At 45.2% G+C, this 144,179-nt stretch overlaps 1 long non-coding RNA gene across 2 annotated transcripts; it reads right to left on the bottom strand.

Annotated features, from left to right (window-relative positions):
- Positions 1-30,890: 30,890 nt before the first annotated feature.
- On the bottom strand, positions 30,891-115,254 carry LOC135051244 (uncharacterized). Of its 2 annotated transcripts, none has more exons than XR_010242127.1 (3): positions 115,099-115,254; positions 39,006-39,128; positions 30,891-31,084 (listed from the first exon to the last, which is right to left on the bottom strand). It is a non-coding gene; the product is annotated as an uncharacterized LOC135051244 (long non-coding RNA). The 2 variants fall into 2 exon arrangements; XR_010242126.1 differs by lacking the exon at positions 115,099-115,254 and adding an exon at positions 81,212-81,381.
- Between the last annotated feature and the right edge of the window lie 28,925 nt (positions 115,255-144,179).

Here is a 144,179-nt window from a genome sequence, read left to right as displayed (position 1 = left end):
CCTCCTGGTCAATTTCCTCCCCAGCGCCAGCAACACCCATATCCTCCTCATCCTGGTGTACTTCAACACTGACATCTTCAATCTGACTATCAGGAACTGGACTGCGGGTGCTCCTTCCAGCACTTGCAGGGGGCGTGCAAATGGTGGAAGGCGCATGCTCTACACGTCCAGTGTTGGGAAGGTCAGGCATCGCAACCGACACAATTGGACTCTCCTTGTGGATTTGGGATTTCGAAGAACGCACAGTTCTTTGCGGTGCTTTTGCCAGCTTGAGTCTTTTCAGTTTTCTAGCGAGAGGCTGAGTGCTTCCATCCTCATGTGAAGCTGAACCACTAGCCATGAACATAGGCCAGGGCCTCAGCCGTTCCTTGCCACTCCGTGTGGTAAATGGCATATTGGCAAGTTTACGCTTCTCCTCCGACAATTTTATTTTAGGTTTTGGAGTCCTTTTTTTACTGATATTTGGTGTTTTGGATTTTACATGCTCTGTACTATGACATTGGGCATCGGCCTTGGCAGACGACGTTGCTGGCATTTCATCGTCTCGGCCATGACTAGTGGCAGCAGCTTCAGCACGAGGTGGAAGTGGATCTTGATCTTTCCCTAATTTTGGAACCTCAACATTTTTGTTCTCCATATTTTAATAGGCACAACTAAAAGGCACCTCAGGTAAACAATGGAGATGGATGGATACTAGTATACTTATGGATGGACTGCCGAGTGCCGACACAGAGGTAGCTACAGCCGTGGACTAACGTACTGTGTCTGCTGCTAATATAGACTGGATGATTGATAATGAGATGAAATCAATATATATATGTATGTATATATAATATCACTAGTACTGCAGCCGGACAGGTAGATAATATATTTATTAGGTAATGATGACTGATGACGGACCTGCTGGACACTGTCAGCTCAGCAGCACCGCAGACTGCTACAGTAAGCTACTATACTATAGTAGTATGTACAAAGAAGAACGAAAAAAAAAAAACCACGGGTAGGTGGTATACAATTATGGATGGACTGCCGAGTGCCGACACAGAGGTAGCTACAGCCGTGGACTAACGTACTGTGTCTGCTGCTAATATAGACTGGATGATTGATAATGAGATGAAATCAATATATATATGTATATATATATATAATATCACTAGTACTGCAGCCGGACAGGTAGATAATATATTTATTAGGTAATGATGACTGATGACGGACCTGCTGGACACTGTCAGCTCAGCAGCACCGCAGACTGCTACAGTAAGCTACTATACTCTATAGTAGTATGTACAAAGAAGAAAGAAAAAAAAAAAAACACGGGTAGGTGGTATACAATTATGGATGGACTGCCGAGTGCCGACACAGAGGTAGCTACAGCCGTGGACTAACGTACTGTGTCTGCTGCTAATATAGACTGGATGATTGATAATGAGATGAAATCAATATATATATGTATGTATATATAATATCACTAGTACTGCAGCCGGACAGGTAGATAATATATTTATTAGGTAATGATGACTGATGACGGACCTGCTGGACACTGTCAGCTCAGCAGCACCGCAGACTGCTACAGTAAGCTACTATACTCTATAGTAGTATGTACAAAGAAGAAAGAAAAAAAAAAACCACGGGTAGGTGGTATACAATTATGGATGGACTGCCGAGTGCCGACACAGAGGTAGCTACAGCCGTGGACTAACGTACTGTGTCTGCTGCTAATATAGACTGGATGATTGATAATGAGATGAAATCAATATATATATGTATGTATATATAATATCACTAGTACTGCAGCCGGACAGGTAGATAATATATTTATTAGGTAATGATGACTGATGACGGACCTGCTGGACACTGTCAGCTCAGCAGCACCGCAGACTGCTACAGTAAGCTACTATACTCTATAGTAGTATGTACAAAGAAGAAAGAAAAAAAAAAACCACGGGTAGGTGGTATACAATTATGGATGGACTGCCGAGTGCCGACACAGAGGTAGCTACAGCCGTGGACTAACGTACTGTGTCTGCTGCTAATATAGACTGGATGATTGATAATGAGATGAAATCAATATATATATGTATGTATATATAATATCACTAGTACTGCAGCCGGACAGGTAGATAATATATTTATTAGGTAATGATGACTGATGACGGACCTGCTGGACACTGTCAGCTCAGCAGCACCGCAGACTGCTACAGTAAGCTACTATACTATAGTAGTATGTACAAAGAAGAACGAAAAAAAAAAAACCACGGGTAGGTGGTATACAATTATGGATGGACTGCTGAGTGCCGACACAGAGGTAGCTACAGCCGTGGACTAACGTACTGTGTCTGCTGCTAATATAGACTGGATGATTGATAATGAGATGAAATCAATATATATATGTATGTATATATAATATCACTAGTACTGCAGCCGGACAGGTAGATAATATATTTATTAGGTAATGATGACTGATGACGGACCTGCTGGACACTGTCAGCTCAGCAGCACCGCAGACTGCTACAGTAAGCTACTATACTCTATAGTAGTATGTACAAAGAAGAAAGAAAAAAAAAAAAACCACGGGTAGGTGGTATACAATTATGGATGGACTGCCGAGTGCCGACACAGAGGTAGCTACAGCCGTGGACTAACGTACTGTGTCTGCTGCTAATATAGACTGGATGATTGATAATGAGATGAAATCAATATATATATGTATGTATATATAATATCACTAGTACTGCAGCCGGACAGGTAGATAATATATTTATTAGGTAATGATGACTGATGACGGACCTGCTGGACACTGTCAGCTCAGCAGCACCGCAGACTGCTACAGTAAGCTACTATACTCTATAGTAGTATGTACAAAGAAGAAAGAAAAAAAAAAACCACGGGTAGGTGGTATACAATTATGGATGGACTGCCGAGTGCCGACACAGAGGTAGCTACAGCCATGGACTAACGTACTGTGTCTGCTGCTAATATAGACTGGATGATTGATAATGAGATGAAATCAATATATATATGTATGTATATATAATATCACTAGTACTGCAGCCGGACAGGTAGATAATATATTTATTAGGTAATGATGACTGATGACGGACCTGCTGGACACTGTCAGCTCAGCAGCACCGCAGACTGCTACAGTAAGCTACTATACTATAGTAGTATGTACAAAGAAGAACGAAAAAAAAAAACCACGGGTAGGTGGTATACAATTATGGATGGACTGCCGAGTGCCGACACAGAGGTAGCTACAGCCGTGGACTAACGTACTGTGTCTGCTGCTAATATAGACTGGATGATTGATAATGAGATGAAATCAATATATATATGTATGTATATATAATATCACTAGTACTGCAGCCGGACAGGTAGATAATATATTTATTAGGTAATGATGACTGATGACGGACCTGCTGGACACTGTCAGCTCAGCAGCACCGCAGACTGCTACAGTAAGCTACTATACTCTATAGTAGTATGTACAAAGAAGAAAGAAAAAAAAAAACCACTGGTAGGTGGTATACAATTATGGATGGACTGCTGAGTGCCGACACAGAGGTAGCTACAGCCGTGGACTAACGTACTGTGTCTGCTGCTAATATAGACTGGATGATTGATAATGAGATGAAATCAATATATATATGTATGTATATATAATATCACTAGTACTGCAGCCGGACAGGTAGATAATATATTTATTAGGTAATGATGACTGATGACGGACCTGCTGGACACTGTCAGCTCAGCAGCACCGCAGACTGCTACAGTAAGCTACTATACTCTATAGTAGTATGTACAAAGAAGAAAGAAAAAAAAAAACCACGGGTAGGTGGTATACAATTATGGATGGACTGCCGAGTGCCGACACAGAGGTAGCTACAGCCGTGGACTAACGTACTGTGTCTGCTGCTAATATAGAGTCTAGACTGGATGATAAATTATTGATAATGAGATGAAATCAATATAATATCACTAGTACTGCAGCCGGACAGGTACTATATATATTTATTATGTAATGACTGATGACGGACCTGCTGGACACTGTCAGGTCAGCACAGCACCGCAGACTGCTACAGTAAGCTACTATAGTAGTATGTATAAAGAAGAATGAAAAAAAAAAAAAACCACGGGTAGGTGGTATACAATATTATATATATATATATATTATATACAATTATATATATATATATATATATATATATATATTAAACTGGTGGTGATTGATTATTAAACTGGTGGTCACTTCAGGACAGGTCACGTTGCAACTTGCAACTAGTACTCCGAGGCCTAAGCAGACAATCACAAAATATATTATTATACTGGTGGTCAGTGTGGTCACAACAATGGCAGTGTGGCACTGACTCTGGCAGCAAAAGTGTGCACTGTACGTTATATGTACTCCTGAGTCCTGCTCTCAGACTCTAACTGCTCCCCACTGTCAGTGTCTCCCCCACAAGTCAGATAATACACTTACAGTCACACTATCTAATCTATATATCACTTCAGCAAGTAGTATAGTAGTATACAGTAGTACTCCTCCTAATAATGCTCCCCGAAAATACTGTGTCTCTCTCTTCTCTAAACGGAGAGGACGCCAGCCACGTCCTCTCCCTATGACTCTCAATGCACGTGTGAAAATGGCGGCGACGCGCGGCTCCTTATATAGAATCCGAGTCTCGCGATAGAATCCGAGCCTCGCGAGAATCCGACAGCGTGATGATGACGTTCGGGCGCGCTCGGGTTAGCCGAGCAAGGCGGGAAGATCCGAGCCTGCTCGGACCCGTGTAAAAAACCTGAAGTTCGGGCGGGTTCGGATTCAGAGGAACCGAACCCGCTCATCTCTATAGGACAGTGCAGCATTTTGGTGACCAACAGTATATAGTTGTACAGTACATTAGGCCATTGCTGTAGTATCTTGCAGCTCTGTGTCACTGCAAGTATCCATTCCATATGTGTGCTGCATTATTGTGAGCAGTATATAGCAGGACAGTGCAGCATTTTGGTGACCAGCAGTATACATATATAGTACAGTACAGTAGGCCATTGCTGTATCTTGCAGCTCTGTGTCACTTCTAGTATCCTGATCAGTGCTAAATATCTGCTGCATTGTTGTGACCAGTATGTATACTGTACTGTGCGACGTGTGTTATACACCTGGTGATTATACATCCTGTAATCTGTACTGAGTGATGTGTGAGATACACCTGGGGATTATGCACCCTATATACTGTACTGTGTGATGTGTGAGATACACCTGGGGATTATATACCCTATATTATTATTATTATTATTATTATTATTATCCTTTATTTATATGGCGCCACAAGGGTTCTGCAGCACCCAATTACAGAGTACATAAATTATCAAACAGGAAAACAGCAACTTACAGTTGATGACAGTATAGGACAAGTACAGGGTAAATACACATAGTTACATCAGCAGATGACACTGGAATAAATATCAGGTGGCAGAAGACTGCTGGATGTGGTACAGTTGAAGATTATTAAAGTAAGACAAAGGATAAGCACATGAGGGAAGAGGGCCCTGCTCGTGAGAGCTTACAATCTAAAACGGGATGGGTAGACAGACATGGGTGACACAGATGGGGTACATAGAGAATGTGGAACAGAGGGTTAGGATGAGATTTGGCTGGGTTTGGTGAAGAAGTAGACCCCCAGAAGGCACAAGTCAATACTTAACATTGCAACATTTTACTGGGCTATGCAGGAGAAAATTAAAAATAGGGAAAAAAAAAAAAAAAAGAATCAATAACTTCTACCGCTTTCAAAAAGGTCGATGGAAGCTGAAATAATGGACAACTACCTCATGGAAGCCAGATACAGTATACCAAACAGTACTTAGCAGAGTTAGGAATGAGTGCTTATGAAATACAGTAACATTTGTCATAATATTTCAGAAACTGCATGGCTGGTCTCTTGCACTCTTTTGCTCTAATACACCGCCTGCTTTAGGATTTATATTCAAAAACATTATGTCTCCATAATCCCAAAAACGTCATTCTTCTTGGAAAGTGGTTTGTTCCTTTGTAAGGGAAAGAGAACAAACGTTCTCAAACAACGGTTTCTCAATTTCTTTTTCCTCTGAGAAGGGATTGTGGATTCGTAGGAATATCTGAGCATTTCTGTAATCAGAAAGCAGCGACTTTCTACAAATGTTTACGAATAATTCCAGTGATTTTGTCATTTTCTTCCAGTGATTTGGACCAATAATACCATTGATTAGAACGACTAATTCCAGTGATTTTGTTATTTTCTACCAGTGATTTGGACCAATAATACCATTGATTAGAACTAATAATTCCAGTGATTTTGTCATTTTCTTCCAGTGATTTGGACCAATAATACCATTGATTAGAACAAATAATTCCTGTGATATTGAGGTGTTTGTGTCGCTTAGCTTAGCCGTCCAGCGACCACAGTGCACCCCTTTTACTCTTTTCTTTGCATCATGTGCTGTTTGGGGCCAATTTTTTTAAGTGCCATCCTGTCTGACACTTCCGTATATGTCCAGTGGTACTGCCATTTGATATAATTCCCGACATTACTGACATTTAATTCCTGTGATTTTGTCATTTTCTTCCAGTGATTTGGACCAATAATACCATTGATTAGAACGAATAATTCCAGTGATTTTGTCATTTTCTTCCAGTGATTTGGACCAATAATACCATTGATTAGAACAAATAATTCCTGTGATATTGAGGTGTTTGTGTCGCTTAGCTTAGCCGTCCAGCGACCACAGTGCACCTCTTTTTCTCTTTTCTTTGCATCATGTGCTGTTTGGGGCCAATTTTTTTAAGTGCCATCCTGTCTGACACTGCAGTGCCACTCCTAGATGGGCCAGGTGTTTGTGCCGCCCTCTTGGGTCGCTTTGCTTAGTCATCCAGCGACCTCGGTGCAAATTTTAGGACTAAAAATAGTATTGTGAGGTGTTCAGAATAGACTGGAAATGAGTGGAAATTGTGGTTATTGACGTTAATAATACTATAGATCAAAATTACCCCCAAATTCTATGATTTAAGCTGTTTTTGAGGGGTTTTTGAAAAAAACACACCTGAATCCAAAACACACCCGAATCCGACAAAAAAATTTCAGGGAGGTTTTGCCAAAACGCGTCCGAATCCAAAACATGGCCGCGGAACCGAATCCAAAACCAAGACACAAAACAGAAAAATTTCCGGTGCACATCTCTATTTATTATCCCCTTTTTTTGTCAATATTTCATATCAATACTTGCCTATCTTCCTAGAATACGGTATATAGGATAAAAAGAATTTCTGGGAATCTGGGAAAAAAACTAGAGATATGCTCCAAGCCTCCAACCCATGTGTTATGGTTTTGGATCTGGAATAATTTTCGTGTTTTGGTTATGGTTCTCGTTTTGCAAAACCACCATCACAAAACCACCTTCACGCTTCCTACAGTATTATTAACCTCAATAACATTCATTTCCAGAAATTTACAGTCAATTTTGACCACCTCACAGCGGATGATGGGGGTCATTCCGAGTTGATCGTAGCTGTGCTAAATTTAGCACAGCTACGATCAGGCACTCAGACATGCGGGGGGATGCGCAGCACAGGGCTAGTCCGCCCCGCATGTCAGTGCCGCCCCCCCCTTCCCCTGCAGAAATGTAAAAGCATCGCACAGCTGCGATGCTTTTGCATCTCAGGAGTTACTCCCAGCCAGCGCAGCTCCTGCGGCTGGCCGGGAGAACCTCTTTGCTGCCCCGGGTCACAGCGGCTGCATGTAATGTCATGCAGCCGCCGAGGCCTGCCCCCCCCAATGGTCTGGCCATGCCTGCGTTGGCCAGACCGCGCCCCCTATACGGCGGCTTAATTCCGCCGACCATCCCCTCCCACCCAGCGACCGCCTCTGCCTCAGAGGCCACCGCTAGGCAACGACGGCTGGCATGCGGCGCCGGTGCATGCGCAGTTCTGACCCGATCGCTGTGCTGCGATAAACTGCAGCGAGCGATCGGATCGGAATGACCCCCAATATTCTTCACCAATATTGACCAAAGGCTGACTTTCTAATTAAGCAGCAGAGCAGAGGCACAAACACACACTAGTTATTTCTGTTTAAAAATTATTAATGTATTAGAGCAATAATCAAAATGTCTATGTGAAAAAGACCATCCCCAGTGCACCCCTAAAATACAGCCCATTATGAAAAGAAAAGTGATGCAATATGGAATTATCCTTGCGCCCTCCCACCCTTACTGTATGTTGTATATTAACCACTTAACTGACGATTTTTCTCTTAAAAACTGTTCATAACATTGTTTGTAAAAAATTTTTTTATTTAATATAGTTTCAAAATATTTTTTTTTAATATTTTAATATTATATTATGCACATCTGCATGATGGATCTCCTTATCAAAAACACAGTGGGGCTGCGCGGTCACATGTGATCTGACCATGCCAGTTAAGTGGTTAAAAAGGATATGCACAATTTATCAAACCAAGCACTTCAGCGAGAGGGATTAGCAATTTTGTGAATGAAGAGCTTAGTTTGTTTGGGCCCTCGCAAACCAGTTTGTTAGAAGGACTACCTTTGATCATTAATGAAGAGGTTGATGATGAAGGCTTGGGAATTGCATGGGCTGGTCCAAATTGCTGGTAGCTGATACTGGACTGCTTGCTATTATTTTACAAATCATTCTAATCTTATAAATTTCATGAACTCGACGCAAAAGAAGTAACATGGAGGAGGTGCCTGTATGGTTAACATTGCTACCTCTAGTAACTTTGGCCTCAGAACTGGAGCATGTACCTTCACAAATGTTGTCAGGATTTGGATACAAATAATCCTACGATCATGACGTGGCTTTTTTGGTCACATCCAGAGGAAGGAAAAGAATTCCGAAACACCCAGGTTTGCTATTTTCACTTTTTGCACCTTTTTAAGGACCTCTCCACCTGATATGGGGAGCTGTCTCCCGTAGAGAAAAATTGAAAAACTTTTTCCTTAAAAAGGGGATAAGGAGCACCAGTTTCCACCAGTTTGTTGAACAAACCTTTTACCATTTGTGGTTACCACTTGTTTTTATGCATGTTTTTTAGAACTTTTTAGAATTTTATTGTAAAGAAATACATTTAGTCTGAATACGATCTACAACTCACCCTCAGCCATCTATACATATGACCATTAATGGTGGATTGGGAATTGTGTCTGGTCATCATTGGAATTTGGTTTCAAAGATACCTTTCAGTAAACATAGGGAATAATACCTAGGTGAGCTTCTCCCATGAGGGATAAGATGATGTCCACCAGGGTATGATGATATTGTGTGTGAAGATCTAAAGAAACCTTTTGATGTAAGCATCTCATTTAGAGGAGGTTAGTCCAGAGGTTCCTGTCCGATTTATGAAAGAACATTACATACTGCCATTTGATGAGATTTCCTGTCTTTCTGTTTGAATGTTCTCGAAAGAATACAGGATATCCCTACAGAAACACTTGGGACTGACATTTAATCTGTCTAGCAGCGCTTGTGGACCACTCTTTTTTGATTTGGCTCATGGTTGAAGAATTGGTGCTCTTGAGAGTTTGGTACTGAGCCGCAGCTAGGGCGCAAGTTATTCTTTCTTCAGGTATTGTTTTTTGGTCTTATTTCCAGGAATCACAATGGCTCTCTTTTTATCAAGAGCAAGAACTTCTTCCACTGTTGGCTGACTTACACAAACAATACAATCAACATCCTCATCATCCATATCCTCAATATCATCATATAGTAGAAAAGTATCCCCCTTATCCTGTTGCACTTCCCCACTAGCATCTTCAATTTCTATTATGTCATCATCACCATCTGTACTTGTACTGCTCATTCCCACATTCGCAGAGGGTACAGAAATGTGGAAGTAGGCTTCTCTATAAGTACAGTGTGACAAATGTCAGACTCGCAAATTGTTTTCGTGGACACCCCTAGACTCTCCTCCTCAGGCATTTGTGAATATACGGTTTGTTCTTCAGCCTTAGTGTCCATTTTATTGGGCACAGATTTGTTGGTTTTAAAGGTGACATCTCTGCATCTTTATTTTTTTTTTAACATTGTGAAATATTTTGATGTCAGGTTCTTTTTCTTAAACTTTCTGCCCTCCCTGGACCACCTAAAGTAGATGTTGTAGTACTATCATAACTGGCAGCAGCCACATCATTAGCACTTGGTTGCTGCTCTTTTATCGACTGATTGTGATCCATATCGACTCACAGTGCTTATATTTTTAACAAGGTGGCATGGTACCTACTGAGCATTATTGTAACACAGTGCCACTGTCTGGCCTGAACACATACAAGTTTTACAAAAAAACAACAACTTTTTCTATTCTATTTTTTAACAAATGACAACAGCTTCACACTGCATCTCACAGCACTTATATTATTAATGCGGTTGCATGGCACCTACTGAGCGTTATTGTAACACAGTGCCACTGTATGCATCCCATTACTCTCCTCATTCAAGCCATACTGTACCACCTGTTGTTGCAGCGAAATGCAAGGAGCCAGTGTCTTTTATCCTATTGGTGTCTGACAAATCCTTAGCTGTACAATAGCCACCCCATTATGGCCACAACTGTAAATCCGCTACCTCATTTACCAGGTGCTCCTCACACCTATAAGAGGGATGGTATCAGGGATGGTATTAGAATCCCAACATTCAGAATCCCAACAGATCTCGGAAAGTATTTTAACCCTACCCCACTCCTCCCATATCCTAACCCTAATCGTCCCATCCCACAGCATAACCCTAAGCACCCCCTCCCGCAGTATATCCCTAACCACCCCTCTCGGGCCTAAGCCTAACCCTCCTCCTAGGGAGCTAAATCTAACCCTAAATCTAACCCTATACCTAAATTTACCTTATCCATCAGGATTCTGACTGCTGGGAATGCCGCTGTCTGCATTCTGACTGTCAGGATCCTAACCGCCGTGATCCTGACCACAACCCCTCTAAAGGCCCGTACACACTGGTCGATATATCGGCCGTTCTCCTGAACGGCCGATATATCGCGGGACCGTCGGCCAGTGTGTACGGCCGATACGTCTGTGAACTCCGTCGTTCACAGACGTATCGCGTCGGCCGCGCAGCACAGCCGATGGCCAATATATCTACCAATATATTGGCGCGTCGCTGTGTGTGTACGGGGCGGTCGGCCGACCGCCCGTACACATGCTGCGGCGGCTGGCGGTGATTGACAGGTGAACTGGGCGGGCGTGTGTACACGCCCGCCCAGTTCATGACGTCAGTCCCCGACGGATCGAGCAGTGTGTATGCTGAACACACTGCTCGATCAGTCCATAGATATATCTGCAGATCAATTGATCTGCAGATATATCTACTAGTGTGTACCCACCTTAAGATTGTAAGCGCATTTGTGCAGGAACATCTTTACTTTGGTTTCCTGTCATTGTAGGGTATGAGTCAAGATTCACTCAATGTACTGTGATACATATTATATTGGTGCTTTGTAAATATAGGATAGTAATACTAGTAAGTAGAAGACATGTAAACAAAAACTTGGCTCCTCTAGATATATAACTTTGGTTGCACCATACATATATGTTACATTTAAATTAAAAGTTGTGGCTTTGTATGACAGCATAATGGTGCCCCACACAATGTTAACTGGACAACTACAGTCTAAAACCTCTGTAGATATGAGTAGGTGCTATAGTAGGTGCAGGGGGTGTCATTGCTTTAGGGCCCAAAGGCTTAGGGGGCCTAGCTCATTTGCACCGGTCATATAATTGTCATCAATCTGTCTATCAATATAAACTACAGTGTGGCACAATACGTATTGGGGCACTGGGTGGCATAATGTGAACTGGGGCACTGTGTGGCATAATGTGAACTGGGGCACTTTGTGGCATAACGCAGGCTAGGGCACTACTATGGGGCATAAATGAACTAGGTCAATTCTATGGTTCTTAAAATATACTTCTGCTGTAGAGAACGGTGTCTCTCTAAAAGCATTGATCCCGGGGCTCCTTCAAAATATTGCTATGGGGCCTATAAGGCCTATAATATAGCAGTAGTACAGAATTTGCTTGGACATGATGTAACTGCTATAAAGCCATCATTGCAATATTATCATCAGAAATTTACCATGTTAAGTATCCAGTTGTAGAAATTCAAATTTATACCAAACATGTCAGTCAGACCCTTCATAGATAAGCTGTTCTTCTATGGATGGTGTGTCTAGGCTGAACTACATCCTCTGAAAGTGTTCCACAGAGCCACATATTACATCAGTCCTCATGTTACATGAATGAGTAAGTCAAGCTGTATATGTGCCCTGTGAAATAAACGCTCTTGACAACATGGATTTAATGTTCTTTTCAGATAGTCCAACTAAGCATTTGATACATAGATGTACGATATAAAGATTCTAGAGTGTATTTGCTAAATTTCCTTACAAGAGATGACTATATTAAACAAAACAGATAAATTTGGCATGGCCGAGTATAAATATGCATCTTATGAAGATAACCAGGGACTTTAAAGTTACATGGAGGAATATAATACATTACAGATCTTTATTCAGAATAAAACCCATATTGCAATGATCATCCAACTGTGGCTCTGGTTTCTGTCTTAAAATATAAATGGTCTTTTGAAAATCCTGCTTTGACTTTATTACAACAAAAGAGCTCCCATGTGTTAAGTATTATTAAAACAAAAACAGATTTTTGGGAAGTATATGTATAACAATCGTTTTCGGTATACTGGAACATGCATCTACTGTAAATTTTCAGAGCGCATATAAACACACACATGCACACAGACGCCTATTAATAAAAATGGCTAAATGTATGTTAATCCAATATTTTATCTCCATTTTTTATTACATTTTTACAAGTAGTCATTATTACTTTATTATTCTTATTATTCTTATTATTATCCTTTACTTATATTGTGCCACAAGGGATCCGCGGCGACTTACAAACTACATAAACAGATACAGTATGAACAAAACAAGAAAGAAGTGACTTACAGTGTAAAACATTACAGAAAATGGAAAAGGTGTATAAACTAGTGATGAGCGGGTTCGGTTCCTTGGAAACCGAACCCCCCCGAACTTCACCCATTTTACACGGGTCCGAGGCATAATCGGATTCTCCCGTATGGCTCGGTTAACCCGAGCGCGCCCGAACGTCATCATCCCGCTGTCGGATTCTCGCAAGATTCGGATTCTATATAAGCAGCCGCGCGTCGCCGCTATTTTCACTCGTGCATTGGAAATGTTAGGGAGAGGACGTGGCTGGCGTCCTCTCCGTTTATTCATTGTTGAGTTGATGCAAATATTTGTGCTTGCTTATATCATTGTGGGGACTGGGGAGCAGCTGTATATTAATATAGGAGGAGTACAGTGCAGAGTTTTGCTGATCAGTGACCACCAGTTTTATCCGTTCTCTGCCTGAAAAAAACGCTCCTTATCTGTGCTCAGTGTGCTGCATATATCTGTGCTCACACTGCTTAATTGTGGGGACTGGGGAGCAGCTGTATTATATAGGAGGAGTACAGTGCAGAGTTTTGCTGACAGTGACCACCAGTATACGTTGTCTGCCTGAAAAACACTCCATATCTGTGCTCAGTGTGCTGCATATATCTGTGCTCACACTGCTTTATTGTGAGGACTGGGGACCACCAGTATAATATTATATAGGAGGAGTACAGTGCAGAGTTTTGCTGACCAGTGACCACCAGTATTCGTTGTCTGCCTGAAAAACACTCCATATCTGTGCTGCATTGTGTAGTATATAGTAGTACAGTGCATAATTTTGCTGACCACCAGTATATAATATATAGGAGTACGGTACAGAAGGCCACTGCTGTACCTACCTCTGTGTCGTCAAGTATACTATCCATCCATACCTGTGGTGCATTTCAGTTTTGCACAGTTTGCTGACCACCAGTATATAATATATAGCATTACGGTACAGTAGGCCACTGCTGTACCTACCTCTGTGTCGTCAAGTATACTATCCATCCATACCTGTGGTGCATTTCAGTTTTGCACAGTTTGCTGACCACCAGTATATAATATATAGCATTACAGTACAGTAGGACACTGGTGTACCTACCTCTGTGTCGTCAAGTATACTATCCATCTAGATTCTATACCTGTGGTGCATTTTAGTTTTGCAGTTTGCTGACAGTGACCACCAGTATATATAGCAGTACGGTATGGAAGGCCACTGCTGTACCTACCTCTGTGTCGTCAAGTATACTATCCATCTACATTCTATACCTGTGGTGCATTTTAGTTTTGCAGTTTGCTGACACAGTGACCACCAGTATATATAGCAGTACGGTACGGAAGGCCACTGCTGTACCTACCTCTGTGTCGTCAAGTATACTATCCATCTACATTCTATACCTGTGGTGCATTTCAGTTGTGCAGTTTGCTGACACAGTGACCACCAGTATATATAGCAGTACGGTACGGAAGGCCACTGCTGTACCTACCTCTGTGTCGTCAAGTATACTATCCATCTTCATTCTATACCTGTGGTGCATTTTAGTTTTGCAGTTTGCTGACAGTGACCACCAGTATATATAGCAGTACGGTACGGAAGGCCACTGCTGTACCTACCTCTGTGTCGTCAAGTATACTATCCATCTACATTCTATACCTGTGGTGCATTTTAGTTTTGCAGTTTGCTAACAGTGACCACCAGTATATATAGCAGTACGGTACGGAAGGCCACTGCTGTACCTACCTCTGTGTCATCAAGTATACTATCCATCTAGATTCTATACCTGTGGTGCATTTCAGTTGTGCAGTTTGCTGACACAGTGACCACCAGTGTATATAGCAGTACGGTACGGAAGGCCACTGCTGTACCTACCTCTGTGTCGTCAAGTAGACTATCCATCTAGATTCTATACCTGTGGTGCATTTTAGTTTTGCAGTTTGCTGACAGTGACCACCAGTATATATAGCAGTACGGTACGGTAGGCCACTGCTGTACCTACCTCTGTGTCGTCAAGTATATTATCCATCTAGATTCTATACCTGTGGTGCATTTCAGTTGTGCAGTTTGCTGACACAGTGACCACCAGTATATATAGCAGTACGGTAAGGAAGGCCACTGCTGTACCTACCTCTGTGTCGTCAAGTATACTATCCATCCATACCTGTGGTGCATTTCAGTTTTGCACAGTTTGCTGACCACCAGTATATAATATATAGCATTACGGTACAGTAGGCCACTGCTGTACCTACCTCTGTGTCATCAAGTATACTATCCATCCATACCTGTGGTGCATTTCAGTTTTGCAGTTTGCTGACCACCAGTATATAATATATAGCATTACGGTACGGAAGGCCACTGCTCTACCTACCTCTGTGTCGTCAAGTATACTATCCATCCATACCTGTGGTGCATTTCAGTTGTGCGCAGTATATATAGTAGTAGGCCATTGCTATGGATACTGGCATATAATTCCACACATTAAAAAATGGAGAACAAAAATGTGGAGGTTAAAATAGGGAAAGATCAAGATCCACTTCCACCTCGTGCTGAAGCTGCTGCCACTAGTCATGGCCGAGACGATGAAATGCCATCAACGTCGTCTGCCAAGGCCGATGCCCAATGTCATAGTAGAGAGCATGTAAAATCCAAAAAACAAAAGTTCAGTAAAATGACCCAAAAATCAAAATTGAAAGCGTCTGATGAGAAGCGTAAACTTGCCAATATGCCATTTTCGACACGGAGTGGCAAGTGGTTCAGCTTCACATGAGGATGGAAGCACTCATCCTCTCTCTAGAAAACTGCAGTGCCACTCCTAGATGGGCCAGGTGTTTATGTCGGCCACTTGGGTCGCTTAGCTTAGTCACACAGCTACCTCATTGCGCCTCTTTTTTTCTTTGCATCATGTGCTGTTTGGGGACTATTTTTTTGAAGTGCCATCCTGTCTGACACTGCAGTGCCACTCCTAGATGGGCCAGGTGTTTGTGTCGGCCACTTGGGTCGCTTAGCTTAGTCACACAGCTACCTCATTGTGCCTCTTTTTTTCTTTGCATCATGTGCTGTTTGGGGACTATTTTTTTGAAGTGCCATCTTGTCTGACACTGCAGTGCCACTCCTAGATGGGCCAGGTGTTTGTGTCGGCCACTTGGGTCGCTTAGCTTAGTCACACAGCTACCTCATTGCGCCTCTTTTTTCTCTCTGCATCATGTGCTGTTTGGGGACAATTCTTTTGAAGTGCCATCCTGTCTGACACTGCAGTGCCACTCCTTGATGGGCCAGGTGTTTGTGTCGGCCACTTGTGTCGCTTAGCTTAGTCACACAGCGACCTTGGTGCGCCTCTTTTTTTCTTTGCATCATGTGCTGTTTGGGGACTATTTTTTTGAAGTGCCATCCTGCCTGACACTGCAGTGCCACTCCTAGATGGGCCAGGTGTTTGTGTCGGCCACTTGTGTCGCTTAGCTTAGCCATCCAGCAACCTCGGTGCAAATTTTAGGACTAAAAATAATATTGTGAGGTGTGAGGTGTTCAGAATAGACTGGAAATGAGTGGAAATTATGGTTATTGAGGTTAATAATACTATGGGATCAAAATGACCCCCAAATGCTATGATTTAAGCTGTTTTTTAGGGTTTTTTGAAAAAAACACCCGAATCCAAAACACACCCGAATCCGACAAAAAAATTTCGGTGAGGTTTTGCCAAAACGTATCCGAATCCAAAACACGGCCACGGAACCGAATCCAAAACCAAAACACAAAACCCGAAAAATGTCCGTTGCACATCACTAGTATAAACATTGCTGCCGCAGCAGCCATAATACCAAACTAAGAAGAAGGGCGTCAGAACCCAAAGGCTTGGTGCCTTTGTTGACTGTGTAAAGTAGATGATGGTATAAGTGATGGAAGGAAAATCACATAATGGAAAAGTGTCCTGCTTGTGAGAGTTTACAATCTAAAGTGAAGTCACATACAGACCTTAGATTCACAAAGGAGAGAGACGAAAAGACGCAGATTTCTTGGCCTCGCAAGCCCCCTGCGATCGGCAGCCTGTGTCAGCTGAAGGTTACTCAGCTGACCGTTTGGTGGGAACATCACGACCTTCGGTCACAAAGTTGATGCAAGGCTGTGACGCCGGTTGCAGAGCAGGGATCGCAAATGCAGCAAGGAGGTGTTTAACACCTCCTACTATGTTTTCATTTTTAGTGATCACATTTACAAAGCTGCTGCCTGCAAAGCTGGAGGTTCCTCCCCCTTGTCTTCTCCAAAATACTCTGGGGAAATTCCTGCTCAAGCCCATCAAGGAAGTTTCCTACAGCATACCTGATATATTGCCACACACACACACAGCAGGTTTGGGGCTATTTTTATATTCATCATACTGTAGGTAGGCCACTGCCCTGCAATATGAGGAATTTTGACTCTCTATACCACTTATTTTTATCTGCAGAATTTACAGTGGAATTTCTGGTGTGTTTCCTGGGGCTTTTCGAACCACAGTTTCATGGATTTAAAGATTTCTATTTGTATAAACATTAGAGATGAGCGGGTTCGGTTCCTCGGAATCCGAACCCGCCCGAACTTCAGTTTTTTTTACACGGGGCCGAGCGACTCGGATCTTCCCGCCTTGCTCGGTTAACCCAAGCGCGCCCGAACGTCATCTTCCCGCTGTCGGATTCTCGCGAGGCTCGGATTCTATCGCGAGACTCGGATTCTATATAAGGAGCCGCGCGTCGCCGCCATTTTCACACGTGCATTGAGATTCATAGGGAGAGGACGTGGCTGGCGTCCTCTCCGTTTATAGAGAAGAGAGTGAGACAGTAGAGAGAGACACAGTAGTAATTTTGGGGAACATTAGGAGGAGTACTAGTAGTTACTTGCTGAAGTGATAGATAGTGTGACTGTATTATCTGACTTGTGGGGGAGACACTGACAGTGGGGAGCAGTTAGAGTCTGAGAGCAGGACTCAGGAGTACATATAACGTACAGTGCACACTTTTGCTGCCAGAGTGCCACACTGCCATTGTGACCACACTGACCACCAGTATAATATATATTGTGATTGTCTGCTTAGGAGTACTACTTGCAAGTTGCTGATAGTGTGACCAGTGACCTGACCACCAGTTTAATAATCACCACCAGTGAGTTTAATATATATATATATATATATATATAATTGTATATAATATATATATAATATTGTATACCACCTACCCGTGGTTTTTTTTTTTCTTTCTTCTTTATACATACTACTATAGTAGCTTACTGTAGCAGTCTGCGGTGCTGCTGAGCTGACAGTGTCCAGCAGGTCCGTCATCAGTCATTACATAATAAATATATATACCTGTCCGGCTGCAGTACTAGTGATATTATATATATATATATATTGATTTCATCTCATTATCATCCAGTCTATATTAGCAGCAGACACAGTACGGTAGTCCACGGCTGTAGCTACTTCTGTGTCGGCAGTCGCTCGTCCATCCATAATTGTATACCACCTACCCGTGGTTTTTTTTTTTCTTTCTTCTTTATACATACTACTATAGTAGCTTACTGTAGCAGTCTGCGGTGCTGCTGAGCTGACAGTGTCCAGCAGGTCCGTCATCAGTCATTACATAATAAATATATCTACCTGTCCTGCTGCAGTACTAGTGTGATATAATATATATTGATTTCATCTCATTATCATCCAGTCTATATTAGCAGCAGACACAGTACGGTAGTCCACGGCTGTAGCTACCTCTGTGTCGGCAGTCGCTCGTCCATCCATAATTGTATACCACCTACCCGTGGTTTTTTTTTTCTTTCTTCTTTATACATACTACTATAGTAGCTTACTGTAGCAGTCTGCGGTGCTGCTGAGCTGACAGTGTCCAGCAGGTCCGTCATCAGTCATTACATAATAAATATATATACCTGTCCGGCTGCAGTACTAGTGATATTATATATATATATATATATTGATTTCATCTCATTATCATCCAGTCTATATTAGCAGCAGACACAGTACGGTAGTCCACGGCTGTAGCTACCTCTGTGTCGGCAGTCGCTCGTCCATCCATAATTGTATACCACCTACCCGTGGTTTTTTTTTTCTTTCTTCTTTATACATACTACTATAGTAGCTTACTGTAGCAGTCTGCGGTGCTGCTGAGCTGACAGTGTCCAGCAGGTCCGTCATCAGTCATTACATAATAAATATATATACCTGTCCGGCTGCAGTACTAGTGATATTATATATATATATATATTGTTTTTATCTCATTATCATCCAGTCTATATTAGCAGCAGACACAGTACGGTAGTCCACGGCTGTAGCTACCTCTGTGTCGGCAGTCGCTCATCCATCCATAATTGTATACCACCTACCCGTGTTTTTTTCTTTTTCTTTCTTCTTTATACATACTACTATAGTAGCTTACTGTAGCAGTCTGCGGTGCTGCTGAGCTGACAGTGTCCAGCAGGTCCGTCATCAGTCATTACATAATAAATATATCTACCTGTCCGGCTGCAGTACTAGTGTGATATAATATATATTGATTTCATCTCATTATCATCCAGTCTATATTAGCAGCAGACACAGTACGGTAGTCCACGGCTGTAGCTACCTCTGTGTCTTTTAGTTGTGCCTATTAAAATATGGAGAACAAAAATGTTGAGGTTCCAAAATTAGGGAAAGATCAAGATCCACTTCCACCTCGTGCTGAAGCTGCTGCCACTAGTCATGGCCGAGACGATGAAATGCCAGCAACGTCGTCTGCCAAGGCCGATGCCCAATGTCATAGTACAGAGCATGTAAAATCCAAAACACCAAATATCAGTAAAAAAAGGACTCCAAAATCTAAAATAAAATTGTCGGAGGAGAAGCGTAAACTTGCCAATATGCCATTTACCACACGGAGTGGCAAGGAACGGCTGAGGCCCTGGCCTATGTTCATGGCTAGTGGTCCAGCTTCACATGAGGATGGAAGCACTCAGCCTCTCGCTAGAAAACTGAAAAGACTCAAGCTGGCAAAAGCACCGCAAAGAACTGTGCGTTCTTCGAAATCCCAAATCCACAAGGAGAGTCCAATTGTGTCGGTTGCGATGCCTGACCTTCCCAACACTGGACGTGAAGAGCATGCGCCTTCCACCATTTGCACGCCCCCTGCAAGTGCTGGAAGGAGCACCCGCAGTCCAGTTCCTGATAGTCAGATTGAAGATGTCAGTGTTGAAGTACACCAGGATGAGGAGGATATGGGTGTTGCTGGCGCTGGGGAGGAAATTGACAAGGAGGATTCTGATGGTGAGGTGGTTTGTTTAAGTCAGGCACCCGGGGAGACACCTGTTGTCCGTGGGAGGAATAGGGCCATTGACATGCCTGGTGAAAATACCAAAAAAATCAGCTCTTCGGTGTGGAAGTATTTCACCAGAAATGCGGACAACATTTGTCAAGAGGTGTGTTGCCTTTGTCAAGCTGTAATAAGTAGGGGTAAGGACGTTAACCACCTCGGAACATCCTCCCTTATACGTCACCTGCAGCGCATTCATAATAAGTCAGTGACAAGTTCAAAAACTTTGGGCGACAGTGGAAGCAGTCCACTGACCAGTAAATCCCTTCCTCTTGTAACCAAGCTCACGCAAACCACCCCACCAACTCCCTCAGTGTCAATTTCCTCCTTCCCCAGGAATGCCAATAGTCCTGCAGGCCATGTCACTGGCAATTCTGACGAGTCCTCTCCTGCCTGGGATTCCTCCGATGCATCCTTGCGTGTAACGCCTACTGCTGCTGGCGCTGCTGTTGTTGCTGCTGGGAGTCGATGGTCATCCCAGAGGGGAAGTCGTAAGCCCACTTTTACTACTTCCACCAAGCAATTGACTGTCCAACAGTCCTTTGCAAGGAAGATGAAATATCACAGCAGTCATCCTGTTGCAAAGCGGATAACTGAGGCCTTGACAACTATGTTGGTGTTAGACGTGCGTCCGGTATCCGCCGTTAGTTCACAGGGAACTAGACAATTTCTTGAGGTAGTGTGCCCCCGTTACCAAATACCATCTCGGTTCCACTTCTCTAGGCAGGCGATACCGAGAATGTACACGGACGTCAGAAAAAGACTCACCAGTGTCCTAAAAAATGCAGTTGTACCCAATGTCCACTTAACCACGGACATGTGGACAAGTGGAGCAGGGCAGGGTCAGGACTATATGACTGTGACAGCCCACTGGGTAGATGTATGGACTCCCGCCGCAAGAACAGCAGCGGCGGCACCAGTAGCAGCATCTCGCAAACGCCAACTCTTTCCTAGGCAGGCTACGCTTTGTATCACCGGTTTCCAGAATACGCACACAGCTGAAAACCTCTTACGGCAACTGAGGAAGATCATCGCGGAATGGCTTACCCCAATTGGACTCTCCTGTGGATTTGTGGCATCGGACAACGCCAGCAATATTGTGTGTGCATTAAATATGGGCAAATTCCAGCACGTCCCATGTTTTGCACATACCTTGAATTTGGTGGTGCAGAATTTTTTAAAAAACGACAGGGGCGTGCAAGAGATGCTGTCGGTGGCCAGAAGAATTGCGGGACACTTTCGGCGTACAGGCACCACGTACAGAAGACTGGAGCACCACCAAAAACGCCTGAACCTGCCCTGCCATCATCTGAAGCAAGAAGTGGTAACGAGGTGGAATTCAACCCTATATATGCTTCAGAGGTTGGAGGAGCAGCAAAAGGCCATTCAGCCTATACAATTGAGCACGATATAGGAGGTGGAATGTACCTGTCTCAAGCGCAGTGGAGAATGATTTCAACGTTGTGCAAGGTTCTGCAACCTTTTGAACTTGCCACACGTGAAGTCAGTTCAGACACTGCCAGCCTGAGTCAGGTCATTCCCCTCATCAGGCTTTTGCAGAAGAAGCTGGAGGCATTGAAGGAGGAGCTAAAAGGGAGCGATTCCGCTAGGCATGTGGGACTTGTGGATGGAGCCCTTAATTCGCTTAACAAGGATTCACGGGTGGTCAATCTGTTGAAATCAGAGCACTACATTTTGGCCACCGTGCTCGATCCTAGATTTAAAACCTACCTTGGATCTCTCTTTCCGGCAGACACAAGTCTGCTGGGGTTCAAAGACCTGCTGGTGACAAAATTGTCAAGTCAAGCGGAACGCGACCTGTCAACATCTCCTCCTTCACATTCTCCCGCAACTGGGGGTGCGAGGAAAAGGCTCAGAATTCCGAGCCCACCCGCTGGCGGTGATGCAGGGCAGTCTGGAGCGACTGCTGATGCTGACATCTGGTCCGGACTGAAGGACCTGACAACGATTACGGACATGTCGTCTACTGTCACTGCATATGATTCTCTCACCATTGAAAGAATGGTGGAGGATTATATGAGTGACCGCATCCAAGTAGGCACGTCAGACAGTCCGTACTTATACTGGCAGGAAAAAGAGGCAATTTGGAGGCCCTTGCACAAACTGGCTTTATTCTACCTAAGTTGCCCTCCCACAAGTGTGTACTCCGAAAGAGTGTTTAGTGCCGCCGCTCTCCTTGTCAGCAATCGGCGTACGAGGTTACTTCCAGAAAATGTGGAGAAGATGATGTTCATTAAAATGAATTATAATCAATTCCTCCGTGGAGACATTGACCAGCAGCAATTGCCTCCACAAAGTACACAGGGAGCTGAGATGGTGGATTCCAGTGGGGACGAATTGATAATCTGTGAGGAGCGGGATGTACACGGTGATATATCGGAGGATGATGATGAGGTGGACATCTTGCCTCTGTAGAGCCAGTTTGTGCAAGGAGAGATTAATTGCTTCTTTTTCGGTGGGGGTCCAAACCAACCCGTCATTTCAGTCACAGTCGTGTGGCAGACCCTGTCACTGAAATGATGGGTTGGTTAAAGTGTGCATGTCCTGTTTATACAACATAAGGGTGGGTGGGAGGGCCCAAGGACAATTCCATCTTGCACCTCTTTTTTCTTTCATTTTTATTTGCGTCATGTGCTGTTTGGGGAGTGTTTTTTGGAAGGGCCATCCTGCGTGACACTGCAGTGCCACTCCTAGATGGGCCAGGTGTTTGTGTCGGCCACTAGGGTCGCTTAGCTTACTCACACAGCTACCTCATTGCGCCTCTTTTTTTCTTCTTTGCGTCATGTGCTGTTTGGGGAGTATTTTTTGGAAGGGCCATCCTGCGTGACACTGCAGTGCCACTCCTAGATGGGCCAGGTGTTTGTGTCGGCCACTAGGGTCGCTTAGCTTACTCACACAGCTACCTCATTGCGCCTCTTTTTTTCTTCTTTGCGTCATGTGCTGTTTGGGGAGTGTTTTTTGGAAGGGCCATCCTGCGTGACACTGCAGTGCCACTCCTAGATGGGCCAGGTGTTTGTGTCGGCCACTAGGGTCGCTTAGCTTACTCACACAGCTACCTCATTGCGCCTCTTTTTTTCTTTGCGTCATGTGCTGTTTGGGGAGTGTTTTTTGGAAGGGCCATCCTGCGTGACACTGCAGTGCCACTCCTAGATGGGCCAGGTGTTTGTGTCGGCCACTAGGGTCGCTTAGCTTACTCACACAGCTACCTCATTGCGCCTCTTTTTTTCTTTGCGTCATGTGCTGTTTGGGGAGTGTTTTTTGGAAGGGCCATCCTGCGTGACACTGCAGTGCCACTCCTAGATGGGCCAGGTGTTTGTGTCGGCCACTAGGGTCGCTTAGCTTAGTCATCCAGCGACCTCGGTGCAAATTTTAGGACTAAAAATAATATTGTGAGGTGTGAGGTATTCAGAATAGACTGAAAATGAGTGGAAATTATGGTTTTTGAGGTTAATAATACTCTGGGATCAAAATGACCCCCAAATTCTATGATTTAAGCTGTTTTTTAGGGTTTTTTGAAAAAAACACCCGAATCCAAAACACACCCGAATCCGACAAAAAAAATTCGGTGAGGTTTTGCCAAAACGCGGTCGAACCCAAAACACGGCCGCGGAACCGAACCCAAAACCAAAACACAAAACCCGAAAAATTTCAAGTGCACATCCCTAATAAACATGACAATCATACAGATGTTTCCTCCTACACTGTTTCTGCAGCCATGCTAAACAGCCCTTCTAGTCACGCTGTGCCGTGGCGTGCATCAATAATATATCTGATTAGCATCACAATTGGAATGAGATGCACAGCTTCCTAGAAAAACACAGTAACGTATCATTTCTTATGCAGATACAGCAGCAGTTGCATGCAGAATATAGGCATGTCGCATATCTTTTTAATGAGCAGTCTGCTTGTGCGCCTTAGTCGCATAGTGATGAATAAGATGCATTTTCTGCAAACAAATACGCCCAACTCAGGCATTTTAAGGGAGAAGGGGACCCATGTGCAGCCTCCATTGCAGACCCCCTCCTCTCTGACAGCTAGTAGACACTGCATAATGCATAATGCCAGAGTCTACTGCCAGAGTCTACCGCGCATGTGCAGGTCTCTGGGAACATGGCACCTGCACTTAGTTCCTGGGGACATCTTCAGTGTGCATGCGCAAATCACTCCAGGGACTCCAGAGGGGTAAGTATAATATATGGGTGCAGGGTGTGCGGTGTGGTCCCCATGGACCCAGGGGCCCGTGTGCACCGCACCCATTCTAGAAACACCTATGAATACATGGTATGGAGAAAACAGTGCCTGTGTATATGTGTGTGTCTCTATATGTGACCCCCCTTTTATACAGAATGTGTGTCTCTATGTGTAAACACCTGCCTGTATATTTGTGTGACTCTGGAAGAGTAAGTATACTATATGGGTGCAGTGTGTGCAATGTGGGCCCCCTGGACCGAGGGGCCCGTGTGCACTGCACACACTTCCCCCGTTATAGAAACACCTATGGCCCGACTTTAGCAGAGCTTCCTGGGAACTGCCGGCTCACTCACACCAGGCATCTCGCAGTGCATGGCGTATTGAGGCTAGATGTATGCTAAAGTTATATAACAATATAAGTAGAACACTCACACCTCCAGCAGGAAGAATATAGAGGGCAGCACTTATTTGAATGGCAGAAATTATATTTTTATTTGTAAAGTAGCGTCAGTATCAAAGCAGCAGATGTTTTTCTGTACCCTTCCCCAGATTTGTGCCTCTAGACAATCCTGTCTCAAAGGTCTACCGACAATTCCTTTGACTTCATGCTTGGTTTGTGCTCAGACATGCACTGTCAAGTGCAGAACCTTATATAGACAGGTGTGTGCCTTTCCAAATCATGTCCAATCAACTGAATTTACCAGGTGGACTCCAATTAAGCTGTAGGAACATCTTAAGGATGATCAGTGGAAACAGGATGCACCTGATCTCAATTTTGAGCTTCATGGCAAAGGCTGTGAATACTTATGTACATGTGATTTCTTAGTTTTTTATTTTTAATAAATTGACAAAAATCTAAAAAAAAAAATGTTTCATGTTGTTATTATGGGGTATTGTGTGTAGAATTTTGAGGGAAAATGAATTTATTCCAGTTTGGAATAAAGCTGTAACATAACAAAGTGTGGAAAAAGTGAAGCGCTGTGAATACTTTCTGGATGCACTGTATGGCCAACTCCAAACACTTGTTTTAGTCTCACATAACCAGACAGTGGACATCGCCCAGAAATACTGACACACACAGAAACACATCAGTTTGTAATAAATATATATATATATATATATATATATATATATATAGGGAAGCGAAAGTACGGCACTCACAACCACTTGGCAGCCAAAATAACGACAGGAAGCAGATTAACTGTACGACGTTTCAAACTCTAATTGAGTTTTTCATCAGGTATATATACTGTATTAAATATATATATATATATATATATATATATATATGTGTGTGTGTGTGTATATATATATATATATATATATATATATATCTATACAGGGTGATTCAAAAGTCGCAGTACACCCTTTAGTGTCAAAAACTATGCAGGAAATGGGAAAACTGACTACTCCTGTTAGGTATGGGTGAGGTGGGCTATCTTTTATGGTATGTGCCGAACATGGGCCCCATCTTTTTTGTTCGGTACATACCCTAAAAGATAGCTCACCTCACCCATACCTTACAGGAGTATTCAGTTTTCCCATTTCCTGCACAGTTTTTGAAACAAAAGGATGTACTGCGACTCTTGAATCACCCTGTATATATTTCCCACTTCTTGTCCTATTAAACACCATATTATATTCAAAACAAACACCAACCACCTTTCTAAAAATATAAAATAAAACACTGATATAATACTTAAGTTAAAAACATGAATTGTGTATAATCAGTATACAATTTGGCATGTAATGGGTGACTAGTATCTTCAGTATGTTTACTCATTCTGTTCTTTGTATTAGGTGCTATCATATAAGCATTTTATGACATTAGGTACTATGACTGGAAAGTAATGAAGTCCAAGTTCAGCGGCTGTGCGTGTCCTCACTGCATGGAGCAGATCATGCATGCCTGCTGGCCAGACCCGGCACTGGTAAATAACATTGCTACTATTAGGGATCTGGGTGGGGGCATCTGCTTTTCGGAGCAGCTGTCCCCACACTTTAGCAATACTGAATTGCTCCGGTAATTAAGTATCTAATACCAACGGCCACCGATGATGAATAGGCCCCGTAAAGAGGACCCATGAGATAGTTTACATTGTACTGTGCAGTATATACAGTATATATTCTCCGATACATTTTCAGTCTTACACCATATTGATGGATTTTAGTTCATCTCTCTATACAAATCTGCTTCAGTTCATTGATGTTTGGGGACATTTATTTATGCCCAGCACTTTTAAAACTCCCCATAGGATGTCAATGGGGTTTTTGTAAGGAATTTGACTTGGTCATTGCAAACTTGATTGATTTAAGCTGTTTATTTATTTTTCAGTCATTCATTTGTAGGGTTGATGGTGTGCTTAGGATCATTGTACTGTTGCATGGACTATTGGTCCAAGTTGAAGTTTCAGGACAGTGGGCTTACATTTCCCTATAGAATAGCCTAGTAAAAATAGAACCAGATGCTAAGGCTGCAAAACAGTCCACAGTTCTCACCCCTTCACCACTGTACCGACAGCAGACATAAGGCTTTTGTCATGATATACTATGTATTTCACCAGAAGCATCAAGTTTCATTTCATTCATATGCACCTTATAAACAAGAGCTGTATTGTAATGTTTTTTGGAGGACTTTGGAGATAAGGTGCTTTCTCCTGGTTACCCTTCCATTATCATCCATGGTTTGTCTTTTTTTTATAATAAAGCCAGGAGCATTTGCTTTTACCATATTGGCAGATGCCTGTAGATCCAAGGATTTAGCATTGTACATTCTAATCTGTGTGTGAATTTGCTAAGATGACCACTCCTGGCTAGGTAGGAAATTGTCTTCAATGTTTTCACTTTGGTCTACTCAAATAGGGAGCCATTCATAGACTTCCATCTCTAAACAATATTTCATACTGTACTGATAGGTAAAAACAGAAAATTAAAAGAGGGAGTGCTATACTATATTTTTCACATAATTATTTGCGATGGTTTTTTTTTTTTAGGTATGCTCCCTCCTTCTGACATAGACATTATATAATGATACTAGTATTATGAAACTGCCATATGCTGGCTCCAATGTCTCATTCATAGTCCCTCCCTCTCCTGCTACCTGCTACAGTCTCTCTGAATATCCAAGGTAGAGGAATCCTGATATACTAGGATGGTAGTTGCGTTCAACTTGCGGCACAAATAAGTGGTGGATCATTTTATAATGGACTGATCTGTTGTTTTTGCTCTGAGATTTTGAGTTATTCACTTGAAGTCCATGCATTCCAGTATCATACCTCCCAACATGACCCTCTCCAGGAGGGACACAATGCTCTGCTCCTGGGGTTCCCTCTTAATGTAGGATTGCCCTCACCTGTGTTGAACTAGTTACTTGATAAGAAAGGTGTTTCACCACAGGTGATGGCAATCATAAATAGAGATGAGTGGGTTCGGTTCCCAGAGATCCGAACCGCCCTTCCCGAACATCCTGTTTGAGTCAGTTTCCGAGTCCGGCTCGGGACTTCCTGCCAGACTCGGAAACCAGAACGAGGCAAAACGTCATCATCCCGCTGTCGGATTCTCACGGGTTTTGGATTCCATATAAACAGCCGCGTGTCGCCGCCATTTTCACTCTGGACTTGGAGAGTGAGGGAGACAGACCTCTGTCTCTCTCTATGTATTATGGCATCGGGAGGAGTCAGCGTGTGCTCTCTAGGGGTGCTATCCTGTCACTGTGATGTTAGGGGTGCTGTCCTGGCTGTCACTGATGTTTCATGTGCTGTTAGGGGTGCTGCAACTGTACATGGGTGTTGTTGCTGTCCTGGCTGTCACTGTGTTGTACAGGGAGCAGGGGCACTGTCCTCCTGTATGCTGTGAAAAAACAGGGGTGCTGGCTGTTAAAAATCTGGGGTGCAGTAAAAATAAATGTACACTGGCCCTGTCTTGCATGCTGTAAAAATTCAGGGGTGCAGTAAAATAAATGTGCACTGGCCTTGTCTTGTTTGCTGTAAAAATTCTGAATTGCAGTAAAATAAATGTACACTGGCCCTGTCTTGTATGCTGTAAAATTCTGGGGTGTAGTAAAATAAATGTACACTGGCCCTGTCTAGTATGCTGTAAAAATTCTGGGGTGTAGTAAAATAAATGTACACTGGCCCTGTCTTGTATGCTGTAAAAATTCTGGGGTGTAGTAAAATAGATGTGCACTGGTCCTGTCTTGTACGCTGTAAAAATTCTGGGGTGCAGTGAAAATAAATGTACACTGGTCCTGTATGCTGTAAATAATCCCTGTACATGGAGAAGGGGGTACAAATTTGGAGGTTTTGGCCCCTAGTTTTTCAGTTTGTCTAGTAATGTGGTAATTAATGATTATATATTTGCTTGGTTGAAGTCCTTTCTGTTCCACACCAATATAGGAGTGGAGGTGAAAGCCTGTGTGTTGTTCCTGATTGCGTGTGCCTCTTTAATTTTTAATCACCTTCTTGGCACTGTCCTCTTCCTCTTTCCTCTTCTCATAATGTGAAAAGTCAACAAAGAAGGAGGTATGTTTGTATCTAGCTATGATTCGGAGAACTTGACGATCTTTTTCCAGGGGGCCACCTGTCGCTGAAATTATGGTTTTATTAAACTGTGCATGTCCTGTTTAAACAACATATGGGTGGGTGGGAGGGCCAAGACAATTCCATCTTGCAACTCTTTTTTTTCTTTGCATGATGTGCTGTTTGGGCCTACTTTTTAAAACTGCCATCCTGTCTGCCACTGCAGTGCCACTCCTAGATGGACCAGGTGTTTGTGCCGCTTACTTGTGTCACTTATGTTAGTCATCCAGCGACCTCAGTGCAACCTTTTGGCCTAAAAACAATATTGTGAGGTGCGAGGTGTTCAGAGTAGAATGGAAATTACTGGAAATGAATGTTACTGAGGTTAATAATATCGTAGGATCAAAATTACCCCCAAATTCTGTAATTTTAGCTGTTTTTATATTTTTTTCAAAAATCATCCAGATCCAAAACTAAAACCAAAACCCGAAAGGGTGGTTTTGGCAAAACCAATCCAGATCCAAAACACGAGCGGGGATCCAGATCCAAAACCAAAACGCAAAACACGAAAAAGTGTCCGCCGCACATCTCTAATCATAAATTAAGAGAGAAGTCCACGAGCAGAGCATTCTAGCCCTCCTGGAGAGGGTCATGTTGAGAGGTATGCAGTATGTGCATGTTAGAAAGGATTAGGGAAAATGTTAATAAAAACCATCAGTCAGCAGCAGATTCATGCAAGTGGTTTATAATGACGCAGCAGGCTGATCACTAGAGACCCCCAAGAGAGATCCCCAGATTTAAACATGGTAACTGTTTGGTGCAAAGATGTATAGATTGAAAAAGGTGTGATTGAAATTGATTGATGGCAGCAGTTCAATCAGAATAAAAAAGTTAAAAAGAGTTACGGGGAATATGTACCCCGTTAGATCGGGCGCTAATAAAGTATATTAAAAAACACCTGATGAAGAATATATATCTCTTGTAATAGCAGCTCCTAACTGGCAACTGGGTGCCTTATTCAAAGATATATGGTTTAATGTTCAATAAAAAACATTAAAGGAGCGCTGGTATCAGATAAAAAAGCATTTAATAGTAAATATGGTGGAAAATACCACTTTAGGTGATTATTAGAAATTTAAAAACAAAAAAGTGCAGATACATATACATATATAGGTATAGTTCACATTCACAGTAGATGAATTAGCTAAAAACGGCTTATACGCCAGTTAAATAGTTGCAATGTAGATTGATCTAGTCAAATAGGAGGCCATTTGTTGCCACTTACTATACTATAATAATGATACAGCTGTAACTTAGGGATGACTTATGTACTGTACGCTTTGTGTCTGACTTAAATCATAGTTCAGATACTGAGGGCAGCTTTCTTGGTAATATGGAGTGTCCCAGATACTGTATCTCATCTGTCCTGCTAGATCGGAAAAGGGACAAAACATAGACAGTTGCATTTAAGTTTAACTATAAATCTAGAGATAACATTTACTTTGGCTTACTCCAGACGAGGTTTCAATGTGAATATTCTAATGTGTTCATCAGAAACAGACGCATTGTTCTGAATTCAGCTCATACAGGTCAATATCGCAAGGATTTGTGTTTTGCAATACAGAGTAAAGACAAGTGAAATGATACAATCTTTTCACTTTGTGCACAATGTTGAAGTAATGGAACTACAGAAAACAATATAGGAGCTACTCGATGGCATATAATATGTTCTTGAAAACAAATGACAATGTTCTGTGGAACAAAGGTATTCAACACTCTTTTTGAAGAACTTTATTTCAGAGCTTAAAACCACATTTCTAAATCTTGTTACAATCTTTCATTAATGCAGTTCGCCATTGTCATATATTGGATTCAATACACATCTATTCAGTTCCAAGGACTTACATAATAAGTGAAGGTGGTGAAAAGCATGAAGTTCAATCTTTTTATTCGTAGTAAAGACAGGTGGGCACATTTACCATGCAGCACTTCTCAAAGCTTTCGTTTTAGCATTTTCTGTTGCTGGATTAAAAAAAATATTGAATACAGAACACATTTGTTTAAAAAAAAAAATGTTATCACAACTTTACCATATATGGGATGACGGTCGCCATCATCATCATCAGCACATACGTGTATCATTAGAACACTGCTTGGGTATCTGCAAATCTGTCTATACCCTACATTTTTAGTATTTAATGCAATTCGTGTCATCAATCTCTGGGGCCTCTCTTTTCACTTGAGAAGTGGTCAGCATGCAGGAGATTGTCACACCTTTTAGGGGACAATCAGTGAGAAACGTCAAGCATGCTTCTAGCTAGGACCATAATTAGGGGAGTGCGAGGGCCCATGCACCCTGCATCTCCTACTGCCGACAACTCCCCCTCCTCCCCCTTGATGTGATGTCATGCCATAATGTGTTTGGAAGGATGGTCTGGCACAGGTAGGCACAGAGCCCTACCCCTGTGCTGCCCCTGACCTTTATACCAAAAGAGTAAAAATATGTAACATACACATGTCATTTTTAAAATAAACTACTTGAAATAAAGGCACCACAAAATCTCCTACCCATGTGTGAACTGATCAAAGTAGGAGACCCCTTCACTGGCAGCCAATCACAAGCAGTTCCTTACACTGACAATTTGTGATTGGCTAGCAGCTATGGGAAGCCCTGGGTGCTGCATTGTTTTATGTGTGCTCTGTTTCCCCAGTGTCCAACACTAGAGAGCACTGTGCTACCATGTCAATAAAAAACAACAATAGTGATTGTAGTGAACTAGTGATTCAGCCCCTTACATTGTGCCCTGAGATGATCAGTCTGGGAATGCTTTTCACTGTGACAACTCCATGTTTGTATGTCCCCATTTTTAGTGTAAATCAGTTTAAGCCGCACGATGGTGGGAGAGAGATCCGATGCTATGTCCTAGAACACAGGTCGGGTCACTACTGCAGCTGGAGGAGTCTGCTTGTAATAGACGCCTCCTGCTGCATTACCATACTAAGCTATCGCTGCTGCTTCCAAGGAAGCAGCAGCGATAGCAACTCCAACCACATCTGAACGAGCCTTAATGAGTGGTAAAGGATTTTTGTTTCCATGGACCCTTACACAAATTTTTGAGGACATGAATTTTCTTGAAATACCACAGAGAACCAAGAATTTCTTCCTAAGCCATCAAACTATATATATATATATATATATATGTACTAGTCGGCTAGCTTCTACAGTGTATATATATATATATATATATATATATATATATGTACTAGTCGGCTAGCTTCTACAGTGGTGATTTCCTGATGGGCCTCATGCAGATTTGGACATACTGTAAATGTAATTTGAAGGTTTTTGCCCCACAAAATGCTTTTTTTTATTTTTCATAATGTGCATGCACAGTCTGCATGTATACTGATTGCTCCTCGCTAGGCTTAGAGAGGTGGAATGGTGGAGTAAAGGTGTGGGCTAATGAAGTGTGGGAACCCTGAAGATTTCACTACCAGAAATAGGCGTTGCCAGCCAGAGCTGATGTCTTTATAGCAGGTAACCCACATCATGACATCAGTGGTGTATCAGAGGGGAGTGAAAATTGAAACGTAGGCATTGCAGGTCCCATACCTCACACACACACACACACACACACACACACACACACACACACACACACACACACACACACACACACACACACACACACACACACACACACACACTTCAGTCACCATATGTTCCACATTCCCCCACAATCCCAGCTCTATGTTCCATACTGCTCCCCCAGCCCCTTATACCTACATTCCTAAGTTTCATATTGTTCACCACACACCCATCTCTGAGTTCCATACTGTCTTTCACATCCTGTATTGGACAGAGGAGAATGATCATCCCCCCCATGGCTATGCCATTATGTGATGTTCCCCTGCCATATCGGCCTTAACCCAGGATAGCCCTATGCTGATAGCATTAAGACTATTCCCAACGGGTATGGGTCGTTGGGTCGACACAACTTAGGTCGACAGTCATTAGGTTGACAGGGTCACTAGATCGACATGGTCATTAGGTCGACATGTACTAGGTCGACAGGTCAAAAGGTCGACATGAGTATTTTTTTTACTTTTTTGGGTGTCTTTTTCTTCGTAAAGTGGCCATGAACCCCAATTAGTGCACCATGTCCAAAGCATGGCTTCGCTCGCCATGCTTTGGGCAAGGTGCCTCGCTCCGCTACCGCTGTGCTCGGCACAGGTTACCGTTTTTCAATCGTAGTCCACGTGGATCGTAAAGTATGAAAAAGTCCAATTTTTTTTTTAAAAATGCGAAAAATGCATGTCGGCCTTTTGAACTGTTGACCTAGTACATGTCGACCTAATGATTATGTCGACCTAGTGACCCTGTCGACCTAATGCATGTAGACCAATAGTGGTCAACTTAATGACTGTTGACCTAAGTGGTGTTGACCTAATGACCGTATCCCATTCCCAACACCTCTGTGTAGTGAGTGTTTGATAATTAGTTTTAAAAATAATTAACAATAATATTATTCCCTGGTTAATTACAGGTCCCAGCAATGCTAAAGGGTTGGATATGTTGACAGAGGAACCAAAAGTGCCAGCATGCCTGCACTGGTATCCTAGGCACATAGGGACCTGTAGTGCACCAAGCAGAAATGATTAAAAAAAGTCACACACTTGCACAATTTTTAAACTTGATAGTGGAAATACACATTTCTCCACACATACCATCTTTCTCTCATGTATTGGTTATTGAAGTATAGGGCATACAGTTGGGTGCCCTTCCTGCCATGATCCTCGTCTTGGACAAAAAAAGCGTAAAAAAAAACCTGTATAGGTCAATGAATGCATGACGCATATTACTTAAAAGTGCAATGACACTTCTAGTTATACAATTGGCGGGGGGGTTTGAAGTCAGACCATAGGAAGTGCCCACTTTAAATGCCCTGTACAGCTACACAAATAGCGCCGCATATACTGTAGTGAATCGTTCTATTTCTGCTTGAGACCCTTTTCTGCAGTGGTTCTCAAACTGTGTGCTTTGGCACCCTGGGGTGCCTCGGGACACTTGCAGGGGAGGCTTGGTTTGGTTGCCCAGGACCAATTCAAATTAATTATGGTCAATGTAACAGGCAAAACCAGTCCTGGTGGCTTCCAGTCATAAAATGGGATACGGTCGTTAGGTCGACCACTGAAGGTCGACAATGTAATTAGGTCGACATGTATTAAGTTGACATGGCCATTAGTTCGACATGTACTAGGTCGAGAGGTCAACATGAGGTTTTAAAAAAATTTTACATTTTTTTGGATTTTTCATATTTAACGATCCACGTGGACTACGATTGGAATGGTAATCTTGCCCGAAGCATGGCGAGCAAAGCAAGCCATGCGAGGGGATACTGTGCACTAATTTGGGTTCCACGTCACTTTACGGAGAAAACGACACCAAAAACTGTCAAAAACCTCGTCGACCTTTTGACCTGTCGACCTAGTACATGTCGAGCTAATGACCATGTCAACCTATTGTCCCTGTCGACCTAATGCATGTCGACCTTCCATGGTCGACCTAATGACTGTTGACCTAAGTTGTGTCTATCCAACGACCCATGCCCCATAAAATATGTGGACAAACAGAAGTGAATCCTGTCCCTCACCACATAACTGAACCTAAAGATGACATATAAACACAATTTACTTAATATGATCTTTCTTTCTAAATTTCTCAATAAGACACATTGGGCCTAGGGGTGCCGTGAAAAGAATTCTGATACTCTAGGGTGCCATGATTCAAAAAAGTTTGGGAACCACTGCGTATACTGTATGAGTGTTTAAAGGTTCAGTCCCTTTAGACAGTCTATGCTTGTTTTGGTTGTCCCAAAAAGAACTCTATCCGTCTTGCAATCAATAAGTCATACTGTATTCTTTACAATACAATATTAAAATTTGAATGACATTTTGAAGATATACAGCACACATGACCTGTTTTAGTTATAATCATCTGTCTTTAGGTTGCAGCTTATCTGTGTTGCTGGAATCTTTAAAGCATGAACACTTTCTGTATTATCTGTGACCTGTCACTGGCTTGCTTTGCATACATTTTCATTTTTCAGCATCAGGAGTTTCTTTTCTCTCGGGTAGTCTATACTTCTGGGACTCTGTTGATCTCTGAGTTACTGTTTGAGTTCCCTGACAATAACCTTTTTCCCTTTTCTCAGAATCTGTATTTTTTTTACACTTTGAGCTCTAAATGTTCAGACTGACTATGTTTGCTTTGTGTCCAGAAGAAGTTAAAAAAATAATAATCTGATTTTCACTATTTCTGTATTTGCATTAATGTATTTTAAAAATCATACATCTGTTGATCACTATCTGTTTAACTGAATTGTATCATTTATTGCCTCAACGCTAGTCTCATCAAGATATATAATGCTTTATATAATGCTGTAGGATTGGGTAATATCTGCCTGACATTCACCCAGTTTTTCAGATTTGGAGCTGATGCAGGTCGCAACAATCACTTACCTGCATACTATATGGCCACAAAACAATTCTATGTCTGCACATGCAGACGTGCTCACATCTTGACAAGGATGTAATGAAGTCCGAGTTCGGTGGCCATGTGGAATGTCGGCCAAACTCTGTCATTTTTTTTAACCACTTGCCTGGCATGGTCGCATCAGATGTGACCACACCAGGCAGTGCTTTATCTGACCTGGTCGCACAGGATGCGACCAATCAGATAAACTGTGTTAGCAGTGGCAGGGAAGGGAAACTTCCCTCCGCTGCTGCTGTCAGAGACCGTAAGGTCCCTCTGCCTCCCTGCACCCTCCCTCTGTGTCGGGTTCACTACGATCTGCCGGCGGCCGGCCTCCCGGCGACCAGCATACCGGCGCCGGGAGGCCGGCCGCCGGCTTACCGACAGTGTGGTGAGCGCAAATGAGCCCCTTGCGGGCTCGCTGCGCTCGCCATGCTACGCTCGCCACGCTACGCGCGCCACACTATTTTATTCTCCCTCCAGGGGGGTCGTGGACCCCCACGAGGGAGAATAAGTGTCGGTATGCCGGCTGTCGGGCTCCCGGCGCCGGTATGCTGGTCGCCGGGAGCCCGACCGCCGGCATACTGAAGACCACCCCTCTGTGTCTGCCGTGCTGACGATCAGTGCTGATCGGTCAGCATGGCAGGATCCCCAACCCCCAGCGGCTGCAGACAATAGTAAACAAAACTGTACACCCCCTGACCCCCCCCCCATCGTGTGTACCTGACAGCTGTCCGTGCTTTAAAAACTAAACTCGTGGCGGTCGCGATGTTACTGATCTTCCGATGGTTGCGATGTCCCCCAATCGATATTTCGATTTTTGAAGAAGAAAAAAACTTTTTATTTTTTTTTAACTAAAATCATTTTGGACAGGGTTAAATTCATGTTCTGTACCTAATTCACTCATAAAAAACCCAGAAAATTTCAGAGAGCGGTTTTTGGGGAAAATATTCGTCAGTTAAGTGGTCAAAGGGACAATCATGTACATAGCTAAACCATGCTTTGTACATGATTGCCTCTTTAAAAAAAAGTCTGAGTTCGGCCAGCATTCTGCACGACCGCCAAACTCTGACTTTTACATCCCGCCCCTTGCATTTTCTCCTCCTTATGATTGGATACATGGTATGGAGAAGAAAAGAGGCAGATTAATGTAGACTGAGCATTACTGGCTTATTTTCTTTTGTAGAATCAAGATCTAGGACAGACAATGATGTTTCCCCAGCCCAGTCTCAGGGAGCATGCTGTTCTTCAGATTTGAGTAGAACCGCATTAGAGAAGGGGTAATAGTGGGGCATACACACAGAGCAGCAGCTTCTTCCTGCTGCAGCTCCATGTTTAGTGACGTGACTTCAGAGGGATCATCCTGATTGATGGATGTCAGCATTGAGGGCTCATTTAGATGCGGTCACAAATCGGCTATTGAATGCACATTGGTCAATATTTTCTTATGGCGCATGCGTATGAGCCACAGTGCACACAAGCAGTGAGTGAATTGCGACTGCGCTAGCACCTAGGAATTAATTGCAAAGTGAGTGACAGAAAGACATCATTTGGGGGTGGGAACGGGAAGAGGTCGGGAAAATGCAGGTGTGTCATGGCCATTCAGACGCCGTTTTGTGCGCGTGCATAGGTTAGCAGTTGTGATCTGTCTATTAGATAGGAAGAACCAGACACCCAATTGACTTTTCAAACAATTGAATTCCCCCCTATGTGTCTATGTCTATGTGTGATCATCCCATTATATGTGTGTGGCTATATACTCGTAAAAGCCTGCCTGTGTATATGTGTATCTCTTTATATGTGACCCTCCTTGTATACAGAATGTGTATCCTTATGTGTAAAATCCTGCGTGTATATGTGTGTGTCCACATATGTAACAATGCCTGTACGGATGTATCCTTGTAGATTATTGCAGCTACATTGTCCCACTTAAAACAATGGGAGTAGAAGCGTGCATCCCCACCACCACCACCAGCTGCCGAGTGACTTATTTCCTGGTAGTGGGAGCATAGCTTTCTGCTACACAGCTGGAGAGCCTATGTCAGCTCCCCCACATGCACCTTATGCTGTGCCGCTATTTTAGCCAGCAATGCGTTCGCATCGCAGGCAAAGAGGAAAATGGACACATCTGTACTGTACATGTGTGTCTCTCTATGTGACCCTCCTTGCATATGTGCGTGTCCATTTATGTAACACTGCATGTATATATGCGTGTGTCTCATACGTAACCCTGTATATATGTGTGTCTCTATGTAACCCTGCCAGCATGTATGTGTGTGTGTCTATAAATGTAACCCTGTCTGTATATATGTGTGTACAGTGTCGGACTGGGGAATGAAGGGCCCACCGGGGGAATACAGTGGTAAGGGCCCATGTTTAGGGATGTGGCCAGTATGCAGAGGGGGTGTGGCCTGCCACCACAGAGGTTTAGCTAACCATTAACAAGTACACAGTCTGGTCCCCTTGATAAATGCATGTTAATGTACTAGATTATTAACAGCAATGCACTGTAGAAAATACACCTTAGTCCTGTGCAGTATAAGGTAGCATATGCATAATGTATAATTTAAGTGCACAGTCTGGAACCTGTTTCCTAAAAGAGGTGGCATCCCAGGCAATGGGGCCCACCGGGGGTTTCCCCTGTAACCCTGTGGGCCATTCCAACCCTGTGTGTGTATGTGTATTAATACATTTCTGTCTTGCTGATACTGTGATGATGACTAAGATCCTCCAGTACGATCAAAACGTTGATCTCTCTGATGTAACTTCTATTAAGGTGAAGTAAACACACAATTTGCTGGTGAGTGTCTCTCAGTTTCAGAAGTGAAGCAGCGGGGGGCTTCCGGGAGTGCAGAGAACCGGGAGAGCAGGCGTGAGATGTCGCAGCCGGGAACCGTACACCGCCAGACTTATGAAGACTCGAGGCGTGGACATGCGCCCATTGTGTGAAGCCGAGACAGATCCAGCTAGTGAGCGGAACAACTGGAGAGGTTCAGAGTCAGTACACAGAGACTATTTGTGTTGTGGACTGCAAGCGTGAACAAAAGAATAATTTCAGTAATGGTGCGCAATAAAAGTCCCCCAGAATGCAGCCAACAGTGTGTACCAGAGTAAGCATCCAAGTTACTTAAAAAATACCATATAGAAAGAAATAGATACACACACTCCAGCGCTAGGAGGAATAACACATTCAACCCTGTGCTATGCAGATTTTCACACTGCAAATACCACCAACAAAAATCAATTAAAAGGTGAAACTTAACGTCTGGGAGTTGAAATCTGAGCCAGCAGGCTATTCTCAATTCGTAGAATTCCACAATGTTACATGAAAAGAACCAAAAAAAAAAAAAACATAATAGTGCAGACTGTCAATACAAGATTATGTGTTTATTCCAGATATCCACTTACAAACGAAGGGTTAATATCAGCTTGATGGTAATCACACAATGGCAATGCAGCATACACCAGGTGTATTGGTCCAGATGGTGACGGTCAACCTTTCATATAGACTCCATGGTAAAATAATGAATACTATAAAAAAGAAATGCAGATAGTGCAAGTATGTAAAAATAAACAGTAGTTTAATACAGATATGCACTTACAAACAAATATATGAAACACAGCATAATGGATCCCCCACTGGCAAACAGCACAGGTACTGTAGCTCCTGATGTCCAAGATGTTCCAAGGAATCGACCAGAACCCACTTCCGGATTGTGAGTACGGCAGGACACCCACGAGTTTAGCCAAATAGGGAAATCTTACAAAGACACGCTAAACGCATTTCAGACCAATGTCCTTCCTCAGTAGCGTAGCTTCAGCTCTCTAAACTGTCCTTATACCCTCCCCTCCAAATATGAGCAGTCACATGTGTCTCCATTCGCCGCTGATCGGCACCATTTGTAGACTGCTCATGCGCACCAAGACCGGAATCGGAAGTCCATAGCAATTTGCGTTCCATTTTACCGGAAGTGATCACCTTGCGCTCCAAAGTCAATTTTACATGCTGTGTTCACTAGAAACGGTTCCACTACGGCACTTCTCAGGATTTAATGTTCAAGTTGTCACATAGATACAATATAATATTGATTAATATGCATCTTTAGTTTTAATTGCTCATTCCCTTGATTTTTGAGGTATTTTATCTATCCCGCTTTTCCAGCACTTTATATTTTTTGTGTTTTAATTGTTTTTAATATTGTTGTTATGTATTAGATAAACTGTGCCTTACAATCTCCGTTATTTAACTCCTGTATCTATGTGACACCTGTGACTGCTCATATTTGGAGGATATAAGGACAGTTTAGAGAGCTGAAGCCACGCTACTGAGGAAGGACATTGGTCTGAAACGCGTCTAATGTGTCTTTGTAAGGTTTCCCTATTTGGCTAAACTCGTGGGTGTGCTGCCGTACTCACAATCCGGAAGTGGGTTCTAGTCGATACCTAATGGAACAGGTAACCAACATTTCAAGGCCCAATCAACGTTTTCATCAGGGTGAAACATTGGCAATAAACCAGGATGCACTCCTACAAGCAATCATTACCTGATGGCGTATTCTGTGAGGCCACGCCCCCTGTGATACCACACCCTATATCTGGGAGCACACGTGCTTTAGGTGCATGTAAATATAACTATTACCGTTACCCTTTCATGGTGCCCCCCTCTTTCATTTTCTTCTGGCTCCACCCCTGGTTACCAGGATAGAGAGAATCTGTAAGACGAGCTTGAGAGAGACATTGAGTTGCCTTAAGGAGTAAAGATGGAGGAGTCTATTTACTAAGCCTTGGATGGTGATATAGCGGATGGAGATAAAGTACCAGCCAATCAACTGCCATGTCACAGGGTGAGCTTGAAAAATGACAGATAGGAGCCGGTTGGCTGGTACTTTATCTCCATCCAAGGCTTAGTAAATAGACCCCTTGTCCAAGGAATATTGAGTTGCTTTAAGGAGTAAAGGAAGAAAAGTATAACCACTGTGCTAGTATAATCTTATAAAGACTTTTATTTATAAAAAGATCTTTAGTAACTCTTCAGTAAGACTTTAATAAGAAATCCATCTGTTTGGTGTTTTTATGTGCTTTCCAACTATGAAGACTCAGGAGACCTGCGCTTTCCTCAGAACAATTTATTAAGACAATACAAACAAGGAAATAAAAATAAAAAAACATAAAAATACACATATAATAAATTATAATGTAAAATATATTTTGTGCCTGTTTATAATAATTCTGCTTTGTCCCCTTTAAATGATCCTGCAGTAATGGAGCCGTCAATATTATAAGAAATACAGATTGCAATTAAGTTGGCGAAGTCCTGTATATGGCTGTTTAATACAGAAATAGTTTTATGAATCCAGTTGGCTGGCGTCCCGGCTTTCTAGTAGCTTTTGTAAATAAACCCACTTAGGTATTGTATACTCACAACTGAGCTGATGGGTAGTGCGGATATCCTATGCAATTGCAACAAGCTCCTTTTGGATGTAAAGGAGAGCAGCTGGTATACACAGCCAGATGCTGGGTACTATCTCCTGGTTGACTCACAAGTGCAACACCAGGTATAGCTGGAAGCCACTGGATCCCAAAGCGCGTGGGTCACTAAATGAATGGCGATGGACCGGACTGGTCAGATCTCATATGCTGACGAAAATAATAGGTCATCCCACGTGCTGGCTGGAGACTGCAAAGCTGTTACAGCATCTGGACTCCTGAAGCGTGCTATCTGCGGTTAGATCTTTAGAATAGCATCCAAAGTATGGATGGCAATTTGTGATGTGCGGATCACTCGGGGATAGCAGTTAAACCGTCAACACAGTTCATCCCATAGAATACTGGGACTTTCTGGAGTAAAGTCTGAGTTACTTGTTCAATAATTACTACAGGGGAAGCGGCATTGTTAGAGATCCTAAGATACCTTTGCTAATTACATTCTTTTTGCATACTGAACACAATGACATTTTTACGATAAAACCCAGGATTGATATTGCTTATATGTGCCATTACCTCACTGCAATACTGTGACACTTGTAGGATCTTCATCCCTTGTGCAACAATAGTGACACCATACTCCCCATTGCAACATTGGCACTGTCGGATCTAAGAGCTCCAATGTAAAATTGCCAGTGAAGACTAAGACATTCTTATAAGGGATAGCTAGAAAAGTAGTAATTTCTATATAAACATTATTCTTAATCACTTTCTTCATTGTTCTCATTATTATCTTCTTTTTCTTGTAATATATCTGTGATTTAAATTGATATAAAATTATTGATGTTCAATGTATTGTGAGCTGTAGTCAAATGTTATTTTCTTGTCTTCTACATAGTGCTTAAAGCATCTGAAATTCTCTAAAAATTTCATATTTTTAAAATACCTAAAGTTTCTGGGGGCCTGGGGCTACTCTGACGCCATGCTATTACATTCAAATTTCCATACCCCTACCTCTAAATCCCACCTTGAGCACTGCTTTTATATATATATATATATATATATATATATATATATATACATACATGCCTACTACTAATAGATAAAAATGGATGAAGTTCCAGAATGCAAGCTGCCTGTCAGTAAGTGAAACAACACTCAGGCATAAAAGTATTTTTTGTGCTTTCATACAAGCAGTCATTTGCAAACTAAATCCAGCTCAAAATGCACTAAACACTTCTCAATGTTTAGATTAGATGTAGTTTATGCAAAGTGAGAGTGTTAAAGATAGCATAATGTTGATAACGTCCCCATTCCGAACACTGAATGCCTATTTGATACCAAAAAAGCTCTTGTTTGCTCCACTGTCAAAGATTCAGCAGGAGCAAAGTCTCTAATTGGGACTAATCAGCAGTATAATTTCTCCATTCCTCCCGGCGTCCGTCTCCACTTGGCCTGACTGTCCGTCCTGCAGCATCTGATTCAACCTACTGCCTGTCTCCCTGACGAAGACCCATACGGGTCGATACGCGTGGGAGAACACTACCTGACATTCAGTGTGTAATTTATTACCACTTTTACAAATTCAACAAACAATCTGACACATAGCCCAGTTCAAGTTTTGACAGACAGCGGCCCCGGAGGCGAGGAGGAACAAGGACCGGAGGACAAGAATCACGTGACCGCAAGCCTATCAACCAGGAAGTAGGTTGAATCAGAAGCTGCAGGACGGACAGTCAGGCCAAGTGGAGACGGACGCCGGGAAACAACACAGGAGACGCAGGTAAGCAGCTCTGTTTAGGGGGAAGGACGTAGCGGAGAGTCCCATTCGGGTCTCGAAGTGAACGTCACTTTCCCCGTAGAGACAGGACCGCTTCCCATCGATTTGGTCGGCGGACAGCGTCTGTAAGTACAGGCGCTTTCCGTGACTCCAGACATAGGGAACGAGCGGCCAGTCCGGAGCAAGCAGACACCGATCTCCTTGTGGTTGTTTTTTTCCCCCCGTGCATCCACTAGGGGTACCCTTTTCACTGCAGTGCACTGCTGAAACCCATCATCCTCTGTAAAGTTACCATCATTGCATCAACTTCTTGCAAACACACTTTTGAATCAAGGCATCTCCTTCATTTCAAGCTTCTAGTTGTATGCGAATCTGGGACTCTATTGTCAGTTTACAGGACTAGTTACACCAGGGGTGGGGAACCTTTTTTCTACCGAGGGCCATTGGATATTTATAAAATCCTTCGGGGGCCATACAAGTCTGCCCCCGCGCGTGCCAAAAAAATGGGTGTGGCCAGTTAAAATGGGACGTGATACACATATGCCCCCAATAGTGCAGTGCCAGATCCACAATTGCCCCCACAGTGCCAGGTATACAAATGCCCCCACAGGGCCAGGTATACAAATGCCCCCACAGTGCCAGGTACACAAATGCCCCCACAGTGCCAGGTATACAAATGCCCCTCACAGTGCCAGGTATAGAGATGTCCCCACAGTGCCAGGTATACAGATGTCCCCACAGTGCCAGGTATACAGATGCCCCCACAGTGCCAGGTATACAAATGCCCCTCACAGTGCCAGGTATACAGATGCCCCCACAGTGCCAGGTATACAAATGCCCCCACAGTGCCAGGTATACAAATGCCCCTCACAGTGCCAGGTATACAGATGCCCCCACAGTGCCAGGTATAGACTATAGAGATGCCCCCACAGTGCCAGGTATACAGATGCCCCCACAGTGCCAGGTATACAAATGACCCTCACAGTGCCAGGTATACAGATGCCCCCACAGTGCCAGGTATACAGATGCCCCCCGTGCCCCCCCGTGCCCCCCCCCGTGCTGCTTACCGCTCCTTTCGGCGGGACACAGAGGAGAGCGCGGCTATGTTGGGCGGCGGCGTGTAAGACTTGAAACCAGCCGCCGGTTTGAGAGCCAATCAGAGCTCGCGGACCGGCAGCCGCGGCTCCTGATTGGCTGCCGGTCCTCGAGCTCTGATTGGCTCACGAACCGGCGGCTGGTTTCAAGTCCTACACGCCACCGCTGCCGCCCAACAACAGCCGCGCTCTCTTCCGTGTGATGACAGCTGAGACACGCTGCCTCTGGACTGTGCGGCGGCGTGTCTCACTGAGAGGAGCGGGTGGGCCGGACCAAACGGCCCGCGGGCCGGAGGTTCCCCACCCCTGAGTTACACCATTACCACCATAGTGCATTTAGGAGGTGGGACGCCACGCTCCACTGCACCAGACTTTTGATGCTTATATATATATATATATATATACACATACTTTTCCGTATATTTTCTACCCCCCCCCCCTCTTTTTTTCTGTTTCTTCCCCCCCCCCTGGAAATCATAATGTGTTTACACTTCCCGTTTTTTTGAGTGTGCATATATATAAAATTAAAGAACCTAAGGTGGATTGTTAATACAATAAAAGTTTAGACTTTTACTTTACACGTTTAATTGACGCATATTTTCAGGCGCAGTTGCAAGACCCTATTTCTGTATTTACTCTATTTCTTGAGGTTTGTGGGTTTAAGCCTCCCTTGCAAACTTGCTGCCACAGCTTATACCTGTAGGAGCAGAGCGCAGGATACAACAGTCTTTTCCAATACATGCCAGGTAATTCATTAAAAAACATTTAAAGTCATGGACCTGGCTTATTGACCCTTAGGGGTCTATTCAATGCCTGTCGGATTCTCTCCGACGGAGAGGATCCGACAGTCCAGTATTCAATTTGCGGGCAATTCCGACAGTTCAATCTGACTTTTTTCAAAGTCGGATTGACATTGTCGAAAAACGGGCAAAAAAACAGCTGGAATCGCTTGCAAATCCGACAAAACATGTGGATCCGCAGCTAAACCGCCAATCCACGTGTTTTCCGACAAGTCAGATTTTTAAAAAAGTTGGAAAAAAAGTTGACTTTTTTTAAAAATCCCACAGTAATTGAATAGACCCCTTAGTCTAAATGGAAATACAGCTAAACAAATTTCTTGCATATGGCTTCTTAATTAATAAATTATACTGTATTGCACAAATTGGATCAGAACAATCATAATTGCTATGAAGTATCATACACCAGTCCAGCATGTATCAATTGTTAATAACAAACTTGCATTGGTAATTTCATGTACATGGAAAACTCTCAATCATTGTTGAATATCTCACAATATACGCTCATTCAATATAATTATTTTAGTAAAAAAAAGCAGGCAGAATATGTCTATACTAATCCTAGAACTGGACTTTCATTCTTAAAAAGCTACGTGCTAACTTTTTTTGAGATCGATTACATATAAGTATTGGATGCTATTCGAGGATCTACTGGTTTTGACTGACAATTTCACTGGAACAGTTATTATACTTTTGATATGTAGATGCATTGGAATAAGTCTGGGGACCATACAGCATTGTGGCAGGGAGTGGGAAGTCGCACAAAGGGCCTGATTCAAAGATGGACGCAATTGCAGAGCCACACACAAGCGGCTTTGCTGTTCCATCCATCAAAATGCGAAAGCTGCAGACCCTGCCTCGTATCACCATCGTGACCAATGCTTGCATGTTTGGGCAGACTGCATAAGCTGAGGCTTACTCAACCTGGCTGGTTCCTGGTAGCTTGCGAGGCCGGGAAATTTGCTTGCAGCCACCTAGACCCTGGCCTCATCCCTTCCTCCAGAAAATGGGAGCAACACGCCCCTGTTTCCAGGAACGCTGGTCAGGAACGCCGTAGCTTGTCAATCAAGCTGTAGCTGGGAGACATTGCGAGCAAACTCACAGATGCAGGGCTACACATGCGCAGTCTTGCCACCATCGGAGATGTGCGCTAACGATTGTGTTAGCATACAACTCTGAATCAGGCCTAAAGTTGGAGCGCTAAACTGGCAGCTAAAACTCCACCTAATGAATTTGCAAATATTGGTGTCACCTCTGGCTTTTTGCAACGTATTTAATCATTAAGCCATACAATTATTGTTAAAGCTTTCTAATTTTTTGTACCATACATCTACTTTCTAATACTGCATGTCAATGTAAACACCATAGAATACAGTAACCAGGCCCAGTGCTACCATTAGGCAGCTTTAGACAGCTGCCTAACGGTTACAGCTACTGGAGTCCACAACAAAAAATATAGACGTCTCTTTCGGTACCAGCAAGCCTCCAGATCTCCAGCAGACCCCAACATTGCACTCTCACCAGTCAGTGCCATAGACTGGAGTCGGCAACAATATGGTTGCCTCTTCTCTCTCCTGCAAGTCTTCTCCTTCTCTCCAGGTGCTGCCAACCTGTCACCAGAGGTTAAAGTAAGCCAGAACAGGGCGGAACTGCGTTCCGTCAGTACCACTTGGAGACGGAACGTAGTTCTGCCTCCTCCGGCTCACCTAACCCGATGTTTGGCCGGCGCTGCAGGGAGATGCCGGGTGGCCGCTGAGATTGTCTTACCAGCGGGCGCCCGGCTCTCTCTCCACAGCGGCAGCCGGAGGCAGAAGCTCAGTAGTGAGCTTCGGCTTCCGGCGCTGTCATTGTGCGCTATGGGAGAGACGTCATGATGTCTCTCCCATAGTGCCGAGGATCGGATGCCCAGAAGACTGCAGCAGTCGGACACGGAGCGGGGCTTGGTGAGTATGGTGTGTTTTGTTTGTTTGTTTTCTTTGTGTAGCGGCGCATCTACTGGGGGGCATCTACTGTGGGCAAACTACTTGGAGGAATTACTACTGAGGGGCATCTACTGGGGGAAAACTACTGGGGGGCATTACTACTGAGGGGCACCTACTGGGGGCAGGGGAGTCAGAACATTTGTAGGTGGAGGGCAAGATAGATCCTCATTTTGGCGCCCCTTGGGAGGAGGTGGCGATACTATGGGGATGAAAAGGAGGCAGCACCACGGTGGGGAGGAGGCCGCATCATGTAGATGGAGGCTGGGAGTCCCACCGATGGAGGTGCTGCGATGGGGAAAGGAGGAGCCTGGGACTGCAGCATTGCGCCGGCAAGCACCATTGTGTAGGTGAGGCTGGCCCCCGGGAACAGGCAGGGACGGCAACAGAAATATTGGGGCCCAGTACACAGATATCTCCTGGCCCCCTTCCCCACCTCGACCCCATACATCCCCATCCACTGCCACTACAATTTCCCTTAGGGTAGCAGGAGAGACAGGGGAGTGAGAGAGAAACAAAGAGGGTGTTGGCGAGAGAGAGAGAGAGGAGCAAGAGAGAGAGTGTCAGGGAGAGAGGTGCAAGAGGAGAGAGAGTGTTAGGGAGAGCGAGCATACGGGCACGCAGGGGGGTTCTGAGTACCTAAAAGCCCCCCTGGCCACCGATCATGGCATGTAGGGGGACTCCTCTCAGGCTGATCTCCTGTGGTGGAGCTTGAGAGGTGAGAGCCTGGAGCATGGTAGTAGCACAGTCTTCCGTATCTTCACTCCCTGCCACAGCACTGACTTCAGAGTAGCAAGGTGATGTGTCCATGGCAGGGGCGGGTGGGCGCCAGTATTTAATAATGAATTAAGCTCTCCTTGACCAGCATGAGTGCAGGGACTGTGGCGGGGGAAGGGGGGAAGTGAGGAATGATCATGGTGCCAGCCTGTGTGCTGTCTATGTGGTGGGGTGGTGGTTGTGGTGCCTGTGTGCTATCAGTCCCTGGAGGGGAGGGGGGGGGGGGTCTTGCTGCCTGTCTATGGAGGCCATATTATTATTATTTTTTACATATATTTTATATATATATACTGTAATATACTTTATATATATATATATATATATATATATATACAGTATGCACTGAAATTTGCATTACACCACACAGTATGAGCCAAAATTCACATTATAGGACACAGTATGAGCCGAAATTCACATTATACCACACAGTATGAGCCGAAATTCACATTATAGCACACGGTATGAGCAGAAATTTATATTATAGCACACAGAATGAGATGAAATTCACATTATACCACACAGTATGAGTCAAAATTCACATTACAGCACACAGTATGAGCCGAAATTCACATTATACCACACGGTATGAGCCGAAATTCACATTATAGCACATGGTATGAGCAGAAATTTACATTATAGTACACAGAATGAGCCGGAATTCACATTATCCCACACGGTATGAGCCAAAATTTACATTATAGCACATGGTATGACCCAAAATTCACATTATAGCACACGGTAAGAGCCGAAATTCACATTACAACACACGGTAAGAGCCAAAATTCACATTATGCCACACGGAATGAGACACAATTCAGGGAGAGTGACAGCAGGGACGTAGGTACAGGGAGAGGGGGGTGTAGTATGGTATGCCGGCGGCTGGGCTCCCAGCGGCCAGCATACCAGAGCCGGAATCCCGACTGCCGGCATACTGACAGTTTCAGTTTGGCGAACGCAAATGGCTTCTGACTATTTGGGTAATGATGACTGGATGTTTTGGTCTCTAACGGTCATTTACTGACCGAAGTCGACAGACGGATAAGTGAGATCTTCATCTTGCTATCATTATGTTTCAAGCTGGATATGCAGGCACAGTGATTGCCATGTTGTTTGTTCATATAACTTTTGAGGATATTTGAAACTGAGCCACCTGTATGATATTTCTTGGAGTGCCCTGCCTGGGTGAAAATAAAAACGTGAAGGTTATTATCTTTTGGATATGAGATGATTGAGTGCCCTTTTTAAATATCTCTTTTTTGCTCTGGACCGAATGGAACAGAATTAAGGGAGCACCTGTGTCAATTTTATGGGAGTGTGCAAATGTCTTTGGAATATATATATATATATATATATATTTTTTTTTTTTTTTAATATGACATACATATATGGATCCCCCCACCCCTTACAAATCCTGTATTTACCATTGGAGATGGAGAGAGAGAGAGAGAGGGAGTGAGAGCGGGCGGGAGAGACTCATACCTGACACAACCCAGTCCTAGTCACAGGTCTGTAATGAAGGGAAGGCAGGCACTTCTCGGCATTATGCCCCGCCCCCTTATCACCTGCGAATCGTGGCACTGCTCTGGGGCCGTGAGCAGGCCCTGGTAAGGGGAGGGGGTGAAAGGGCGGCGTGCAGCCCCATTGAACTGGGTCTGGGAGGGGGAGGGTCTGCACATAGCCGCATCCATTAATGCCGCTGCTTCTCAGTTCCTGCACAGAGGTTGTGATGTGCTGTCTTTCAGCTGACCGCACATCGCTCCTCCTGTATATCGGCGGCGGCGCCGCCTCTCCTATTTTGGGGGGGGCGAGCTGCCCCCTTGCCACCCCAGATCCAACGCCTCTGACTGGGGGTAAACTACTGGGGGCATTACTACTGGGGGGCATCTACTGGGGGCAAACTACTGGGGGGCATTACTACTGAGGGGCATCTACTGGGGCAAACTACTGGGGGCATTACTACTGGGGGGCATCTACTGGGGGACATTACTACTGGGGGGCATCTACTGGGGGGAAAACTACTGGGGGACATTACTACTGGGGGGGCATCTACTGGGGGCAAACTACTGGGCGACATTACTACTGGGGGCATCTACTGGTGGCAAACTACTGGGGGCATTATTACTGGGGCAAACTACAAGGGGCGAACTACAAGGGGGATAACTACTGGGGGCTAACTACTGGGGCAAACTACAGGAGGGCATTACTACTGGGGGCATAACTACAGGGGCATTACTACTGGAGGTGTAACTACAGGGGCATTACTACTTGGGGACATTACTACTGGGGGGGCTAAACTACAGGGGCTAAACTACTGGGGCATTACTACTTGGGGGCATTACTACTTGGAGGCATTACTACTGGGGGCATTACTGCTGGGGGCTAAACTACAAGGGGGCATAACTACAGGGACATTACTACAGGGGGGCATTACTACTGGGGGCATTACTACTGGGGGCTAAACTACAAGGGGGCATAACTACAGGGGCTAAACTACAAGGGGGCAAACTACAAGGGGGCATTACTACCGGTGGCTAAACTACAAGGGGCAAACTACTGGGGCTAAACTACTGGGGGCATTACCACTGGGAGGCTAAACTAAAGGGGGGGGGGTAAACTACTGGGGTCATAACTGCAGGGGCATTACCACTGGGGGCATAACTACTGGGGCTAAACGACTGGGTGCATTACTACAGGCAACATTACTACTGGGAGCAATACTACACAGGGGCATTTACCGTTAAGTGCATTACTACTGGGGTACTACTAATCAGGGCATTGTAAAGGGGGCACTTCATAAGGGGCATCACTCCTGGGGACATAAGGGACACTACTATTGCGGGCATTGCATAAGGGGCACCATTACTATGGGCTCTATATAAGGGGCACTACCACTGTGGGCACTACCAGAACAGTGGACATTGCATAAGGAGCACTACTACTGTGGGCATTGTATAAGGGGCGCTACTGCTGTGGGCATTATGTGTATTATGGGGTGCTACTACTGTGGGCATTATTACTATTGTGTGACCACGCCCCTTTCTTTTTGAGACCATGCCCCTGTTTTTGCAGCAATACCTTTATTACATGGGCGCCGTGGGGAGGGGGGTGAGTTCCACCACCTCTCTAGGACCACTTTAAGCACTGCCTGTCACTCACAGCTCTGCCCCATAGGCAACAAGAGGAGCTGCTTCTGCTGAATGAAGCTGAGTAGGGTGGTATTCATGTGACCGGCGGTCGGGTGACCGACAGTCACATGACCTCCTCCACCATGCCGAGCGCTCACTATCCCGATGGTCGGCATGCCGACCAACAGGGACTATTTCCACTCGTGGGTGTCCACGACACCCATAGAGTGGGAATAGAACCCGTGGCGACCGCAGGTCGCCACCGAGCCCGCAGAGTGGCGAGCGCAGCGAGCCCGCAAGGGGCTTGCTGCACTCGCCCCTCCACTATGCCTGTTTGATGTATTTGTTGTGACCATTACACGTTTGGCTTTTTTTCAAAATCCCGGAGTGCCGCCTGGTTCTTTTGCAGTACGGACAGGAGCAGTAATCCTAACCAGAGAACCATACCTTTTATATCTCTACAAAGGAGGGCACCTGGGTGGCTGAATGTATGGACAGTGAGTGTCGTTCATCTTTAACCAATATATATAAATATAGATATATATAAATATAGAAAGGCAGCAGTACTCAGAATTGTTTTCAATGGCCCTCATTCCGAGTTGTTCGCTCGCTAATTTTCATCGCATCGCAGTGAAATTCCGCTTAGCACGCATGCGCAATATTCGCACTGCGACTGCGCCAAGTAATTTAACAATGAAGATAGTATTTTTACTCACGGCTTTTTCTTCGCTCCGGCGATCGTAGTGTGATTGACAGGAAATGGGTGTTACTGGGCGGAAACACGGCGTTTTATGGGCGTGTGGATAAAAACGCTACCGTTTCCGGAAAAAACGCAGGAGTGGCCGGAGAAACGGGGGAGTGTCTGAGCGAACGCTGGGTGTGTTTGTGACGTCAAACCAGGAACGACAAGCACTGAACTGATCGCAGATGCCGAGTAAGTCTGAAGCTACTCTGAAACTGCTAAGTAGTTTGTTATCGCAATATTGCGAATACATCGGTCGCAATTTTAAGAAGCTAAGATTCACTCCCAGTAGGCGGCGGCTTAGCGTGTGTAACTCTGCTAAAATCGCCTTGCGAGCGATCAACTCGGAATGAGGGCCAATATTCAAATTGTATTCATTTGTATTAATGCCGACGTTTCGGCATTCGGACCTTTGTGGCGCTTGAGCCCTTAAATGTTCGCATACTTTTGTAATATTTTGTAATGTTTTAATACAATTTTGAATAATGAAAAAGTTATCTGTGTGCCGCTGCCTTTCTACATTTGTACTACATCACTTCCACGGGGCACCGAAGTCTATATTTATGCTGGTGGGTGGAGTGCCAGATATATTTATATATAAATAATTTGTGAGACACACAGCATTATTACACAAACACAGACACACACATCATAGACACACACATCATACATACTTACAAACACACACACACACACACACATACATACATACATACATACCATACATACATGCATACACAGCATTCATTACACATACTGTAGCATACTTACATTACAAATTGCAGCTTGTCCTTTGATAAGTGCACCAGCCACGGCACCCCCGCGATCAGAGCTGCCGGACACTTCCTGCCGGCTGTCTCCATCTGCACCAGCCACGGCACCCTGCGATCAGAGCTGCCGGCTGTCTCCATCTGCACCAGCCGTGGCACCCTGTGATCAGAGTTGCCGGCGGTCTCCATCTGCACCAGCCGCGGCACCTCGCGATCAGAGCTGCCAGACACTTGATGCTGGCAGCTCTAAAAAAGCTTTTTGGTCCATCAGGGGGGGTTTCTGGGTACCCAGAAACCCCCTTACGTGCGCCACTGCTGGGTCGGGTTGATATCGCGGGCGGGGGCAAAGCTGACATCGGGGGGTGATTGCGGAGGCGACGCTGGGAGATCTTGCGCTGACTCTCCCTATTCAATGAACGGGTCCTGGGTCGCATCGACCCGGCAACCCGTTCACACTGCACCTGACTTGGTATTTAACCTGGGAATTAGTGCTGGCAGGGGGGGGGGGTGTGTGTGTGTGTGTGTGTGTGTGTGTGTGTGTGTGTAACGACTGTTTGGCATATTATATATGTGGCATGATGATTATTGCCTTTCAGTCCAAGGGTGGCAGTATTTCTGAAACAGAGCAATTTGTAAACTGTTACCGTGTCGCTGTGGTGAAGGTGTATCGTGACTGGACAAATGGCACCATTGTGAATAACCGAGGTGAAAACTGCGGAGCACCACGTGCCACTGATGTGAGAAGTATGTGTCTAAAATGACTGTTCAGCCCGTCTAGTTGCTGTCAATGCTGCACAAGGCAATTACTCTGGCTATTAGCTGGTGGTCATAATAATATGACTCGACCGTAAATTTGTGGCACAGATGAGTGTTATATTATGGATTGGGGTATAAGGTACATTATGATTTTGGCACTCTGCTGTGTGATACTGTATATTCTATATAGTATATTAGGAATTTGGGACACTGCTGTGTGGAATATTATAAATTGGAGACACTAACGTGTGGCATATTATGGATTAGAGGGAACAGGGGAGGTGGGTAAAATGTTGCTTAGGGTGCCTGAAAACCTTGCCCCGGCCCTGACAGTAACACTAAGACTGATCTCAACCATGCCTACATACAGGGTTATGTTGAATTATAATATTTATTTAAATAATGTTGGAGGTGAAAGTTATGTTTGAAATTTAATATATTGGGTAATTAGTAAAAAGAGACTCCGACACTGAGACGTGATTTGGGAAATGTGGAATGCATCCAGTTTCCTCTGTCACATGATCCTTAGAGGAGTTCTCGAGAGGATTCCATTAAAATAAGTATCTTACCATTTAAAACGCATTTTATTCTTACAAAAAGCAAAACAATAAAATGAAAGCATAAACTGTAGTCTGGTTGTATTTTGCAACATCTTTATTTAAAATGCAATGGAGCCAATCCTTTACTGGTCATATTTTTAAAGTGCACTTGTCATTCTTATCACAAGCAATGTACTGTATTTAAAACATTCTGGGATTCATTGAAAGTTAGGAGTAATTCCATCTGGAATTTCTACCTTGGCAAACCCATGATTCTCCGTAGTAAGAGGCAGGGGCAGAACTCTGGGAGGCAATGGAGTCAGCTGTCGTCGGGCTCCTGCCCTGGAGGGGGCACCACTCTTCAGGGATACCATCACCATCAGTGGGGGACTGGAGTCCCAGCAGGCAGCCGCAGCCATGGAGAGATAGAGCTGCCAGCATACCTGAGCAGTGTAGGCTGTCTTACTCTTCTGTGTAACTCCGCCTCCTCCCCCAGCAAATAATGCAGTCTCCTGGTCCTGGCCAGTGGCTGTTGCTGTGCAGGAGGATGGGGGTGTCCGAGGGTGGCTTCTGGGTCCTAAGCCTCCTGTGTGTGTTCTGCTGCCACCTGTCCCTCCCCAGACCCCTCTCTCTGTCAGCGCCCATCACAGACACCCAGAATCCGAGGTACAGGCTGGGTGTTACGGTGTGCATGTGTGGCACAGGCTGGGTTTTGTTGGGTGTAAGGCATAGGCTGCATTGGCGTATCTATAATGGGTGCAGTGTGTGCGAGGCACACGGGCCCCGGAGTCCAGGGGGGCCCACCCCGCACACACTGCACCCATTTGTTTAATACTTACCTCTCTGGAGTCCCCCGTCGGAGCCATCCCTTCTCGGCAGCACAATAGAGTCTGACCACTGAGGGAACAAACTCTATTGTGCCTGCTGAAAACTCCAGAAAGATGGTACGGCGGCCATTTTTCCGGAGTTTTGCGCATGCGCATTAGAGTCTGTGCTCAGACTCTATTGCCGCTGCGGAGAAGGATGGCGCCGCCAGGGGACTCCAGAGATGTAGGTATTAAACCCTGTGCATCGTTAAGAGAGGAGGGGGCACCTGATGCAGAAGGCTGCACATGGGCATCCTCCTCTCTTAAAACGTCCCTGATAGGCTGTGTGTTGCTGTGTGTGTGTTTGGTTGGGGCACAGGGTTGGTGTCACTGTGTCTGTGTTTGAGGCACAGGCTGCAAGTTACTGTGTGCATTTATCTTTCTCTCTCTCTCTCTATCTATCTATATATCTAAACACACACACACACACACACACACACACACACACACACACACACACACACACACACATATACTTTTGGGGGGGAGGAGGGCATCGGCATTTATCTTGCCTCCGGCCGACTGGGACAAACTTACGCCACTGGTAAGAGGGGCAAGTGTAAAATGTGTTTATGCCTGAAGTTTGAAAGGGCAATGCTTTTACTAGCAAATTTGGTTAGTAAAAGCATTGCCCTTTTAAATTTTAAACAAACCCAATTAGAAGTGTAGGGTGCTTCATAAAAAAACCTTTAACCTAGGGTGGGGGTGCATCTTAGCTCAACTCTAAATTGTACTGTAATAAAGCTACAGTACCTGTATTTATGTTCCACATGCAAACACCGAGGGCCAAATGTAATAGAGTGAGAGTTTCAGAAAGTGAGAGATTTGGTAAGGTTTTGCTGGTTTTTTTTAAAGTGGCAATCATTTACACAGCAAGATCAACCTGGTTTTGCAGTGTAAATGATTGCCAGTTTAAAAAAACCTGAAAAACCTTACCAAATCTCTCACTTTCTGAAACTCTCACTCTATTACATTTGGCCCCCAGTATTTAGCTGTCAGGGCCATCTTAATGGGATCGGTATGGGATCCTGGCATACGGTAAGCCGGCTGTCACTATACCGACAGCGGCATCCCATCTGCCAAAATGCCAGCAGCAGGGCGATCGCATTAAAGCCCCTTATGGGTCGTGGACACCCAAAGAGGGAGAAAGACCTACCTTGCCGGTTTACAGAGGTGGCATTCTACCCCTGTTAGGATTTAGGCGTCGGTATTGTGACCGCCGGGATCCCGACGGGCAGTATTTTAAACGTATACCATCTTATCATATAACTGGGTAGCTGCACAGGGACCGACAATTCTAATTGTCTCCAAGCTCCAGACTGTTCACTCCTATTATACACTTTTACGGTCTTAGTTACCTGGTGGGGCAGAACTACAGATGAATATGGGTGCTTCTTTCACTTCTACAGAAACTACATAAAAATTCACCCTCCTATCAATCAAAGTGGGCAGCAGGGCCAGGCTGGCCATCTGGCACTACTGGCAAATGCCAGAATGGCCGATGACCAGATCGTCAATTCTGGCCGTCCGCATATCTGCTTAAGCTGCACTGCCTCCTGGCATTGTGCTCAGTGGGTGGAGCTTCTGAAATGAGAGCATTAACATAGTGCAGGGTTTGCCTTAGGATTAGTGTGTCACCCTGGAAAAAATGTGTGCCCCTTTACTTTGCCCCTTTACTTTGTAAACAGTGGTTGCTAACCTGGGAGCGTGATTGCTGGCACAGCGGGAGTTAACCAGAGACGGTCACGTGTCCTGTTGTGTGAGGTGGCCACATCCGAATGGTGGAAGCAGGAAGAGCAAGTAGAGCCTTGTGTGAAGAATACCACTAGGCATTTGCCAAGCTTTCCTATGCCTAGGGCCGGCTCTTAGGGTTAAAGTAGAGGACTGGGGAGGGTAAAAATACTTACCCCCTCCTTTGTTGGGATCTTCAATGTCGGGATACCATACCTGACCACCGTGGTGCCATACTGAATCCTTCCCAAGACTATGGTGTACTGACTACAGTGTATTGCTGTTATTAACCATGATAATTTATTATGCATGTACTATCAGCATTTACTGTATATATTTATAAAGGGGTCCAAACCATGCACTCTCTAATGGTAAGCCACACTTTAGTGGTGGCTGATTACAAACTTTAAGCGTGGGCCCTACCACTGCATTCCCCTGGCGGGCCCTTCATACCCCAGTCTGACACTGTATACCACCAATTTATTTACTTACATTGCTCAAATGTATAAAGCCACAGCAACAAATTGGACATAATTTTTCATTGTCAAACTTGCATTAAATAGATAAAGATTAATTGCTTATTGGTTGCTATGGTTTGATAAAGACGTGTGTTTGATCAATGTTACTAAATAACCCTCATTGTAATTACCTTACTTGAGCTTTCCCATAATCACATTATGGCAAACATTTATTTATTCACTTATTGATTATTTACTTATTTTAAACTGCCTTCATTTTGTTGACTTAAACTCCTCTCCTTTACTTGTATCTTCCACTATTATGAGGAAAGGGCCAACCTACAGAGGGGGTGTGGCCAGCCAACACTGGAATCCCTCCAAAAAACATGTGTTGATCATATGTTTGTCGATCATTGTCATGCTGACCATATGAACCTGTTGACCGTTTGAACCAGTCAACCTTTTCCCAGTGTCGACATTTCATATGTCGACCATTTGTCCATGTCGACATATGTCCATTTTGACCTTTTGTCTGTCGACCATATGGGGTCAACCTAATGACTGTCAACCTAATGTCTGGATCCCAGAGAATATTAAGGATATTCTTGTTTAATCAAACCCCTCAGCTATTTCATGTATATTTTATACCTCAGCAATACACAGCTTTTTAGATATATTAATTAATTTTGTAAACCTATTTCTTTTTAAAGGCCATTATTGACATATATGTACCCTTCTACTGTTTTCGCTAATTTTACCCCATTTTTGTTCAACTCTTATGGCACACATACTGTATACTGGCATTCTTAGGATGAAGCTTAATATATTAAGCAAAGTATTTAAAAAAATATATATATTTATTGAAGATTTTCAGCATTTTACAGAAGGAAATTACATTGTAAAAAAACAAAGCAGGTGTACATGCGCATACATAAAGGCAAGTGCAATGGTAGAGAGCAACTGCTATCATGAAATGGATATCCAATAGACGAATGTGCCAAACGTAGGGCCTAATTCAGAGTTGATCGCAGCAGCAAATTTGTTAGCAGTTGGGCAAAACCATGTGCACTGCAGGGGGGGGCAGATATAACATGTGCAGAGAGAGTTAGATTTGGGTGGGTTATTTTGTTTCTGTGCAGGGTAAATACTGGCTGCTTTATTTTTACACTGCAATTTAGATTTCAGTTTGAACACACCCCACCCAAATCTAACTCTCTCTGCAAATGTTATATCTGCCCCACCTGCAGTGCAAATGGTTTTGCCCAACTGCTAACAAATTTGCTGCTGCGATCAACTCAGAATTACCCCCCATGTGCAGTGCAGGTGGAGCAGATGTAACATCTGCAGAGAGCGTTAGATTTGGGTGGGGTGTGTTCAAACTGAAATATAAATTGCAGTGTAAAAATAAAGCAGCCAGTATTTACCCTGCACTGAAAAAAAATAACCCACCCAAATCTAACTCTCTCTGCAAATGTTATAACTGCCCCCCTGCATTGCACATGGTTTTGCCCAACTGCTAACACATTTGCTCCTGCAATCAACTCTGAATTACCCGCGTAATTAATAATGTGAAATGACATGTAACATGAAATTTTGAACTGTAATAAAATATCTTGAACCATGAAAATAAGTCAAGGGTGACGTGTGATAACTAGAGAGGCGAGTTGATACAACAACAGACTAGCCAATATAATACAGGTCAAAATCAAACACATACACAAGTCAAAACAGTAAAGTGAAGAGAAGTGAGGGAGGGGGGATAGGGCGGGAGGGAGAGGATACTATGACATCAAATATTTGTTTGAATAGACAACCAGGAAATACCGAACTGGGTAAAAGGACAGAGTAATAATAAACCCCTAGCATCGAAGTAGTATAAAGGCATGGCCCAAGGTAGGTAAGAGTGTGCCATAGGTTAGTGGAACTCTACAATCACATAAGATTGACAGCGTTCAAATCAATAAGGGACATCAGAAGTGGGAAAGAGCACTCATGTAAACATAGTTTAAATTTGTAATTGCAGTGAATAAGGTCTAGTAGCAATATATGGTCCTGGTTTTCTAAAAATTTTTCGGACCTCCTCCTTGTGCATTTGGTAAAGTTGAAAAGCAATCAAAGTATACGTTTTTCATTGATAAACCGTGTACCTTAGACAGTGGTGCCGAGAGAGGGGGGAGAGGGTACAAATTACCCGGGCCCAGGTCTGATGGAGGGGCCCAGTGAGTGTCCACTAGGGGCCCAGGTCTCCTCCCCCTTACCTGGCAGAAGCAGCTGCAGCTCTTCTCCTCAGCCCAGCCCAAGCTGCTGTGTGCTGGTCTGCAGTGTGGCCATGGAGGTGCTTAAAATACAATTTTTTCCCAGTATTTTTTTCTAAGGGAACATGACCACACCTCCTGTTATTAGGCCCCGCCCCTTGAAAAGTACCTGGGCCCTGCCTGACCTTAGAGAGGGTGGAAGATGATTTGGAGGTCCATAACTTGTGTCACATTTCTGAGACCTTTATGTTGAAGCCTATATAAAAAAAGAGTTCTCTAAGCTAGGTGTGAACATAGGATTGCCCCACAGTGGTAACCAGGCTGAATAAGTCGGGTCTCGATGGAGGGATTTATTTACTGCCCGCCACGTATCATATGTATCTTTGAGAAAAGCGTTGTGGTAAAGGTTTGCTGGAAGTTGGGATTTTGGGGTGTGTAACAGCGCACTTGGTGAGTAGAGATAAAATAAGGCACAGTCTAAATCATACATTGTAAAAATTAAAATACTACTCTCCATAAACCAATCTATCGGAATAGGAGTGCTCGGGAATCTGAAAAACTCAATCCACCTTCACGCCTGGGTAGTTGAAGCCTATTCTTCAAAATTCTGGGTTTTTTGGTTTGCCAGATAAATTTCCTGAATAACTTTGTGGCTTCAGTAATACTCGAAACGTGCAGTATAACTTGAAAATTTGCATTATATAGGTGAGTTTTGGTAATATCATGGACCTAATAACCTCTACTCGACCCAGAAGAGAAAGAGGTAGGTTCTGCCAATTATCCAGTGATTTTGCCAAGGAAAATAGCATCGATGTAAAATTAAGTTTATGCAAAAGTGAAGTCGTGTGAGGAACATTAATACCTAGATATTTTAAGTGTGTAGGCATTATTTTGATAGCGTCTATTTGGTCTCTCGGCAGCAGAGAAGGGGAAGGGCCTTTAAGAATCAACATACAGTATCAGATTTGTTAACGTTGATTTTATATCTGGAAAACACACTAAATCATTTTATGATATCAAACATTATAGGAATGGAGTGACTAGGGTTAGATAAAAACAGTAACATATCGTCCGCGAACAGAGCAAGATGGAGATCAATATTCCCAATCTGAATACCCTGATATAAGGGGGAGTGCCTCAGAGCAATAGCCAAGGGCTCTAAGGCCAAGGCAAATAGGAGGGGCGGAAGTGGGCAACCCTGCCTGGTACCCCTTAGTATGGGGAAGCTATCGGAAAGCATGCTATTGCATATTATTCGGGGCAGTATATAACATACTAAGGGATGAGATGAATTGCTCGGGGAATCCAAAACATGTCAAGAAATCATATAAGTGGTCCCAGTGCACCATGTCAAATGCTTTTTCAGCATCCAAAGAGAGTATGGCCCTTGGTGTGTTTGACATGGTGCACTGGGAATCCTCTACTACTGCAAGGACCCTATGTATGTTCACAACTGGGTTCCTTCGCACGATGAAACCCATCTGATCCAGGTGTATCACTGTTGGTAAAATCAGTTTTAAATGGTCAGCTAAAATTTTGTCAAAAGTTTATAATCTAAATTAAATAGGGAGATGGGGCGGTAGGAACTGGTATGAGATGGGTCTCTACCCAGCTTGGGTAAAACATGCAGTACTGCCACATTGAAATATGTTGGCATCTTACCAGAGGGAAAGTATGGTATTAAAAACCTTTGTGAGTGTCGGTGAAATTTTTGTGGAGAGTAGCTTATAATAGTCTGAAGTAAAACCGTCCAGGCCAGGAGCCTTGCCCGCTTTGAGGCCTGAGATAGCTCTCATGACTTCATGCTCAGTAATGGGGGTAGTTAAAGAATCACTGTGGTCAGCAGATATCTGTGGGATGGGTAGATCAGCCAAAAAGGCCGAGCTATCACATAAGGGTGAAGGGGGAAAGGAATATAAAGCTGTATAGTAGGTTGTTAGTATAGACGCAATTAGTGCATTAGAGGTGGAGAGAGAGCCATCAGGCTTCTTTAATGGATGAATGGTGGCCGGGGGACATTGGTCTCTTAATAAATTAGTTCATAATCTACTAGATTTGCTGCCAAACTTATGAAACCGATGTTCCCGGTGAAATGTATAGGATGCCTCCATTTTTTTTAAAAAGCCCATCAAATAAGGTCTTGGCTACGTTGTAAGATTGTTTATTAGTACGAGTGGGGGCTGCTTTATAGAGATGAAATGCATCTGTTAACTTACACTGGGCCTGTACATATTCTTGAAGAAATTTATTTTTAGAGGAGGCCGTGTGTGATATAATATGGCCCCGAATAGTGGCTTTAGAGGATTGCCAATAAAGCAATGGGTTGCCTGTACAAAAATCAGCATTTCGGTGGTGAAAATCCTCCCAAACAGTATTAATGGACTGTCTTAGTGTCGGGGGAACTGGCTACAGTACAGAGGCAACGCCAAGATATGACTTGGCTTTTTTCTCGCGCTATATGCAATTCCAGCCAGACCACAGCGTGGTACGAAAAGGGAGATTGGTTCAATTTTAACTTTGGGAATATAGGGTAAGAGGGAATGCGAAGCTAGAATATGGTCAATATGGGACATGGTGCCTTTTGCCGCCGAGATACAAGTTAACTCTCTATCAATTTGGGTGTAACACCCTCCAAATATCTATTAGGTGTAGTTGCTTTTCCAATGCTGGGACTCCAAACTTAGAGGTTTTCCACTGCGTTCTCTAGGAATTTGTTTATCAAGTTGAGCTGAGGAGATGAGATTAAAATCTCTACACATGACAATTGGCAAATGAGTGTGAGTAGTCAACAAAGTTACCAGAGATTGGAAAAAGCTCCTATCATAAATATTGGGTGCATAAACATTACAGTATATAAATTGTTGTTTCTCAATCAAAACATGACAGAGGACATAGCAGCCATTTGGGTCAACAGTAATATTCTGTACAGCAAGAGGTAAGTGTTGCTTTGCCAAAATGATTACCCCACAAGCTTTTGATGAGAAGGACTCTGAAGCTACAACCTTCCACCGCAGCATATTGAGTTTCTGAACCCCAGCAGGAAGTAAATGAGTTTCTGTTTTTGAGGGGAATTTATCCCACCCACATTCCAGCTACCAATCTTAATCATTGACATCTATGATAAGTAACAATAAACACAGTATGCATATCCATCTTACTCAATCCACTGTCAGTAAGGTCACATTAGTAGCATTCCCAGTTGACAGAATGGATTCCTGTAGGGAGGGGAGGACACACAAGGGAGAAAAGGGGACACAGAAAAATACAAAGAGTAACATGAAAATGAGAGAAAGGAGATAGAAAAATGAGCAACGAGCTCTCATATCCAATGGATACTGACTTCTCGGGGTCAATAGACAACAGTAGGTATCAAAACAGTACATGTAAAGCTCCTAGGCTACCGCCTGTGAACGGTATGGCTACATGTGAGACGCAAACCATAACGCTTCCTTATGTAGATTATTCAGCGCTCGGAAGATAACTGCGCTTGGTCTGTTTCCCTCTTGGGTGCGAGCAGGGCCTATCCTATGTGCACGTTCAACTATGAGATCCGCACAGGAGTCCTGGACATTCAATAGTGTAGGTAATGTAGTGCGGATGAAATCATGAAGTTCTTGCCTTTTAAGAGATTCTGGTAATCCTAAAATGCAAAGATTGTTCAGCATGGATCTATTTTCCAGGTCATCAATCTTGTTGCGTATGTGATAAATAGATTTAGTGTGACGTGTAACAGTAGCTTTCATAGCGGCCACATCAGCAAATGTCTCTCCCAGTTTATGTTCTGAGTCTAGGACTCGCTGACTGAGCTGAGAAAGCTGCCCGTTGATATCCTCCATTTGTGCTTTCAGTAAAGTACCTATGGCAGCTCTTCTGGCATTCACCATATCATTATATGTAACAGTAGCATCTGGGGGAGTAAGTAGCTTGTCCCCATGATCAGGAGTGTCAGAGGCTGATTCCTTGCTGCTGTTGTCTGGTGAGGGCACTGGGAGAAAGACCCATTGCAAGTCAGTGGATGAGGCTACAGGCAGGAAGCCCTGCTGATCAGTGTCCAGCGCCATCTTGGATTCCACCCTGCTTCTGCTTCTTGTGTTTTCCAAAAGGTATCTGTGGCAGCAAAAACTTGTCCAAACTTGTAAAAGGCAGGGGTGTATCTAGAAGTCCGAGCACCCCAGGCAAAGTACGGGACTGGTGCCCTCCCATATTTGAACTAGGGAAGGTGCTCGTGCTGAAAAAGGGTGTGGCCACACAATAGTACCCCCAACACAAATTAACCACAGCAGTGCTACTTATTCACATTACACTGCACAGTAATGTCCATTATTCACATTATGGCACACAGTAGTACCCATTACACACATTATGCCACACTAGATCCCCTTATTAACATTATACAGGTTGAGTATCCCATATCCAAATATTCCGAAATACGGAATATTCCGAAATACGGACTTTTTTGAGTGAGAGTGAGATAGTGAAACCTTTGTTTTTTGATGGCTCAATGTACACAAACTTTGTTAAATACACAAAGTTATTGAAAATATTGTATTAAATGACCTTCAGGCTGTGTGTATAAGGTGTATATGAAACATAAATGAATTGTGTGAATGTACACACACTTTGTTTAATGCACAAAGTTATAAAAAATATTGGCTAAAATAACCTTCAGTCTGTGTGTATAAAGTGTATATGGAACATAAATGCATTCTGTGCTTAGATTTAGGTCCCATCGCCATGATATCTCATTATGGTATGCAATTATTCCAAAATACGGAAAAATCCCATATCCAAAATACTTCTGGTCCCAAGCATTTTGGATAAGGGATACTCAACCTGTACTACACAGTAGTACTCCTTATGCATATTATGCCACATAGTAGTGCTTACATACTGATGAAAGGTGCTATTAAAATGCACCTGAAACGTTGACAAGCAAGCTATGGTGGCTGTGTGATTTATTTCAAAAGTCCGAGGAGTGCCTCTCAAATCTTTGTTACTGTGCATTGCCCCCTTGAGGTCCTTGGGAGGGCACCCATGCAAATAGTTATTTTTATATGGAGTGCTGGTCAAGACATTTGGAGTATATATACATATATACACACACACACACACACACACACACACACACACACACACACGTGTGTATGTGCTCATAAGTCAGCGCTTGAAGCTACTAAAAGCTGCACACAAACAAAAGTGTTCACACATAAAAATCAATAATACATGTAGGTGCTAGAGTCCAGAGGTTCACATTGTTCTGGACCGATGCTCACTTCTTCACAAATCCTTATGTTTTCTGATCTAAATATATATATATATATATATATATATATATAAATATATGTGTGTGTTCCAATGAATATGGCTCGGTTAAAGGTGCCCTGGTGCCTTCCAAAGAAATTTAAATAATAGTAATATTAAGGGAGGCGTTATTTAAACAGACTTCAATACATTAATAAGCCACACTGCGATTACAGCAAATGTGTGCTAACATTTCAGAATTTTATTCCTTCCTCAGAGAGCCTGAAGTAATAAAATTCGGAAACATTAGAACACATTTGCTGTGGTCACAGCAGGGCTGAAACTAGGATTTCCATCAACCGGGGCAAGGCAGTAGTTTGGCTCGCGCAACCAAAAACAAAAAAACAACAACCGGCAGGCTAAAATAATCAGATTATCAAAAAAATGTTTTAAAAAGGGGATACTATTGGACAATATTACAATATTCCCCTATGTGCCTCAAATGTTCTATGCATCACGTGCCCCACTAAACAGCAGCGTGTTGAAATACATGCTCCTCTGTGTGTCCTCATGCATTGCACTATATCACTGCACTATATCATAACACTTCATCATTGCACTACATTCCCCTATTCACTGCACTACATCACTATACTACATCCCCTACACGCTGAACTACATCACTACACTACATGCCCCTATACACTGCACTACATCCCCTTTATGCTACACTACATCACTACACTACATCCCCTTATATGCTACACCACATCAGTGTACTACATGCCCCTATATACTGCAATACATTACTACACATTACATACCCTTCATGGTACACTACATCACTACACTACAACCCCCTATAAACTACACCAAATCCTCCATCTGGGAGGCAAAGCGGGGGTTGATACTGCTAACTGGGAGCATAGTGCCGATAATAAAGTCTGTTTTTAAACTCAATACAAAGCTGCTGTAGTGATACTCGGTGAGTGTTGGAGGCTGTCCAGGCTCTTAGTTTCCACTGTCAAGTGGATAGCTAGCAAAGTAAACCTTTTATTTCTGTAACATCGGTGACTGCACCTGTTAACAAGCAAAAGCCTGGGGCAGCGTGTCCTCTCAATGGTGTGTAGTCTGCAGCTTGTTATTAATTGGTCCTGGGCAGGCAACTGGGCTCATAGCCTGCAGAAAAACACTGCACCAACAGCTCGCTTCTATAGCTTGCATGGTGCACCGTAGTCACTGCACTGCATGGCAAAGAAGAGCGTTTAAGACAGTTGCCGGCATAGGAGAGATCCCAGGTACTGGAGCTCACCCGCACAGCGTCGGAGTCAGCTGCGGGCAGACAGGTGGGTCAGAGATATTGCCCCGGGAGCCGTCTGCTGTCTCACTGGAGCATCACAGCAATGCGGGTAACCCCCCCCCCCCAAAAAAAAATAAAATAAAAAAAAATCCCCAGAACTTTTGTAACCCCACGGCTCCCTCTCCAATCCTGCACCCGGGGCGCATGCCCCCTTAGTTGCCCCCGCCCCCCTAGTTGTGGCCCTGGTCGCAGTATAGCTTATTATGTATTGCGGTCCTATATTGAATTGGCTTGTCCCCTAACAAGGCACAGGAACTAGGCTGTATATATATATATATATATATATATATATATATATATACACACTGCTCAAAAAAATAAAGGGAACACTAAAATAACATATCCTAGATCTGAATGAATGAAATATTCTTATTAAATCTTTTGTTCTTTACATAGTTGAATGTGCTGACAACAAAATCACACAAAAATGATCAATGGAAATCAAATGTATTAACCCATGGAGGTCTGGATTTGGAGTCACACTCAAAATTAAAGTGGAAAAATACACTACAGGCTGATCCAACTTTGATGTAATGTCCTTAAAACAAGTCAAAATGAGGCTCAGTAGTGTGTGTGGCCTCCACGTGCCTGTATGACCTCCCTACAACGCCTGGGCATGCTCCTGATGAGGTGGCGGATGGTCTCCTGAGGGATCTCCTCCCAGACCTGGATTAAAGCATCCGCCAACTCCTGGACAGTCTGTGGTGGATGGAGCGAGACATGATGTCCCAGATATGCTCAATTGGATTCAGGTCTGGGGAACGGGCGGGCCAGTCCATAGCATCAATGCCTTCATCTTGCAGGAACTGCTGAAACACTCCAGCCAAATGAGGTCTAGCATTGTCTTGCATTAGGAGGAACCCAGGGCCAACCGCACCAGCATATGGTGTCACAAGGGGTCTGAGGAACTCATCTCGGTACCTAATGGCAGTCAGGCTACCTCTGGCGAGCACATGGAGGGCTGTGCGGCCCCCCAAAGAAATGCCACCTCACACCATTACTGACCCACTGCCAAACCGGTCATGCTGGAGGATGTTGCAGGCAGCAGAACGTTCTCCTTGGCGTCTCCAGACTCTGTCACGTCTATCACATGTGCTCAGTGAGAACCTGCTTTCATCTATGAAGAGCACAGGGCACCAGTGGCGAATTTGCCAATCTTGGTGTTCTCTGGCAAATGCCAAACGTCCTGCACGGTGTTGGGCTGTAAGCACAACCCCCACCTGTGGACGTCGGGCCCTCATACCACCCTCACGGAGTCTGTTTCTGATCGTTTGAGTAGACACATGCACATTTGTGGCTTGCTGGAGGTCATTTTGCAGGGCTCTGGCAGTGCTCCTCCTGTTCCTCCTTGCACAAAGGCGGAGGTAGCGGTCCTACTGCTGGGTTGTTGCCCTCCTACGGCCTCCTCCACATCTCCTGATGTACTGGCCTGTCTCCTGGTAGCGCCTCCATGCTCTGGACACTACGCTGACAGACACAGCAAACCTTCTTGCCACAGCTCACATTGATGTGCCATCCTGGATGAGCTGCACTACCTGAGCCACTTGTGTGGGTTGTAGACTCCGTCTCATGCTACCACTAGAGTGAAAGCACCGCCAGCTTTCAAAAGTGACCAAAACATCAGCCAGAAAGCATAGGAGCTGAGAAGTGGTCTGTTGTCACCACCTGCAGAACAACTCCTTCATTGGGGGTGTCTTGCTAATTGCCTATAATTCCCACCTGTTGTCTATTCCATTTGCACAACAGCATGTGAAATTGATTGTCAATCAGTGTTGCTTTCTAAGTGGACAGTTTGATTTCGCAGAAGTGTGATTGACTTGGAGTTACATTGTGTTGTTTTTATTTTTTTGAGCAGTGTATATATATATATATATACATATATATATATATATATATATATTTATATAATCTCTCTCACAGGGGCTTTACCTACTGTCCCCTTCTCAGCATTGGCTCTCCCGGAGACTCGCACATCAGCCAGTCACTATTGCTAGTGCCAGTGTCCCACCATAGTTTTCTGTGTTGTGATCTTTTATGCTTGTCTTGACTCATTTACAGAAATATATAATTTTCCTGTATTTTGAATTATATAATTCCAATTGGTTTTCTCTGATTTTTTTTTTAATGACAAATGATTTTTCACATTTATTATCATGTATTATATTTTGTAAATAGTATATAAATTGTGTATCTTGACAGAAGGATCATGTTATCTGTCCCTACAATGTTTATTTTATCACATCACTATTTAGCAGAATCAATAAATGTGTTAGAATTGAAGAGAACGTGTCTTATATATGATTAGTGACTTTCCATGAGTGAAAAATATAATTATTAATAAAAGTATTATCTATTAATCTAGCTAGGCACTATTCATTTTTTTGTCATCCCTACAATCGGGACAATTTATCTGCCAGTGGAAGACCCTGATGTCGGCAGCACACACTAAACTATTTCTTTTATATAAGTTAATGATTTTTTGCCACACCACAGTGAATTTTCTTATATCCGCCCACAGTGAGGTTGAGGTAATCAGAATAACCCGTAGGAAATACAGTATGACCAGATTATCAAGAATGCACACACACTGCCTTTTGGCCGATCTCTTATCAAGAGGCTGATCAATAGGATAATCAAAATCAAGCATTTCTGTACATTTTTGGACCGCTTTATTGGTCAAAACCCTCACGCCGACACACTAAACAATGAAACAGGTCGGTCACCTGATTATTAGCAAATCAGCTCAAGAATTGTATAATGAGTAGCTAGCTGTAAGTTTTTTTTCAAGTGAAAATATAATATATAGATTTTTAGTACACTTAAAGAGCAAGATTGATAGGACAAGTCTAGTCTAGCACCTGGTCTCGTTAGCTTCGATGCATAGAGTGGCATACTGTAGCTAAAGTCCTCTAGGAGATGGTGCATCTATTGATAAGGGGCTCTACAGGACCAGCTAAAATTCTGTTTAGACGATCATTCCATATTATTCCTGATTTTGAAAGCCTCCTATATACCTAAAAACAGGGCATGCTTGGCTTTCTGTAGTTTTAGTGGGACAAAAAGCATCCCTAGGCCCAAACAACTTAACTTACTACACCAATACACCAATGGGGGCTGAAGTAAATTGCAAATAAAGCTTTACGATATGCATCCACAATTGTTTTATTTTCTTGAATAATATGTCAAAAAATTTTTTTACTAACAATTCACATAAAGTAGGATAACAATTCTTATTGGCTAATTGCTGCTAATTTGGAGGGAAACAATGTATTTTTTTCATTTGGCAGTAACTATGAATTTTATAATGGGCATCTCTACAGCATGAATTTGCCAACTTTATTAATTAGAAAATATTAACATTAAAAACAATGAATCTTTTTCTATATTTACACAGAACGACAATGAACATGAAGTGAGAAGCAATATAACAAGGGACTTTTGCTTAGCTTAATTTCTTTAAGTGTGATGTTAAAGCTGGCAGAAAGTACAGTGTATGTCAATTAGATTTTCTGTAGTGAAAATGTTCTACCAAAATAATTTTTTTCATTATTGTTAATACATATATAAATCCATAATCCACCACCACTGAAAAAGATGGAGGGATTAAATGTTAAATGATAGAAAGAGGGGACTCTTACTTTGCAATAAAAAAAGAAAAGAAAAATAGCTTAGATAAGACATAATAACGCCAATATATTCAAAGTCAGAAAAGTATTCATATGCAGGACAAGATTTTAATAATTTCATTTTAATGAACGTAAAGTGATCTTGCACTGTTGTCACACTTCAGGCAATTCAATAAGTAGTGATGTGTTATGGCTGTATACAGTACAGTGGCAGTATGAAGTGTTACATATCATCGCTTATTAGTCTACCCCTTCTTTGCGCCACTATGTATTGCATGTGAAGCAAAATCAGCAATGTTGCTTACTTCATGGAGCCGGAGAAACGGTTAGAATATCGGCACCTTGCTGTCATTGCCACTAAGTGTATTACACCCACTACGTGCTGGTGATTGCTAATTAACACAAATCCATTTATATATGGATTGGATGCCTTACTTAAAAGGACTGCTAATGTGGTTATATATAAATTCAGTTGTCATAAATGGGTCAGGAGAGACTGATGTGGTTAAGTCAGTTAGGGTGAAGGTGGTGAGTTGCCGTTGCAATGGCGTATAAATGCCAGCAACTGCACCTCACTGCCCAATTTCACCCCGGACTCGCTGATTTTTGTATCCAGCCCTATGTTGCGATGAGAGGAGGTAGGAAAGAAATTATAATCTGTTTTTACACATAGTGTTTTTTTGGTAGCATTGAACATTCATTTGGAGATATCAAAGAGACAGATGGTTACACAAGATAGTACAGAAGGGGAGAGTTCAGGCGAGGAGAAGAAGATACGGATGTTCCCTGTATAAAGGTGGTAGTGTATTCCAGATGTATCAACTCATTTACCCAAGATATAAATTGCACAAAGAAAAAAGCAGGGGACTAGAGAAGAGTCTTGTGGGATCCCACACACACAGTGGTCAATCCTATAAGGTGCAAGTTGCAATTGTGTGGTGGCGCTGGCAATGGCACTGCCCCTCGTGGCTTGATCTGACCCTGCGAACATATGTCAGTAAGCCCAGTGATACTTTAAGTGCCATATAGCCATATTTACTTGCACCATGAGCTGACTCATGGCTAATAGGATTGACCCATACTGGAGTGAAGAGGAGGATGTGACAGTGGTAAAGGCATTAAATGTGTAATCCAGTAGGTAGGAAGTGAGCCAGAAAACAACTGTGTCATGAAGGTGAATGCAGTGAAGGTTGAGTATGAGAACTCATTGAACAAAAAAAGCAGAAGGGTTTCAAGAGGATGTTAATATGAAGAAGTGACCATTACATTTACAGTGATCGTGCTGAGCAAAAAAAATTGTGGGTCCCAGGGACCCATTACTTAAAAAAATGAGGGTCCTACTCCACTGAGTCCCATCACATATCATGGGGGGAAAAGCTTGGGTAAGGGCATGCAGTGCTGGGGGTAGGAAGGGGTTAGTGCAGACATGAGATGGGGCAGCACTGGGGGTGACAGGCAGATAGTGGGTGACTAGGGAGACAGTGGGTGACAGTTGATAGAGGAAACTGAATGAGATCAGACAGGAAGGGCGGGGTGATACCCTCTGTGGGGCACCTTGTTCTAAAAGCTATTCAATCCTATACAGCATCCATGAGCTGTACCCGGGTCCAGTACGAAATGCCGTCACTGGGTATCCAGGCGGTCACTGACACATGGGAGGGAGAGGAGTGGACAGTACACTGACAAATGCGAGGAGAAGGGGGGACAGTACGCTGACACATGGTAGGGGGCAGTACACTGACACATGGGAGGGAGAGGGGGGCAGTACACTGACACATTGGAGGGAGAGGGGGGCAGTACATTGACACATGGGAGGGAGAGTGGGGGACAGTACACTGACACATGGGAAGGAGAGGGGGGACTGTACACTGATACATGGGAGGGAGAGGGGGGAACAGTACACTGATACATGGGAGGGAGAGGGGGGAACAGTACACTGACACATGGGAGGGAGAGGAGGGAACAGTTCACTGACACATGGGAGAGAGAGGCGGGGCACTACACTGACACATTGGAGGGAGAGGGGGGCAGTACATTGACACATGGGAGGGAGTGGGGAAGACAGTACACTGACACATGGGAGGGAGATCGGGGAACAGTTCACTGACACATGGGAGGGAGAGGAGGGAACAGTTCACTGACACATGGGAGGGAGAGGTGGGGCAGTACACTGACACATTGGAGGGAGAGGGGGGCAGTACATTGACACATGGGAGGGAGAGGGGGGGACAGTACACTGACATGTTGGAGGGAGAGGTGGAGGGACAGTACACTGACACAGTGGAGAGAGAGGTGGGGGGACAGTACACTGACATGTTGGAGGGAGAGGTGGAGGGACAGTACACTGACACAGTTGAGAGAGAGGTGGGGGGCAGTACATTGACACATTGGAGGGAGGAGGGGGGCAGTACATTGACACATTGGAGGGAGAGGGGGACAGTACACTGACACAGTGGAGGGAGAGGATTGGGGATAGTATACTGACACATTGGAGGGAGAGGTGGGGGGACAGTACACTGACACATGGGAGGGAGAGGCGGGAACAGTACACTGACACATTGGAGGGACAGGGGGGCAGTACATTGACACATGGGAGGGAGAGGGGGGGACAGTACACTGACATGTTGGAGGGAGAGGTGGAGGGACAGTACACTGACACAGTGGAGAGAGAGGTGGGGGGACAGTACACTGACATGTTGGAGGGAGAGGTGGAGGGACAGTACACTGACACAGTTGAGAGAGAGGTGGGGGGACAGTACACTGACACATTGGAGGGAGGAGGGGGGCAGTACATTGACACATTGGAGGGAGAGGGGGACAGTACACTGACACAGTGGAGGGAGAGGAGGGGGGACAGTACACTGACACATTGGAGGGAGAGGTGGGGGGACAGTACACTGACACATGGGAGGGAGAGGCGGGAACAGTACACTGACACATCGGAGGGAGGGGGGAACAGTACGTTGACCATGGGAGGGAGAGGGGGGAACAGTACACTGACACATGGGAGGGAGAGGGGGGAACAGTACACTAACACATGGGAGGGAGGGGGGAACAGTACACTGACACATGGGAGGGAGAGGTGGGGGGACAGTACACTGACACATGGGAGAGAGAGGGGGGAACAGTACACTGACACATGGGAGGGAGGGGGGAACAGTACACTGACACATGGGAGGGAGAGGTGGGAGGACAGTACACTGACACATGGGGGGAGAGGGGGGAACAGTACACTGACACATGGGAGGGAGAGGTGGGGGGACAGTACACTGACACATGGGAGGGAGTGGGGAACAGTACACTGACACATGGGAGGGAGAGGTGGGGGGACAGTACACTGACACATGGGGGGAGAGGGGGGAACAGTTCACTGACACATGGGAGGGAGAGGGGGGAACAGTTTACTGACACATTGGAGAGAGAGTGGGGACAGTGCACTGACACATCGGGGGGGAGGGGGCAGTACACTGACAGACACTGCAGGTGGAAAGTCAGACGTCCAGCTGCCGAAACGAGGATCCCAAGAGCAGGAGACTAGCGGGAGGAGTGTGTGGGCAATGCCGAGGCTGGTGAGCACTGGGAGGTAGCGGGGGCCGCAGCGCATCTCCCGGACACTGAAGCAGCAGAACACGTCGCTGCAACCGGCGGGTATCTCTAGGCGGCCCTGCGGATCACAGCAGGAGATGGTGCAGGAGACCGTGAATTCCTGGGGCCAAAGATGGGAGGTCTGCGATCATGCGACCAGCCCCTATGGGTGGGTCCCCAGTGATGTGCTCCATTGGGACTGGCTAGAGGTTTAGTGAGTGATGACTCCCTTGCCCAGCTGGCTCCTCCTTCACTTTTTCAGTCTTCTCTGCAGCCGGGCAAGTGAGACATCAATCATTGGGGCAGATGTACTAACCTGGAGAAGGCATAAGGAAGTGATAAACCAGTGATAAGTGCATGGTGATAAACACACCAGTAAATCAGCTGTTAACTAACCCTTTGCATATTGCAGCTGATTGGCCGGTATGTTTATCACCTTGCACTTACCACTGGTTTATCACTTCCTTATGCCTTCTCCAGGTTAATACATCTGCCCCACTAATCCTACCCACCCATTCAGAAAAAGTGAGTCACTGGTCCACGATGTCACTTAAAATATGCGCTATGGCGCGTTTTTTTGCGATCACTGATTTAGCTGTAAGTAGTTTATTGGTCACCTTTGTGAGTGCAGTCTCAGTGAAGAGAGTTGAGAATGGCAGAAAGTAAGTTTGTTTGTACAGAAGCTGTTTTAAGTATTTCAGAGGCAAAGGATAAGAGGGAAATAGGGCAGTAGCAGATAGGGAGGCTGGGTGTAGAGATGGTTTACCTAGGATTAATTGAGTGGTTGTTTAAAAGAGGACAGAAAGGGACAGGTTTAAGAAATGAGCTGACGGAGGGGATGCAGTGAGGGTGAATGTGCAGAGAAGTTGTGAGAGAATCAGGTATAGTGGATATGAAGTGGAGGAAGACTTGGTGGATATTAGATAAGTGTAAGGGCAGTGTTACAAAATGGATTCATTTATATTGTTATATTATATACTACCTCTCTTTATTAATTTATTCAGTATTGGAAACATATTGTTAGTCATCTCTCCCTTTGATGCTTTCACAAATGTGTTATGTATGTCAGTAAATGTTTTTAATAATGTGTATCTTTATTTAAGTTTTTACAATCTGTATATGATACATATTGTTGAAAGTCATTTATGTTATAGGTTCAGAGCATTTCTCTAACGTCCTAAGTGGATGCTGGGGACTCCGTAAGGACCATGGGGAATAGCGGCTCCGCAGGAGACTGGGCACATCTAAAGAAAGCTTTAGGACTAACTGGTGTGCACTGGCTCCTCCCCCTATGACCCTCCTCCAAGCCTCAGTTAGATTTCTGTGCCCGATGAGAAGGGTGCACACTAGGGGCTCTCCTGAGCTTCTTAGTGAAAGTTTTAGTTTAGGTTTGTTATTTTCAGTGAGACCTGCTGGCAACAGGCTCACTGCATCGAGGGACTAAGGGGAGAAGAAGCGAACTCACCTGCGTGCAGAGTGGATTGGGCTTCTTGGCTACTGGACATTAGCTCCAGAGGGACGATCACAGGCCCAGCCTGGATGGGTCCCGGAGCCGCGCCGCCGGCCCCCTTACAGAGCCAGAAGAGCGAAGAGGTCCAGAAAAATCGGCGGCAGAAGACGTTCCTGTCTTCAATAAGGTAGCGCACATCACTGCAGCTGTGCGCCATTGCTCTCAGCACACTTCATACTCCGGTCACTGAGGGTGCAGGGCGCTGGGGGGGGCGCCCTGAGACGCAATAAAACATGATAAAAATACCTTACATGGCAAAAAATACATCACATATAGCTCCTGGGCTATATGGATGCATTTAACCCCTGCCAGAATATACAGAAAAACGGGAGATAAGGCCGCCGAAAAGGGGGCAGAGCCTATCTCCTCAGCACACTGGCGCCATTTTCCCTCACAGCTCAGTTGGAGGGAAGCTCCCTGGCTCTTCCCTGCAGTCACTACACTACAGAAAGGGTTAAAAAAAGAGAGGGGGGCACTAATTAGGCGCAGTATTAAAACATACAGCAGCTATAAGGGGAAAAACACTTATATAAGGTTATCCCTGTATATATATATATAGCGCTCTGGTGTGTGCTGGCATACTCTCCCTCTGTCTCCCCAAAGGGCTAGTGGGGTCCTGTCCTCTATCAGAGCATTCCCTGTGTGTGTGCTGTGTGTCGGTACGTTTGTGTCGACATGTATGAGGAGAAAAATGATGTGGAGACGGAGCAGAGTGTCTGTAACAGTGATGTCACCACCTAGGGGGTCGACACCTGAGTGGATGTACTGTTGAAAATTACGTGACAGTGTCAGCTCTGTATAAAAAAACAACAACAGTGGTTGACATGAGACAGCCGGCTACTCAGCTTGTGCCTATCCAGACGTCTCATAGGCCGTCAGGGGCTCTAAAGCGCCCGTTACCTCAGATGGCAGATACAGACGCCGACACGGATACTGACTCCTGTGTCGACGGTGAAGAGACAACCGTGATTTCCAGTAGGGCCACACGTTACATGATTGAGACAATGGAAAATGTTTTATACATTTCTGATAATACGAGTACCACCAAAAAGGGGTATTATGTTCGGTGAGGGAAAAACTACCTGTAGTTTTCCTGAATCTGAGAAATAAAATGAGGTGTGTGATGATGCGTGGGTTTCCCCCCGATAACAATTGATAATTTCTTAAAAAGTATTGGTGTATACCCTTTCCCGCCAGAGGGTAGGGTGCGTTGGGAAACACCCCCTAGGGGGGATAAGGCGCTCACACGCTTGTAAGAATAAGGGCTCTACCCTCTCATGAGATGGCCGCCCTTAAGGATCCTGCTGATAGAAAGCAGGAGGGTATCCAAAAATGTATTCACACACATACTGGTGTTATACTGCGACCAGCAATCGCCTCAGCCTGGAGGTGCAGTGCTGGGTTGGCATGGTCGGATTCCCTGACTGGAAATATTGATATCCTAGGTAAGGATAGTATATTATTGCCTATAGAGCATTTAAAAGATGCATTTCTATATATGCATGATGCACAGCGGAATATTTGCCGACTGGCATCAAGTATAAGTGCGTTGTCCAATTCTACCAGTAAAATGGTCAGGTGATGCGGATTCCAAACGGCATTTGGAAGTATTGCCTTTGAAAAGGGACATTTGGGGTCGGTCTTTTAGACCTGGTGGCCACGGCAACAACTGGGAAATCCACGTTTGTACCCCAGGTCGCCTCTCAAAATAAGACGCCGTATTATCAGGCGCAGTCCTTTGTTGGCAAGCGGACAAAAGGTTCCTCTTTTCTGCTCGTGACAGAGGGAGAGGAAAAAGGCTGAAGAGATTAGCCAGTTCCCAGGAACAGAAACCCTTTCCCGCCTCTGCCAAGCCCTCAGTATGACGCTAGGGCCTTACAAGCTCAGGCACGGTGGGGACCCGTTCTCAATGAATTTCAGTGCGCAGTGGGCTCACTCGCAAGTAGACCCCTGGATCCTTCAGGTAATATCTCAAGGGTACATATTGGAATTCGAGACGTCTCCCCATCGCCGTTTCCAAAAGTCGGCTTTACCGACGTCTCCCTCTGACAGGGAGGCAGTTTTGGAAGCCATTCACAAGCTGTATTCCCAGCAGGTGATAATCAAGGTACCCCTCCTGCAACAGGGAACGGGGTATTATTCCACACTATTGTGGTACCGAAGCCAGACGGCTCGGTGAGACCGATTCTAAATCTAAATCTAAAATCTAAAATCTTTGAACACTTACATACAGAGGTTCAAATTCAAGATTGAGTCACTCAGAGCAGTGATTGCGAACCTGGAAGAAGGGGACTACATGATGTCTCGGGACATCAAGGATGCTTACCTTCATGTCAAAATTTACCCTTCTCACCAAGGGTACCTCAGGTTATGGTACAGAACTGTCACTATCAGTTCAGACGCTGCCGTAGGGATGGTCCACGGCACCCCGGGTCTTTACCAAGGTAATGGCCGAAATGATATCCCTTCGAAGGAAGGGAATTTTAGTTATCCCTTACTTGGACGATTCCCTGATAAGGGTAAGATCCAGGGAACAGTTGGAAGTCGGTGTAGCACTATCTCAGGTAGTGTTGCGGCAGCACGATTGGATTCTCAATATTCCAAAATCGCAGCTGGTTCCGACGTCTTCTGTTTCCTAGGGATGTTCCTGGACACAGTCCAGAAAAAAGGTGTTTCTCCCGGAAGAGAAAGCCAGGGAGTTATCCGAGCTAGTCAGGAACCTCCTAAAACCGAACCAAGTCTCAGTGCATCAATGCACAAGGGTTCTGGGTAAAAATGGTGGCTTCCTACGAAGCAATCCCATTCGTTAGATTCCACGCAAGAACTTTCCAGTGGAACCTACTGGACAAATGGTCCGGGTCGCATTTTCAGATGCATCAGCGGATAACCCTGTCACCAAGGACAAGGGTATCCATCCTGTGGTGGTTGCAGAGTGCTCATCTTCTAGAGGGCCGCAGATTCGGCATTCAGGACTGGGTCCTGGTGACCACGGATGCCAGCCTGCGAGGCTGGGGAGCAGTCACACAGGGAAGGAATATCCAGGGCTTAGGGTCAAGCCTGGATACATCACTTCACATAAATATCCTGAAGCTAAGGGCCATTTACAATGCTCTAAGCTTAGCAAGACCTCTGCTTCAAGGTCAGCCGGTGTTGATCCAGTCGGACAACATCATGGCAGTCACCCACGTAAACAGACAGGGTGGCACAAGAAGCAGGAGGGCAATGGCAGAAGCTGCAGGGATTCTTCGCTGGGCGGAAAATCATGTGATAGCACTGTCAACAGTATTCATTCCGGGAGTGGACAACTGGGAAGCAGACTTCCTCAGCACGACCTCCACCCGGGAGAGTGGGGACTTCACCCAGAAGTCGTCCACATGATTAAAAAACTCGACAGGTATTGCGCTAGGTCAAGAGACCCTCAGGCAATAGTTGTAGACGCTCTGGTAACACCGTGGGTGTACCAGTCAGTGTATGTGTTCCCTCCTCTGCCTCTCATACCCAAGGTACTGAGATTGATAAGATGGAGAGGAGAAAGCACTATATTCGTGACTCCGGATTGGCCAAGAAGGACTTGGTAACCGGAACTTCAAGAGATGCTCACGGAGGATCCGTGGCCTCTACCTCTAAGAAGGGACCTGCTCCAGCAAGGACCCTGTCTGTTCCAAGACTTACCGCGGCTGCGTTTGACGGCATGCCGGTTGAACACCGGATCCTGAAGGAAAAAAGGCATTCCGGATGAAGTCATCCATATCCTGATCTAAAGCCAGGAAGGATGTAACCGCAAAAACATTATCACCGCAATTGGCGAAAATATGTTGCGTAGTGCGAGGCCAGTAAGGCCCGACGGAGGAAATTCAACTGGGTCGATTCCTACATTTCCTGCAAACAGGAGTGTCTATGGGCCTGAAATTGGGGTCCATTAAGGTTCAGATTTCGGCCCTGTCAATTTTCTTCCAAAAAAGAACTAGCTTCAGTCCCTGAAGTTTAGACGTTTGTAAAAGGGGTACTGCATATACAGCCTCCTTTTGTGCCTCCAGTGGCAATTTGGGATCTCAATGTAGTTTGGGTTCCAAAAGTCACATTGGTTTGAACCACTTAAATCTGTGGAGTTAAAATATCTCACATGGAAAGTGGTCATGCTGTTGGCCCTGGCCTGGGCCAGGCGCGTGTCAGAATTGGCGGCTTTATCCTGTAAAAGCCCTTATCTGATTTTCCATTCGGACAGGGCGGAATTGAGGACTCGTCCTCAGTTTCTCCCTAAGGTGGTTCCAGCGTTTTCACCTGAACCAACCTATTGTGGTGCCTGCGGCTACTAGGGACTTGGAGGAATCCAAGTTGCTGGATGTTGTCAGGGCCCTGAAAATATTTCCAGGACGGCTGGAGTCAGGAAATCTGACTCGCTGTTTATCCTGTATGCACCCAACAAGCTGGGTGCTCCTGCTTCTAAGCAGACTATTGCTCGTTGGATTTGTAGTACAATTCAGCTTGCACATTCTGTGGCAGGCCTGCCACAGCTAAAATCTGTAAAAGCCCGTTCCACAAGGAAAGTGGGCTCATCTTGGGCGGCTGCCCGAGGGGTCTCGGCTTTACAACTTTGCCGAGCAGCTACTTGGTCAGGGGCAAACACGTTTGCTAAATTCTACAAATTTGATACCCTGGCTGAGGAGGACCTGGAGTTCTCTCATTCGGTGCTGCAGAGTCATCCGCACTCTCCCGCCCGTTTGGGAGCTTTGGTATAATCCCCATGGTCCTTACGGAGTCCCCAGCATCCACTTAGGACGTTAGAGAAAATAAGAATTTACTTACCGATAATTATATTTCTCATAGTCCGTAGTGGATGCTGGGCGCCCATCCCAAGTGCGGATTGTCTGCAATACTTGTACATAGTTATTGTTACAAAAATCGGGTTATTATTGTTGGGAGCCATCTTTTCAGAGGCTCCTCTGTTATCATACTGTTAACTGGGTTCAGATCACAAGTTATACGGTGTGATTGGTGTGGCTGGTATGAGTCTTACCCGGGATTCAAAATCCTTCCTTATTGTGTACGCTCGTCCGGGCACAGTATCCTAACTGAGGCTTGGAGGAGGGTCATAGGGGGAGGAGCCAGTGCACACCAGTTAGTCCTAAAGCTTTCTTTAGATGTGCCCAGTCTCCTGCGGAGCCGCTATTCCCCATGGTCCTTACGGAGTCCCCAGCATCCACTACGGACTATGAGAAATAGAATTATCGGTAAGTAAATTCTTATTTTTTCCTTCAATAAAGAGTTAATTGGAAATTCTGAGTCTAATGGAATGCAGAACATTATTTTATTAGCAAAGCTGTTTATGACCTTACAATTAACCTCAAATCATATCAAATGCCTAAATGTTTTCACACTATTTTCCAGAAACAATTATATTTTTTCTCAAAATATTTAAGGATTTAATGCCTCATAGAACGTGACTGTTTCACTAAAATACACGGTGGAACCAAAGATGACATAATGATTTACTCTACTCAAAGAGCAGTGTTTCATGACACGTTTAACAGCCTTTGACTGCTTTATATGTTTTTAAGGTATTATAGTGTGTAATGAAAATATACTTCAACAGGTTTTGTGATTTTATGCATTCACAAAGGTCCTGTATATTGAAATTTATAGTAAAGTTTTGTTCCGAAAATATATTTAAAAAAAAAACTTTAATACTTTCTTTTATACAGTAGGCTGTATTTCTACATATTCATATACATATTGTGCATTTTGAATAATATGAATAGCTAGATAGATAGATAGATAGACAGACAGACAGACAGACAGACAGACAGACAGACAGACAGATAGATAGATAGATAGATAGATAGATAGACAGACAGACAGACAGACAGACAATAAAAAGGGAAAAAAAGTACTTAAAATTCCACATTACCAGACTCTAGAGTAGACACTCCATCTTGAATATTTATTTTGTTGCCTCTGTATTTGTTCATTTCCTTCAACTATAATTTAATTACTTTAGATGGGTTTAATATTTATGTTAAATCCAGGGAAGTGGAGATTACAGAGTACAAGCCCCGTTGGTGCCCCCAAATAAACCTGCCCACCACTGCGGAGTGGAGGGTACCAATTACCTGGGCCCAGGTCTGATGGAGGGGCCCAGGTAAGCCTAGGTCCCTCCTCCTCCTTACCTGGCAGCAGCAACTGCCGCTTTTCTCCTCAGCCCAGTGTAAGAGGCGCTCAAAATACAATTTTTGTCTTTATTTTTTTCTAAGGTACATGACCACGCCTCCTGGGATTAGGCCACCCCCCCTAAAATACCTTGGCCCAGCCAGGCTCTCTACTGCCCTGCTCCTGTTCTAACTGCTGTCTGTGCTGCAGTAATCAGCAGAGCACAGGTCCAACAACGGTAACTGCTGTAACTTTATTGCACGGTGGTGGTCGATGCAATAACTTTTTTGGTGTAATTAATTAACAAAGCAAGATGTAGCATAGATGTCAATATCTTCAGATAGCTAGACACTTCTTGAGGCACCCCAATAGATGGACACAGATGCCATTGGGGCAATGGCTGGTTACACAACTCTCTTTATGGATCTTGTTCAATTAAAGTCTTATGATCCTCCATTTTTTCATTCTGCTGAGTCAGATCCCAATTGGAATGTACCTGAAGCAATTTGATTGTCATGTGTCAGACTAGAGGCATCACAGGAGGGGTGTGAGCCACACCCGTGTGTAACCCTTTCAGGGGGTGAAACCTCAATGCTGGCTCCTCCACAGTGACAGGAGTCTGGTGCCGGAACTGGCAGTGAAGACACAAGTCTCCAGGGATTCTGGTAACGCCCACAGAGTGAGGTAATTGGGGGTTCCCATGAGGCCCTACCCTCATAGAGGCATAAATAGGGACTTCCTATGAGGCTCTACCCAATTTTGGGTGCATGAGGTGAGAGTGGCTATTGGCCGCACCGAGTGTCACTGCATTTGGTGCCACCACTGAGCGAGCCACAACTGCATATTGATGTGAATGCACACTAGGGAACGGCAAAGAAGTTTGGACTATACTGTAAGATGATATGTAGATCATGATCCTCTGACCAGTTTCCAGGCAAGAAAGACTAGTGGGTCTATTCACAAAGAAAACGAAAAACTAATTGTTACTTATAACTATACATCGCATCGGTTCGATGTATAGCTATTATAAGCAGCAATTCACATATACTCACCCTTCCAACGATGGGCTGCAGTATTCGGGGCACCAGCGACACTGTCTCCTCCAGTGGTTCTCCTCTGCGATGTTCAGGGTAGTCCAGGGGGTCCCTCTGCACAGTGCTATTTTTGTAGGAAAATAGTTTCAGGAACTGTGGCCATGGCAGAAGTGGGCGGTAATGTGGGTGGAGCTATGAAAGGGGCAGGGTATTAATTGGTGCATAAACTTTTTTTAAACACATAATACCCCCAGTAGTGCCAGTTACACATAGCCCCCCAGTAGTAGTGCCAGTTACACACAGCCCCCAGTAGTAGTGCCAGTTACACATAGCCCCCAGTAGCAGTGCCAGTTACACATAGCCCCCAGTAGTAGTGCCAGTTACACATAGCCCCCAGTAGCAGTGCCAGTTACACATAGCCCGCAGTAGCAGTGCCAGTTACACATAGCCCGCAGTAGCAGTGCCAGTTACAGAAAGCCCCCAGTAGCAGTGCCAGTTACACATAGCCCCCAGTAGCAGTGCCAGTTACACATAGCCCGCAGTTCAGTGCCAGTTTCACATAGCCCACAGTAGCAGTGCCAGTTACACATAGCCCCCAGTAGCAGTGCCAGTTACACATAGCCCCCAGTAGTAGTGCCAGTTACACATAGCCCCCAGTAGCAGTGCCAGTTACACATAGCCCCCAGTAGTAGTGCCAGTTACACATAGCCCCCAGTAGCAGTGCCAGTTACACATAGCCCGCAGTTCAGTGCCAGTTTCACATAGCCCACAGTAGCAGTGCCAGTTACACATAGCCCCCAGTAGCAGTGCCAGTTACACATAGCCCCCAGTAGCAGTGCCAGTTTCACATAGCCCACAGTAGCAGTGCCAGTTACACATAGCCCCCAGTAGCAGTGCCAGTTACACATAGCCCGCAGTTCAGTGCCAGTTTCACATAGCCCACAGTAGCAGTGCCAGTTACACATAGCCCCCAGTAGTGCCAGTTACACATAGCCCACAGTAGCAGTGCCAGTTACACATAGCCCCCAGTAGCAGTGCCAGTTACACATAGCCCCCAGTAGTAGTGCCAGTTACACATAGCCCCCAGTAGCAGTGCCAGTTACACATAGCCCCCAGTAGTAGTGCCAGTTACACATAGCCCCCAGTAGCAGTGCCAGTTACACATAGCCCGCAGTTCAGTGCCAGTTTCACATAGCCCACAGTAGCAGTGCCAGTTACACATAGCCCCCAGTAGCAGTGCCAGTTACACATAGCCCCCAGTAGCAGTGCCAGTTTCACATAGCCCACAGTAGCAGTGCCAGTTACACATAGCCCCCAGTAGCAGTGCCAGTTACACATAGCCCGCAGTTCAGTGCCAGTTTCACATAGCCCACAGTAGCAGTGCCAGTTACACATAGCCCCCAGTAGTGCCAGTTACACATAGCCCCCAGTAGTAGTGCCAGTTACACATAGCCCCCAGTAGCAGTGCCAGTTACACATAGCCCCCAGTAGCAGTGCCAGTTTCACATAGCCCACAGTAGCAGTGCCAGTTACACATAGACCCCAGTAGCAGTGCCAGTTACATATGGCCCCCAGTAGTAGTAACATAGAAATATAGTAACACAGTATCTAAGGTTGAAAAAAGATAATTTGTCCATCGAGTTAAACCTATTTGTGGTCTCCTATGCAGGATTATTTTTGTCTAAAAGTTTGTCTGATGCTGATGTCAGCCATTGCATTTTATCCCTCTTTTTATAGTAACTATAGTGCGTGACTATGCACCATACCCCTGGATATCCTTATCCATTAGGAATTTATCTAACCCATTCTTAAAGGTGTTGATTGAGTCCACCATTAAAACTCCCTCAGGCAGGGAATTCCAAACACATATTGTCCTTACCGTGAAAAAGCCTTTACACCACATTGTGCGGAATCTCCTCTCCTTTAACCTAAGCGAGTTTCCACGATTCCTCTGTGCTGATCTTACCAAAAACAGGTCCCGCGCAAGCTCTGTGTATTGTCCCCTTATATATTTGTAGATGTTGATCATGTCCCCTCTTAGTCTCCTCTTTTCCAGTGTAAACATGTCTAGCTTTGCAAGCCTTTCCTCGTATTCCAGCGACTCCATGCCCTTAACTAGTTTGGTCGCCCGCCTCTGAACCTTTTCTAGCTCCAGGATATTCTTTTTGTAGTATGGTGCCCAAAATTGTATACAGTATTCAAGATGTGGCCTCACCAGTTATTTGATAACGGGAGTATTACACTCTCGTCCCTTGCATCAATTCCCCATTTTATGCATGCTAATATGTTATTAGCCTTCTTTGCTGCAATCCCACTTTGGGTACTGCTGCTTAGTTTGCTATCTGTGAGAACACCTAAGTCCTTTTCCAGTACAGAATCCCCTAATTTTACTCCATTTAATATGTAGGTGTTATTTTTGTTCTTGCTACCACAGTGCATTACCTTACACTTGTCTGTATTGTAGCGCATTCTCCATTTGGCTGCCCATGCTTCTAGTTTACATAAGTCGTTCTGAAGAGACTCAACATCCTCATCCGTATTTATAACCTTACACAATTTGGTATCATCTGCAAAAATTTACACCATGCTCTCTAGACCTTCTGTTAGGTCGTTAATGAAAATGTTGAACAATAATGGTCCTAGTACCAAGCCTTGTGGCACACCACTTAGCACTTCAGTCCAATTTGAGAATGATCCATTAACCACAAAGCGCTGCTCCCTATTATCTAACCAGTTTTTAACCCAAGTGCATATTGTGCTCCCTAGCCCTATTTCTTGTAGCTTATAGACAAGTCGCATGTGTGGTACTGTGTCGAAAGCTTTGGCAAAGTCTAAAAAGATTACATCTACCTCCTTAACCTGATCAAGGTTCGCACTAACTGTTTCATAAAAGCCAAGTAAGTTGGTTTAACATGATCTGTCCTTCACAAATCCATGTTGATTCCTTTTAATGACCTTATTGGCTTCAAGGAACTTCTGAATACTATCCCTTAGAATACCTTCCAATACTTTCCCCACTATAGATGTAAAACTATAATTACCCGGTTCAGCTTTACTTCCCCTTTTGAATATAGGCACTACTTCCGCTATACGCCAGTCCTTGTGAACCATACCTGATATAACTGAATCTTTAAAGATCAAAAATAGCAGTTTTGCAAGTTCGGAGTGAAGCTCCATTAGAACCCTTGGGTGAATTCCTTCGAGACCCAGTGATTTATTAATCTTTAAATGTTTTAATCGGTCACAGACTACCTCCTCACTTAAATAAGTACTTATCAGTGGGATATTATCATTATTGAGATTGTGTGCTAGTCCCTGATATTGGTCCTCTCTTGTAAATACCGTTGAAAAAACGCATTGAGTTTGTCCGCTATGTCATTATTATTTTTGATTAAGACTCCCATCTTGTCTTTTAAAGGGCCTATACTCTCCTTCTTTAATCTCTTGCTATTGATGTATTTAAAAAAAAAAATGGTATTCGTTTTGCTTTCCTTTGCTACTAGTTTTTCAGTTTCTACTTCAGCCGCTCTTATTTCTTTTTTGCATATTTTGTTACAGTCCTTATAGTGCTGAAATGGACTCCGCATTCCCGTCAGATTTGTTTTTTTTAAATGCACGCCTTTTCTTGCCCATAAGTTCCTTTATCTTTTTGTTAAGCCACATCGGTTTGTGATTATTATTCCTTTTTTTGCTGCTCGTAGGAATAAATTTGAGAGTATTTTTAGCTAGCAGTGATTTTAATACATCCAATTTCTCCATAGTATTTTTACCAAGAAACAATATATCCCATTCAATAGCCCTTAAAGCTTCCCTCATCATGTCAAAGTTGGCGTTGCTAAAGTTTAGAGTCCAAGTTGAGCCAATATAGGACTGTTTATGAAAACTGATATTGAATGTGACCATAATGTGGTCGCTGTTTCCTATGAGCTCCCCTACCATAATTCTTGATACCAATTCCCCATTGTTTGTTAATACCAGGTCTAAGATTGCATTGTACCTGGTAGGCTCCTCGGTTTGTTGAACTTAGAAGTTATCATTTAGTGTGTTTAAAAACATTTCTAATACGTCCTAGAGGATGCCGGGGTCCACATTAGTACCATGGGGGTATAGACGGGTCCACTAGGAGTCATTGGCACTTCAAGAGTTTGAGAGTGTGGGCTGGCTCCTCCCTCTATGCCCCTCCTACCAGACTCAGTTTAGAAAATGTGCCCAGAGGAGCCGGTCACAGCTAGGGGAGCTCAACAGAGCTTCTTTAGTAAAAGTTTATTTTAGAGTTTATTATTTTACAGGGAGGCTGCTGGCAACAGCCTCCCTGCATCGTGGGACTAAGGGGGGAGTAGTGGCCGCCCTGAGGGGTCTGAGCCACTATCTCCGCTGACAGGACACTGAGCTCCTGAGGGGATAGAACGTTCCCTGCCACAGGGGATCGCTCACCCCAGCTGCATGCCGCCACCCCCTTACAGAGCCAGAAGATCAGTGGCGAGTGAGTTACCAGCCCCCCTAGCAAGCGGGGAGCCGGTGTGAAAATGGCGGCAACAGGGTATGGAGCGCAGTACTAACTGCGCTCCGGGGCTTAGTGGTACATAGAGCGGCGCTGTGAGGGGCGCCCTGAGCCAGCGCCTACAACCTACACTGGCCACACAGCCTGTCGGGGTCCCGGGATCTCTGCCAGCATAAATCCTCAGGCCAGTATAATCCTATAAAGAGTGGGAAGACAGCGCCATTAAGGAGGCGGAGCTTCTCCTCAGAGCAGACCAAGCAGTGTTCAGCGCCATTTTCCTGCCTGCGGAAACGCTGTCAGTGATGTGCAGTCCCTCCAGAGCAACTCCAGCTATCTCTCACGGTACCAGGGGGTTGTAGAAGGCGGGGGAGGCTGTGTAAAGACTGTGTAACCTATTAAGGTGCAAAGTCAGCACTGGTTGGGGTCTCCCTATACCATTGAAAGCGCTCTCTGTGTCTCTCTTGCCATTCTTGGGGGTGAAACTCTGTCTGTACTCCCCTGTGTGTGTGTGTGGAGTGTCTGTGGTCTCCATTTGCTATGACCAGGGACTCTGTGTCATATGCTGCAGAGGATATTTCCTCTCAGGATGATCCCATTCCATGTAATCGGGATTGCACTGTTTTAGCACAGATACCAGCAAGGGAGCCTGAATGGTTATCCTCTATCAAATCCATGATTTCTCAGATTTCTACTAGGGTTGCACAGAATGAATCTGCAACTCAGGTTTTACAGAACTCTATGGCAGTTTAGTCCGGTTCTCTTACCTCAGGGCCCCCTTCAGGAGGTTCCCATAAACGTGCTCTTGCACAGATTATGCATGATGACTCGGACACCGACTCTGACATGGCTGACGGTGATGGGGATGTGCTTAGGGGGGCCGCATCTCTTGCTAAAGGGGTGCAGTTGATGATAGAGGCTATAAGGGATGTATTGAATATTGCAGATACAACACTGGAGCAGGTTGAGGAGGCTTACTTCACTGACAATAAGAAAGCCTCGCTAACCTTCCCTGTGTCCAAAGAATTAAATGCTATATTTGAGAAAGCATGCTAAAACCCAGAGAAAAAAAATTAAGATCCCTAGAAGGGTTCTGGTTGCTTTTCCCTTGCTTGAGGAGGATAGGAAAAAATGTGGAAACCCACCCATAGTGGACGCATCTGTATCCAGACTCTCAAAAAAGGTGGTTTTACCAGTTCCAGGATCTACCGCCTTAAAGGAGCCGGCTGATCGCAAAATTGATACTACGCTCAAATCCATAAGCACGGCTTCAGGGGCGATACTATGGCCTACTATTGCCTGTGCATGGATTTCCAAAGCTATAGTCAAGTGGTCAGGCACGTTACTTGAGGAATTGGATACTATGGATAAAAGTGACGTAGAATTGTTTTTACATAACATTCAGGATTCTGCAGGATTTATGGTGGAATCCATGAAGGACCTGGGTTCAATGGCTGCAGGAATTTCTTCCATGTCTGTCTCAGCACGTCGAGGACTGTGGCTGCGCCAGTGGTCTGCCGACATGGAATCCAGGAGAGGTGTGGAGACCCTACCCTACACAGGTCAGGCTCTCTTTGAGGAAGCGTTGGATCTCTACGGCTACAGTGAGTAAGTCACCTTTTCTTCCCGCAGCTGCACCTGCTGCAAAAAAACCTTTTCCTTCAGCGACATCACAGTCCTTTTTCGTGTTAATAAAACAAGAAAGGCCAAACTGTCCAACACCTTCTGTAGAGGAGGTCGGCCAAAATCCAAGAAACCTGCTCCCACAGGTTCCCAGAAACAGAAACCAGCTTTTAGTACACCAAAGTCCTCAGCATGACGATGGAGGTAGGGCCGGTGTGGGCGAGACTCAGACATTTCAGTCACGTCTGGGTGTCGTCTGGCCTGGACTCCTGGGTACTAGATATTGTGTCCCAGGGGTACTGGCTGGAATTTCAAGATCTCCCTCCTCACCAGTTCTTCAAATCAGGCTTGCCAGCTTTGCCAGCGGACAGGGCTACCCTACAGGGAGCCATCCAGAAGCTGGTGGAGGCAAAGGTTATCATACCAGTTCCTCCCCAGTTGCAAAACAAAGGTTACTATTCAAACCTTTTCGTGGTACTGAAACCGGGTGGTTCGGTTAGGCCCATTCTGAATTTAAAATCACTAAACACCTTTCTGAGGGAGTTCAAGTTCAAAATGGAGTCTCTAAGGGCAGTGATATCAGGTCTGGAGGGGAGGGAATTCCTGGTATCCCTGGATATCAAGGATGCGTAGTCCACATTCCAATTTGGCAGCCGCATCAAGCTTATCTTCGATTCGCACTGTTGGACTGTCATTTTCAGTTCCAGGCCCTGCCATTCGGCCTCTCCACAGCACCGAGGGTATTCACCAAGGTGATGGTGGAAATGATGGTTCTCCTCCGCAAACAGGGGGTGAACATAATTCTATATCTGGACGATGTGCTGATAAAAGCATCGTCCAAGGAGAAGCTGTTACGGTCCATAGCTCTCATGACCCAGCTTCTCAGGGAGCATCGTTGGATCCTGAATCTTCCAAAATCACATTTGGAACCAACCAGGAGGTTGTGTTTTCTGGGAATGATCCTCGACATGGAAGTGCATAGGGTGTTTCTTCCAGAGAAAAAAGCGTTGGTGATACAAACAATGGTCCGGGATGTCCTGAAGGGATGTGGTCAACATCCCGCCGGACAGAATCCCAGCGGTCGAAGTAAAGACGCCGGTATCCCGACCGGCACAATCCCGACATATTCTCCCTCCGTGGGTGTCCACGACACCAATAGAGGAAGAATATAATAGTGTGCCGAGCGTAGCGAAGCACCATGCCCCCATGGGCTGCGTTCCGCTCACCACCCCTGCATTTCGACCGCCAGGATCCCGTCCAGCGGGATTATGTACTGATTCCGTCCTGAAGCCAACCCGGGTGTCGGTTCATCAGTGCATTCGCCTTCTGGGGAAGATGGTGGCCCCTTACGAGGCTCTGCAGTACGGGAGGTTTCACGCTCGGTCCTTCCAGCTGGATCACCTGGACAAGTGGTCGGGATCCCATCTACACATGCACCAGAGAATACGTCTGTCGCAAAAGGCAAGGATTTCACTCCTCTGGTGGCTGCAATTACCTCACCTTCTGGGGGGCCACAAATTCGGGATTCAGGACTGGATCCTTCTAACCACGGATGCAAGTCTCCGGGGCTGGGGCGCAGTCACTCAAGGGGAAACCTTCCAAGGAAGGTGGTCAAGTCTGGAAGCTGGCCTGCCGATAAACATTCTGGAACTAAGAGCCGTCTACAACGGTCTTCTCCAAGCGGCCCATCTTCTGAGAAATCGGGCCATTCAAGTGCAGTCGGACATATGTAACGACAGTGGCTTACATAAACCGACAAGGCAGAATGAAGAGCAGAGCTGCAATGTCAGAGGTGACAAGAATCATCCTCTGGGCAGAAAAATACGCGTTGGCAGTTTGGCACTGTCAGCAATCTTCATTCCGGGAGTAGACAACTTGGAAGCGGACTTCCTCAGCAGACACGATCTCCATCCAGGGGAGTGGGGTCTCCATCCGGATGTGTTCAAGGAGGTAACAGATCTTTGGGGCGTACCCCAAATCGACATGATGGGCTCTCGTCTCAACAAGAAGCTTCAGCGGTATTGTTCCAGGTCGAGGGACCCGCAAGCAGTGGCGGTGGATGCCCTAGTGACTCCGTGGGTGTTCCAGTCGGTGTACGTGTTTCCTCCACTTCCACTCATTCCAAGAGTTCTCAAACTCATAAGGAGAACAAGAGTTCAGGCAATCCTCATTGCTCTGGACTGGCCAAGAAGGGCTTGGTACGCGGATCTTCTGGATCCACTGCTAGAAGAGCCAAGGTCTATTCCTCTTCGGGAAGACCTGCTGCAGCAGGGGCCATTCACCTATCAAGACTTACCACGGCTACGTTTGACGGCATGGATTTTGAATGCCAGATACTAGCCTGAAAGGGAATTCCGAACAAGGTTATTCCTACCCTGATACAGGCTAGGAAAGGACTAACGTCAAAACATTACGATTGTATTTGGAAAAAATATGTATCTTGGTGTGAGTCCAAGAAGTTTCCTGCGGTGTAGTTTCAACTGGGACGTTTTCTCCTCTTCCTGAAAACAGGTGTGGATATGGGCCTCAGGTTAGGATCCATAAAGGTCCAAATTTCAGCCCTATCCATTTTCTTCCAGAAACAGTTGGCTGCCCTCCTTGAGGTTCAAACTTTTTTGAAGGGAGTTCTGCACATCCAGCCTCCCTTTGTATCACCTACGGCGCCTTGGGATCTTAACGTGGTGTTGTAGTTTCTCCAGTCGGACTGGTTTGAGCTTCTACAGGAGGTTGAGGTCAGCGGTGAGGTTACTCGCGGTCAACCGCTGACCGCAAGGTTCCCACCATTGGATACAATGTAGCGCCTATGCGCCTGACTGACAGCTCAGGAGCGCACAGGCAATCAGGAGAGTGCCACGACGTGGCGCTCCCTGATTGGCTGAAGGGACCCTCTGTGACAGGAGTCACAGGGGGTCTCGGCAGTCGGAGAAAGGGGTCCCATGTGTAAACATGGGACCCCTTTCAGTGCGTGGTTCGGGTTTTTCGGTTTGTTTTTTTGCCAAGTACGTGGATTACAAGCTCAGAAGAGGACCGATCTACACTGGATTTTTGTGAGTATAATTTAAGGGGTCCCCACTCCTCCAGGGTACCCCGGCCAGGGGTGACTAGTTAGTGATTTAATGCCAGGGCCGCAGGGACCTATATAAAAGTGTCCCCCGGCTGTGGCATTGTCTCTCTGACTAGTGGAGCCCGGTGCTGGTGTTAAAAATACGGGGGACCCCTACGCTTTTTGTCCCCCGTATTTTTGGTATCAGGACCAGGCGCAGAGCCCTGTCAATTTCCCCCCCATATTTTTGCAACCAGGACCGGCTCAAAAAGCCCGATGCTGGTTTGGCTTAGGAGGGGGGACCCCACACAATTTTTTCCCAAGTTTTTACAGTAAACAGACCCTTTCTCATAGATAACCATGCACAGATCTCACTGATCCGTGCATGATTATCCAAACTCGCCTGGAAAAAGCAGGTCTATTTTTTTGCTGCTTTTTTTAACGAATCGCAAAAAAATAGACCCGAGCTTGAGCACTCAGAGACTAACATCCAAATACGAATGAATAGTGAATACCCGTGTTGTAGGAAATAACAGCAGCGTTTGACCGATGGTCTATTCATTCGTATTTCTGAACTTTGTCATTCAAACCATTACGAATAGTCCAAACACTGCCGAGATTTGTGCTTAGTGAATTCCCGTGTTGGGACTTAGAAAAAAAAAACACAAATCGGACAAACTCGATTTTTTAGTAAATTTTGGCCTGAGTCTTGTAGGATGGGCATAGAGGGAGGAGCCAGCCCACACTCTCAAACTCTTAAAGTGCCAATGGCTCCTAGTGGTCCCGTCTATACCCCCATGGTACTAATGTGGACCCCGGCATCCTCTACGGACTACGAGAAAAGGATTTACCAGTAGGTAATTAAAATCCTGTTATTACCCCTAGCAGTATCACATGAATCGTTTTTCCAATTTATCTCTGGGTAGTTAAAATCTTCCATCACTACTATGTCTCCTACTCCTGCTGCTCTTTCAATTTGCTTAAGTAACAATTCCTCATCAGATAAATTAATACCAGGCGGCCTGTAGCATAAACCCAATACTAACTTTTTTATTCCCTTTTCCCCGCTTGCAATTTCTACCCATAACGTCTCAACAGTGTCTACAGTCCCCTCCTGCATATCTTTCCGTATATCAGGTTTTAAAAATGGTTTTACTTAAAGACACACCCCTCCACCCTGTTTATTTAGTCTGTCTCTTCTAAACAGCGTATAACCCTCTAGATTGACTGTCCAATCGTGAGATTCGTCCCACCAAGTTTCAGTAATGCCTATAATATCATACTGTTTGCTTGCTGCAAGTATTTCTAGTTCGCCCATTTTACCTGTAATGCTTCTAGCGTTTACATACATACAACTCAGATAAGTATTTCCCATTGTATTAGGGACATCATTCACCTTATGTACCAACGATGACCCGTTATCGTTATTAGTTAGTGTTTTGATAAAACCTCTTTTAGTACCCATGTTAGTACCCTTACCGGCCTCTCTTTTCCTCCTCCCTACTCCTCCCCTATTTCGTTTACTACCGCCATCCCCACTATTATCACTGCATGGCCCGTAGTTTCTAGCTAAACCCTCCCCCCAGGCTCCTAGTTTAAAATCTCATCCAAACTACTAACCATCCTCCCCCCCAGCACTGCTGCCCCCTCCTCATTCAGGTGCAATCCATCACAACAAAAGAGATGGCGCCTGACTGAGTAGTACGCCCAGTGTTCCTGGAACACAAACCCCTCTTTCCTGCACCAATCCCTAAGCCACACACTTACCTCCCTAATCTCCCTCTGCCTCCCTGGACTAGCGCGCGGCACGGGTAATATTTCAGAGAATATTACCTTAGATGTCCTTGCCTTAAGTTTCTTGCCTAAGTCCCTATAGTCTTTCTTAAGGACATCCCACCTTCCATTAACTGTGTCATTGGTGCCAACATGCACCAAGACCGCCGGGGCCTTCCCATCCCCTCCCAACAATGTGTCGAGTCCCCTCCGCGATGTGTCGAGTACCGGGGAGACAACAGACTGATCACGGATCACCGGGATCACGGTCCCGGTAGCAGTAGTGCCAGTTACACATAGCCCCCAGTAGCAGTGCCAGTTATACATAGCCCCCAGTGGCAGTGCCAGTTACACATAGCCCCCAGTAGCAGTGCCAGTTATACATAGCCCCCAGTGGCAGTGCCAGTTACACATAGCCCCCAGTAGCAGTGTCAGTTACACATAACCCACAGTAGTAGTGCCAGTTACACATAGACCCCAGTAGTAGTGCCAGTTACACATAGTACCCAGTAGCAGTGCCAGTTATACATAGCCCCCAGTGGCAGTGATAGTAACACATGGCTCCCAGTAGCAGTGTCAGTTACACATAGCCCCCAGTAGCAGTGCAAGTTACACATAGTACCCAGTAGCAGTGCCAGTTACACATAGCCCCAGTAGCAGTGTCAGTTACACATAGCCCCCAGTAGTAGTGCCAGTTACACATAGACCCCAGTAGCAGTGCCAGTTACACATAGTACCCAGTAGCAGTGTCAGTTACACATAACCCACAGTAGTAGTGCCAGTTACACATAGACCCCAGTAGCAGTGCCAGTTACACATAGTACCCAGTAGCAGTGTCAGTTACACATAGCCCCCAGTAGTAGTGCCAGTTACACATAGCCCCCAGTAGCAGTGTCAGTTACACATAGACCCCAGTAGCAGTGCCAGTTACACATAGTACCCAGTAGCAGTGTCAGTTACACATAGCCCCAGTAGCAGTGCCAGTTACACATAGACCCCAGTAGCAGTGCCAGTTACACATAGTACCCAGTAGCAGTGTCAGTTACACATAACCCACAGTAGTAGTGCCAGTTACACATAGACCCAGTAGCAGTGTCAGTTACACATAGACCCCAGTAGTAGTGCCAGTTACACATAGCCCCCAGTAGCAGTGCCAGTTACACATAGTACCCAGTAGCAGTGTCAGTTACACATAACCCACAGTAGCAGTGCCAGTTACACATAGACCCCAGTAGCAGTGCCAGTTACACATAGACCCCAGTAGCAGTGCCAGTTACACATAGTACCCAGTAGCAGTGTCAGTTACACATAACCCACAGTAGTAGTGCTCACCCCTCTTACTGTTGCCGCTGCATCTCATGTCTGTGAGCCTGTCTGAGGGGAGGAGAGCTCAGCGCGCATCTCTCCTTTCTGTCTCCGACGGCCATTTGTAACATGGCGCTGGCTTGAGAGCCAATCAAAGCTTGCGGGCCGGCAGCCAATCAGGGGCCGCTGCTGCCGGTCCGCGAGCCTTCATTGGGCACTGGAGACGGGATTCAGGAGGGCAGGCTCACGCAGACACAGGGGAAGTGGAGGCAGCAGCAACAGGGAAGTGCCGGACTGGACCGCAGATGTTACGGAACGGCGTTCATGGTGATGTCATTTTAGAAAAGTCCTTCAGGACCGGCGTTCTGGTCCAAAAAAAGCCCCGCCTCTGCGCATGCACCACCTATAGATCTCCTGGCATGCCGCAGTGGCTGCTGGGACATCAGTGGGGCAGACCCACCGCCAGGTGCGGACAGAGAGCAGGGAATCATTGAGCTTCCCTGCAGATACTGCACCGCAGTTCAGGTTACGCCATCCTGATATGGCGAACCTGGGGGGGGTAATTCAGACTGCATCACTGCAGCAGCAGCGATCGCAGTCTGAACTACTTTGTGGAGTGCGCACACTGCGTGCGCACTGCATGTGCACGCCCCGGGAGCTCAGTGAGATGCTAAAAGCATTTCAGGCTGCGACCGCCTCTGCCTGATTGATAGGCAGAGGCGGTCGTGGGGCGGGAGGGGGCGTGCCAATGGAGTTAGTCACATGCAGCCTCTGCGACCCAAGACACAGCAAGTAGTGTCCTGCTAGTGCGCAGAAACTGCGCTGGCAGCGAGCTACTCAGCGGGGGGGAGGCAGGGCCAGACATGCGGGGTGGACTAGCCCTGTGCTGGGCGTCCCCCCGCATGTCTGAGAAACTGATCGTAGATGTGCTAAATTTAGCACTTCTATGATCAGATCTGAATTGCCCCCCTGATCCCCATGGAGAAGTGTAAAGCTGAGCAGAAGTACTGTATGGTGATGCTATTCAGCTGTGGAGCATAAGGGCCACTGGAGAAGTCAGTAACCTGCTCCGTGAATAGCAGGAAGCAGAGAAAAGCCCTGTTTAACGCAAAACAGGGCTTTTCTCTGCTTTATGAATAGACCTCTAGTTCACAGGAGCAAATGGAAGGTCAGAACAAGATTTGATGTAAACAAGCTGGCAGTGACTATACAAAATGAACACTATAAAAATGTGCAGATCAATCCAAGGTCATGGTCACAAAAAAGGTTTAGGAACAGGAGACAAGTATTTGATGTGGCACAAGAATTCCCAATGGAAGATAAATCACAAGGAACACTGAAGTTATAGGGGAGCAAATACTCTGGCACCATATTGCGCTCTGGTCCGGTTTATATAGCATAGCCAATTTGAATACGGCAGGAAAAATCAGATAAGCGGTCACAAGACAGCAGTTTAAAAATGACTGTGCTTCCGTCCTCCAACTACTACAAAGCAGATCTAGAAGCAGAGTGATTCCTGGACTATGGGTCTTTTGCCTGACAGCAGCAAGATGTTGGGATCCAACAGGGGCAATAGCGTGCCAGAGCCCGGAACAGGCCAGACCTCTGCATTCACCAGGCTTTTGGAGGGGTGGATCAAGGAGGTGGGGTAACCTGTCTTTTTCATTTGTACTGGGCCTCACAATTTCTGAGAGCAGCTCTCTGTAATTGTATGTACGGTAATATATCAATAACAATAGTATTTTTAATAGGAGTGAAATAAAACCATATGATATACAGTATACTGTATCTTATATAATGATATACAGTATATTGTTTGCCATACTAAAAATGGTGATTTCATAAAACGTTTTTTTGTTTTTGTACATTATTCAAATCACAATTCAAAAAAATTTAGAGTAGAGATGTGAACCGGAAATTTTTCGGGTTTTGTGTTTTGGTTTTGGATTCAGTTCCGCAGCCGTGTTTTGGATTCGGACGCGTTTTAGCAAAACCTCCCTGAAATTTTTTTGTCGGATTCGGGTGTGTTTCGGATTCGGGTGTTTTTTTTCAAACACCCCTCAAAAACAGCTTAAATAATAGAATTTGTGGGTAATTTTGATCCCATACTATTATTAACCTCAATAAAGAAAATTTCCACTCATTTCCAGTAGTAATGAGCGGGTTCGGTTCCTCGGGATCCGAACCCCCCCGAACTTCACCCTTTCTTGCACGGGTCCGAGCAGACTCGGATCCTCCCACCTTGCTCGGTTAACCCGAGGGCGCCCAAACATCATCCCGCGGTTGGATTCTCGCGAGAATCGTATTCTATATAAGGAGCCGCGCGTCGCCACCATTTTTCACTCGTGCATTGGAGATGATCGTGAGAGGACGAGGCAGGCATCCTCTCAGTTTCTATGTTCAGTGTGCTGCAAATATCTGTTCTCAGTGTGCTGCAAATATCTGTGCTCAGTGTGCTGCAAATATCTGTGCTCAGTGTGCTAATTGCTTTATTGCGGGGACTGGGGACCAGCAGTATTATATAGTAGGAGGACAGTGCAGAGTTTTGCTGACCAGTGACCACCAGTATACGTTCTCTGCCTGAAAAACGCTCCATATCTGTGCTGCATTGTAGTGTATAGTAGGAGGACAGTGCAGAATTTTGCTGACCACCAGTATATATATAGCAGTACGGTACAGTAGTCCACTGCTCTACCTCTGTGTCGTCAAGTATACTATCCCATCCATACCTGTGGTGCATTTAAGTTTTGCACAGTATATATATAGTAGGAGGACAGTGCATAATTTTGCTGACCACCAGTATATAATATATAGCAGTGCGGTACAGTAGGCCACTGCTCTACCTACCTCTGTGTCGTCAAGTATACTATCCCATCTATACCTGTGGTGCATTAAAGTTTTGCACCGTATATATATAGTAGGCAGGACAGTGCATAATTTTGCTGACCACCAGTATATAATATATAGCAGTACGGTACAGTAGGCCACTGCTCTACCTACCTCTGTGTCGTCAAGTATACTATCCCATCCATACCTGTGGTGCATTTAAGTTTTGCACAGTATATATATAGTAGGAGGACAGTGCATCATTTTGCTGACCACCAGTATATAATATATAGCAGTATGGTACAGTAGGCCACTGCTCTACCTACCTATGTGTCGTCAAGTATACTATCCATCCATACCTGTGGTGCATTTAAGTTTTGCACAGTATATATATAGTAGGAGGACAGTGCATAATTTTGCTGACCACCAGTATATAATATATAGCAGTACGGTACAGTAGGCCACTGCCCTACCTACCTCTGTGTCATCAAGTATACTATCCATCCATTCCTGTGGTGCATTTCAGTTGTGCGCAGTATATATAGTAGTAGGCCATTGCTATTGATATATTACTGGCATATAATTCCACACATTAAAAAATGGAGAACAAAAATGTGGAGGGTAAAATAGGGAAAGATCAAGATCCACTTCCACCTCGTGCTGAAGCTGCTGCCACTAGTCATGGTCGAGACGATGAAATGCCATCAACGATGCCCAATGTCATAGTAGAGAGCATGTAAAATCCAAAAAAATAAAGCTCAGTAAAATGACCCAAAAATCTAAATCAAAATCGTCTGAGGAGAAGCGTAAACTTGCCAATGTGCCATGAACGACACGGAGTGGCAAGGAACGGCTGAGGGCCTGGCCTATGTTCATGGCTAGTGGTTCAGCTTCACATGAGGATGGAAGCACTCATCCTCCTGCTAGAAATCTTAAAAGAGTTAAGATGGCAAAAGCACAGCAAAGAACTGTGCGTTCTTCTAAATCACAAATCCCCAAGGAGAGTCCAATTGTGTCGGTTGCGATGCCTGACCTTCCCAACACTGGACGGGAAGAGGTGGCGCCTTCCACCATTTGCACGCTCCCTGCAAGTGCTGGAAGGAGCACCCGCAGTCCAGTTCCTGATAGTCAAATTGAAGATGTTACTGTTGAAGTACACCAGGATGAGGATATGGGTGTTGCTGGCGCGGAAATTGACAAGGAGGATTCTGATGGTGAGGTGGTTTGTTTAAGTCAGGTTCCCCGGGGAGACACCTGTTGTCTGTGGGACGAAAATGGCCATTGACATGCCTGGTCAAAATACAGAAAAAAAAATCACCTCTTCGGTGTGGAATTATTTCAACAGAAATGCGGACAACTGGTGTCAAGCCGTGTGTTGCCTTTGTCAAGCTGTAGTAAGTAGGGGTAAGGACGTTAACCACCTAGGAACATCCTCCCTTATACGCCACCTGGAGCACATTCTTTAGAAGTCATTGACAAGTTCAAAAACTTCGGGTGACAGCGGAAGCAGCCCACTGCCAACTAAATCCCTTCCTCTTGTAACCAAGCTCCTGCAAACCACACCACCATCTCCCTCAGTGTCAATTTCCTCCTTAGACAGGAAAGCCAATAGTCCTGCAGGCCATGTCACTGTCAAGTCTGACGAGTCCTCTCCTGCCTGGGATTCCTCCAATGCATCCTTGAGTGTAACGCGTACTGCTGCTGGCGCTGCTGTTGTTGCTGCTGGGAGTCGATCGTCATTCCAGAGGGGAAGTCGGAAGACCACTTGTACTACTTCCAGTAAGCAATTGACTGTCCAACAGTCCTTTGCGAGGAAGATGAAATATCACAGCAGTCATCTTGCTGCAAAGCGGATAACTCAGGTCTTGGCAGCTGTGGTGGTGTTAAACGTGTATCCGGTATCCACCGTTAATTCACAGGGAATTAGAGAGTTGATTGAGGTACTGTGACCCCGGTACCAAATACCATCTAGGTTCCATTTCTCTAGGCAGGTGATACCGAGAATGTACACAGACCTCAGAAAAAGAGTCACCAGTGTCCTAAAAAATGCAGTTGTACCCAATGTCCACTTAACCACGGACATGTGGACAAGTGGAGCAGGGCAGACTCAGGACTATATGACTGTGACAGCCCACTGTGTAGATGTATTGCCTCCCGCAGCAAGAACAGCAGCGGCGGCACCAGTAGCAGCATCTCGCAAACGCCAACTCGTTCCTAGGCAGGCTACGCTTTGTATCACCGCTTTCCATAAGAGGCACACAGCTGACAACCTCTTACGGAAACTGAGGAACATCATCGCAGAATGGACTCTGCCCAATTGGACTCTCCTGGGGATTTGTGACATTGGACAACGCCACCAATATTGTGCGTGCATTACATCTGGGCAAATTCCAGCACGTCCCATGTTTTGCACATACAGTATATTGAATTTGTTGGTGCAGAATTATTTAAAAAACGACAGGGGCGTGCAAGAGATGCTGTCGGTGGCCCGAAGAATTGCGGGCCACTTTCGGCATTCAGCCACCGCGTGCCGAAGTCTGGAGCACCAGCAAACACTCCTGAACCTGCCCTGCCATCATCTGAAGCAAGAGGTGGTAACGAGGTGGAATTCATATAGAGGGGCTATATGCCTCAGAGGATGGAGGAGCAGCAAAAGGCCATTCAAGCCTATACAGCTACCTATGATATAGGCAAAGGAGGGAGAATGCACCTGACTCAAGCGCAGTGGAGAATGATTTCAACGTTGTGCAAGGTTCTGCAACCCTTTAAACTTGCCACACGTTAAGTCAGTTCAGACACTGACAGCCTGAGTCAGGTCATTCCCCTCATCAGGCTTTTGCAGAAGAAGCTGGAGAGATTGAAGGAGGAGCTAAAACAGAGCGATTCCGCTAGGCATGTGGGACTTGTGGATGGAGCCCTTAATTAGCTTAACCAGGATTCACGGGTGGTCAATCTGTTGAAATCAGAGCACTACATTTTGGCCACAGTGCTCGATCCTAGATTTTCCACAATATTATTTTTAGTCCTAAAATTTGCACCGAGGTTGCTGTATGACTAAGCTAAGCGACCCAAGTGGGCGGCACAAACACCTGGCCCATCTAGGAGTGGCACTGCAGTGTCAGACAGGATGGCACTTAAAAAAATAGTCCCCAAACAGCACATGATGAAAAGAAAAGAGAAAAAGAGGTGCACTGTAGTCGCTGGATGGCTAAGCTAAGCGACACAAACACCTCAATATCACAGGAAATATTTGTTCTAATCAATGGTATTATTGGTCCAAATCACTGGAGGAAAATGACAAAATCACTGGAATTAAATGGCAGTAATGTCAGGAATTATATCAAATGGCAGTACCACTGGACATATACGGAAGTGTCAGACAGGATGGCACTTAAAAAATAGTCCCCAAACAGCACATGATGCAAAGAAAAGAGAAAAAGAGGTGCACTGTGGTCGCTGGATGGCTAAACTAAGCGACACAAACACCTCAATATCACAGGAATTATTTGTTGTAATTAATGGTATTATTGGTCGAAATCACTGGAAAAAAATGACAAAATCACAGGAATTATTCATTGTAATCAATGGTATTATTGGTCCAAATCACTGGAAGAAAATGACAAAATCACAGGAATTATTCGTTCTAATCAATGGTATTATCGGTCCAAATCACTGGAAGAAAATGACAAAATCACAGGAATTATTTGGCAAGATCATTGTAATTAATAATTATAAATCACTGATATTAATTGGTAAAATCTCGCTATCGCCTGCCTAGTGAAGTGAAATCTAGATGGGATTTTGTACCGGGGACACAATAACTTCATCAATTGTCTAAATCCCAATGCACTAATGGCGGACAACGGGTGAACGTCTAACAGCGCACTGATTATATTGAGAACTGATTATACTGATCACTGATTATACTGAGCACTGATTTTACTGAGCACTGATTATACTGAACACTGATTATACTGAACACTGATTTTACTGAGCACTGATTATACTGATCACTGATTTTACTGAGCACTGATTATACTGAGCACTGATTTTACTGAGCACTGATTATACTGATCACTGATTTTACTGAGCACTGATTTTACTGAGCACTGATTTTACTGAGCACTGATTATACTGATCACTGATGATACTACGGAGAACTGACACTGAGCAGCGAGAACAGCACTGGACTATTGTACTGTAGTATACTGGTCACCACAATGCAGCACTGACACTGAGCACAGATATTAAGCACTGATCAGGATACTAGAAGTGACACGGTGCAGCAAGATAACGCTATGGCCTACTGTACTGTACTACTATGTGCTGGTGGTCACCACAATGCAGCACTGTACTGCTATATATACTGCTCCCAAAAATGCAGCACAGATATGGAATGGATACTTGCAGTGACACAGAGCTGCAAGATACAGCAATGGCCTACTGTACTGTACAACTATATACTGTTGGTCACCAAAACGCTGCACTGTACTACTTTATATACTGCTCACAAAAATGCAGCACAGATATGGAATGGATACTTGCAGTGACACAGAGCTGCAAGATACATCAATGGCCTACTGTACAACTATATACTGTTGGTCACCAAAATGCTGCACTGTAATACAATATATACTGCTCACAAAAATGCAGCACAGATATGGAATGGATGCTTGCAGTGACACAGAGCTGCAAGATACAGCAATGGCCTACTGTACTGTACAACTATATACTGTTGGTCACCAAAATGCTGCACTGTAACACAATATATACTGCTCACAAAAATGCAGCACAGATATAGAATGGATACTTGCAGTGACACGGAGCTGCAAGATACAGCAATGGCCTACTGTACTGTACAACTATATACTGTTGGTCACCAAAATGCAGCACACTGAGCACAGATATTTGCAGCACACTGAGCACAGATATGGAGCTTTTCAGGCAGAGAATGTAGATATTTGCAGCACACTGAGCACAGATAGTTGCAGCACACTGAGCACAGATATGGAGCTTTTCAGGCAGAGAACTTAGATATTTGCAGCACACTGAGCACAGATATCTGCAGCACACTGAGCACAGATATTTGCAGCACACTGAGCACAGATATGAGCTTTTCAGGCAGAGAACGTAGCCACGTCTTCTCCGTTTAATCTCCAATGCACGAGTGAAAATGGCGGCGACGCGCGGCTCTTTATATAGAATCCGAATCTCTCGAGAATCCTGCGTTCGGGTTAACCGAGCAAGGCGGGAAGATCCGAGGCTGCCTCGGACCCGTGTAAAATAGGTGAAGTTCGGGGGGGGTTCGGATCTCAACCAACCGAACCCGCTCATCTCTGGTTTAGAGGGATCGGTGAGATCACATCCCTTTTTCCAAAGCACACTGTCCCTTTGTAAAATATGGAAGGCCACAAATTTATAGTTTGCAGGGGGGCGCCGAACACCTTAGCACCAGCCCTGGCTACAGTAATCTTCAGTCAAAGCCCACAAGCTTATCTTCATGTGGCCACATTGTTACACCGAATTTTGGGTGTCATTCAGACCTGATTGCACGCTAGCGTTTTTTGCAGCGCTGCGATCAGGTCAGAACTTTGCATGCATATGCACCGCAATACGCAGGCGCATTGCACAGGTACAAAGCGGATCGTTGCTGTATGATGGATTTCACGAAGAATCCATTTGCACAGCCGATCACAAGGAGACTGACAGGAAGAAGGCATTTGTGGGTGTCAACTGACCGTTTTCTGGGAGTGGTTGGAAAAACGCAGGCGTGTCCAAGCGTTTGCAGGGCAGGTGTCTGACGTCAATTCCGGCCCCGGCAGGCTGAAGGGATTGCAGCTGCTAAGTAAGTTCTGGACAACTCAGAAACTGCACAAAATTTAGTTGTAACTCTCGGCTGCACATGCGTTCGCACATTTGCACAGCTAAAATACACTCCCCTGTATGTGGCGACTATCTGATCGCAGCGATGCAAAAAACTGCTAGCGAGCGATCAGGTCTGAATAACCCCCTTTGAGTTGAAGATATCTGAAAAGGTAAAACGCAATGATACATTTTGGTTCAGGCTGCACAGCGGTCAGCGGCATTGTACTCCGAGTCTCTTAATTAGTATCTTACAATTATTCAGTACAGAATACAATGAAAGTGTGCAGTATCTGCCAGAATCTGCTCCATTTCTTTATACAGTATATATAATGATACTCTGCTCCTGAATGGCTGCTAAAGTTATATGTTAAAGGCTGCGGGGCTGCCCATATTATGCTACTATTGAAAGCTGCTCTTTTAGGCTGTAACTGAGTCTGCACTCTGCCTATAATGCTTGCTGCCTATAATGCTTGATATAATGCTTGATAAGTATAAACAGATGAAGACATGCTCATCGTGGCTACATCTGCACTATATAAGCACTCTCGGTGCAGCTAGGTGTGCCAGCGTCTAGCCATTTGCAGCTCCCATTAATGCGAATAGAGTGCGTGCATGTCTAAGATACACTCACACCCCAGACGTACATGTGATCATGCCTAACAAGGTGCGATCATGGTAAGATGTAGCTACGACGAGCATGGCTACATCTGTATGTTGCTTCTTACTTTTTAACTTATAGTAACTGATGCTTTTCAAGCTGCACAGATTAATTCAATACAAAAAAGAAAAATTGCAATTTTTTCCACTTGCAAATTGGTGTGCTGGTCTTTTCTGTGCTAACTGGAGTTCTTTCATATGATATTTATGACCAAGTACCTATGAGATATTTATATTGTAGAGTCAGCAGCGTTTCTAGAGAGGAGGGGACCTGTGTGCAGACTCCATATGTGGGCCCCCTCTTCTCCCGTAGCCGTCACCAGTGGCAAACGCAGGATTTTCATGAGGGGGTTTCCGTGCGCGCGCGTGTATGTGTGTGTGTGCTCGTAATTGAGTAGCCAGCACACTGCACAAGGTGTGTGTGTGTGTGTGTGTGTGTGTGTGTGTGTGTGTGTGTGTGTATGTATGTATGTATGTATGTATATATATATACATATAATAAGAATTTACTCACCGGTAATTCTATTTCTCGTAGTCCGTAGTGGATGCTGGGACTCCGTAAGGACCATGGGGAATAGCGGCTCCGCAGGAGACTGGGCACAACTAAAATAAAGCTTTAGACTAACTGGTGTGCACTGGCTCCTCCCACTATGACCCTCCTCCAGACTTCAGTTAGGATACTGTGCCCGGAAGAGCTGACACAATAAGGAAGGATTTTGAATCCCGGGTAAGACTCATACCAGCCACACCAATCACACCGTATAACTCGTGATACAATACCCAGTTAACAGTATGATAACAACTGAGCCTCTCAACAGATGGCTCAACAATAACCCTTTAGTTAAACAATAACTATATACAAGTATTGCAGACAATCCGCACTTGGGATGGGCGCCCAGCATCCACTACGGACTACGAGAAATAGAATTACCGGTGAGTAAATTCTTATTTTCTCTGACGTCCTAAGTGGATGCTGGGACTCCGAAAGGACCATGGGGATTATACCAAAGCTCCCAAACGGGCGGGAGAGTGCGGATGACTCTGCAGCACCGAATGGGCAAACTCTAGGTCCTCCTCAGCCAGGGTGTCAAACTTGTAGAATTTAGCAAATGTGTTTGACCCCGACCAAGTAGCTGCTCTGCAAAGTTGTAAAGCCGAGACCCCTCGGGCAGCCGCCCAAGAAGAGCCCACCTTCCTCGTGGAATGAGCTTTCACTGATTTAGGATGCGGCAGTCCAGCCGCAGAATGTGCAAGCTGAATCGTACTACAGAACCAGCGAGCAATAGTCTGCTTTGAAGCAGGTGCACCCAACTTGTTGGGCGCATGCAGGATAAATAGCGAGTCAGTCTTTCTGACGCCAGCTGTCCTGGAAACATAAATTTTCAGGGCCCTGACTACGTCCAACAACTTGGAAGCCTCCAAGTCTTTAGTAGCCGCAGGCACCACAATAGGTTGGTTCAAATAAAAAGCTGATACCACCTTAGGGAGAAACTGGGGACGGGTCCTCAATTCTGCCCTATCCATATGAAAAATCAGATAAGGGCTTTTACATGACAAAGCCGCCAATTCTGATACACGCCTGGCCGAAGCCAAGGCCAACAACATGACCACTTTCCACGTGAGATATTTCAATTCCACGGTTTTAAGTGGCTCAAACCAATGAGACTTTAGGAAATCCAACACCACGTTGAGATCCCAAGGTGCCACTGGAGGCACAAAAGGGGGCTGAATATGCAGCACTCCCTTAACAAAAGTCTGAACTTCAGGCAGTGAAGCCAGTTCTCTTTGAAAGAAAATCGATAGAGCCGAAATCTGGACTTTAATGGAACCCAATTTTAGGCCCATAGTCACCCCTGACTGTAGGAAGTGCAGGAAACGGCCCAGCTGAAATTCTTCCGTTGGGGCCTTCCTGGCCTCACACCACGCAACATATTTTCGCCAAATGCGGTGATAATGGTTCGCGGTCACTTCTTTCCTAGCTTTAATCAGCGTAGGAATGACTTCCTCCGGAATGTCCTTTTCCTTCAGGATCCGGCGTTCAACCGCCATGCCGTCAAACGCAGCCCTGCTGCAGCAGGTCCTGTCTGAGCGGCAGAGGCCATGGGTCCTCTGAGATCATTTCTTGAAGTTCCGGGTACCAAGCTCTTCTTGGCCAATCCGGAACAATGAGTATAGTTCTTACTCCTCTTCTCCTTATTACCCTCAGTACCTTTGGTATGAGAGGAAGAGGAGGGAACACATAAACCGACCGGTACACCAACGGTGTCACTAGAGCGTCCACAGCTATCGCCTGAGGGTCTCTTGACCTGGCGCAATATCTTTCTAGCTTTTTGTTTAGGCGGGATGCCATCATGTCCACCTGTGGCCTTTCCCAACGGTTTACAATCAGTTGGAAGACTTCCGGATGAAGTCCCCACTCTCCCGGGTGGAAGTCGTGCCTGCTGAGGAAGTCTGCTTCCCAGTTGTCCACTCCCGGAATGAACACTGCTGACAGTGCTAACACGTGATTTTCCGCCCATCGGAGAATCCTTGTGGCTTCTGCCATCGCCGTCCTGCTTCTTGTGCCGCCCTGTCGGTTTACATGGGCGACTGCCGTGATGTTGTCTGACTGGATCAGTACCGGCTGGTTTTGAAGCAGGGGTTTTGCCTGACTGAGGGCATTGAAAATGGCCCTCAGTTCCAGAATATTTATGTGTAGGGAAGTCTCCTGACTCGACCATAGCCCTTGGAAGTTTCTTCCCTGTGTGACTGCCTCCCAGCCTCGAAGGCTGGCATCCGTGGTCACCATTACCCAGTCCTGTATGCCGAATCTGCGGCCCTCTTGAAGATGAGCACTTTGCAGCCACCACAGCAGAGACACCCTGGTCCTTGGAGACAGGGTTATCAGCCGATGCATCTGAAGATGCGATCCGGACCACTTGTCCAACAGGTCCCACTGAAAGGTTCTTGCATGGAACCTGCCGAATGGAATTGCTTCGTAGGAAGCTACCATCTTTCCCAGGATCCGCGTGCAGTGATGCACCGACACCTGTTTTGGTTTTAGGAGGCCTCTGACTAGAGATGACAGCTCCTTGGCCTTCTCCTCCGGGAGAAACACTTTTTTCTGTTCTGTGTCCAGAACCATCCCCAGGAACAGTAGACGTGTCGTAGGGACCAGCTGTGACTTTGGAATATTTAGAATCCAGCCGTGCTGTTGTAGCACCTCCCGAGATAATGCTACCCCGACCAACAACTGCTCCCTGGACCTCGCCTTTATCAGGAGATCGTCCAAGTACGGGATAATTAAAACTCCCTTCTTTCGAAGGAGTATCATCATTTCGGCCATTACCTTGGTAAATACCCTCGGAGCCGTGGATAGACCAAACGGCAACGTCTGGAATTGGTAATGACAATCCTGTACCACAAATCTGAGGTACTCCTGGTGAGGATGGTAAATGGGGACATGCAGGTAATCATCCTTGATGTCCAGTGATACCATGCAATCCCCCTCGTCCAGGCTTGCAATAACCGCCCTGAGCGATTCCATCTTGAACTTGAATTTTTTTATATATGTGTTCAAGGATTTCAAGTTTAAAATGGGTCTCACCGAACCGTCCGGTTTCGGTACCACAAACATTGTGGAATAGTAACCCCGTCCTTGTTGAAGTAGGGGCACTTTGACTATCACCTGCTGGGAATACAGCTTGTGAATTGCCTCTAGCACTGCCTCCCTGCCCGAGGGAGTTGTTGGCAAGGCAGATTTGAGGAAACGGCGGGGGGGGGGGGTGGGGGGGGGGGGGGGGGGGGACGTCTCGAATTCCAGCTTGTACCCCTGAGATACTACTTGAAGGATCCAGGGATCCACCCGTGAGCGAGCCCACTGATTGCTGAAGTTTTTGAGAGGGGCCACAACCGTACATGGCTCCGCCTGTGGAGCCCCAGCGTCATGCGGTGGACTTGGAGGAAGCGGGGGAGGACTTTTGCTCCTGGGAACTGGCTGTATGCTGCAGCTTTTTCCCTCTGCCTCTGGGCAGAAAGGACGCGCCTTTAACCCGCTTGCCCTTATGGGGCCGAAAGGACTGTACCTGATAATACGGTGCTTTCTTTGGCTGTGAGGGAACATGGGGTAAAAAATTGTAGACTTCCGAGCTGTTGCTGTGGAAACGAGGTCCGAGAGACCATCCCCGAACAACTCCTCACCCTTATAAGGCAAAACTTCCATGTGCCTTTTAGAATCTGCATCACCTGTCCACTGCCGATTCCATAACCCTCTCCTGGCAGAAATGGACATTGCACTTATTTTAGATGCCAGCCGGCAAATATCCCTCTGTGCATCTCTCATGTATAAGACTGCGTCTTTAATATGCTCTACGGTTAGCAATATAGTGTCCCTGTCTAGGGTATCAATATTTTCCGACAGGGAATCTGACCACGCAGCTGCAGCACTGCACATCTATGCTGAAGCAATAGCTGGTCTCAGTATAATACCTGTGTGTGTATATACAGACTTCAGGATAGCCTCCTGCTTTCTATCAGCAGGTTCCTTTAGGGCGGCCGTATCCGGAGACGGTAGTGCCACCTTCTTTGACAAGCGTGTGAGCGCTTTATCCACCCTAGGGGATGCTTCCCAACGTGACCTATCCTCTGGCGGGAAAGGGTACGTCATTAGTAACCTTTTAGAAATTACCAGTTTCTTATCGGGGGAAGCCCACGCTTCTTCACACACTTCATTTAATTCCTCAGATGGAGGAAAAAATAAGAATTTACTTACCGATAATTCTATTTCTCGGAGTCCGTAGTGGATGCTGGGGTTCCTGAAAGGACCATGGGGAATAGCGGCTCCGCAGGAGACAGGGCACAAAAAGTAAAGCTTTTCCAGATCAGGTGGTGTGCACTGGCTCCTCCCCCTATGACCCTCCTCCAGACTCCAGTTAGGTACTGTGCCCGGACGAGCGTACACAATAAGGGAGGATTTTGAATCCCGGGTAAGACTCATACCAGCCACACCAATCACACCGTACAACTTGTGATCTAAACCCAGTTAACAGTATGATAACAGAGGAGCCTCTGAAAGATGGCTCCCTAAACAATAACCCGAATTAGTTAACAATAACTATGTACAAGTATTGCAGATAATCCGCACTTGGGATGGGCGCCCAGCATCCACTACGGACTCCGAGAAATAGAATTATCGGTAAGTAAATTCTTATTTTCTCTATCGTCCTAGTGGATGCTGGGGTTCCTGAAAGGACCATGGGGATTATACCAAAGCTCCCAAACGGGCGGGAGAGTGCGGATGACTCTGCAGCACCGAATGAGAGAACTCCAGGTCCTCCTTTGCCAGGGTATCAAATTTGTAGAATTTTACAAACGTGTTCTCCCCTGACCACGTAGCTGCTCGGCAGAGTTGTAATGCCGAGACCCCTCGGGCAGCCGCCCAAGATGAGCCCACCTTCCTTGTGGAATGGGCCTTAACAGATTTAGGCTGTGGCAGGCCTGCCACAGAATGTGCAAGTTGAATTGTGTTACAAATCCAACGAGCAATCGACTGCTTAGAAGCAGGCGCACCCAACTTGTTGGGTGCATACAGTATAAACAGCGAGTCAGATTTTCTGACTCCAGCCGTCCTTGAAATGTATATTTTTAAAGCTCTGACAACGTCCAACAACTTGGAGTCCTCCAAGTCGCTTGTAGCCGCAGGCACTACAATAGGCTGGTTCAGGTGAAACGCTGATACCACCTTAGGGAGAAAATGCGGACGCGTCTGCAGCTCTGCCCTATCCGAATGGAAAATTAAATAAGGGCTTTTATAAGATAAAGCCGCCAGTTCAGATACTCTCCTGGCGGACGCCAGGGCCAGTAACATAGTCACTTTCCATGTGAGATATTTCAAATCCACATTTTTTAGTGGTTCAAACCAATGGGATTTGAGGAAATCTAAAACTACATTTAGATCCCACGGTGCCACCGGAGGCACCACAGGAGGCTGTATGTGCAGTACTCCTTTGACAAAAGTCTGGACCTCAGGAACTGAGGCCAATTCTTTTTGGAAGAATATTGACAGGGCCGAAATTTGAACCTTAATAGATCCCAATTTGAGACCCATAGACAATCCTGATTGCAGGAAATGTAGGAAACGACCCAGTTGAAATTCCTCCGTCGGAGCACTCCGATCCTCGCACCACGCAACATATTTCCGCCAAATGCGGTGATAATGCTTCGCGGTGACTTCCTTTCTTGCCTTAATCAAGGTAGGAATGACTTCTTCTGGAATGCCTTTTCCTTTTAGGATCTGGCGTTCAACCGCCATGCCGTCAAACGCAGCCGCGGTAAGTCTTGGAATAGACACGGTCCCTGCTGAAGCAGGTCCTGTCTTAGAGGTAGAGGCCACGGATCGTCCGTGACCATCTCTTGAAGTTCCGGGTACCAAGACCTTCTTGGCCAATCCGGAGCCACTAGTATCGTTCTTACTCCGCTTTGCCGTATGATTCTCAATACCTTTGGTATGAGAGGCAGAGGAGGAAACACATACACCGACTGGTACACCCAAGGTGTTACCAGCGCGTCCACAGCTATTGCCTGCGGATCTCTTGACCTGGCGCAATACCTGTCCAGTTTTTTGTTGAGGCGAGACGCCATCATGTCCACCATTGGTCTTTCCCAACGGTTTATTAGCATGTGGAAAACTTCTGGATGAAGTCCCCACTCTCCCGGGTGAAGATCGTGTCTGCTGAGGAAGTCTGCTTCCCAGTTGTCCACTCCCGGGATGAACACTGCTGACAGTGCTATCACGTGATTCTCCGCCCAGCGAAGGATCCTGGCAGCTTCTGCCATTGCACTCCTGCTTCTTGTGCCGCCCTGTCTGTTTACATGGGCGACTGCCGTGATGTTGTCCGACTGGATCAACACCGGTCTTTCTTGAAGCAGAGGTTCCGCCTGGCTTAGAGCATTGTAGATTGCTCTTATTTCCAGAATGTTTATGTGAAGAGACTTTTCCAGGCTCGACCACACTCCCTGGAAGTTTCTTCCTTGTGTGACTGCTCCCCAGCCTCTCAGGCTGGCGTCCGTGGTCACCAGGATCCAATCCTGTATGCCGAATCTGCGGCCCTCCAATAGATGAGCCCTCTGCAACCACCACAGAAGAGATACCCTTGTCCTTGGAGACAGGGTTATCCGCAGGTGCATCTGAAGATGCGTGCATTGATGTACAGACACCTTTCCTGGTTTTAGGAGATTCCTGACCAGGTCGGATAACTCCTTGGCTTTTTCCTCGGGAAGAAAAACCTTTTTCTGAACCGTGTCCAGAATCATCCCTAGGAACAGCAGACGAGTTGTCAGCATTAATTTGGATTTTGGAATATTCAGAATCCATCCGTGCTGCTTTAGCACCTCTTGAGATATTGCTAATCCCATCTCTAGCTGTTCTCTGGACCTTGCCCTTATTAGGAGATCGTCCAAGTATGGGATAATTAATACGCCTTTTCTTCGAAGAAGAATCATCATCTCGGCCATTACCTTTGTAAAGACCCGAGGTGCCGTGGACAAACCAAACGGCAGCGTCTGAAACTGATAGTGACAGTTTTGTACAACGAACCTGAGGTACCCCTGGTGTGAGGGGTAAATTGGAACGTGGAGATACGCATCCTTGATGTCCAAGGATACCATAAAGTCCCCTTCTTCCAGGTTCGCTATCACTGCTCTGAGTGACTCCATCTTGAACTTGAACTTCTTTATGTACAGGTTCAAGGACTTCAGATTTAGAATAGGCCTTACCGAGCCATCCGGCTTCGGTACCACAAATAGAGTGGAATAATACCCCTTCCCTTGTTGTAGAAGAGGTACCTTGACTATCACCTGCTGAGAGTACAGCTTGTGAATGGCTTCCAAAACCGTCTCCCTTTCGGAAGGGGACGTTGGTAAAGCCGACTTCAGGAAACGGCGAGGTGGATCTGTCTCTAATTCCAACCTGTACCCCTGAGATATTATCTGCAGGATCCAGGGATCTACCTGCGAGTGAGCCCACTGCGCGCTGTAATTTTTGAGACGACCTCCCACCGTCCCCGAGTCCGCTTGAGAAGCCCCAGCGTCATGCTGAGGCTTTTGTAGAAGCCGGGGAGGGCTTCTGTTCCTGGGAAGGAGCTGCCTGTTGCTGTTTCTTCCCTCGACCTCTGCCTCGTGGCAGATATGAATAGCCCTTTGCTCTCTTATTTTTAAAGGAACGAAAGGGCTGCGGTTGAAAAGTCGGTGCCTTTTTCTGTTGGGGAGTGACTTGAGGTAGAAAGGTGGATTTCCCGGCTGTAGCCGTGGCCACCAAATCTGATAGACCGACTCCAAATAACTCCTCCCCTTTATACGGCAAAACTTCCATATGCCGTTTTGAATCCGCATCGCCTGTCCACTGTCGCGTCCATAAAGCTCTTCTGGCCGAAATGGACATAGCACTTACCCGTGATGCCAGTGTGCAGATATCCCTCTGTGCATCACGCATATAAAGAAATGCATCCTTTATTTGTTCTAACGACAGTAAAATATTGTCCCTGTCCAGGGTATCAATATTTTCAATCAGGGACTCTGACCAAACTACCCCAGCACTGCACATCCAGGCAGTCGCTATAGCTGGTCGTAGTATAACACCTGCATGTGTGTATATACTTTTTTGGATATTTTCCATCCTCCTATCTGATGGATCTTTAAGTGCGGCCGTCTCAGGAGAAGGTAACGCCACTTGTTTTGATAAGCGTGTTAGCGCCTTGTCCACCCTAGGAGGTGTTTCCCAGCGCTCCCTAACCTCTGGCGGGAAAGGGTATAATGCCAATAATTTCTTTGAAATTATCAGCTTTTTATCAGGGGCAACCCACGCTTCATCACACACGTCATTTAATTCTTCTGATTCAGGAAAAACTATAGGTAGTTTTTTCACACCCCACATAATACCCTGTTTAGTGGTACCTGTAGTATCAGCTAAATGTAACGCCTCCTTCATTGCCAAAATCATATAACGTGTGGCCCTACTGGAAAATACGGTTGATTCGTCACCGTCACCACTGGAATCAGTGCCTGTGTCTGGGTCTGTGTCGACCGACTGAGGCAAAGGGCGTTTTACAGCCCCTGACGGTGTTTGAGGTGCCTGGACAGGCACTAATTGATTGTCCGGCCGCCTCATGTCGTCAAACGACTGCTTTAGCGTGTTGACACTATCCCGTAATTCCATAAATAAAGGCATCCATTCTGTTGTCGACCCCCTAGGAGGTGACATCCCCATATTTGGCAATTGCTCCGCCTCCACACCAATATCGTCCTCATACATGTCGACACACACGTACCGACACACAGCAGACACACAGGGAATGCTCTAAACGAAGACAGGACCCACTAGCCCTTTGGGGAGACAGAGGGAGAGTCTGCCAGCACACACCAAAAAGCGCTATATATGACAGGGATAGCCTTATAATAAGTGCTCCCTTATAGCTGCTTTATATATATCAAGATATTGCCATTAAATTTGCCCCCCCTCTCTGTTTTACCCTGTTTCTGTAGTGCAGTGCAGGGGAGAGACCTGGGAGCCGTCCTGACCAGCGGAGCTGTGAGAGGAAATGGCGCCGTGTGCTGAGGAGATAGGCCCCGCCCCTTTTTCGGCGGGCTCGTCTCCCGCTATTTTGTGAATACAGGCAGGGGTTAAATATCTCCATATAGCCTCTGGGGGCTATATGTGAGGTATTTTTAGCCTTTATATAGGTTTACATTTGCCTCCCAGGGCGCCCCCCCCCAGTGCCCTGCACCCTCAGTGACTGCGTGTGAAGTGTGCTGAGAGGAAAATGGCGCACAGCTGCAGTGCTGTGCGCTACCTTTAGAAGACTGCAGGAGTCTTCAGCCGCCGATTCTGGACCTCTTCTTACTTCAGCATCTGCAAGGGGGCCGGCGGCGCGGCTCCGGTGACCATCCAGGCTGTACCTGTGATCGTCCCTCTGGAGCTGATGTCCAGTAGCCAAGAAGCCAATCCATCCTGCACGCAGGTGAGTTCACTTCTTCTCCCCTCTGTCCCTCGTTGCAGTGATCCTGTTGCCAGCAGGAATCACTGTAAAATAAAAAACCTAAGCTAAACTTTCTCTAAGCAGCTCTTTATGAGAGCCACCTAGAATTGCACCCTTCTCGGCCGGGCACAAAATCTAACTGGAGTCTGGAGGAGGGTCATAGGGGGAGGAGCCAGTGCACACCACCTGATCTGGAAAAGCTTTACTTTTTGTGCCCTGTCTCCTGCGGAGCCGCTATTCCCCATGGTCCTTTCAGGAACCCCAGCATCCACTAGGACGATAGAGAAACTACTGGTAGTTTTTTCTCTCCAAACATAATACCCTTTTTTGTGGTACCTGGGGTAACATCAGAAATATGCAACACATTTTTCATTGCCTCAATCATGTAACGTGTGGCCCTATTGGAAGTTACATTAGTCTCATCGTCGTCGACACTGGAGTCAGTATCCGTGTCGACATCTGTGTCTGCCATCTGAGGTAGCGGGCGTTTTAGAGCCCCTGATGGCTTTTGAGACGCCTGGGCAGGCACAGGCTGAGAAGCCGGCTGTCCCATATTTGGTATGTCGTCAAACCTTTTATGTAAGGAGTCGACACTGTCGCGTAATTCCTTCCACATAACCATCCACTCAGGTGTCGACCCCGCAGGGGGTGACATCACATTTATCGGCATCTGCTCCGCCTTCACGTAAGCCTCCTCATCAAACATGTCGACACAGCCGTACCGACACACCGCACACACACAGGGAATGCCCTGACAGAGGACAGGACCCCACAAAGCCCTTTGGGGAGACAGAGAGAGAGTATGCCAGCACACACCAGAGCGCTATAATAATACAGGGATTAACTGAATTATTTCCCCTTATAGCTGCTATATAAGTTATACTGCGCCTAAATTTAGTGCCCCCCCTCTCTTTTTTACCCTTAGTAGCTTGATACTGCAGGGGAGAGCCAGGGAGCGATCCTTCCAGCGGAGCTGTGAGGGAAAAATGGCGCCAGTGTGCTGTGGGAGTTAGCCCCGCCCCTTTTTCGGCTGACTTTTCTCCCGCTTTTTTCAGGAATTCTGGCAGGGGTAATTTATCACATATATAGCCCTGGGACTATATATTGTGATGATTTGCCAGCCAAGGTGTTTATATTGCTGCTCAGGGCGCCCCCCCCCCCCAGCGCCCTGCACCCATCAGTGACCGGAGTGTGAGGTGTGCATGAGGAGCAATGGCGCACAGCTGCAGTGCTGTGCGCTACCTTGTTGAAGACCGAGGTCTTCTGCCGCCGATTTTCCGGACCATTTCTTGCTTCTGGCTATGTAAGGGGGACGGCGGCGCGGCTCCGGGACCGAACGATCGAGGTCGGGTCCTGTGTTCGATCCCTCTGGAGCTAATGGTGTCCAGTAGCCTAAGAAGCCCAAACTATCTCCAGTCAGGTAGGTTCGCTTCTTCTCCCCTTAGTCCCTCGCTGCAGTGAGTCTGTTGCCAGCAGATCTCACTGTAAAATAAATAACCTAAAATATACTTTCTTTCTAGGAGCTCAGGAGAGCCCCTAGTGTGCATCCAGCTCAGCCGGGCACAAGATTCTAACTGAAGTCTGGAGGAGGGTCATAGTGGGAGGAGCCAGTGCACATCAGTTAGTCTAAAGCTTTCTTTTAGTTGTGCCCAGTCTCCTGCGGAGCCGCTATTCCCCATGGTACTTACGGAGTCCCAGCATCCACTTAAGACGTCAGAGAAATATACATATATATACATATATACACACATATACATACGTACATACACACACACACACACACACATACATACATATATACACACACACACACAGAACATCTGTACATAGACATACACACATACTGTACACAGCATACATGTGTACACACACAGTTTACATGCACACATCATACATACACACACACACACTATACATACTAACAGTATACATGCAAACATACAAACATAGTATACATGCACACAGCCACACACGCACAGTATACATGCACACAACACACACACACACACACACACACACACACACAGTACACATGCATACAGCATATATACATACACACACAGCATACATAGTTACACACTATACATGCACACAGCATACTGTACATACACACAGTACACATGCACACACAGTACACATGCATACAGCATATATACATACACACACTATATATGCACACAGCAAACATACAGTTACACACACACACTATACATGTACTTAGCATACATACATTAATACACACACACTATACATTTTACATAGCAATACACACATCCATTAACAATGAACAGAACCCCCTCCTCACCTTACACTACAGTGGGAGCCGAAAACAGCAGACACTGCCTCACGTAGCTCTGTCTCATGGCCCCTTGAACTGCCTGAGAGGAGCTGCGCGCTTCCGCTGCAGCTCCCCCTACAGGCAGCCAGCAGCGGCAGCAGCCAGGTTCACACTGTCACTCGGACAGTGTAAAGAGGAGGGAGCTGCTGCATAAGCTTCTCCTCATTTAAAAAAAAATAAGAATTTACTTACCGATAATTCTATTTCTCGGAGTCCGTAGTGGATGCTGGGGTTCCTGAAAGGACCATGGGGAATAGCGGCTCCGCAGGAGACAGGGCACAAAAAGTAAAGCTTTATGATCAGGTGGTGTGTACTGGCTCCTCCCCCTATGACCCTCCTCCAAGCCTCAGTTAGGATACTGTGCCCGGACGAGCGTACACAATAAGGAAGGATTTATGAATCCCGGGTAAGACTCATACCAGCCACACCAATCACACCGTACAACCTGTGATCTAAACCCAGTTAACAGTATGATAACAGAGGAGCCTCTGAAAGATGGCTCCCTACAACAATAACCCGATTTAGGTAACAATAACTATGTACAATTATTGCAGATAATCCGCACTTGGGATGGGCGCCCAGCATCCACTACGGACTCCGAGAAATAGAATTATCGGTAAGTAAATTCTTATTTTCTCTATCGTCCTAGGGGATGCTGGGGTTCCTGAAAGGACCATGGGGATTATACCAAAGCTCCCAAACGGGCGGGAGAGTGCGGATGACTCTGCAGCACCGAATGAGAGAACTCCAGGTCCTCCTTAGCCAGGGTATCAAATTTGTAGAATTTTACAAACGTGTTCTCCCCCGACCACGTAGCCGCTCGGCAGAGTTGTAATGCCGAGACCCCTCGGGCAGCCGCCCAAGAAGAACCCACCTTCCTTGTGGAGTGGGCATTTACCGATTTTGGCTGTGGCAGGCCTGCCACAGAATGTGCAAGCTGAATCGTACTACAAATCCAGCGCGCAATAGTCTGCTTAGACGCAGGAGCGCCCAACTTGTTGGGAGCATATAGTATAAACAGTGAGTCAGATTTCCTGACTCCAGCTGTCCTTGAAATGTATATTTTTAAAGCTCTGACAACGTCCAACAACTTGGAGTCCTCCAAGTCGCTTGTAGCCGCAGGCACTACAATAGGCTGGTTCAGATGAAATGCTGACACCACCTTAGGGAGAAAATGCGGACGAGTCCGCAGTTCTGCCCTGTCCGAATGGAAAATCAGATATGGGCTTTTGTAAGATAAAGCTGCCAGTTCTGACACTCTCCTGGCCGAAGCCAGGGCTAGTAGCATGGTCACTTTCCATGTGAGATATTTCAAATCCAAATTTTTTAGTGGTTCAAACCAATGAGATTTGAGAAAGTCCAAAACAACATTGAGATCCCACGGTGCCACTGGAGGCACCACAGGGGGCTGTATATGCAGTACTCCCTTAACAAAGGTCTGGACTTCAGGAACTGAAGCCAATTCTTTCTGGAAGAAAATCGACAGGGCCGAAATTTGAACCTTAATAGATCCCAATTTGAGACCCATAGACAATCCTGATTGCAGGAAATGTAGGAATCGACCCAGTTGAAATTCCTCCGTCGGAGCACTCCGATCCTCGCACCACGCAACATATTTTCGCCAAATGCGGTGATAATGTTGCGCGGTTACTTCCTTCCTTGCTTTAATCAAGGTAGGAATGACTTCTTCCGGAATGCCTTTTCCCTTTAGGATCCGGCGTTCAACCGCCATGCCGTCAAACGCAGCCGCGGTAAGTCTTGAAACAGACAGGGCCCCTGCTGAAGCAGGTCCCTTCTCAGAGGTAGAGGCCACGGATCCTCCGTGATCATCTCTTGAAGTTCCGGGTACCAAGTCCTTCTTGGCCAATCCGGAGCCACTAGTATCGTTCTTACGCCTCTTTGCCGTATAATTCTCAATACTTTTGGTATGAGAGGCAGAGGAGGAAACACATACACCGACTGGTACACCCAAGGCGTTACCAGCGCGTCCACAGCTATTGCCTGCGGATCTCTTGACCTGGCGCAATACCTGTCCAGTTTTTTGTTGAGGCGAGACGCCATCATGTCCACCATTGGTCTTTCCCAACGGGTTACAAGCATGTGGAAAACTTCTGGATGAAGTCCCCACTCTCCCGGGTGAAGGTCGTGTCTGCTGAGGAAGTCTGCTTCCCAGTTGTCCACTCCAGGGATGAACACTGCTGACAGTGCTATCACATGATTCTCCGCCCAGCGAAGAATCCTTGCAGCTTCTGCCATTGCACTCCTGCTTCTTGTGCCGCCCTGTCTGTTTACATGGGCGACTGCCGTGATGTTGTCCGACTGGATCAACACCGGTTTTCCTTGAAGCAGAGGTTCTGCCTGGCTTAGAGCATTGTAGATTGCTCTTAGTTCCAGAATGTTTATGTGAAGAGACGTTTCCAGGCTCGACCACACGCCCTGGAAGTTTCTTCCTTGTGTGACTGCTCCCCAGCCTCTCAGGCTGGCGTCCGTGGTCACCAGGATCCAATCCTGTATGCCGAATCTGCGGCCCTCCAATAGATGAGCACTCTGCAACCACCACAGAATAGATACCCTTGTCCTTGGAGACAGGGTTATCCGCTGGTGCATCTGAAGATGCGACCCTGACCATTTGTCCAGCAGATCCCTCTGGAAAACTCTTGCGTGGAATTGCCGAATGGAATTGCTTCGTAAGAAGCCACCATTTTTCCCAGGACTCTTGTGCATTGATGTACAGACACCTTTCCTGGTTTTAGGAGGTTCCTGACAAGTTCGGATAACTCCTTGGCTTTTTCATCCGGGAGAAAAACCTTTTTCTGAACCGTGTCCAGAATCATCCCTAAGAACAGCAGACGTGTTGTCGGAATTAACTGGGATTTTGGAATATTCAGAATCCACCCGTGCTGCTTTAGCACTTCTTGAGACAGTGCTAGTCCCATCTCTAGCTGTTCTCTGGACCTTGCCCTTATTAGGAGATCGTCCAAGTATGGGATAATTAATACGCCTTTTCTTCGAAGAAGAATCATCATCTCGGCCATTACCTTGGTAAAGACCCGAGGTGCCGTGGACAATCCAAACGGCAGCGTCTGAAACTGATAGTGACAGTTCTGTACGACGAACCTGAGGTACCCCTGGTGTGAGGGGTAAATTGGAACGTGGAGATACGCATCCTTGATGTCCAAGGATACCATAAAGTCCCCTTCTTCCAGGTTCGCTATCACCGCTCTGAGTGACTCCATCTTGAACTTGAACTTTTTTATGTACAGGTTCAAGGATTTCAGATTTAGAATAGGTCTTACCGAGCCATCCGGCTTCGGTACCACAAATAGAGTGGAATAATACCCCTTTCCTTGTTGTAAAAGGGGTACCTTGACTATCACCTGCTGAGAGTACAGCTTGTGAATGGCTTCCAAGACCGTCACCCTGTCGGAGGGGGACGTTGGTAAAGCAGACTTCAGGAAACGGCGAGGTGGAGACGTCTCTAGTTCCAACCTGTAACCCTGAGATATTATCTGCAGGATCCAGGGATCCACCTGCGAGTGAGCCCACTGCGCGCTGAAATTTTTGAGACGACCCCCCACCGCCCCCGAGTCCGCTTGAGAAGCCCCAGCGTCATGCTGAGGCTTTTGTAGAAGCGGGGGAGGGCTTCTGTTCCTGGGAAGGAGCTGCCTGTTGCAGTCTCTTCCCCTTTCCTCTGCCTCGTGGCAGATATGAATATCCCTTTGCTCTCTTGTTTTTAAAGGAACGAAAGGGCTGCGGCTGAAAAGTCGGTGTCTTTTTCTGTTGGGGAGTGACTTGAGGTAAAAAGGTGGATTTCCCGGCTGTAGCTGTGGCCACCAAATCCGATAGACCAACACCAAATAACTCCTCCCAAACTTCCATATGCCGTTTTGAGTCCGCATCACCTGACCACTGTCGCGTCCATAAACTTCTTCTGGCCGAAATGGACATAGCACTTACCCGTGATGCCAGTGTGCAAATATCCCTCTGTGCATCACGCATATAAAGAAACGCATCCTTTATTTGCTCTAAAGACAGTAAAACATTGTCCCTATCCAGGGTATCAATATTTTCAATCAGGGACTCTGACCAAGCTGCCCCAGCACTGCACATCCAGGCTGTCGCTATAGCTGGTCGTAGTATAACACCTGTATGTGTGTATATACTTTTTTGGATATTTTCCATCCTCCTATCTGCTGGATCTTTAAGTGCGGCCGTCTCAGGAGAGGGTAACGCCACTTGTTTTGATAAGCGTGTGAGCGCCTTGTCCACCCTAGGAGGTGTTTCCCAGCGCGCCCTAACCTCTGGCGGGAAAGGGTATAAAGCCAATAACTTTTTTGAAATTAGCAGTTTTTTATCGGGGGCAACCCACGCTTCATCACACACCTCATTTAATTCATCTGATTCAGGAAAAACTATAGGTAGTTTTTTCACACCCCACATAATACCCTGTTTTGTGGTACCTGTAGTATCAGCAATATGTAACGCCTCCTTCATTGCCAAAATCATATAACGTGTGGCCCTACTGGAAAATACGGTTGATTCGTCACCGTCGCCACTGGAATCAGTGCCTGTGTCTGGGTCCGTGTCGACCGACTGAGGTAACGGGCGTTTTACAGCCCCTGATGGTGTTTGAGGCGCCTGGACAGGTGCTGATTGATTGTCCGGCCGTCTCATGTCGTCAAACGACTGCTTTAGCGTGTTGACACTATCCCATAATTCCATAAATAAAGCCATCCATTCTGGTGTCGACTCCCTAGGGGGTGACATCCCCATATTTGGCAATTGCTCCGCCTCCACACCAATATCGTCCTCATACATGTCGACACACACGTACCGACACACAGCAGACACACAGGGAATGCTCTTAAAGAAGACAGGACCCCACTAGCCCTTTGGGGAGACAGAGGGAGAGTTTGCCAGCACACATCAAAAGCGCTATATATGACAGGGATAGCCTTATAATAAGTGCTCCCTATATAGCTGCTTTAATATATATAATTTTGCCACAATTTTGCCCCCCCCTCTCTTGTTTTACCCTGTTTCTGTAGTGCAGTGCAGGGGAGAACCTGGGAGCCTTCCTGACCAGCGGAGCTGTGTGAGGAAAATGGCGCTGTGTGCTGAGGAGATAGGCCCCGCCCCTTTTTCGGCGGGCTCGTCTCCCGCTCTTTAACGGATTCTGGCAGGGGTTAAATATCTCCATATAGCCCCAGGAGGCTATATGTGAGGTATTTTATGCCAAAAAATAGGTTTACATTGCTTCCCAGGGCGCCCCCCCCCAGCGCCCTGCACCCTCAGTGACTGCCGTGTGAAGTGTGCTGAGAGCAATGGCGCACAGCTGCAGTGCTGTGCGCTACCTTAAGAAGACTGAGGAGTCTTCTGCCGCCGATTCTGGACCTTCTTCTCTTTTCAGCATCTGCAAGGGGGCCGGCGGCGAGGCTCCGGTGACCATCCAGGCTGTACCTGTGATCGTCCCTCTGGAGCTAATGTCCAGTAGCCAAAGAAGCCAATCCATCCTGCACGCAGGTGAGTTCACTTCTTCTCCCCTAAGTCCCTCGTTGCAGTGATCCTGTTGCCAGCAGGACTCACTGTAAAATAAAAAACCTAAGCTAAACTTTTCTAAGCAGCTCTTTAGGAGAGCCACCTAGATTGCACCCTTCTCGGACGGGCACAAAAACCTAACTGAGGCTTGGAGGAGGGTCATAGGGGGAGGAGCCAGTACACACCACCTGATCATAAAGCTTTACTTTTTGTGCCCTGTCTCCTGCGGAGCCGCTATTCCCCATGGTCCTTTCAGGAACCCCAGCATCCACTAGGACGATAGAGAAATAAAAAATAATCGGACGGGAGCGCCGATGGATCGGAGACCAGGGGGGGTTTCTAGGTACTCGGAAACCCCCCCTGCGTGCGCGTATGGTCACCATCGCTGCTAGCAGAATTTACAATGCATGCACAGGACCCCGAAAAATGACCACAGCACCATTTTTCTGGAGTCCTGCGCATGCACTGTAGACTCTGGCACTTTGCCAGAGTCTCTAGCGCTCAGTGCTCTAGCAGCGGCGGTGACGGTTACGGGAGAGGAGGGGGCCCACACACGGTCAGCGGTGGATGCCGGAAAGGTAAGTATAGACGAAATGGGTGCAGTGTGTGCGTTGTGGGCTCCCTCTGGACCCAGGGGCCCGTGTGCACCACACACACTGCACCCATTATAGATATGCCAGTGTGTAGAGTGTGCAGGACTTGCATTTTAACTATATATATATATATGTATATACACTGCTCAAAAAAATAAAGGGAACACTTAAACAACACATCCTAGATCTGAATGAATGAAATATTCTTATTAAATACTTTGTTCTTTACATAGCTGAATGTGTTGACAACAAAATCACACAAAAATTATCAATGGAAATCAAATTTATTAGCCCATGGAGGTCTGGATTTGGAGTCACACTCAAAATTAAAGTGGAAAAACACACTACAGGCTGATCCAACTTTGATGTAATGTCCTTAAACAAGTCAAAATGAGGCTCAGTAGTGTGTGTGGCCTCCACGTGCCTGTATGACCTCCCTACAATGCCTGGGCATGCTCCTGATGAGGTAGCGGATGGTCTCCTGAGGGATCTCCTCCCAGACCTGTACTAAAGCATCCGCCAACTCCTGGCCAGTCTATGGTGCAACGTGGCGTTGGTGGATGGAGCGAGACATGATGTCCCAGATGTGCTCAATTGGATTCAGGTCAAGGGAATGGGCAGGCCAGTCCATAGCATCAATGCCTTCGTCTTGCAGGAACTGCTGACACACTCCAGCCACATGAGGTCTAGCATTGTCTTGCATTAGGAGGAACCCAGGGCCAACCGCACCAGCATATGGTCTCACAAGGGGTCTGAGGATCTCATTTCGGTACCTAATGGCAGTCAGGCTACCTCTGGCGAGCACATGGAGGGCTGTGTGGCCCCCCAAAGAAATGCCACCACACACCATTACTGACCCACTGCCAAACCGGTCATGCTGGAGGATGTTGCAGGCAGCAGAACGTTCTCCTTGGCGTCTCCAGACTCTGTCGTGTCTGTCACATGTGCTCAGTGAGAACCTGCTTTCATCTGTGAAGAGCACAGGGCGCCAGTGGCGAATTTGCCAATCTTGGTGTTCTCTGGCAAATGCTAAACGTCCTGCACGGTGTTGGGCTGTAAGCACAACCCCCACCTGTGGACGTCGGGCCCTCATACCACCCTCATGGAGTCTGTTTCTGATCGTTTGAGTAGACACATTCCCATTTGTGGCTTGCTGGAGGTCATTTTACAGGGCTCTGGCAGTGCTCCTCCTGTTCCTCCTTGCACAAAGGCGGTGGTAGCGGTCCTGCTGCTGGGTTGTTGCCCTCCTACAGCCTCCTCCATGTCTCCTGATGTACTGGCCTGTCTCCTGGTAGCACCTCCATGCTCTGGACACTACGCTGACAGACACAGCAAACCTTCTTGCCACAGCTCGCATTGATGTGCCATCCTGTATAAGCTGCACTTCCTGAGCCACTTGTGTGGGTTGTAGACTCCGTCTCATGCTACCACTAGAGTGAAAGCACCGCCAGCTTTCAAAAGTGACCAAAACATCAGCCAGAAAGCATAGGAGCTGAGAAGTGGTCTGCGGTCACCACCTGCAGAACAACTCCTTTATTAAGGGTGTCTTGCTAATTGCCTATAATTTCTACCTGTTGTCTATTCCATTTGCACAACAGCATGTGAAATTGATTGTCAATCAGTGTCGCTTCCTAAGTGGACAGTTTGATTTCACAGAAGTGTGATTGACTTGGAGTTACATTGTGTTGTTTAAGTGTTCCCTTTATTTTTTTGAGCAATGTATATAGACAGGTTGAGTATCCCATATCCAAAATGCTTGGGACCAGAAGTATTTTGGATATCGGATTATTCCGTATTTTGGAATAATTGCATACCATAATGAGATATCATGGCGATGGGACCCAAGTCTAAGCACAGAATGCATTTATGTTTCATATACACCTTATACACACAGCCTGAAGGTAATTTTAGCCAATATTTTTAATAATTTTGTGCATTAAACAAAGTTTGTGTACATACACACAGTTCATTTATGATTCATATACACCTTATACACACAGCCTGACGGTCATTAAATACAATAGTTTTAATAACTTTGTGTATTAAACAAAGTTGTGTACATTGAGCCATCAAAAAACAAAGGTTTCAAAGGTTTCACTATCTCAGTCTCGCTCAAAAAATTCTGTATTTCGGAATATTCCGTATTTTGGAATATTTGAATATGGGATACTCAACCAGTATATATATATGTATGTATATATATACATATATATATATATATATATATATATATATATATATATAATATCGGGTTTAGACCTAGTTAACGCGCTGTATAGATAAGCTACGACTTCGGGATTACCCCCTGTTATATATATTTATTTATTTCTGGTGCCTGCATTAATCACAATAATAAATCCCCCAATCATGCAGAACTCGAGATTATAGACAATCTACAATATATGTGAACGCTTTGAAAGAAAAAATTGCGACCTTTGAAGTTATACTGTACATAAACCCATTTTGGAAGCTGATACTGACACAAATTGGTATAACAAATTAAATAGCCAACTACAAATCTGCAAAAAAAGGACCTCATGAAATTCAAGACAGATAAAAAGGTAAAGGTGGATATGGAATATGAAAATAATAATGTCGTTGGACTGACAATTCAAGAGGACGTGATAATAGAAAACCATTTTTCCGTAGAAAACGTATAAAAAAATCATGATTTTGAGTCATCTAATGAATTTACCTCTACCACTAGTGATTCAGAACAAAATACAAACAGTGATAGTAGCAGACACCCTTTATGGGTTACTACAAGGGCAAGAAGAGCAGGAGGCGGCAGCGACGTTATATCAGACGTGAGGGACAGTGGCAGAGGCAAAGGATGTGGAGGACGACCCCCTCGGGGGAAGAAAACCTAGTCATTAATCTTTTACACTATGAGCTTAACAAAACTGAACTACAAGTCATTACTAAAGGCTTATCCTTCATCCCTACTGGCCCATACAACCTGCTACAATGGCAAATAGAGAAATATTGATTTAATCAACAGTTAAAATTGAAAGCGCACTTAAGAGCCCACCAGGGGCTGGCTGGGCAGGGGGGCAGAGTGCCATCTGCTCCACGGGCCAGTGCAATTTAAGTGTTCCAGGGCAGCCTGACTGCGGAGGCAGGCAGGGGATGCTCCTGCAGCTGGGCCAGTTCTTTTAGAACGAACCTCAGAAAATAGGTTCATCCTTACAGGAAGAGGTATTTACCTCAAATTACTCATACCTCTGCTTACTCCATAACAGCTTGGGATTTACCCCTGAGGAAGTCATTTTGACGAAATGCGTTGGGATTTCTATGAATTACCCCTGTATCTACATGAGCCAATAACAGAGTGCAAATTCCTGATTTCTCCATGAATATTTGATTACACAGTGATCATCGGATGTCTCTTACGTCTGTTCAATATATGGATGTTTTTTGATGTATCTGCACTCAGCTTGGAATGTTTTCATGGACATTTTAACAAATTAAAAAGTGTTATTTTTATGTTAAAATAATGGTATCAGTTTAGCAACCTCAGATCCCCATTTGCTATCTATCTATCTATCTATCTATCTATCTATCTATCTATCTATCTATCTATCTATCTATCTATCTATCTATCTATCGTCATACCCCATATACTTCCCCAAATTCTTATAATTACAAATACATCACTATCATGGTTCACACTGGATAGCACAACTTTTCTATATCTATTTATATGTCTGATTGGCTAAAATGTTTTGGTTTGAACTTTGAATAACAGTGTATTCCCATATGCTGGAAATCCTGAGCTTTAGTGTCCTGCATGCCAATACAAAGCATAGCGTATGTTCAACTACTATGTAGTAGATGCCAAGCTCATGTTGCTATCCTTTCTCTTTTTCTACTTCTCCCTGTTTGCTGAATAGTAGTGCACAGGGGAGTGAGAGCACAAAAGAGTTTACAGCTAAGCAGGAAGCTGTTCTGGTACACTTGCGCAACAGATAGTGATAACGTAAAACACAGCACTACCTATTATGCCTCCAATCTATCTTAGCCTGCATATTCAGCCTTTTGATGTTGCCACACTCTAACTAACACAACATCTCAACCAGAACCAAGACAGTAGGTAGTTATTGTCTTGGGTAGAACCCCACCCCATCCCATTGGGTGTATCTTTTAATTAGAGATGTGCGGGTTCTGATTTAATTGGTTCTTAATGCCAAAATTAATGCAAGTTCAGATTTAGCTGGATTTTTCTTATTGGATATAAGATGCCGTTTTGAGATCCAGTTAAATCCGGATAAAACCAGATTAATCCGAACCAGCACATCTCAACTTGTAATTTAGTATTTAAAGTTAGCCAGACTTAGGGGGACATTTACTAAGCAGTGATAAAAGTGGAGAAGTGAGCCAGTGAAGAAGTTTCCCCATCAACCAATCAGCAACTCTGCATAATTTTATAGTATGCAAATTATAGATATTACTTCAGTGCTGATTGGTTGCCATGGGCACTTCTCTACTGGATCACTTCTCCGCTCTTATCACTGCTTAGTAAATGTCCCCCTTAGGGACCTATTTTAATATATTTTGAATTTTCAATCATGAAATATAATTTTCTATCACTGCATATTGGTGGTCATTCCGAGTTGTTCCCTCGTTGACGTTTTTCGCAATGCAGCGATTAGATGGAAAATGCGCATGCGCATGGTACGCAGCGTGCATGCGCTAAGTAATTTAACACAAAACTTTGGAGATTTACACAAGCTCGAGCGACGTTTTTTCAACGCTCGAGTGATCGTAGTGTGATTGACAGGAAGTGGGTGGCAACTTGGCGTTTTCAGGGAGTGTGCTAAAAAACGCAGGCGTGCCAGGTAAAAACGCAGCAGTGGCTGGAGATACGGGGGAGTGGCTGGCCGAACGCAGGGCTTGTTTGTGACGTCAAACCAGGAACTAAATGGACCGAGGTGATCGTAATCTAGGAGTAGGTCTGCAGCTACTCAGAAACTGCAAGGAATTATTTAGTAGCAGTTCTGCTAACCTTTCGTTCGCTATTCTGCTAAGATACACTCCCATAGGGTGGCAGCCTAGCGTTTGCAATGCTGCTAAAAGCAGCTAGCGAGCGAACAACTCGGAATGAGGGCCATTGAGCATTAAGCAATTTTATCAGTATTGAATTTAATAAAATGTCTCTTGCTGGGACAAGGGTTCCAATGAAAGCCTATTCTGACAAAAAGAAGAATTTTATGTTATCATGTTACTTCTGAATATGGACCCATTGAGGCTAATGCACATGTGCAGCCTTGGAACTACACATGCACAGGTATGGACTGACAAGGAGAATTTGAAGGATCCCTCTCTAAAAAAATGTTGCAATACAGTGCCCTATTGGCTCGAGTACTATGGACTGACATAATTTTCATATGGTGTATGCTACAGTGACCAAGATTTGAAAAGCTAAGCTTTTGTCACAACCCGGTTCTGTTTTCCATGCTGCTGGGTTATTTACCACTCTTGCCACGCTGTGGTCCACTCTCATGGCAAGGTGCCAGCATCCTTTGTCCATTATAGGATGCTTAGGCTTCAGTTTTCTCGACCTACTAGGCTGCAATCTACATCAGAGCCTAGCCTGGTGTACTACTGTGACAGGTCCCCATGACCTGACCATGGTCCATCCAATCCTAAGCCAGACTGAGCTTCCCTGAACCACCTGATTCCGCTCAGCCTCTCATGGTTAACCCAGGGGTATAAATTCCATCCAATGACTCTAGCAAATGGCCAGTGCAATGTTGTCCACAGCCTAGGTGTGTGCTAGTCAGTGAGCTTCTGCAAATACCTTGAGTGCTTTTACCACCTGGCTGCACTACAGGCTTCATAATCAGTTCCATCTGATTGTGCAGTACCATTGGTTCCAGACGATTATCCTGCCCCATCACTTCCAGTCGATTATCCAGCACCATCATTTCAGCAGATTATCCAGCACCATTGGTCCCAGCCGATAACTCTGCACTGATTCATCATTGTTCACCTTTGCTTCATCTCTGACTCTCCACTAAAAACCAGTGAACTGCTTTACCCAGTCCCTACTGGATGAAGTTTTCGTTGTGCTCTCATGACATCTTGACAGTGCAGCAGGGCCATAACTTGGTGTGTGCGTGGTGGGGGTGGGGGGGATGGAAGGGCACCGTACATAGCACTGCAGGGTAGGGGGCACTGTTGATGGCACTTGTCAATCATTTGTTTTAATTACTTTCACTTGCAACTTCCCCTCAGCATCTCCCCCAGCTAATACCTATACAGCATTCATGAACTTAACCGAAGACTTCTCTGTTATTCAGTCACACTATACTTTATTACATTTCAAGATTCTGACATACCCGGTATTCGAACCCAATGTCTGTTTCATTGCTGTCAGACATCTATTAATTGATCTACAGTATCTGCCCTTGCATAGAAAGGTAGATCATTTTAAGCTAGAAAATTCTAACTATTTGAAGCTTACCTTTTACTTTGTGAAAAAATTATCAGCATTGCGGATGAGCAGATCTATGTAGTGTGTGGCTGGAAGAGATTGGATGTGTGGCTTGCACACAACATAGATCTGCTCCAATGCAATGCTATTATTTTTTTTACAAAGTACCAGTAGCTTCATATAGTGTTCATACTTTTTATGTAGGATCAGATAGCTAAATGAGTAGGATTTGGCAGTATATTGAAATTTGTTATTTAATAAAGGGCATTGTAAGTGAATAACCATGAGCTCTCAAGTTAAGTGCATGAATGTGGTATAAAGAGGATTTGTGTCCAAATCTATTTCCTTGCAGAGGTCTATACTCTATACATGTGTGTGTGTTATTTCTCTCTCTCTCTCTCTCTCTTTCTCTCTCTATATATATATATATCTGTCGGTCTGTCTGTATATATATATATCTAATGTGGGAAGGGGCATCATGGCATGGGCTTTCTCTGGGATCAATCTTGTCATGCCCCTTACCCATGAGGCATGCGCCTTATGCCCGTATTGGAAAAATGGTAGGGGGGGGGGACCAATTCTCTCTCTGGCACAGGGCACCAAATAGTCTTGTTACGGCTCTGCAGTGCAGTTTAGCCAAATACAGCCAGTGAATCCTGTTTAACTTGTGTGCAATCCTTTCCTAAGATTGCACAGCATATTCAGTTTGTTATTTTCGATTGTGGTTTTTACCTATGGGCTGCAGGATTGCAGCCCTCCAGGTAAAATCTGCCACCCAGCTCACTGGCATTAAAGCCAACTACAGTCTGTGAGACTGCACTGGCTTCACTGCGACTGGCAGTGACTTCCTATTTGAAGTCCTACCTGCCAGTCACAGATGCTACAGACAGTCCCACTGGGAGGTGTTTCCTTCCTCCGGGACTGGCAGATCGGGTTGCAATAGGCAGAGAGCTTGCTTCCTACTCTCTCTCCAGCCCTAGCAGGCCTCTATGGACTGCAGTAGATTCAGTCCATAGTAGCCGTGGTTTTGCGCATGCGCAGAACTGTTGCCTCTACTGCGCATGTGCCAGGTCCCGGCATCTGTAAACTGTACATAGTACAGGTGCTGGGACCCAGGCGGCAGGGACAAGGTGGTGGAGACCCAGGAGCATTGCCAGCAGCAGCCCTCCTCCTCCCCCACAGTAGGATTAGGTTATTATGTATTCTGGTATCCTGCTGGTGCAGTTTGTTCCTGAATGCTGCACAGATTCCTGATCCTGCTCCACACCTGTGCAAACTACATCTCTGGCTGCACAGGAAATTCCAGCCTGTTCCGAATCCTGTTACATGATCTAGCTCCACACCTGTGCAAACTGTATCTCTGGCTGCACAGTTAATTCCGGTTAGTTATTGTTTTATTGGTTCCGTTCCTGTTTATCCATAGCTACCATCTCGGAGTTTGGTCTGCATCTGGTCCTGTTATCATCTGAGTGCCCCCAGATCCTGGACTACAGCTACAACCCCCCAGTTTCAGCCTGGTTAATACTCTACTGATCCGGCATCCAGAGCCGGATTAAAGCTATGGGGGGCCCGGGGCCCTTCAGATAGAGGGGCCCCTAATACAGAGGCAGATGAGTATATATATATATATATATATCTTTATCAATATAGAAATGTATATGAATGTGTATATATGTATATGCATGTGTGCGTATACACACACACACACACACACACACACACACACACACACACACACATATATATATACACACACACACATATATATATATATATATATGTGTGTGTGTGTGTGTGTATATATATATATATATGTATGTATGTGTATATAAATATATATATATATATATATTTCACATACATGCACCCACACACACAGATATAGACAAATAAATATACACATATATAAATACACTCTACCAGATCTATCATAATACATCCAGCGCCAGCCTTACTTTTTGCAGGCAGGTTGCTTTGTCACAGGAGACAGGAGAGTGAGAGATCACTCTTCTCTGTCTCCTCCAAACCGCTCGCGGCTGATCCACACACTGCCAGTGTCCTCCTGCAGCCTGCGCGCTCAGCCAATAATGACTGAGCCGCAGGCTGCTACTTTGCACGGTATTGGACAGCTGAGCCGTCGCTCAGCTGTCCTGTACTGTCAGATGGCCGTGGCGCCGGCGCCGCGGCTGTTAGATTGCCACGGCAACCAAAGGGGAGACGGAAGCACTGCAGCTCGGTAAGAGCTCCGATCTGTGGCGGGGGGGGGGGGCCTTTTAGGAAGGGGGGCCTGGGGTACTTAACCCCATGGCACCCCCCTTAATCCGGCTCTGCCGGCATCCCTCTGCCGAGACCCAGGGTTCAATTCCCGGTCAGGGACTGCATCTACCTCTTCACTACATGTCTAGTGTTTTCCTTATATCAGCCAGTCTCACATATATTCCTTACTATATCCCAGTGGTCACGATGCCGGTGGTCACATGATCGGCTTCCAACATTGAAGATTCTGACATTGGAGGGAGTGAGTATTTCTACCTCCCCTGTACCCTACCCTAACCCTAGCACTCAGGGGTTAGCGGCTAATTCTAAACTTTCCCCCGTGCCTAACCCTAATTCACCCAGACCCTAACCCATACTTCAATACTCACCTATGGGATGTCGGCTGTTGGTGATCCGTTGCCGGTGTCCTGAGTGTTGTTGGGATTTCGGCATCGGTCACATGACCGCTGTCATCTTAACAGCCACCGTGAATACTAAACGCCTCCCCTCCAGTCACCCGCACAGACTTTACACAGACTCTGGGTTCACAAACAAACAAGCATGACAGCTTTTGGTGTATTTGCAATTAATTGCAACCCCGATAGCAAGCTATTGAGAATCCTTTTGTGAATCTGTTGCTGTACTCTCATGATAAATGGTCACACTATATAAAAAAAATGACGCAAGTCTAGTTTAATAAATAGACTCCATAACCAGGGGTTAAAGTGAGCCGGAACGGGGCGGAACTGCGTTCCGTCAGTTCCACTTGGAGACGGAACGCAGTTCCGCCTCCTCCGGCTCACCTCACCCGATGTGTGCCACCGCCGCAGGCAGATGCTGGGCGACCACTGTTACCAGCGGCACCCAGCTCTCCCCGCACAGTGGAAGCCCGGTGGCAGGAGCTCACTACTGAGCTCCAGCTTCCGGCTCCCAGCTCAGTGCGCGCTATGAGAGAGACGTCATGACGTCTCTCTCATAGTGCAGGGAGCCGGACGCCAGGAGGATCACAGCAGTCGGACGTGGGAGCGGGGCTTGGTAAGTATGGTGGCTTTTTTATTTTCAGGGCACGTCTACTGGGGCAAGCTACAAGGGGTAAATTACTGGGTGCAAGCTACAGGGGCGCATTACTACTGGGGCATTACTAGTTGGGGCACACTACTGGGGGCATTACTACTGGGGGCATTACTACTTGGGGCTAAACTACAGGGGGGCTAAAGTACAGGGGGCATTACTACAGGTTGTCTAAACTACAAGGGGGCAAACTACAGAGGGCAGTACTACTGGTGGCAATACTACTTGGGGCAAGCTACATGGGGCTAACTACTGGGGGCAAGATACATGGGGATAACTACTGGGCGTAAGCTTCTGGGGGCAAACTACAGGGGTGCATTACTACTGGGGGCATAAGTACAGGGGCATTACTACTGGGGGCAAACTACAGGGGCATTACTACAGCGGGGCTAGACTACAAGGGGGCATTACTACTGGGGGCATTACTACTTGGGGCAAGCTACAGGGAGCTAACTACTGGGGGCAAGCTACATGGGGCTAACTACTGGGGGCAAACTACAGGGATGCATTACTACTGGGGGCATAACTACAGGGGCACATAACTACAGGGGGGTAAACTACAAGGGGGCAAACTACAGGGGGCATAACTTCAGGGGCATTACTACTGGAGGCCAAACTACTGGGGGCATAACTACTGGGGGTTTAACTACTGGGGCTAAACTACAGGGGGCTAAATGACTGGGGGCAATACTACAGGCAACATTAGTACTGTGGGCAATACTACACAGGGGCATTACCATTAAGGGCATTACCAATGAGGGCATTGTAAAGGGGGCACTTCATAAGGGGCATCACTCCTGGGGACATAAGGGGCACTACTACTGGGGGCATTGCATAAGGGGCACCACTACTATGGGCTCTATATAAGGGGCACTACCAGTACAGTGGACATTTCATAAGGAGCACTACTACTGGTCATTGTAAAAGGGGCGCTACTGCTGTGGACATTGTGTATTAAGGGGTGCTACTACTGTACGCATTATGTGTATTAGGGGTGCTACTACTGTGGGCATTATTACTATTGTGTGACCACACCCCTTTCATTTTGAGACCACACCCCTTTTTGGGGCGCGCGTCTAAGGCGTGCTCAATACTATTGTTGCATGGGTGCCGGGGGGAGGGGGGGGTGAGTTCCACCACCTCTCTAGGACCACTTTAAGCACTGCCCATAATCTTGTCACTGATTAATGCTAACTGCCTGGACATTGGGGATAATTCAGACCTGATCGTAGCAGCAAATTTGTTAGCAGTTGGGCAAAACCATGGGGGTAATTCTGAGTTGATTGCAGCAGGAACTTTGGGGGTAATTCCAAGTTGATCGCAGCAGAAATTTTGTTAGCAGTTGGGCAAAACCATGTGCACTGCAGGAGAGGCAGATATAACATGTGCAGAGAGAGTTAGATTTGGGTGGGTTATTTTGTTTCTGTGCAAGGTAAATACTGGCTGCTTTATTTTTACACTGCAATTTAGATTGCAGATTGAACACACCCAAATCTAACTCTCTCTGCACATGTTATATCTGCTTCCCCTGCAGTGCACATGGGCCCTCATTCCGAGTTGATCGTTTGCAAGGCGATTTTAGCAGAGTTACACACGCTAAGCCGCCGCCTACTGGGAGTGAATCTTAGCTTCTTAAAATTGCGAACGATGTATTCGCAATATTGCGATTACAAACTACTTAGCAGTTTCAGAGTAGCTTCAGACTTACTCGGCATCTGCGATCAGTTCAGTGCTTGTCGTTCCTGGTTTGACGTCACAAACACACCCAGCGTTCGCCCAGACACTCCCCCGTTTCTCCAGCCACTCCTGCGTTTTTTCCGGAAACGGTAGCGTTTTCATCCACACGCCCATAAAACGCTGTGTTTCCGCCCAGTAACACCCATTTCCTGTCAATCACATTACGTTCGCCGGAGCGAAGAAAAAGCCGTGAGTAAAAAAACTATCTTCATAGCAAAATTACTTGGCGCAGTCGCAGTGCGAACATTGCGCATGCGTACTAAGCAGAAAAACGCTGCGATGCGATGAAATTTACCGAGCGAACAACTCGGAATGAGGGCCATGGTTTTGCCCAACTGCTAACAAAATTCCTGCTGCGATCAACTTGGAATTGCCCCCTTTGTTAGCAGTTGGGCAAAACCATGTGCACTGCAGATGTGGCAGATATAACATGTGCAGAGAGTTAGATTTGGGTGGGTTATTTTGTTTCTGTGCAGAGTTAATACTGCCTGCGTTATTTTTACACTGCAATTTAGATTTCAGTCTGAACACTCCCCACCCAAATCTAACTCTCTCTGCACATGTTATATCTGCCCCCCCCCTGCAGTGAACATGGTTTTGCCCAACTGCTAACAAATTTGCTGCTACGATCAGATCTGAATTACCCCCATTGTTGTTTAGTGACTTAGGGCCCTACTCAGCGAGCATTGCTGATGCTATCGCATTAAGCCGACTATCTGCCCAGTGCGCACATGCAGGTCTCATTCTGTGTGTGCGCAGGATGACCGATGTGATTTCATCACATTGATGGGAATGCCTCTGCCTATCAATCGGGGATGGCAACGCTGAAATGGGGGCAGTTCGGCTGCATGTTTTTGGCAGCTGCATCACATCACATGCATCTGCTGTGATGCAGAAAATGGCGGCAGCCTGACTGCCTTCGCAGCCAGGCTATGGAGACGAGGGGGCTTCACTTATTCAGTGATGCGATCGCAATTGAAGGGTGTAGTAGGGTACGCCAGCGGTCGGGCTCCCGGCAACCAGCATACCGGCACCAGAAGCCCGGCCGCCGGCATACCGACATCGTGGTTAGCGCAAATGAGCCCCTTGCGGGCTCGCTGCGCTCGCCACGCTATCTATTCTCCCTCCAGTGGGGTCGTGGACCCCCAAGAGGGAGAAAAAGTTTTGGTATGCCGGCTGTCGGGATTCCGGCGCCGGTATACTGTGCGCCGGGATCCCGACAGCCGGCAACCTGAAGACCACCCCAATTGAATTACGATCGAATCGCTGGTTGCCATTAACATGCCCTGTGCTGGGCGGCCCCCAGCATGTGATTCTAGCCAGTTGCAATTTTGTTTTTTTAGCAATACTGCAACTGAAGCTGAATAAGGCCCTTAGTGCAATTTCGAGGTGTAATACCTAATGCTCCCCCTAGTTAGGAAAGTGACACCAGTGTGTTATTGGCTTAATAGTGTGCATCAGCAAGACTCCGAGCACGATTTACATCTATAGTAAAACAAACATTTGTTGCATATACACTAGAAAAGGGTTTTACTTTTTTTTACAAGATGCAGAAAATAAACAAAGAAATTTAATGTACAGTATTAAATGTTTTTTTGCGGGCAATAACATGTGAAATATAAACAAAGACATTTTATTTCTAATGTAATTGCATTTTTCTTGGTAAAAACATTGCAATTAGAAACCTGATCTGCATTTTCCTTTGTATTATACATCATCACCATCTTTTATCTAAGAAAATGGCAAATGTTCCATTATTTCTTTTCGTTCCCATTACTTTGTAGCATGGTGTTTAGACATATATTGGCCTTGAAAGGTGATGAAACACAGTTGTGTGTTAAACAACTTTCAAACTTATTATGAATTTTTCTGTATCTTGACTATTAGCTTATCTTCAAATACACGTCTTGTGTTCAATTAACATTCCTTACTAGCGTTTAATGTTTTTGTATTGCATACTGTATGAACCCAAACTGTTTAGATCAGATGAGTGGGAAATAAGTTCTGCATACTGGAACATTTTGTGATAAAGTTTAGCAACTGTAGTGTTGATAGACTATTTTGGCACATTTAGGATGTGAATTAAGGATATGTTTGTTTTTTGAAAAAACAAGATGAAAGGGTTATACTTTACTGCATAAAAAAACCCACTATTCTTCTGGCAAGGACATTTCTCTACATTTGCACTGCTTTCTGCTGCTTTACGTTGAGTATTGTGACTTCACCTACTGTAAATAGGTCTGTCACAGAATGGTTCCACTCTGCCACTCATCTCTTTTCCCCTTCAGTTTTTACCCCCAGTAACCTGCAGTTACTAGCTACCCCTACTGGCAGAGCTGGTCCTAGGCATAAGCAGGACCCGAGCAAAGTTTCCAGACACCCTAGGCGACATTTCACACACCACCCCTGTTCTCTCAAATTCTTAATATGCCACGCATTAGTGTCCCCATTTTATAATATGCCACAGAGCAGTGTCCCAAATTTTTAATATACTATAAAGAATATGCCACACACTAGGGTACCAATACCAAAATTACCATAATTCACAGTTTGACACACATCTGTGCCACAAACTCATTATATGCCAATGGCCCTCATTCCGAGTTGTTCGCTCTGTCATTTTCTTCGCATCGATTTTCCGCTAATTGCGCATGCGCAATGTTCGCACTGCGACTGCGCCAAGTAAATTTGCTAAGAAGTTTGGTATTTTACTCACGGCATTACAAGGTTTTTTCTTCGTTCTGGTGATCGTAATGTGATTGACAGAAAGTGGGTGTTTCTGGGCTAAAACTGGCCGTTTTATGGGAGTGTGTGAAAAAACGCTGCCGTTTCTGGGAAAAACGCGGGAGTGGCTGGAGAAACGGGGGAGTGTCTGGGCGAACGCTGGGTGTGTTTGTGACGTCAAACCAGGAACGAAACTGACTGTACTGATCGCAGTGGCAGAGTAAGTGTCGAGCTACTCAGAAACTGCAAAGAAATTTCTATTCGCAATTTTGAGAATCTTTCGTTCGCAATTTTGCTAAGCTAAGATTCACTCCCAGTAGGCGGTGGCTTAGCGTGTGCAATGCTGCTAAAAGCAGCTTGCGAGTGAACAACTCGGAATGAGGGCCAATAGCTGTATCGCCACTTTATAATTATGCTACACAGCAATGCTTCCAATACATAAAATAAGCCACACATTTTTACCGACAGTATGTAATATGCCACACATATTTTGCCCCAATACATAACATGACAAACATTTGTGCCTCCAATCCATATTATGCCAAACTGCTGTGCCCCAAATTTATTATGCCACATAGCCATGAATTATGCTATAGTACAATGCTCCCAATACATATATATGCACTCTGTGCCCCAATATATGTCAGCACCCATTAACCCCACGCACATGCACTATGCCTGCCAGGACTCATTAATCCACACACACATTGCCAGCACTCATTAACCCACACCCAGACTAACTGTCGGAGTCCTGAAACTGTTGACGCCCGAATTCGGGCACTGTTCAAAATGTCAGCACTGGCATCCCGACAACGATCACTACCCCGGCGCCAGAAAAGGTTAGGTTTAGGAAAGGGAGGTACAAGGGGGCATTGGGGGAAGGTAAGGATACTTACCTAGCCCCTGTCGGTATTCTCACCATCGGGATGCCGTGATTGGTCATCTAACCACCGACATATCAACCGCCAGCATATCATACCCAACCCAGCCCCGATATGTGGTGGCCATTTTCTGTGTACCCTGCCACTTATAACTATTCTGTAAAGGTTTTATAAATACTGTACTGAAATGTATAATATTTGCCTTAAATTATACAGCAAAATGTTTGTGGAAATGTTGCATTGAATATTTATGATTATTGTTCTAACTTTGACTTTGTTTTAAATTTATATAATAATGTTTTGTTACATGCTTACTTCTTTTTCATCAACCCATATGCCAACTATAACCTACAAAGAATGTTTACTGGAATTTTGTAACTGTGGTACATTTTTCTAGATTGACTGACATTTTGTAATAAAATTAAAAGGAAAAGCTGCCCCTAGACCCCTAATCCGACATATTAAACATAAAGAACATTGGCCCATACAATGCAAGAACAATAGGCTCATTTAGAAAATGCGCTGGAACAGACCCAAACCAAAATGGCAAGGACCAGAGAGGTTAACCAAAGTGCATAGACAACCCTCAGAAGCCTTAATTAAAGTACCAACATCACCACATTAAACACATGTAAATGTGTTATGTATTATTTTTTTATTGGACAGATTTTTAAAAGTCTCAAAAGATTGGTGGCTCCAATTACATAATCATATATTATTAACCTTAGAAAAATCTGTCTGACATTTAGTCTGCATATTTATCTACAGTACATATCTATCTGTCTGTTTGGTGTTTGCATTGTCAGACTGTCTGTGTCTTACAATATCACACACAAAGAAGTTGAGTGCATATGTAATTTAAAAGTAGGAATATAGTTTCTTTACATAAATTTTAAAAATTATTTTGCTTTTCTTGTGAAACATTCTTCTGGGGATTAAGCGCCCTTTCTGGTAAATTCTGGTGTTTGCAGTAAAAAGAGGTTCTTAATTTGCAGAAGAAAGCTGTGCATATTTTGATGCTTTGTCATTTTCAGACTATAGGCCTTATTCAGGTTTGTTAGCAAACCAAAAAAATAAGCGATTGGGCAAAACCATGTTGCATTGCAGGTGTGGCAGATGTAACATGTGCAGAGAGAGTTAGATATGCGTGGGGTGTGTACAAAGTAAAATATAAATTGCAGTGTACAAATAAAGCAGCAAGTATTTAACATGCACAGAAACAATATAACCCACCCAAATCTAAAGGAGAACCCACCTGAGACCTAAGGAGAAGCTACCTGCCAAGTTTCAAGATTGTAGGCCTTGTGGTTTAAGAGACTTCATGATGAATCAATCAACATTTTAAATAGTAATTAGCATCTTAGCAGCTCTTCCAACACACCCATGAGGTGGCTGCCTAATATCGTTTTTTTTTGGGGGGGTGTTGCCAGTAGCCCTAATCCCCAGTTTTTCTTTCTGCTTAGTTATATTGCGTTGTATTTTTCTGTGCAGGGTAAATACTAGCTGTTTTTTCATCTAACCCACACATGTGAGATAGCTTTATTTTTATACTGCAATTTAGATTTCAGTTTGAACACACCCCACCCAAATCTAAATCTGTCTCAACATCTGGCCCCACCTGCAATGCAACATGGTTAAGCCCAGTGTTGCTTTACTCATGCCCTTTATAAATCAGGCCCTTTGTATAGTCCCACAAAGGCCCTGCACAAAAAGTGTCAGCTGTAATCTTGCCAGTTCTGATGTGTGTGTCATCTCAGAGTACGGAGAAAGCGGTGACTGTAATATTATACTGTATGTTCTGTAAGTGTAAATTTACGGATTTATTTAAAGAAAAATGTATTCATTATGTTCTTGTTTATTGTTCAGAAAACAAACTAAGTATATATTTATATATATATATATATATATATATATATATATATATACACACATATATAAAATATGGAGGTAAAAAAAATGTGATCTTAAAACACAGAGAAAAAGGAACAAGCTTACAGCTATATACTTTTGATGTTTAGGTTGGGTCCTCTGCTTCTTCTGTTTGGTGTCCTTCAGATAAGGTGGTAATAAACAAACGCTGTTTATCTGTAGCCATGGTGTCAGGCAATGGACATGGAAGGTATGGTGGCAGGATGACAGCCATTTCCATTTCAACTTCAATGTCATACATGCAGATGGTACAGTGCGTCAGCTGTAGGTGGGAATACTGGGCAGAATGGGCCTCAGGATGTTCTCCAGCCTCAGGAGTGCTTTGCTCAGCACAGCTGCCCAATTTTCACTGGCACTGGGCTAATTTCCTTCTCTTTCTGATGATAGTCCAGCTCTTTCTCTTCCTGATGATGCAGCCATTCTTCATGATGATCGGCCAGCTCTTCCTCTCCCAGATGATGGTCCAGCTGTTCATCTTCCTGATGATGGTCCACAATTGGATGGTCTGCGGCATCCTGACCTCAGCCATGTCTCACTGATGTTATGGTTTGTTCCTCCATTTCCAAGCAGCTGCGCTATCTCCCTTTGACTCATTTTAGCTGATGACAGTAGCTACACAAATTGGGGAAAAAAAGAAAGAGAAAAACACAGATGTGATTGTGCGCTGAGATCATCACTGGTGAATCGCTGGCAGCAAATACTAGTGAGCAAACGAGATTTCTCTTGGGAGGATCTTTCTCATGCGTCAGCAACAGCATCAACTCAAGAAATGACAGTGATATTGCCATATGCTGTGTTTTATGCCATGGAAAATTCAAATGTGGCATGCGGGCGGCAGTTGGTGATGAACTTTCTTCACAGCAGCAGCATCTTCCCACTGATATTACACTGATACATGTGGGAAGTGACATGTTAGTGCTGAGGAGTCATTACACCAAGGACAGGGTGGTTTGGTTTGCTGTCATTTCTGCTGCCATCCCTGCTCATCAATTGGATATCTCTGTGGCCTATGTCATGACAGCTGCCAACTATAACATTACATGGGATGTGTGTGTGTGTGTGTGTATGTTACCCATATTATACTGTATATTAGCACAGAGAAGTTATATTACCATGTGCAGGGTTAATCCAATGTGCATGTTAGCAGAATAATCTTTTACACAGCACCCCTCCATTCTCCATTCCTCAATGTAACAGCAGTAACTGCATAATACACAAAAGAGGACGAACGGTAGTGAAGTACAATAAAATTTAAGAAACAACAGAAATAAACATACAGTACTTTGAATTAACAACAACTTACATATCATAGATTGCCTAGCTGGAATCCTCAGCATTTTGAATACCCCACTCGCTGCTTATAACCCGTATACAGTACACCTGGTCATCTGTCTGATAACTGTACCAGTACCACTCAAGGCAGCTAGTTCCATGCCTTCAGACCTTGTAACATCAGCCCTTATAGTGTCATTACTTTCGCTTTCCTCAGGACCACATATTGCAGGTAAACATGTTTATTTGTAATATTTGGTCCCGAGGAAAAAAGTAAGCCCCCTTTACATTGACCTTAACTTTTTTGTATCCAGAGTTCTGTCAAAACAATAAAGTGCTGAATTGAACAGTTTGAAGCTGGAATAAATATATAATGCAGTTTTTATATATATATATATATATATATATATATATATATATAGTGCATATATATATATATATATACCGTATTTGCCGGCGTATAAGACGACTGGGTGTATAAGACGACCCCCCAACATTTCCACTCAAAATATAGAGTTTGTTATGTACTCGCCATATAAGACTACCCCCTTGTAAGCCCCCCTCACCTGCAGCTTCACTGCAGTGCTGCCGCTGTCCCCCCTGCCTAAGCCGCTGCCCGCCCCCCCTTCTTATGCACCGCCTGTCACTGCTGAATGTCGGCTCCTGCTCAGTGACATGAGCCGGGTGCTGCACTGTAACAATACGTGCAGCACCTGGCTCCTGTCCCTGTGTAGGAGCCGGACTTCACACAGCTTCACCCGCCGGCAGCGCCGTACACTCACCGTACAGATAGAGGCACTTCACGGGGGAAGTGGGGTGGGCAGCCAACATCATCTTCCTTACCCCCTGGATTGCTGAAAACGGCGGTCCGACCGCGAGGCCACGCCCCCTTGTGCTAGGCCACGCCCCTGTTTTGCGACTTCCCACAGCGCGACTTCCCGCCCGGCGTATAAGACGACCCCCCGCTTGGAGGCATGTTTTTCAGGGGTAAAAAGTCGTCTTATACGCCGGCAAATACGGTATATGTAAATAAATATACATACATGATAATAACATAGTATCTGAGGTTGAAAAAATACAATTGTCCATCGAGTTCAACCTATTTGTGGTCTCCTATGCATGATGATTTGACTAAAATTTCTGACTGATGCTGCTGTCAGCCGTTGCATTTTATCCCTATTTATAGTAACTATAATGCATGACTATGCACCATACCCCTGGATATCCTTATCCATTAGGAATTTATCTAACCCATTCTTAAAGATGTTGACAGATTCCGCCATTACAACTCCCTCGGGCAGGGAATTCCAAACACGTATTGTCCTTACCGTGAAAAAGCCTTTACGCCGTATTGTGCGGAATCTCCTCTCCTCTAACCTGAGCGAGTGTCCACGAGTCCTCTGTGTTGATCTAACCAAAAACAGGTCCCGCGCAAGCTCTGTGTATTGTCCCCTTATATATTTGTAGATGTTGATCATATCCCCTCTTAGTCTCCGCTTTTCCAATGTAAACATGCCTAGTCTTTCAAGCCTTTCCTTGTATTCCATCGTCTCCATGTCCTTAATTAGTTTGGTCGCCCTCCTCTGTACCTTTTCAAGCTCCAGGATATCCTTTTTGTAGTACGGTGCCCAGAATTGTACACAGTATTCAAGGTGTGGCCTCACTAGTGATTTATATAACGGGAGTATAATACTCTCGTCCCTAGCATCAATACCCCGTTTTATGCATGCTAATATCTTATTAGCCTTCTTTGCTGCAGTCCTACTTTGGGTACTACTGCTTAGCTTGCTATCTATGAGAACACCTAAGTCCTTTTCCAGTACAGAATCCCCTAATTTTACCCCATTTAGTAGGTAGGTGTAATTTTTGTTCTTGTTACCACAGTGCATTACCTTACACTTGTCTGTGTTGAAGCGCATTCTCCATTTGGCTGCCCATACTTCTAATTTAACTAAGTCGTTCTGAAGAGACTCGGCATCCTCCTCTGTATTTATAGCCTTACACAATTTGGTATCATCTGCAAAAATTGACACCATGCTCTCTAGACCTTCTGTTAGGTCGTTAATGAAAATATTGAACAATAGCGGTCCTAATACTGAGCCTTGCGGCACACCACTTTGCACTTCAGTCCAAGTTGAAAAAGATCCATTAACCACAACGCGCTGCTCCCTATTATCTAACCAGTTTTTGACCCAAGTGCATATTGTGCTTCCTAGCCCTGATTCTTGTAGCTTGTAGATAAGTCTCGTGTGTGGTACAGTATCGAACGCTTTGGCAAAGTCTAAAAAGATTACATCCACGTCTTTACCCTGATCTAGGTTTGCGCTTACTGTTTCATAAAAGCCAAGTAAGTTGGTTTGACAGGATCTGTCCTTCATAAACCCATGTTGATTCCTTTTAATGACCTTATTGGTTTCAAGGAACTTCTGAATACTATCTCTTAGAATACCTTCCAATACTTTCCCCACTATAGATGTAAGACTAACTGGTCTATAATTACCTGGTTCAGCTTTACTTCCCTTTTTTAATATATGCACTACTTCCGCTATACGCCAGTCTTTGGGAACCATACCTGATATAACTGAATCCTTAAAGATCAAAGATAGCGGTTTTGCCAGTTCAGAGTGAAGCTCCATTAGAACCCTTGGATGAATGCCATCGGGCCCTGGTGATTTATTAATCTTTAAATGTTTTAATCGGTCACAGACTACTTCCTCGCTTAAATAAGTACCTATCAGTGTCATATTCTCATTATTGAGATTGTGTGTCAGTCCCTGAATTGGGTCCTCTCTAGTGAATACTGTTGAAAAAAACTCATTTAGTGTGTCCGCTATGTCATTATCATTTTTGCTTAAGACTCCCAACTTGTCTTTTAAAGGGCCTATACTCTCCTTCTTTAATCTCTTGCTATTAATGTATTTAAAGAATTTTTTGGGATTTGCTTTGCTTTCCTTTGCTACTAGTTTTTCAGTTTCTACTTTAGCCGCTCTTATTTCCTTTTTGCAAATTTTGTTACATTCCTTATAGTGCTGAAATGACTCTGCTTCCCCGTCAGATTTGTATTTTTTAAATGCTCGCCTTTTCTTGCCCATAAGTTCCTTAATCTTTTTGTTAAGCCACATCGGTTTATGATTTTTATTCCTTTTTTTGCTACTCATAGGAATACATTTGAGTGTATTTTTAGCTAGCAGGAATTTTAGTACCTCCCATTTCTCCGTAGTATTTTTTCCTAAAAACAAACCTTCCCATTCAATATCCCTGAAAAATACTCTCATCTTTTCAAAATTTGCTTTGCTAAATAATACATTTATATAAACAATAAATCGCTCTTTAAACAAGTTGCTGTTCCTAGGTCTGAAGGTTCCTGCCACTCCAAACCTAAGTCATATAATAACCAATTCTAATACTAAGGTGGCGCCTATAGTGTTGTAAGTCTTGTACCCCTTCATTGAGCAAAACTGCCATATAATGGGTGTCTTTCAGTTGGGGTTGGAGTTGCTTACAAAGAAGCTGACAATGTCTATAATATTTGTCCTATTAAAAACACGTTAAAGGTTAAAGAACACAGTACGCAATTGGCGCAAAAAGTACCGCAAGGGTACTCCCTTAACTATACCTTAAGGAATGTACTTATACTGTAAACATTTGTGCAGTGACAATGTGTAGATGTAATGCAGTGTAACCTTGTTAGCTTAAAAGCTGTATGTGCGACTATGACGCTCTGAGAAACCTTTATGCATTTATAATAACCAATCAAATATCGGTCTAAGGTTCTAACGCCTTTAGTGAGAGAATGAACGTTCAAAAAGAATAATACAATACAAGCTATACACTACCAAAATAACATAGAATATCTAACCAAGTTACTACACATAAAATACAATAAAGACACAATTACTTTTAAAAGGGGAAGGAGAGAGAGAATGACTTATAACATTAAATAAGAGACAATATGGTTGCAGATAAAACTACACATGTGAGGAACAATCGCTGCGCAGTTATTCAATGCTGAGAATCTTTGTGGAGAAAATACTTGACCTTACCCATACTGGCTGTCCCTATATACACAACCCTACAATACCGCATGGGACAGAAGCTAGACTCCATTTTGAGAAAACTCCCATGAAGACTGCAACACATGGTTGAAAGGGGGAGGGGAAAACACCCGGCAGCAGCCATTTTAGATTTGCAGGTCCAAACACATGGCACTCTCTACTACACCACAATCACATAGCAGAAGACACAAGACTCCATTTTATTCCAAAATGTCCAAGCCTCAGAACAATGCATATGTTCTGATTTTACAATTCCAAACCATCTAAATCACCTTTCACAATTTCAATCCAACTTCCTAGAACCATCTTATTCACTTTCACATTCCAAACAACTTCAGTATCTCAATAACCAGAGCATATTCATCACAAGACCAGATCACAATGTAACCACACATCTCAGCCCACCACTGCCACAAGCACATGCCCAAACGCAACTGCATGGTGGTATTTATGATTAACAAGATATATATTATAACTAACCAGCACAATCTATTTTAAATCTCCATAGGCAAACAAATACCACAAATGCTATGCTACAGGTTGTCTAATGTCCCAG

The sequence above is a fragment of the Pseudophryne corroboree genome, chromosome 2, assembly GCF_028390025.1.
Source record: "Pseudophryne corroboree isolate aPseCor3 chromosome 2, aPseCor3.hap2, whole genome shotgun sequence".
Classification (NCBI taxonomy): domain Eukaryota; kingdom Metazoa; phylum Chordata; class Amphibia; order Anura; family Myobatrachidae; genus Pseudophryne; species Pseudophryne corroboree.
Note: the sequence above shows the minus strand (reverse complement) of the source record. Positions and strands in the feature narration are given on the sequence as shown.